The sequence below is a fragment of the Oncorhynchus keta genome, chromosome 8, assembly GCF_023373465.1.
Source record: "Oncorhynchus keta strain PuntledgeMale-10-30-2019 chromosome 8, Oket_V2, whole genome shotgun sequence".
NCBI lineage: Eukaryota > Metazoa > Chordata > Actinopteri > Salmoniformes > Salmonidae > Oncorhynchus > Oncorhynchus keta.
The window spans coordinates 27,215,637-27,346,654 of record NC_068428.1 but is presented as its reverse complement, the minus strand read 5'-3'; the positions used below and the strand labels follow the sequence as shown (position 1 = coordinate 27,346,654).

Here is a 131,018-nt window from a genome sequence, read left to right as displayed (position 1 = left end):
TTGATTACTGACCTAACACTCTAACCGTATAAGGCTACTTGCCACCCAGGACTATTTAAAGGGCTATGATATATCCTAAGATCCTAATGGTATAGCCGTGAGCACTAAAATACCCAAAATAGAAATGTCAAGAAATGCTATATGGTGTTGCTGTGCATGAAACCAGTCTGAAACACATTTATGGAATGATATATGACTTCGGTAGGATTATTTTCCCATTACCTAGGGAGTGTGTGAATCCTGTTAATATGAAGAGACTTAAAGGCATGCTCTGAAGTTCTCTTTCCCCCTGGTTACATAACAATTTGCATGCACAATCTCTGCTGTCATACCGTCACGATCTTTATAAAGATGAGACCAAGGCGCAGCGTGAGTAGAGTTCCACATGTTTTTAATAAAACCGAAACTCAGCAAAATGAAACAAACAAATAATGCTATACGAATAGTGCAGACAGGCAACTAAACATAGAACAAGAACCCACAAACACCAAAGGGAAATGGCTACCTAAATATGATCTCCAATCAGAGACAACGATAAACAGCTGCCTCTGATTGGGAGCCATATCAGGCCACCATAGACATACAAATTACCTAGACCTAGAAAAACCCTAGACATACAAAAATCCCTAGACAATACAGAAACTAGCGTAGCCACTCGTCGTTGGAGGTACCGGACTGTGGCCGGCCCGTCGTTGAAGGTTCCGTACTGTGAAACATTGCCGGAAGCTCTGAACTGGGAACTGTCGCCGGAAGCTCTGGACTGTGAACTATCGCCAGAAGCTCTGGACTGGCAACTGCCGCTGGAAGCTCTGGACTGGGAACTGTCGCCGGAAGCGCTGGACTGGGAACTGTCGGCGGAAGCTCTGGACTGGGAACTGTCGCCGGAAACTCTGGACTAGGAACTGCCGCCGGAAGCTCTGGACTGTGGAGGCGCACTGGCGACCTGATGCGTGGTGCTGGCACTGGTGGTACCGGGCTGAAGACATGCACCTCAGGGCGAGTGTGGGGAGGAGGCACAGGACGTACTGGACTCTGGAGGCACACTGGAGGCCTGGTGCGTGGTGCCGGCACTGGTGGTACCGGGCTGAAGACACGCACCTCAGGGTGAGTGCGGGGAGGAGGAACAGGACGTACTGCACTGTGGAGGCGCACTGGAGGTCTGGTGCGTGATGCCGGCACTGGTGGTACTGGGCTGGGGACACGCACCTCAGGGCGAGTGCGGGGAGCAGGCACAGGACGTACTGGACTGTGGAGGCACACTGGAGATCTGGAGTGTAGAGCTGGCACAATGCATCCTGTTTGGATGCTCACTTGAGCCCGGCAAGTGCGAGGAGCTGGAATAGAGTGCACCGGGCTATGAATGCGAACTGGAGACACCGTGCGCATCACTGCCTAACACGGTGTCTGACCAGTCACACGCTCCCCACGGCATGGCTCAGGTCTAACCCCTGACTCTGCCAATCTCCCCGTGTGTCCTCCCAAAAATGTTTGGAGCTGCCTCTCGGGCTTCCGTGCTAGCCGTGTCCCCTTGTATCGTTGCCGTTCCTCCTGCGCTATCTCCACCTGCTTCCATGGCAGGGTCTTGTCCCCTGCCATTACCTGGTCCCAGGTCAAGGATGTCCTCCACTCATCTGTCTCCCAGGCCCAGGATGTCCACTCCTCTTGAACACGCTGCTTGGTCTTTTTATGGTGGGATCTTCTGTCACGATCGTTATAAAGATGAGACCAAGGAGCAGCGTGAGTAGAGTTCCACATGTTTTTAATAAAACCGAAAGTCAGCAAAACGAAACAAACAAACCGTGAAGCTATACGAATAGTGCAGACAGGCAACTAAACATAGAACAAGATCCCACAAACACCAAAGGTAAATGGCTACCTAAATATGATCCCCAATCAGAGACAACGATAAACAGCTGCCTCTGATTGGGAACCATAACAGGCCACCATAGACATACAAATCACCTAGACCTACAAAAACCATAGACATACAAAAACCCCTAGACAATTCAAAAATTAGCGTACCCACCCTAGTCACGCTCTGACCTAACCAAAATATAAAGAAAACAGAGATATCTGAGGTCAGGGCGTGACACATATGGCAAATGACAAATGGCATAGGCACTCATAGTTTAGCAATCTGTTATTGGTTTCTGTAAGGGAATACCCCCCTGTATTGGACAAAAATGAATGGCATGTCATTGGCATCGGACAAACCATATACACATTGGCCAATACCACCCAATTCGGCGTTGATTCATCCAAAGTGTATTGCAAATGCCATATGGTAATTGCCAGTTGTAACACTTTAAAAATTCAACAGGGGGCAAATGCGCTCCACCGGGGTTTTTCATATTGGATATGTAACCCAAATTAATGTCCAAAAGTAAAATTTTGAAAAAATGAACTTTTTTTCAAAAACTTATCACCCCTTAAAAAAGTGCTTTCTGGACCGTTTTTCGAAATTCTTTCGATTTTTTTGTCAATTACACATGTGTAAGAACTGTATGAATATACTTTTGTCCAATTTTATTATCATAATTTTTTTAATTTTTTTATATGCGCATAAGGAATATGTTTTGTCCAATTCCAATATGATTTCATAGGAAGTCAAAAGTCAAAAGTCAAAAATGTCAAAATTTTGTAAAAAACTTCACACACCCATAAAAAAGTGCTTTCTGGACCGTTTTTCGAAATTCTTTCGATTTTTTGTCAATTACACATGTGTAAGAACTGTATGAATATACTTTTGTCCAATTTTATTATCATAATTTTTTTTTTTTTTTTTTTTACATGCGCATAAGGAATATGTTTTGTCCAATTCCAATATGATTTCATAGGAAGTCAAAAGTCAAAAGTCAAAAATGTCAAAATTTTGTAAAAACTTCACACACCCATAAAAAGTGCTTTCTGGACCGTTTTTCGAAATTCTTTCGATTTTTGTCAATTACACATGTGTAAGAACTGTATGAATATACTTTTGTCCAATTTTATTATCATAATTTTTTTAATTTTTTTTTTATATGCGCATAAGGAATATGTTTTGTCCAATTCCAATATGATTTCATAGGAAGTCAAAAGTCAAAAGTCAAAAATGTCAAAATTTTGTAAAAACTTCACACACCCTTAAAAAGTGCTTTCTGGACCGTTTTTGAAATTCTTTCAATTTTTTGTCAATTACACATGTGTAAGAACTGTATGAATATACTTTTGTCCAATTTTATTATCATATTTTTTTATATATTTTTTTAAATTGTGCATAAGGATTTTTTTGTGGGCCAAATGACGTAAGAAATTTGACATGCTCAAAAATCCTGCAGAAATGCAAAATTGACTGGCCTGATGAACTCGGGATGGCCGGGCAGTGATAGTTGTTCCTTTCCATCACTCGTTGTGTTGACTTCATCATGTCCATTTTGTGATGTTTTTCACTATATAATCATATTGCAAGTGCACGTGCATTTGCAATATGTTTCAATGTGCATTTACCATATGAAATTTGACCTTGCTCAAAAATGCAAAATTGACTGGTCTGATGGACACAGGATGGCCGAGCAGTGATAGTTGTACATTTCCATCACTCGTTGTGTTGATTTCATCATGTCCATTAGGTGATGTTTTTTCACTATAGAATCATATTGCAAATGCACGTGCATTGTTGTGCAACTGGTAACCCAAAAATAAAAATATGGTTGTAAATGCATTTACCGGTCATTCTGATATTAATGCTCGCTATGGGAACACAGGATGGCCGGGCAGTGATAGTTGTACATTTCCATCACTCGTTGTGTTGATTTCATCATGTCCATTAGGTGATGTTTTTACACTATAGAATCATATTGCAAGTGCGCGCGCATTTGCAATATGTTTCAATGTGCATTTACCATATGAAATTTGACATGCTCAAAAATGCAAAATTGACTGGTCTGATGGACACAGGATGGCCGAGCAGTGATAGTTGTACATTTCCATCACTCGTTGTGTTGATTTCATCATGTCCATTAGGTGATGTTTTTTCACTATAGAATCATATTGCAAGTGCGCGCGCATTTGCAATATGTTTCAATGTGCATTTACCATATGAAATTTGACATGCTCAAAAATGCTAAATTGACTGGTCTGATGAACACAGGATGGCTGAGCAGTGATAGTTGTACATTTCCATCACCTGTTGTGTTGATTTCATCATGTCCATTTGTTTATGTTTTCTCACTTTTGCAAAGTCACTGTGCATTTGCAATATGGTTCAATGGGCAGGTACCATCACGAATTTGTCATGCTATAAAAATCCTGCAGGAATGTGAAATTGACTGGTCTGATGAACACAGGATGGCCGAGCAGTGATAGTTGTACATTTCCATCACTTGTTGTGTTGATTTCATCATGTCCATTAGGTGATGTTTTTTCACTATAGAATCATATTGCAAATGCACGTGCATTGTTGTGCAACTGGTAACCCAAAAATTAAAATATGGTTGTAAATGCATTTACCGGTCATTCTGATATTAATGCTCGCTATGGGAACACAGGATGGCCGGGCAGTGATAGTTGTACATTTCCATCACTCGTTGTGTTGATTTCATCATGTCCATTAGGTGATGTTTTTACACTATAGAATCATATTGCAAGTGCGCGCGCATTTGCAATATGTTTCAATGTGCATTTACCATATGAAATTTGACATGCTCAAAAATGCAAAATTGACTGGTCTGATGGACACAGGATGGCCGAGCAGTGATAGTTGTACATTTCCATCACTCGTTGTGTTGATTTCATCATGTCCATTAGGTGATGTTTTTACACTATAGAATCATATTGCAAGTGCGCGCGCATTTGCAATATGTTTCAATGTGCATTTACCATATGAAATTTGACATGCTCAAAAATGCAAAATTGACTGGTCTGATGGACACAGGATGGCCGAGCAGTGATAGTTGTACATTTCCATCACTCGTTGTGTTGATTTCATCATGTCCATTAGGTGATGTTTTTCACTATAGAATCATATTGCAAGTGCGCGCGCATTTGCAATATGTTTCAATGTGCATTTACCATATGAAATTTGACATGCTCAAAAATGCAAAATTGACTGGTCTGATGGACACAGGATGGCCGAGCAGTGATAGTTGTACATTTCCATCACTCGTTGTGTTGATTTCATCATGTCCATTAGGTGATGTTTTTCACTATAGAATCATATTGCAAATGCACGTGCATTGTTGTGCAACTGGTAACCCAAAAATAAAAATATGGTTGTAAATGCATTTACCGGTCATTCTGATATTAATGCTCGCTATGGGAACACAGGATGGCCGGGCAGTGATAGTTGTACATTTCCATCACTCGTTGTGTTGATTTCATCATGTCCATTAGGTGATGTTTTTACACTATAGAATCATATTGCAAGTGCGCGCGCATTTGCAATATGTTTCAATGTGCATTTACCATATGAAATTTGACATGCTCAAAAATGCAAAATTGACTGGTCTGATGGACACAGGATGGCCGAGCAGTGATAGTTGTACATTTCCATCACTCGTTGTGTTGATTTCATCATGTCCATTAGGTGATGTTTTTACACTATAGAATCATATTGCAAGTGCGCGCATTTGCAATATGTTTCAATGTGCATTTACCATATGAATTTTGACATGCTCAAAAATGCAAAATTGACTGGTCTGATGAACACAGGATGGCTGAGCAGTGATAGTTGTACATTTCCATCACTCGTTGTGTTGATTTCATCATGTCCATTTGTTTATGTTTTCTCACTTTTGCAAAGTCACTGTGCATTTGCAATATGGTTCAATGGGCAGGTACCATCACGAATTTGTCATGCTATAAAAATCCTGCAGGAATGTGAAATTGACTGGCCCGATGAACTCGGGATAGCTGGGCAGTGAATCTGGTTCATCTCCATGGCTCGTTAGGGTTGATTTCAGAATGTCACTTTTGGTGATGGTCCCTCTCCGTTTAAACATATTGCTAATGTACAAAAGTCAACTAGCAAGTCAGTGTCCATCAGTCAATTAGATGTCATTTTGACACCAAACTGATACCAATTGACACCAAACCCACTTTTTCCAACTCATTTAGAAGCCAACTATCATATATGTCAGAGCAGGCCCATAATTCACAGCGCCTTTAGTTTAAAACATAATAAAAACGTAAAACACATAGTTACGTTCTAGCTGCGGGTCCAGGTCAGACATTATGTGAAGGCCTATGTGAGGCGACCCCGAATCCCGAGTTTCGGCTCGATAGGTCCTTCGGTGCCCGAGTAAAACCCTAATTGGTGCTGAAAATCCACTTTTTCCATGCCTTGCTATGGGGTCCTTGAATGAGCTATCGGACCGAAACGTTGGGGTCCGTCTCTATGGGCCGAGCCGGTTCCAATGCACCTAGTCTTGTGTCTCTGAGACTTTTCTAAATGTCGCCATTTTCGTAATGGTCAAAATGAATTGAAATCATTGCAAATGTACGAGGCTATTTCTCGGTCCGAGAACCTTCTAGAGCCACCTAACTCACCACGCACTATCGACCCGAGGTCTAGAACAGGTTTCTAAAGTTTCGGAACTCTAGGTCTGACGGTTCTTTTTTAGCTCGAACAAAGCTAACTATTGGAGGCACTGTCTGTCTCTACAACCCCCAATACGTCCCTCCTTCCAAGTTGTGTGTCTGTGTGATTTAGTTTTCCTTTGAAATTTTATGGGAAAAATGACTGATTTACAGTTCATGGGGGTTGCCTAATCACACATATGAAGTTTTGGACAGATCTGACTTTTTTAACCCCTCGAAACAGCCCCTGAGACACCAATTAAGGCACTTCCGGTTGGCACAGGAAGCTATAAGTCAACACATATCCTCACTGGGCTATGCTTTTACAGAATCCTGTGTTTTAAGTCCTTACGTTAAGAATTGACTGATTTACACAGGGTTGAATGCACTATGTCTATCAAACTGCAGGCAGGTAATGGAAAAACACTTTTAGGGTGATTTTAACCACTTCCGGTTGGTCCAGGAAGCCTAGAATCAACACAGGTAGACCTCATACTGGCCTGATGGACTGTCATCAAAGACAGGTTCATACGGCATTCATAACCCATATAGACTTCAGGTTGAATTTAGGGGTGCAGGCAATGTATTCCTATGGGGAGAGAAGTCAATGCAAACTATTTGAAGTAAACACCTTCTTTTAACTATTAAGGGTTAATGCCACACGGTCAACGTTAGGCTTGCACGGATCGGAAGGACCTTAGGAACGTACCTGAGGTCGAATTGTGCTTCTCACCCTAACGGTTCTCTCACTGTCACCCAAAAGCAAATGACGTTGTGGGGCAGGCTTCATTTTGGGCCTACTTTTCTAATGGTCGCTGCGCTCAGACCGAGCGAGCTACGGTCAAGCGGGATATCTCGTTGAACTCGGCACGGCCTAGAGATTATGTTTATGCCATTGCCTGCTCTCTGTGTCTTTGAGAACCGCACTTTTTCACTCCAGCCTTGCTGTGTGTGCGTGTGAGAGCTTTTCTTTGACATCTGTTGGGAGAAATGACTGATTTACAGTTCATGAGGGTTACCTAGTCACACATATGAAGTTTTGAAAAGATCTGACCTTTTTAACCCTTGGAAACTGCCACTGTGACATCATTAAAGGCACTTCCGGTTGGCACAGGAAGCTATAAGTAAACCCATGTCTTGATTGACATAGAAACTTACAGAATCCTGAGTTTTAAGTCCTTACGTTAAGAATTGACTGATTTACACAGGGTTGAATGCACTATGTCTATCAAACTGCAGGCAGGTAATGGAAAAACACTTTTAGGGTGATTTTAACCACTTCCGGTTGGTCCAGGAAGCTTAGAATCAACACAGGTAGACCTCATACTGGCCTGATGGACTGTTACCAAAGACAGGTTCATACGGCATTCATAACCCATATAGACTTCAGGTTGAATTTAGGGGTAAAGGCAATGTATTCCTATGGGGAGAGAAATCAATGCAAACTATTTGAAGTAAACACCTTCTTTTAACTATTAAGGGTTAATGCCACACGGTCAACGTTAGGCTTGCACGGATCGGAAGGACCTTAGGAACGTACCTGAGGTCGAATTGTGCTTCTCACCCTAACGGTTCTCTCACTGTTACCCAAAAGCAAATGACGTTGTGGGGCAGGCTTCATTTTGGGCCTACTTTTCTAATGGTCGCTGCGCTCAGACCGAGCGAGCTACGGTCAAGCGGGATATCTCGTTGAACTCGGCACGGCCTAGACATTATGTTTATGCCATTGCCTGCTCTCTGTGTCTTTAAGAACCACACTTTTTCACTCCATCCTTGCTGTGTGTGCGTGTGAGAGCTTTTCTTTGACATCTGCTGGGAGAAATGACTGATTTACAGTTTAGGAGGGTTACCTGGTCACACATATGAAGTTTTGGAGAGATGTGACTTTTCTAACCCTTCAAAACAGACAGTGTGACCCAATTAAAGGCACTTCCGGTTGGCACAGGAAGCTATAAGTAAACACATGTCTTGATTGACATAGCCACTTACAGAATCCTGAGTTTTAAGTCTTTAAGTTAAGAATTGACTGATCTACACAGGGTTGAATGCACTATGTCTATCAAACTGCATGCAGTGTATGGATCAACACTGATAAGGTGATTTCAACCACTTCCGGTTGCTTCAGGAAGCTTATAATTGGCACAGGTAGACCTCATAGTGGTCTGATGGACTGTCATAGAAGACAGGTTCATAAGTCATTCATAACCCACATAGGCTTCAGGTTGAATTTAGGGGTGCAGGCAATGTATTCCTATGGGGAGAGAAGTCAATGCAAACTCTTTGAAGTAAACACCTTATTTTAACTATTAAGGGTTAATGCCACATGGTCAAGGTTAGGCTTGCACGGATCGGGAGGACCTCAGGAACGTACCTGAGGTCGAATTGTGCTTCTCACCCTAACGGTTCTCTCACTGTCACCCAAAAGCAAATGACATTGAGGGCCAGGCTTCCTTTTGCGCCTTTTTTTTTTCAAGGTCGCTGCACTCAGAGCGAGCTACGGTCAAGCGGGGCGTCTCGTTGAACTCTGCACAGCCTGGAGACTATGGTGATGCCATTTTTTGTGTTGATTTCAGAATGCCATTTTGGTGATGGTCCCTCTCCGTTTAAACATATTGCTAATGTACAAAAGTCAACTAGCAAGTCAGTGTCCACCAGTCAATTAGATGTCATTCTGACACCAAACTGATACCAATTGACACCAAACCCACTTTTTCCAACTCATTTAGAAGCCAACTATCACATATGTCAGAGCAGGCCCATAATTCACAGCGCCATTAGTTTAAAACATAATAAAAACGTAAAACACATAGTTACGTTCTAGCTGCGGGTCCAGGTCAGACATTATGTGAAGGCCTATGTGAGGCGACCCCGAATCCCGAGTTTCGGCTCGATAGGTCCTTCGGTGCCCGAGTAAAACCCTAATTGGTGCTGAAAATCCACTTTTTCCATGCCTTGCTATGGGGTCCTTGAATGAGCTATCGGACCGAAACGTTGGGATCCGTCTCTATGGGCCGAGCCGGTTCCAATGCACCTAGTCTTGTGTCTCTGAGACTTTTCTAAATGTCGCCATTTTCGTAATGGTCAAAATGAATTGAAATCATTGCAAATGTACGAGGCTATTTCTCGGTCCGAGAACCTTCTAGAGCCACCTAACTCACCACGCACTATCGACCCGAGGTCTAGAACAGGTTTCTAAAGTTTCGGAACTCTAGGTCTGACGGTTCTTTTTAGCTCGAACAAAGCTAACTATTGGAGGCACTGTCTGTCTCTACAACCCCCAATACGTCCCTCCTTCCAAGTTGTGTGTCTGTGTGATTTAGTTTTCCTTTGAAATTTTATGGGAAAAATGACTGATTTACAGTTCATGGGGTTGCCTAATCACACATATGAAGTTTTGGACAGATCTGACTTTTTAACCCCTCGAAACAGCCCCTGAGACACCAATTAAGGCACTTCCGGTTGTCACAGGAAGCTATAAGTCAACACATATACTCACTGGGCTATGCTTTTACAGAATCCTGAGTTTTAAGTCCTTACGTTAAGAATTGACTGATTTACACAGGGTTGAATGCACTATGTCTATCAAACTGCAGGCAGGTAATGGAAAAACACTTTTAGGGTGATTTTAACCACTTCCGGTTGGTCCAGGAAGCCTAGAATCAACACAGGTAGACCTCATACTGGCCTGATGGACTGTTACCAAAGACAGGTTCATACGGCATTCATAACCCATATAGACTTCAGGTTGAATTTAGGGGTGCAGGCAATGTATTCCTATGGGGAGAGAAATCAATGCAAACTATTTGAAGTAAACACCTTCTTTTAACTATTAAGGGTTAATGCCACACGGTCAACGTTAGGCTTGCACGGATCGGAAGGACCTTAGGAACATACCTGAGGTCGAATTGTGCTTCTCACCCTAACGGTTCTCTCACTGTCACCCAAAAGCAAATGACGTTGTGGGGCAGGCTTCATTTTGGGCCTACTTTTCTAATGGTCGCTGCGCTCAGACCGAGCGAGCTACGGTCAAGCGGGATATCTCGTTGAACTCGGCACGGCCTAGACATTATGTTTATGCCATTGCCTGCTCTCTGTGTCTTTGAGAACCGCACTTTTTCACTCCATCCTTGCTGTGTGTGCGTGTGAGAGCTTTTCTTTGACATCTGTTGGGAGAGATGACTGATTTACAGTTCATGAGGGTTACCTAGTCACACATATGAAGTTTTGAAAAGATCTGACTTTTTTAACCCCTCGAAACAGCCCCTGAGACACCAATTAAGGCACTTCCGGTTGTCACAGGAAGCTATAAGTCAACATATATCCTCACTGGGCTATGCTTTTACAGAATCCTGAGTTTTAAGTCCTTACGTTAAGAATTGACTGATTTACACAGGGTTGAATGCACTATGTCTATCAAACTGCAGGCAGGTAATGGAAAAACACTTTTAGGGTGATTTTAACCACTTCCGGTTGGTCCAGGAAGCTTAGAATCAACACAGGTAGACCTCATACTGGCCTGATGGACTGTTACCAAAGACAGGTTCATACGGCATTCATAACCCATATAGACTTCAGGTTGAATTTAGGGGTAAAGGCAATGTATTCCTATGGGGAGAGAAGTCAATGCAAACTCTTTGAAGTAAACACCTTCTTTTAACTATTAAGGGTTAATGCCACACGGTCAAGGTTAGGCTTGCACGGATCGGAAGGACCTTAGGAACGTACCTGAGGTCGAATTGTGCTTCTCACCCTAACGGTTCTCTCACTGTCACCCAAAAGCAAATGACATTGAGGGCCAGGCTTCCTTTTGCGCCTTCTTTTTTTCAAGATGGCTGCACTCAGAGCGAGCTACGGTCAAGCGGGGCGTCTCGTTGAACTCTGCACAGCCTGGAGACTATGGTGATGCCATTTTTTGTGTTGATTTCAGAATGCCATTTTGGTGATGGTCCCTCTCCGTTTAAACATATTGCTAATGTACAAAAGTCAACTAGCAAGTCAGTGTCCACCAGTCAATTAGATGTCATTCTGACACCAAACTGATACCAATTGACACCAAACCCACTTTTTCCAACTCATTTAGAAGCCAACTATCACATATGTCAGAGCAGGCCCATAATTCACAGCGCCATTAGTTTAAAACATAATAAAAACGTAAAACACATAGTTACGTTCTAGCTGCGGGTCCAGGTCAGACATTATGTGAAGGCCTATGTGAGGCGACCCCGAATCCCGAGTTTCGGCTCGATAGGTCCTTCGGTGCCCGAGTAAAACCCTAATTGGTGCTGAAAATCCACTTTTTCCATGCCTTGCTATGGGGTCCTTGAATGAGCGATCGGACCGAAACGTTGGGGTCCGTCTCTATGGGCCGAGCCGGTTCCAATGCACCTAGTCTTGTGTCTCTGAGACTTTTCTAAATGTCGCCATTTTCGTAATGGTCAAAATGAATTGAAATCATTGCAAATGTACGAGGCTATTTCTCGGTCCGAGAACCTTCTAGAGCCACCTAACTCACCACGCACTATCGACCCGAGGTCTAGAACAGGTTTCTAAAGTTTCGGAACTCTAGGTCTGACGGTTCTTTTTTAGCTCGAACAAAGCTAACTATTGGAGGCACTGTCTGTCTCTACAACCCCCAATACGTCCCTCCTTCCAAGTTGTGTGTCTGTGTGATTTAGTTTTCCTTTGAAATGTTATGGGAAAAATGACTGATTTACAGTTCATGGGGGTTGCCTAATCACACATATGAAGTTTTGGACAGATCTGACTTTTTTAACCCCTCGAAACAGCCCCTGAGACACCAATTAAGGCACTTCCGGTTGTCACAGGAAGCTATAAGTCAACACATATCCTCACTGGGCTATGCTTTTACAGAATCCTGAGTTTTAAGTCCTTACGTTAAGAATTGACTGATTTACACAGGGTTGAATGCACTATGTCTATCAAACTGCAGGCAGGTAATGGAAAAACACTTTTAGGGTGATTTTAACCACTTCCGGTTGGTCCAGGAAGCTTAGAATCAACACAGGTAGACTTCATACTGGCCTGATGGACTGTTACCAAAGACAGGTTCATACGGCATTCATAACCCATATAGACTTCAGGTTGAATTTAGGGGTAAAGGCAATGTATTCCTATGGGGAGAGAAATCAATGCAAACTTTTTGAAGTAAACACCATCTTTTAACTATTAAGGGTTAATGCCACACTGTCAACGTTAGGCTTGCACGGATCGGAAGGACCTTAGGAACATACCTGAGGTCGAATTGTGCTTCTCACCCTAACGGTTCTCTCACTGTCACCCAAAAGCAAATGACGTTGTGGGGCAGGCTTCATTTTGGGCCTACTTTTCTAATGGTCGCTGCGCTCAGACCGAGCGAGCTACGGTCAAGCGGGATATCTCGTTGAACTCGGCACGGCCTAGACATTATGTTTATGCCATTGCCTGCTCTCTGTGTCTTTAAGAACCGCACTTTTTCACTCCATCCTTGCTGTGTGTGCGTGTGAGAGCTTTTCTTTGACATCTGCTGGGAGAAATGACTGATTTACAGTTCACGAGGGTTACCTAGTCACACATATGAAGTTTTGAAAAGATCTGACCTTTTTAACCCATGGAAACTGCCACTGTGACACCATTAAAGGCACTTCCGGTTGGCACAGGAAGCTATAAATAAACTCATATCATGATTGGGGTATGCCTTTACAGAATCCCGAGTTTTAAGTCTTTACGTTAAGAACTGAGTTATTTACGGAGGGTTTAGTGAGTGTGTGTTATTTCAGAAAATCATAGAAAATCACAGAAATCTCGCAGAGCTCCGCAGCACACTTTAAAAAGATTCGTAAGAACAACCTGCAACTGGATCTGTAACCGTTGAAAAAAAAAAAACACCTATCCGTGAACATCACCAAGGTGTCGTTGTACGATTTCTCTTAAATGACGATAGATAAATGGCTGGTTCTTTTTTTATTGACACCGGAGGCTCCTTGACTTTGACGTGAAGTGGAAAAATAATTTCTCTATTTTCATTTTGGACCTTTAATCCCAGATAAATGGCCATAACTCAAAAACCGTTGAGGCCTAGACGCCATCTTGTTCGGGGCCAACTGCCCATTATGCCGCCCCTACGCTCACCGAGTTTCGGCTTCTAAATATTTTCAGTTTTCGAGATAAGGCCCCGTCGTGAATCGTGATGTTTTGTAGCAATAGCCATATGATTGCTTATGCCCTCTTGTGGGAATTTCCGGGACATGGGAAAAATGACATAAATCTTATTATTTTTGTAAAACGGAAACCGAATGTCCGACAACGTTCATTTGATGACTTCCTGGTAGGTCCGGCCCTGCCGCTCGGCCCGACGCCGTCCGCGAATTTTACAAACGATTTCGGACGTCTAGTAAGGGACCGTACATTTGCAATATGGACTTTCTCACTAACCATACAGGTACTGCCGAATTCTTCCCTTAAGGTATGTTAGTGCACACCCCTGGCTACATGCAGCAAGCCTGACAAAGTCACTGTTTGACTGAATATTATGCAATCTTGAATTCAACATGGCGTAGCAGTAGGACATGTATTTTTGACTTGTACAGTCCTGTCCCGTGTTTATATTGTTTTCGTCGTATATATTTAGGATATATTTTCATCTCACTTTCCATCTACGGACTGAATATACTCTCCTGCTACCCGCCTCACCCAATGTGGTACGGATCTGCTATTTTTAAACTTTAGAACCGGAACCCCCATCAGTAGCTAGCCAGCTAACTGGCTACAAGCTAGTAGTCAGCCACTGCTAGCGGTCCTCACCGTTAACTCGTACATCAGTCATCCTCAACCCGGTCAATTCCTGCCAGTCTCCACACCGCAATATCAACACTTATGAACACTTACCACGCTGCATCTTGGTCCGATCGTTACTCCTCTTCAGATGAAGAGGAAATCTGCCGTTGCAGAAATACCCACCACAAAAAGGACCAAGCGGTGTGGTAATGGGCAGCAGCAGCAGCGAACACAAGACTCCTGGACATGGGAGGAGATCCTGGCTGGAAGGGACCGCCTCCCATGGGAACAGGTGGAGGCAGCTAGGAGAGTAGAGGCAGCCGGAGAGAGGAGCCAGCGATATGAGGGGAACACGGCTGGCTAGGAAGCCCGAGAGGCAGCCCCAAAACATTATTGGGGGGGTACACAGGGAGTGTGGCGATGCCAGGTAGGAGACCTCAGGGTCGCCCAGCTCGCCCAGCGTAGCAGCGACTAAGGAATTTGGCTCCCTGACTCATCTAGTGCAACTCTTTGGACCCTATGATCACTCGGCTACACATGCCTCTCCCTAATGTCAATATGCCTTGTCTATTGCTGCTCTGGTTAGTTATTATTGTCTTATTTCACTGTAGAGACCCTAGCCCTGCTCAATATGCCTTAGATAGCCCTTTTGTTCCACCCCCCACACATGCAGAGACTTCACCTGGCTTAACTGGTGCCTCTAGAGACAAAACCTCTCTCATCGTCACTCAATACCTAGGTTTTCCTCCACTGTACTCACATCCTACCATACTCTAGTCTGTACATTATAGCCTTTAGCTGTATCCTTATCCTACTCCTCCTCTGTTCCTCTGGTGATGTAGAAGTTAACCCAGACCCTGCAGCCCCAACACCACTCCCATTCTCCAGGCGCTCTCATTTGTTGACTTCTGTAACTGTAAAAGCCTTGGTTTCATGCATGTTAACATTAGAAGACTCCTACCTAAGTTTGTTTTATCCACTGCTTTAGCACACTCTGCAAACCCTGATGTCCTAGCTGCGTCTCAATCCTGGCTTAGGAAGGCCACCAGAAATCCTGAAATTTCCATCCCTAACTATAACGTCTTCTGACAAGATAGAACTGCAAAAGGGGGCGGAGTTGAAATCTACTGCAAAGTTCTGTCATACTATTCAGGTCTGTGCCAAAACAATTTGAGCTTCTACTTTTAAAAATCCACATTTCCAGAAACAGGTCTCTCACCGTTGTCGCTTGTTATCGACCCCCTTCAGCCCCCAGCTTTGCCCTGGACACCATATGTGAATTTATTGCCCCCTTCTATCTTCAAAGTTCGTACTGTTAGGTGACCTAAACTGGGATATACTTAACACCCAGGCCGTCATACAATCTAAACAAGATGACCTCAATCTCACACAAATTATTAAGGAACCTACCAGGTACAACCCTAAATTTGTAACCATGGGCACCCTCTTAGATATCATCCTGACCAATTTGCCCTCCAAATACACCTCTGCGGTCATCAACCAGAATCTCAGAGATCACTTTCTCATTGCCTGCATGCATGATGGGTCCGCGGTCAAATGACCACCCCTCATCACTGTCAAATGCTCCCTAAAACACTTCAGTGAGCAGGCCTTTCTAATCAACCTGTCCCGGGTATCCTGGAAGGATATTGACCTCATCCTGTCAGTAGAGGATGCCTGGTTGCTCTTTCCTTGCCATGTTAATTAAGCATGCACCATTCAAAAAATTTAGAACTATGAACAGATATAGACTTTGGTTCACCCCAGACTTGACTGCCCTTGACCAGCACAAAAACATTCTGTGGCGTTCTGCATTAGCATCGAATAGCCCACGCAATATGCAACTTTTCAGGGAAGTCAGGAACCAATATACTCAGTCAGTTAGGAAAGCAAAGGCTAGCTTTTTTTAAACAGAAATCTGCACATTGTAGCATTAATTCCAAAAAGTTTTGGAACACTGCAAATTTCATGGAGGATAAGAGCACCTCCTCCCAGCTGCCCACTGCACTGAGGCTAGGGAACTGTCACCACCGATAAATCTACGATAATCGATAATCTCTATAAGCATTTTTCTTCGGCTCGCCATGCTTTCCACCTGGCTACCCCTACCCCAGTCAACAGCTCAGCACCCCCTGCAGCAACTTGCGCAAGTGCTGATGTTCTGAAATAGCTGCAAAATCTGGATCCCTACAAATCAGCCGGGCTCGATAATCTGGACCCTCTCTGTCTAAAATTATCCTGCGAAATTGTTGCAACCCCTATCACTAGCCTGTTGGGTTAGGGTTAGGGTTAGGTTAGGGTTAGGGTTAGGGTTAGGGTTAGGGGTTAGGGTTAGGGGTTAGGGTTAGGGTAAGGGTTAGGGTTAGGGTTAGGGTTAGGGTTAGGGTTTTGGTTAGGGTTATTGTCTTTCGTATCGTCTGAGATCCCCAAAGATCCACCATAATTTGCAAATAAATTCATAAAAAATCCTACAATGTGATTTTCTGGATTATTTTATTAATTTTGTCTGTCATAGTTGAAGTGTACCTATGATGAAAATTACAGGCCTCTCTAATATTTTTAAGTGGGAGAACTTGTACAATGGGTGGCTGACTAAATACTTTTTTGCCCCACTGTATGCCTCTGCTAGCCACACAACCACTGCCTCAGAGAGGTTGGGTAAGCTCCTTCTTGGCTGGTCCTGTCTAGGGGTGACATTGGATGGGGCAACAGTCTCCCAATAACAGCAGCCCAGAGAATCAAAATCCACTGGTCCTGGGAATGGAGCTCTAACAGAGCTTTCTCATGGAAAGGTGAAATGGCATCGTCATCATAAGGCTAGGCAGCCTAGTCTAAAGAGGGAACCTTCATTACTCCTCAGACCAGTGTCCTCAGTTTTCAACAGCAGCTCTCTACTAAAATAGCCTACCTCACTGTGGCTACCGGCTAGACATGCTACCGAACACAAGACCAACCAGCAAAGATCTTTTATTTTCTCATGCCTAATCATCTGCTGGATTTTTTTCCCTCAATCTATTTTTAAATGATGTCTGAGATATGAATTGAACCACATGAGGCCAGCCTACATAACCTTTTCCTTTTCCAACCAGATCCTTTAAATTAATATCTCAGTTTTTTTCCCAAAGAATTCATGATTGCCACGGGATTCTGGGAACCAGATAATGGCAGGGATAGGCGGTGCTCTGAGGGAAAACTTGTTCACACATTACACCACATGTCCTCCAAGTCACACAAATATCCAATAGGTGGTTTAGGTTCATAATATAACACATGGGGCTGGAGATTTGACCATCTGTGGGTAGGAACCAGATAGACAGGTATTATGATTTAGGTAATGATAAATACATGACAAACTGGGAACATGTTGTTTTGTATCACACCATGTCCTAACAAACATCAATTGTCTATGGGACTCCACTCCATACCCGTGTATTCACAAGGTTGAACACCAATAATAGCCAACTTAATTTATTCAGCTATTTGTTACAGTGTGTGTGCATTGTGTAATATCAGTGTATTCCAGAGGTATCATTATGCATGCCGCTAGTACGGTCAATTTTTAATAATACCTCAAGTGAAAGCAGTCCTTTGTAGTTGATGTTGTATTTGCAATAATGTTGTATCTGGGCTGCTGGATGTGTAATAAGATGTTGTGAGAAGAGGAAGATTGGCCTCAGGTGTTAAGGCTGCTTTTGACTAGGATGACCTGTGGTGTAATGTGCGAACGAGTGCACATGGAGCCCTCACAGTCACAGTCACACATCAGTTTATTTGTCACGTGCGCCGAATACAACAGGTGTAGTAGACCTTACAGTGAAATGCTTACTTACAGGCTCTAACCAATGGTGAAAAAAAGTATGTTTGTGTGTTTAGGTAAGTAAAGAAATAAAACAACAGTAAAAAGACATTTGAAAAAAGAGTAGCAAGGCTACATTAGTCAGGCTTATTGAGGTAGTATGTACATGTAGGTATCGTTAAAGTGACTATGCACATATGATGAACAGAGAGTAGCAGAAGCGCAAAATGAGGGGTTGGCGGGTGGTGGGACACAATGCAGATAGCCGGTTAGCCAATGTGCGGGAGCACTGGTTGGTCGGGCCAATTTAGGTAGTATGTAGTATATGAATGTATAGTTAATGTGACTATGCATATAAGATAAACAGAGAGTAGCAGCAGCGTAAAAGAGGGCTGGGGGGGGGGGGGGCAATGCAAATAGTCCGGGTAACCATTTGGTTACTTGTTCAGGAGTCTTATGGCTTGGGGGTAAAAACTGTTGAGAAGCCTGTTTACCACTTGCAATGCAGTAGTATAGAGAACAGTCTATGACTGGGGTGGCTGGGGTCTTTGACAACTTTTAGGGCCTTCCTCTGACACCGCCTGGTGTAGAGGTCCTGGATGGCAGGCAGCTTAGCCCCAGTGATGTACTGGGCCGTACGCACTACCCTCTGAAGTGCCTTGCGGTCGGAGGCCAAGCAATTGCCGTACCAGGCAGTGATGCAACCGGCAAACGGTCAGGATGCTCTCAATGTTGCAGCTGTAGAACCTTTTGAGGATCTCAGGACCAATGTCAAATCTTTTTCGTTTCCTGAGGGGGAATAGGCTTTGTCGTGCCCTCTTCACGACCTTCTTGGTGTGTTTGGACCAATCTAGTTTGTTGGTGATGTGGACACCAAGGGATTTGAAGCTCTCAACCTGCTCCACTACAGCCCCGTCGATGAGAATGGGGACGTGCTCTCTGCTCCTTTTCCTGTAGTCCACAATCATCTCCTTAGTCTTGGTTACGTTGAGGGATAGGTTGTTATTCTGGCACCACCCAACCAGGTCTCTGACCTCCTCCCTGTAGGCTGTCTCGTCATTGTCGGTGATCAGGCCTACCACTGTTGTGTCGTCAGCAAACTTAATGATGGTGTTGGAGCTGTGCCTGCAGTCGTGGGTGAACAGGGAATACAGGAGGACTGAGCACGCACCCCTGGGGAGCTCCAGTGTTGAGGATCAGCGTGGCAGACGTGTTGCTACCTACCCTCACCACCTTCTTTGCCTATGTTCCCTAGAGAGAGGTGTTGTGTCTTTGGCATCATTAAAGGTGAAGACTGTTGTTTTATCAAATCAATTCTCTGTCATTTTTATTATGTGATTGAACTAATCATGTAAATGTTATTAACTAGGAAGTCGGGGCACCACGGCAAAGTTATACTTTTCTGAATCTAACTTCAGATATTTTAATATCTGATCAATTAGTCTTCTAATTAATGAGTTATTATTTACCTCATATCAGTCTCATCTGAACGTCGTAAATTGTTGGTTATCTGCACTAACCCAGCCTAAACTATGAATCATCCATATACCAATTGGCTTAATCATTTATTTACTAACTAACTAAATAATGACAGAAATGCATAAACAGTAGATATCGGTTACTAACAATGATAGGGAAGATTCCCCAGAGGGCTAAACAAAAACAGTTTGGCTATAACACGATAGATTCAGAGAAGATAAGGGGTTTTAGAAGGAATGCTAAGGAACATTGTGTCACGTTCTGACCTTGATTTCCTTTGTTTTGTCTTTATTTAGTATGGTCAGGGCATGAGTTGGGGTGGGCAGTCTATGTTTTGTGTTTCTATGTTTGGTTTCTGTTTCGGCCTAGTATGGTTCTCAATCAGAGGCAGGTGTCGTTAGTTGACTCTGATTGAGAATCATACTTAGGTAGCCTGGGTTTCACTGTTGGTTTGTGGGTGTTTGTTTCCGTGTGAGTGTTTGTCGCCACACGGTACTGTTTCGGTTTTCATCACATTGTTTATTGTTTTGTATTTCAGTGTTCAGTTCTTTTTAATAAATCGTCATGAACACTTACCATGCTGCATCTTGGTCCGATCGTTACTCCTCTTCAGATGAAGAGTAAATCTGCCGTTGCAGAAATACCCACCACAAAAAGGACCAAGCGGTGTGGTAATGGGCAGCAGCAGCAGCGAACACAAGACTCCTGGACTTGGGAGGAGATCCTGGCTGGAAGGGATCGCCTCCCATGGGAACAGGTGGAGGCAGCTAGGAGAGTAGAGGCAGCCGGAGAGAGGAGCCAGCGATATGAGGGGAACACGGCTGGCAAGGAAGCCCGAGAGGCAGCCCCAAATATTATTGGGGGGGGGGGGTTACACAGGGAGTGTGGCGATGCCAGGTAGGAGACCTGTGCCAACTTCCTGTGCTTACCGGAGAGAGAGAGGGACCAGGCAGGCACCGTGTTATGCGGTGGAGCGCACAGTTTCCCCAGTGCGTGTGCATAGCCCGGTGCGGTACATTCCAGCTCCTCGTATCGGCCGGGCTAGAGTGGGCATCGAGCCAGGTGCCATGAAGCCGGCTTTACGCATCTGGTCTCCAGTGCGTCTCCTCTGGCCGGCGTACATGGCACCAGCCTTAGACATTGTGTCCTAGGTTCACCAGCACAGCCCTGCCTATTCCACCTCACCGCACTGGTCGGGCTACGGGGAGCATTCAACCAGGTAAGGTTGGGCATGCTCGGTGCTCAAGAGCTCCAGTGCGCCTGCACGGTCCGGTCTATCCAGTGCCACCTCCATGCACCAGCCCTCCGGTGGCAGCCCCCCACACCAGGCTGTCTCTCGGTCTTCTGCCTACAGGGTCTCCCATCTGTCCTGAGCTGCTAGAGTCTCCCGCCTGTCCAGAGCTGCCAGAGTCTCCCGTCAGTCCTGAGCTGCTAGAGTCTCCCGTCAGTCCTGAGCTGCTAGAGTCTCCCGTCTGTCCTGAGCTGCTAGAGTCTCCCGTCTGTCCTGAGCTGTCAGAGTCTCCCGTCAGTCCGGAGCTGCTAGCGTCTCCCGTCAGTCCGGAGCTGCTAGAGCCGCCAGTCTGTCCTGAGCCGTCAGTCAGCCAGGATCTGCCAGAGCCGTCAGTCAGCCAGGAGCTGCCAGAGCCGTCAGTCAGCCAGGATCTGCCAGAGCCGTCAGTCAGCCAGGCAATGCCAGAATTGCCCTTCACTCCGGAGTGTCCCGCCTGTCCGGCTCTGCCGGAGGCGTCCTTCATTCCAGCGCTGCCGGAGTCTCCCGCCTGTCCGGCGCTGCCGGAAACCCCCATCCATTCGGTACTGTTTAGGTTTTCGTTTTCCTCACACCGTTTATTGTTTTGTATTTCAAGGTTCAGTTCGTTTTTAATAAATCGTCATGATCGTCTCACTCTGGTCTTACTTACGGTGTTCTAGGAGGCTAGGAGGGACCTTCCTTTTCAGACTCCAATCAATGATTTCACATGTAGTTTATGAATGGAAGAAAAAAAAGGCTCCCACAATTTTTTGTATTTATTTAACCTTTATTTAACTAAGCAAGTCAGTTAAGAACAAATTCTTATTTACAATGACGGCCTACCCAGGCCAATTGTGCAACGCCCTATAGGACTACCAATCACAGCCAGGTGGGATGCAGCCTCGATTCAAACCAGAGACTGCAGTGACGTCAGAGATGCCTTAGACTGCTGCGCCACTCGGGAGCCCAACAATGAGTTGGATCTATAGGAGAGGGTGTAATGTTTCTGGGTGAAGGGTCACTTCTTTCTCATTGAGTTTCTATCAAACCCTTTGAGGTTCTCATCAATTAATATGTCACCTGTTCGGAATATCCAAAAAATAGAAGGGAATCCGTTTAAAAAAAAATTGCTTGTCTTGTGCAGCGGGTTTCTGAAAGACAGATACCTTTTGAGGTATCTCCAATTAAAGCTACTACTTGAACTAGCTCGAACATCGCTTTTCCGTCCATATTTAGTTTGATTGATATTTTATTTCATTTCAGTAAGTGTTTCATAAGATTTGTATCTAGACCAGGGACCCCTCCCAGGCAAACCAGTGACCCAGGGACCCCGTAATTTGTTAGCAAAACATGTATATGTCTTGTCTTATCATCAAGTGAATGACAATGGCAAGGAGAAGTAGTCAACATTTTAAAATGAATAGATTTGGTAGATAGTTTTTCACAATTTTTACCTCCCCACATTATAAATGGAAGAGGAAATGTAAACTCTAACATAGCCTACTAGCTAGAAAGGTACATCCAAACACATTTTAGGTAAGAGCAGCTGTTTACTGATTAAACGAAGGTTAGCCATAATGTTCAAGTCAAGAAAGCTTAACCAGATACTCCAGTGAGTGTAATTGGCTCCAATGAGGGTAATTTCCTCAATATTAGCAGTTAATAAATAAAGTTGACATCATTAGAAATAAGCTATTCTTCTCTTTTCTAGGTATGCAATTCAAAATGTGTTTTATGTTGCTAGCTAATGGGGGGGACAAACATTGAGGGGAAAAATCCACAAAATAAAACTTTTTTTACAGAACCCCCGCAGACCCCCGGTTTAATAATCCCTGATCTAGACTTTATAATACATGATATATTGAATCTCTGTAGCTTTTATTTAATTGTAAGATAGGAGGAAAGTGCTTTTCCTTTGATAATGGAAATACGTTTGACTACTACTGTGTCATCATGTCACACCCTGATCTGTTTCACCTGTCTTGTGATTGTCTCCACTCCCTCCAGGTGTCGCTTATTACCCCTGGTGTACATGTGTGTTTTCTGTCTCTGTGCCAGTTCATCCTGTATGTTTTTCAAGTCAACCAGCGTTTTTCCCGTACTCCTGCTTCTATTCTCTTTTGAAAGTCCTCCCTTGCCTGTTTTCTGGACTCCGTACCAGCCTGCCTGACCATTCTGCCTGCCCTGACCTCGAGTCTGCCTGCCACTCCGTACCAGCCTGCCTGACCATTCTGCCTGCCCTGACCTCGAGTCTGCCTGCCACTCCGTACCAGCCTGCCTGACCATTCTGCCTGCCCCGACCTCGAGTCTGCCTGCCACTCCGTACCAGCCTGCCTGACCATTCTGCCTGCCCTGACCTCGAGTCTGCCTGCCACTCCGTACCAGCCTGCCTGACCATTCTGCCTGCCCTGACCTCGAGTCTGCCTGCCACTCCGTACCAGCCTGCCTGACCATTCTGCCTGCCCCGACCTCGAGTCTGCCTGCCACTCCGTACCAGCCTGCCTGACCATTCTGCCTGCCCTGACCTCGAGTCTGCCTGCCACTCCGTACCAGCCTGCCTGACCATTCTGCCTGCCACTCCCTACCTCCTGGAACTGGTTTTGACCTTTTGCCTGTTTATGACCATTTTCTTGCCTACCACTTTTGTATTGTTTAATGAATATCAAAACTCAAACCGTCTGCCTCCCGTGTCTGCATCTGGGTCTCACCTCATGCCCTTATACTTCACTCATTGCAGTTTTCTACAGTATGATCAGATCAAATCTGATACAGAGTTACCAGGAGGTTGAGAAGTTTTGACATCATGCACGTTAAATGCAATTTCTGTCATTCTGAGATCGCAGTAAAGTGCTCTTCCATTGCTCTTCCAGCTCTAGGACCACAATAAAAACCAGAATAAAAACATGGAAATAAGTTTGACCACTTTAGTGTTATCTTTGGTGATCCATCAGAGGCAGAGACATCAGAGAGATGTGAAGTTTGGGCTTCATGTCATGGGCAGTGTACTTCCCCACAACGTGTGAGTGAACCCAAACTCAGATCTACATGGTGATCAAACTCTGATCTACATGGTGATAACAAGCCAAATAAAGTAATACCACCAAATGTGGTTAGACAATGTTGCTGCAAACTATGAAATAGTAACAGTAACTTTTGCAAATACTGTTAGGATTTCATTACTTTGCCATAGGTTAGTTGTCTTTAAGCGAATCAGATTATCCTTGTATAGAACATTATTACCTTATTGTCCAAAAGAAATCGATTTGTCATTTTCCTTTATCCCAACTCCCAGAGAGGTTGGAGCACAGGGCCAGCCACAGTACAGCACCGAAAAGTGCAGGAAATGTGGAAGGAATGTATACCTGATTACAAGCTAATAATAAGCATAATTGAATATCAAGCCTGAGCAAGAAGGCTGTTGTAGTGTTCCAGTATTTATCTGTGTACCAACCTCTGCATTCAACAAACAGACAGGGTAATGTTACTGGTCTACAGCTTATCAGTCTATAAAACTGTAATCAACTGACTTTTCTCCTAAGACCACTGACCTTAAAGAACCTGTTGGTTGTGAAACCTTATCAATGCAGGTGATTGGCCCCTTTCCCAAATCTCACAATAATCACACTGCCCAGTGGATTTGGTGATGGTGAAGAACTTACATCAGACAGATTACATCAAAGACAGACTAATGGGGGGACGTATAGCTGTGAATCAACCTGCAGGTATTGATTTCTATGTCGGGGGATCAGCAACCCCTTTACTTTCATTATGTCTTTGCAGATGGAGAAAATAACCATCCCACACATGTTGTAGTATGTTCTAGTGTGTGTGTCTACCCACCTTCATGGAGTGTAGCGCCTCATTGGCTAGGAGGTTTATGTGGTTGCTTTATTTCCACTGTGTTATTAACTAACTATGAAGTGTTTTTTATTTTGAACAGAAAGTGATGTAGTTCAAAGAGCCTTTCCCGAACAGCGGTGGGAAGGGAGAGAAACAGCGAGAAACAAAATAAAGACGATACAAAACTACAGAGCAACTTCACTACTTTCACATTTTCTAAAGCTGTTTCATTTCCTCAGAGTAGCATCACAGTTACAGTCATTAGCGGGGGATCACACAAACAAGGTCAGAATGTGAGTCACCTGGGAATAGAAATCACTTCCTGAAGTTTCCAGCAGCCTCCAAAATGGCACACTATTCCCTCTAATCCTGAAATAGTTTACAACCAGAGTCGTGTAGGAGTAATGTTAGCTACATAGGGCTCTGAATAAAAGATGGTGGAGGATGTAGGGAATAGGGTGCCAGATTTGCTCTACTATCCTGATGGTTCCTGAGTGGGGACAGACACACAGATCACTGTAGGCATGGAGATGGTCAAAATGACCACATAACAGCTACAATGCTACACTATCCAACAAAAACTCTGAAACAAAGTAAGGTACCAGAAGTATGGCCATAGTGACCATTGTGAAGGCTAAGTTCAATGCTACAGTACCTCACAACAACATTTAACAATAAGTGAACTTTACAAACAAACTTTGACAAACACAATGCTTTACAACTTTTTATAAACACGTATGAGCCCTTATAATGCCTTATTATGATAAATACAGTATAATATGTGATGTGCCTAGGCAGCATTCATCCAACAGTCTCTGCAGCTGGTATTTAGCCAGGACATGCTTATGATACGTTTTACAATTATTTATGACTGTATCATAATGCATTATGTCTGTTGGCTTAAAGTAAAGTGTTACCTTTGCTAGCGATGTGGTGAGGACCAGGGTTTGATCTATAAGTGTGTGCAATATAGAATGACAGTGAAGAAACACAGCTAAATAACTCACACACACACACACACACACACACACACACACACACACACACACACACACACACACACACACACACACACACACACACACACACACACACACACACACACACACAGTATTAACAGGAGCTTGTCAACTCATTCTCAGACTGTATCTCCAGCGCCGCAGTTCCCGACTCCCCTACCAGAGGAGCTCCACTCTTCTCTTCCGGGAGACTCTGTCGTAGGTCAGACCTCAAAGTCTGTCTGCCCTCCTCTCCCATCTCCCCACTCGAAGGTGGGTCTGGCTGGGCAGAGCAGCAGATCAGCCCCCGGAGTTGTATGAGCTGGCGTCTAAAGGAGCGTCTGAAGATGTAGTAGATAAAAGGGTTGTAGGCCGTGGAGCCCTTAGCGAACAGGCAGGGCAGCAGGGAGACCAGCGGGGCCAGACTGGCCTTCCCCTGGAACATATACCAAAAGCTGAGCACCACGTAGGGAGACCAAGCCACGATGAACCCTGAGCTGATCAACACCGCCATCTGGGGAGGAGAGGAGAGGGGGAGGAGGAGAGGGGGAGGAGGAGAGGAGAGGAGAGGAGAGGAGAGGAGAGGATGAGAGGAGAGGAGGAGGAGAGGAGAGGGGAAGGGGAGGATGAGGAGAGGATGAGAGGAGAGGAGGAGGAGACGAAAGGGGAAGGAGAAGAGGAGGTGAGGAGGAGGAGGACAGGATGAGAGGAGAGGAGGAGGAGAGGAGAGGGGAAGGAGAGGAGGAGGTGAGGAGGAGGAGAAGAGAGGGGGAGGAGAGGGAAGGAGAGGAAAGACATTAATCTATATAGACTATGTTTACAGCCTTGTCAAACATCTTAAGCCTGAGGAAGCCGGATTTGACAGGACTAAAGCATTTCTTAAATATCCACAAAAGTCTTCCACACTTTAGTCACTGTCATTCATGAGCTTTGCTTGAGCCCAATGTCTAAAAGACCCGAAGAGGAATATGTGTAAAACAGTTTTACCTGGTTATTATCTTCCAAAACGATGACAATTTATTAGACTTGTTTTTGTTAATAATTCATTCCTCGTAACAAACAAACAAGGAAAAAGCTATTTGGGCAGCAGGAATGCCAAATATAGAACAGCTTGTTGCGTTGTCGCCATAGACATAATCCATAGAAGGATGGATTTCTAATTTGTAAATACAACCACTAGACTAGAAAAATGTAGTTTCGATAGCAAATGCCTTCTGCTGAAAAGAGAAGACTAATCTGTCTGTAGCAGCTAACATTTTTTTTTCTCAACTTTTGAGCGATTCTGAGCAGACAGCACTGTTTTTCAAAGTGTCTTATCTTGAGATAAGCTATTGGCACCAGTGCACCAGCCATCATCAGTGATCTTCATCATTGGGTGAATCATTGCCACTGGAAAGTTTTAGTAGCCTACCGTATAATATGCAGTATATATATTTCTCCTAATATTGTACAATCTGTGCGTCTCTTTAATGGCCTGGGCTATTATTTGTATTTAAGACCAGGTCGTTTTTATAGCTTTCAGTTTGTCACTGTCAGATTAGCCCCTTACTTTGGTCATTTGTGTGGTATTAGAAAATATTCCGCTAATGTCTGCTATCATGTCAATGACGTCGAATGTGATGTAAAAGGCACTTTTATTTTTTTGCAGACCTTGCTAACAACATTTCCCCATCTGTGTAAATCCTAAAAACGCCTCTGCTCATCTGTATACTGTCACGCCTTGGTCATTGTATTTTGTGTTTTCGTTGTATATTTGGTCAGGCCAGGGTGTGACATGGGTTTATATATTGTATTTTCGTATTGGGGTTTGTAGTATTTGGGATTGCGGCTGAGTAGGGGTGTTGTATAGGCTTGGCTGCCTGAGGCGGTTCTCAATCAGAGTCAGGTGATTCTCGTTGTCTCTGATTGGGAACCGTATTTAGGTAGCCGGGGTGTCACTGTGTATTTCGTGGGTGATTGTTCCTGTCTCTGTGTAGTGTTCACCAGATAGGCTGTAATAGGTTTCTCGTTCCGTTTGTTGTTTTGTATTTTTGTATAGTTATTTTTATGTATCGTCATTTCATTCATTAAAGAACATGAGTAACAACCGCGTTGCATTTCGGTCCGACTCTCTTTCGACAAACGAAGAACGACGTTACAGAATCACCCACCACACACTGACCGAGTGGCGTGGTAACAAGCAGCTGGAGCAGCGAAGGGAGGACGTTATGGACAGCAGAGGAATGGAGTATACGACGTGGGAAGAAATAGACAGGTGGGCGGCCGACCCAGAGAGAATGCCGGAGCCCGCCTGGGATTCGCTGGAGCAGTGCAAAGAGGGCTATAGGAGAATGGAGTCGAAAAGAAAGACACGGCAGCGCAGAGCGAAAACCGAAAGTCACCCCCAAATATTTATTGGGGGAGGGCTCAGAGAGAGAGTGGCTGAGTCAGGAGTCAGACCTGAGCCAACTCTCCCTGTTAATCGTGAAGAGCAGTTGCAGTGGGAGAGGCTGCACCACTTGGAGAATTGGACATGGGAGGAAGAACTAGACGGTAAAGGACCCTGGGCTCAGCCTGGTGAATATCGCCGCCCCAAGGAGGAAATAGAGGCGGAAAAGCGGAGAGGCGCTGGTATGAGGAGGCAGCACGGCGACGCGGATGGAAGCCCGAAAAGCAGCCCAAACAAATTATTGGGGGGCTTAATGGGAGTATGGCTATGCCAGGTAGGAGACCTGCGCAAACTCCCTGTGCTTACCGGTGGGCTAGAGAGACCGGGCAGACACCGTGTTATGCTATGGAGCGCACAGTGTTTCCAGTGCGGGTGCATAGCCCGGTGCGGTTCATACCAGTCCTTCGTATTGGCCGGGCTAGAGTGGGCATCGAGCCAGGTAAGCTTGGGCAGGCTCGGTGTTCAAGAACTCCAGTGCGCCTGCACGGTCCGATCTATCCAGAGCCACCTCCACACACCAGTCCTCCGGTAGCAGCTCCCCGCATCAGGCTTCCTGTGCGTGTCCTCGCTCCAGTATCACCAGTGCCAGCACCACGCACCAGGCCTTCTTTGCGCCTCGCCTGTTCAGCACAGCCAGAGCCTTCCTTCCCTCCTGCGCTGTCGGAGTCTCCCGCCTGTTCAGCGCTATCAGAGCCTTCCTTCACTACAGCGCTGCCAGAGCCTCCTGCCTGTTCAGAGCAGCCTGAGCTGCCAGTCTGCAGGGAGCTGTCAGTCTGCAAGGTGCTGTCAGTCTGCATGAAGCAGCCAGAGCTGTCAGTCTGCAAAGAGCTGCCAGTCTGCAGGGTGCTGTCAGCCTGCATGGAGCAGTCAGAGCTGTCAGTCTGCATGATGCAGCCAGAGCTGCCAGTCAGCAAAGAGCTGCCAGTCTGCAAGGAGCTGTCAGTCTGCAAGGTGCTGTCAGTCTGCATGAAGCAGCCAGAGCTGTCAGTCTGCAAAGAGCTGCCAGTCTGCAGGGTGCTGTCAGCCTGCATGGAGCAGTCAGAGCTGTCAGTCTGCATGACGCAGCCAGAGCTGCCAGTCAGCAAAGAGCTGCCAGTCTGCAAGGAGCTGTCAGTCTACAAAGAGCTGCCAGTCTGCAAGGAGCTGTCAGTCTGCAAGGAGCTGTCAGCCTGCATGGAGCAGCCAGAGCTGTCAGTCTGCAAGGAGCTGTCAGTCTGCATAGAGCAGCTAGATCCGCCAGTCAGCCATGATCTTCTAGATCTGCCAGTCAACCAGATTCTTCCAGATCTGCCAGTCAACCAGTCTCTTCCAGATCTGCCAGTCAACCAGTCTCTTCCAGATCTGCCAGTCAACCAGTCTCTTCCAGATCTGCCAGTCAACCAGTCTCTTCCAGATCTGCCAGTCAACCAGTCTCTTCCAGATCTGCTAGTCAACCAGAATCTTCCAGATCCGCCAGCCAGCCAGGATCTACCGGAGCCTACTACCTGCCTGAGCTTCATCTCAGTACTGGGCTTCCTCTCAGTACTCGGCTTCCTCTCAGTACTGGGCTTTCTCTCAGTACTGGGCTTCCCTTCAGTTCTGGGCTGCCCCTCAGTCTTGGGCTGCCCCTCAGTTCCGGGCTGCCCCTCAGTTCCGGGCTGCCCCTCAGTCCCGAGCTGCCCCTCAGTCCCGAGCTGCCCCTCAGTCCCGAGCTGCCCCTCAGTTCCGAGCTGCCCCTCAGTCCCGAGCTGCCCCTCAGTCCCGAGCTTCCCCAGTCCCGAGCTGCCCCTCAGTCCCGAGCTGTCCCTCAGTCCCGAGCTGCCCCTCAGTCACGAGCTGCTCCTCAGTTCTGTGGGGTTCTGGGTGAGGACTATTCGGCCATGGTCGGCCGTGAGGGTGGATTATCCCAGGACACGAAGGGGAGGAACTAGGACATTAATGGAGTGGGGTCCACGTCGCGAGCCGGAACCGCCACCATGGACAGACGCCCACCCGGACCCTCCCTATGGTTTTGAGGTGCATCCGGGAGTCCGCACCTTAGGGGGGGGTTCTGTCATGCCTTGGTCATTGTATTTTGTGTTTTCGTTGTATATTTGGTCAGGCCAGGGTGTGACATGGGTTTATATATTGTATTTTCGTATTGGGGTTTGTAGTATTTTGGATTGCGGCTGAGTAGGGGAGTTGTATAGGCTTGGCTGCCCGAGGCGGTTCTCAATCAGAGTCAGGTGATTCTCGTTGTCTCTGATTGAGAACCGTATTTAGGTAGCCGGGGTGTCACTGTGTATTTCATGGGTGATTGTTCCTGTCTCTGTGTAGTGTTCACCAGATAGGCTGTAATAGGTTTCTCGTTCCGTTTGTTGTTTTGTATTTTTGTATAGTTATTTTTATGTATCGTCATTTCATTCATTAAAGAACATGAGTAACCACCACGCTGCATTTCGGTCCGACTATAGAATATAGAAGCATGGAATGCTTTATTATAAAGCAATATATTTTTGGGGGACCAAAAGTCTAAATGGGAAATGGTATGTTTTTAAAATGTTTTTCTCAACAGTAACCTTGTTTTAAGGGGATGTACATGTCCAAAATAATGTGACAACTAGCATTGATGTCCATAAGAATAGTAAACTGTTCTATACACTGGAAGCAGCTCTGCACAACAGTGTTTGTCTTGTAGGCTTGTGTAGCACTGTGTGAGCTATGGACCTGAATATAAACTATCTACAGATGTCACAGGTTCAATTTATCATAAACAAACTCTTCCTAGAGATAAGCCATTGTTTGCATTGGTGACAGAAACAATTCCCATCTCAAATCACATGTAGCTTGGTAATTACATCTAGGATCAACAGAAGTGGTCCTGTGTGGCTCAGTTGGTAGAGCATGGAGCTTGCAACGTCAGGGTTGTGGGTACAATTCCCACGGGAGACCAGCATGAAAATGTATGCACTCACTAGTGTAAGTTCCTCTGGGTAAGAGGAACTAAATTAGCAAAATGAAAAGAAAATGTAAGGAGGGAGGCAAGTTTTACAATAACAAGGCCATTATCTTCACTGAACAGTGCAATCTGTTGTTGTAGATATGATGGTCAGCCTGTTTGGACATCACTGCATGTGCAATAGAACTGTTATGCGGAGTGGAACAGGGGAACCCATAAGCAGACTCAGATGTGGAAACTGGGATGAAGTAACCAAGGTATTTATTGAAACACAGGGGGAAGATGGAGTGCAGACCAGGGGCAGACAGAGCGGCCCTCCCCATCCTCCCTTCGGCAAATCCGATCACGACGCCATCTTGCTCCTACGTCTTATAGGCAGAAACTCAAACAGGATACTGTTCTGATCAATCGGAAGCCAAGTATCAAGATTATTTTGATCACGCAGACTGGAATATGTTTCTGGTCAGCCTCATAGAACAACATCGACTTATACGCTGACTCAGTGAGTGAGTTTATAAAGAAGTGCATTGTACCCACTGTGACTATTAAAACCTACTCTAACCAGAAACCGTGGAGGGATGGCGGCATTCGCGCAAAATGGAAAGCGCAAACCATTAAATTTAACCATGGAGAGAGGTCTGGGAATATGGCTGACTATAAAGAGTGTAGTTATTAACTCCGCAAGGCAATCAAACAGGGACAAGGTGGAGTCGCAATTCAACGGCTCAGACAAGAGACATATGTGGCTGCGCCGCCCCCCTCCTTCTCCGTGGCTGACGTGAGCAAAACATAATAACGTGTTAACCCTCGCAAGACTGCAGGCCCAGACGGCATCCCTTGCCTTGTCCTCAGATCATACGCAGACCAGCTGGCTGGTGTGTTTACGGACATATTCAATCACTCCCTATCCCAGTCAGTTGTCCCATGCTTCAAGGTGGCTACCATTGTTCCTGTACCCAAGATAACTGAACTAAATGGCTTCTGCCCCGTAGCACTCACTTCTGTCATCAGGAAGTGCTTTGAGAAACTAGTCAAGGATCATATCACCTCCACCTTACCGTCCACCCTAGACCCACTTTGTATACCAACCCAACAGGTCCACAGACGATGCAATCGCCATCACACTGCACACTGCCCTATCCCATCTGGACAAAAGGTATACCTATGTAAGAATGCTGTTCATTAACTACAGCTCAGCATTCAACACCATAGTACCCTCCAAGCTCATCATCAAGCTGGAGGCCCTGGGACTCAACCCCGCCTTCTGCAATTGGGTCCTGGACTTTCTGACAGGCCGCCCCCAGGTGATGAAGGTAGAAAACAACACCTCCACTTCAGTGACCCTCAACACTGGGGCCCCACCAGGGTGAGTGCTCAGCCCCCTCCTGTACTCCCTGTTCACCCACGACTGCGTGGACATGAAACGCCTACAACTTATATCTTTCTTTGCTGCAGATGACCATATAACCAGACAGTACTCTAAGTGTGATAGGACCAGGGATTGACCATATAACCAGACAGTACTCTAAGTGTGATAGGACCAGGGATTGACCATATAACCAGACAGTACTCTAAGTGTGATAGGACCAGGGATTGACCATATAACCAGAGAGTACTCTAAGTGTGATAGGACCAGGGATTGACCATATAACCAGACAGTACTCTTTTATTTTTTATTTATTTTTATTTCACCTTTATTTAACCAGGTAGGCTAGTTGAGAACAAGTTCTCATTTGCAACTGCAACCTGGCCAAGATAAAGCATAGTAGTGTGAACAGACAACACAGAGTTACACATGGAGTAAACAATTAACAAGCCAATAACACAGTAGAAAAAAAGGGAGTCTATATACAGTGCCTGGACTTTGTCTCTCGATGTGCAAAACTGATAGAGACATACCCCAAGCGACTTACAGCTGTAATCGCAGCAAAAGGTGGCGCTACAAAGTATTAACTTAAGGGGGCTGAATAATTTTGCACGCCCAATTTTTCAGTTTTTGATTTGTTAAAAAAGTTTGAAATATCCAATAAATGTCGTTCCACTTCATGATTGTGTCCCATTTGTTGTTGATTCTTCACAAAAAAATACAGTTTTATATCTTTATGTTTGAAGCCTGAAATGTGGCAAAAGGTCGCAAAGTTCAAGGGGGCCGAATACTTTCGCAAGTCACTGTACATTGTGTGCAAAAGGCATGAGGAGGTAGGCGAATAATTACAATTTAGCAGATTAACACTGGAGTGATAAATGATCAGATGGTCATGTACAGGTAGAGATATTGGTGTGTAAAAGAGCTGAAAAGTAAATAAATAAAAACAGTATGGGGATGAGGTAGGTAAAAATGGGTGGGCTATTGACCAATAGACTATGTACAGCTGCAGCGATCGGTTAGCTGCTCAGATAGCAGATGTTTGAAGTTGGTGAGGGAGATAAAAGTCTCCAACTTCAGCGATTTTTGCAATTCGTTCCAGTCACAGGCAGCAGAGAACTGGAACGAAAGGCAGCCAAATGAGGTGTTGGCTTTAGGGATGATCAGTGAGATACACCTGCTGGAGCGCGTGCTACGGGTGGGTGTTGCCATCGTGACCAGTGAACTGAGATAAGGAGGAGCTTTACCTAGCATGGACTTGTAGATGACCTGGAGCCAGTGGGTCTGGCGACGAATATGTAGCGAGGGCCAGCCGACTAGAGCATACAGGTCGCAGTGGTGGGTGGTATAAGGTGCTTTAGTGACAAAACGGATGGCACTGTGATAAACTGCATCCAGTTTGCTGAGTGTTGGAAGCAATTTTGTAGATGACATCGCCGAAGTCGAGGAGTCAGTTTTACTCGGGTAAGTTTGGCGGCGTGAGTGAAGGAGGCTTTCTTGCGGAATAGAAAGCCGACTCTAGATTTGATTTTCGATTGGAGATGTTTGATATGAGTCTGGAAGGAGAGTTTACAGTCTAGCCAGACACCTAGGTACTTATAGATGTCCACATATTCAAGGTCGGAACCATCCAGGGTGGTGATGCTAGTCAGGCGTGCAGGTGCAGGCAGCGAACGGTTGAAAAGCATGCATTTGGTTTTACTAGCGTTTAAGAGCAGTTGGAGGCCACGGAAGGAGTGTTGTATGGCATTGAAGCTCGTTTGGAGGTTAGATAGCACAGTGTCCAAGGACGGGCCGGAAGTATATAGAATGGTGTCGTCTGCGTAGAGGTGGATCAGGGAATCGCCCGCAGCAAGAGCAGCATCATTGATATATACAGAGACAAGAGTCGGCCCGAGAATTGAACCCTGTGGCACCCTCATAGAGACTGCCAGAGGACCGGACAGCATGTCCTCCGATTTGACACACTGAACTCTGTCTGCAAAGTAGTTGGTGAACCAGGCAAGGCAGTCATCAGAAAAATCGAGGCTACTGAGTCTGCCGATAAGAATATGGTGAAAGAGTCCAAGTCTAAGTGTGATAGGACCAAGGATGGAATCACCTGATTCAGTGTGCTAGATGTTACATACTCTGAACACTTTCTTGTAACAGCAATTCCCTTACCCATCTCAATAACAATATTATCTATGTGTTCTGACCATGATAAAGCTGAGTCCAACATGACGCCTCGTAGTTTCGTTTTTTCACTTGCTCTACATGTGTTCTATTCATCGACAAATTCAATTGGGGATCATCAGCAAGCATATATCTTGAACCAAAGACAATACATTTAGTTTTAGAAATGCTCAACACCAATTTTTTCATATCAACCCACTCAGACACCATTATTAGTTCACTGCTCATTACATTCTGATGCTGCGCTATACTTTGTAGAGTCATCAGCATACATTACCACTCTTGCTTTGTTCATTAATGAAGGTAAATCATTAGTAAAGATAGATTAGAGTCGTGGGCCTAGGCAACTTCCCCGAGGAACACCACAGTGTATATCTTTACTGTTTGAAAAGCTACCATTAAAGAACACTTTTTTCCTTCTCCTGGATAGATAACTTTCCATCCAGGATAGAGCTGCAGATTTACCTAGTAAGAGTTCATGATCAAATGCATCAAAAGCAGCACTGAAATCTAGCAACACTGCACTAACTAACTTCCTGTCGTCCATACTCTTTATCCAATCATCTGTCATTTGTGCTAAGGCCGTACTTGTAGAATGCCCTTCATTGTACGCATGCTGGAGACCTGTTATCAGACCTTTACATGAGAAATAATCCTTGATTTGTACAGACACAATTTTTCCAATAATTTACTTAACACAGTCAGCAAGCTTATAGGACGACTATAAGGACCAGTGAAGGCAGATTTTTTATCCTTAGGTAGTGGAATAACCTTGGACTCTTTCCAGACTTCTGGGCACACCACATACATCAAGCACTTATTAAAACTATGAGAGATTGGGGTAGATATTTGGTTAGCATTAACTGTAAGCAATTTGGCGTCAAGACGATTTATACCAGGTGACTTGTTATCCAAAAGAGACAACAGCATCCTTTCTACCTCTTCCCTTTCTACTTGGTGAAATTCAAACATGCTTTGCATTTCCTTCATGATACAATATTTTAGTGTATATGACATGGAGCCATCAGTTAGAATCATAGCATTCCTCAATTTGTCCACTTTGCCTGTAAAGTATTCATTAAAGTAGCTTGTGATGTATTGTGGTTTTGTAATAAAAATGCCATCTGATTCAACAAAAAAGGCGGACATGTTCAAATTCCTACCCATAGTAGTGTTCAACGTTCTCCACAGCTTTTTCCCATCACCCTTTGCTTCATCAGTTTTGTGCTGATAGAATCACTTCTTATTTTCTTTGTTTAGCTTGGTCTCAAGATTTCTTCATTTACAATAATTTTGCTTACCAAACAAAGTGCCAGATTTATCTGCTACTTTTTTTGGCATCAGAACGTTGAATCATTACATTTCTCAGCTCATCATCAATCCATGGGGCACCGTTTGACCTCACAGTGTATTTTCTTAAAGGGGTGTGCTTATCACCTATAATTTCATAAACAAACTTAGTGACATTTCAGGATCATCCTTACTACACACTTCTAACCATTGCACATTCTTAATCTCATCCACGAATGAGTCCTGATTGAACCCTCCGTAGAACCTTCGATAGATTACTTTAGGGGCAGCCTTTGGTATTTTAGTTTTCCTAGTGAGTGAGTCCTGATTGAACCCTCTGTAGTGTGACGGCCCTGAATTTTTCTGAACCGTCTCAGTGCAGCTCCTTCCAATAGGGCGCTTTCCCTTTAATTCCCAATTAAATAGCCAGCATCAGCTGCGTGAAAGGGGGGTTGTGAAGGAGACCTGCCAAAGATGGAACCTGAGGCAGAAGTTGACCACGGCCTATCACCCACAGACCAATCTCACTGAGAGAGTAAATCGAACCTTGAAGACAATGATTGCTTCCTATGTAGGGACCCAGCACAAACACTGGGACAAGCACCTTCACAAGTTTCGATTTGCCCTGAATTCTGCTGTGCAAGAGTCCACTGGAGTCACACCTGCAGAGCTGAACCTAAGTCGTCCTCTCAGAGGACCCATGGATATGGTGCTACAGCCCCAGCAGCTTACACCAGACGCTGCTTGCTATGACCAGGTAGGCCATCTCCATGACTTGAGAGCTCTTGTCTCAAAGAACATGATCCAGGCTCGACTCAAGCAGAAGAGAAATTATGATAAGAACAGACGAGACATGCAGTTCCAGCTTCGTGATCGGGTGTGGCTTCGCTCTCATCCTTACTCGAAAGCTGAACAATTCTTCTCGGCCAAGCTCGCTCCTAAATGGCAAGGACCATATAGGATTGTGGAGCAGATGGGCCCTTTGAACTACCGAGTGGTGAAAGAGGACACAGGTGAAGATATGCGCATCGTCCATGTCTCACGCCTTAAGGCCTGTTACCCCTCGGCTGAGGAATTGGAGGCGATTGAGCGCCGCAAGGTCCTGGATATCTTTGAAGAGGATAGTGAGGATACTTTTCTCGGATTCCCAGACCCAGAAGTCTCGCACCTTAAGGCCTGTGACTCCTCAGCTGAGGAGCGTGAGCTCCAAAAAGTAATGAATATTTTTGTAGAGGAAAGTGATGAGGAGACCTTTCTCGGTTTCCCCGACCAAGATGTGCCTTCCAGGGCAATGGTCGGCTTTTTCCAGGGGAGGGGGTGTGTGACGGCCCTGAATTTTTCTGAACCGTCTCAGTGCAGCTCCTTCCAATAGGGCGCTTTCCCTTTAATTCCCAATTAAATAGCCAGCATCAGCTGCGCGAAAGGGGGGTTGTGATGGAGACGTGCATGAGGATGTGTTCAACCCTCAGTTCCGAAGCTTCTCTATTCCATTTGTTTTGTTGCCGTTAAACGTGTGTTTTGTAGCTTAAGAGAGTTTACCCAGGATCGGCTCCACTCTTTGCATCCCTGGACTACCTCTCCGTTCTTCGTGGCCTTTCTCCGCTGGAGATCTATTGGCGGATTGGATTGTCTGACTGACCGACTGACTACCACCTTTTTGTATACGGTATTTCATTTGTTTGGATGTGATGTATACTGTGATTTATGTAGTTAGTTGTAGTTGAGGACTTAATTAAGAGTTGATCCGCTTTAAAGTTCTGTGGTAAAGTAATTGTTATTGATATTGATTGTATGTTTAGTACTGGGTTTACGCTACACTGAATGAACGGACAAACATCACGTGACAAAAGTCACTTGAGTTCACTGAACTCCTTTACCAGGCTGGACTCTTTTTAGGCCCGAGGTACAGGACATTTCTGGAGGAACCAGAACTCATTGTGATATTATTATATATGTGTGTAATCATTGTTGTTGCTAATACAACCCACGCAACAGAATATAGTTGTTTTTGAAGTTCTTTCCAATGTTTTAAGGGTTTATGAAAAGTTTATTTCCATCCTGACTTTTACATAAGTCCTTTGTATTGGTGTAGACTTGACGGACCAGATGGGACTCATTCCCACCCAAACTAAAAGGAGAAACCAATGTTTTCTCTGGTAGGCACAACCTACCTGGCACCCCTATAAATAATAACCTCAAGTCAAAACCATTACAGTAGGACCTTCGGTAGGTTACCTTAGGGGCAGCCTTTGGTATTTTAGTTTTCCTAGTGAGTGAGTCCTGATTGAACTCTCCGTAGGACCTTCGATAGATTACTTTAGGGGCAGCCTTTGGTATTTTAGTTGTCCTAGTGAGTGCAACCAAGTTATGATCACTGCAACCTACTGCCACTGATACAGCTTTAGAACAATGTTCAGCCATGTTAGTAACAATGTGATCGATAAAAGCTGATGATGTAATACCGGACCTATTAGTGAACGTTCTGGTTGGTAATGTCACAACTTGGGTCAGGTTACATACATTGACAACAGAAATTGGTGGTTCCATTGGCACCACCATTGGCACCACCAGTGCCCCCTGGTTTCCCAGACTGGTGAGCATGTTCCAGCTCAACCTGTTGATCCAATTGTAGCTCCTCAGAAAACAGCTATTTTGTCCTCTCCTGGATACCATATACTACAAGATTATTTCTCCTCGATTGTCCATCCAGGTAATCAGCCTTCCCAGACATGTTCTGGAGGCCCTCCCTGACTGTGGTGATTTCATTCCGCATCGAGGAACAGTTTCTGGAAAGTGTATCCTGTGTGGTCTTCAATACATCCACATCCTGTATCCTGTGTGGTCTTCAATACATCCACATCCTTCTGTGTGAACTGAAGGCTTATTTTAATGTCTTGTACATCTTTAGTCAGGTTGTCCAGCCGTTTGTTGGTAGACTCCATGATCATTTGTATGAAGCTTTTCCTGCTGAAGGCCTGGTAAGGCAACTGCACCGCCCTCAACCGCTAGACTCTCCAGAGGGTAGTGCGATCTGCACAACGCATCACCAGGGGCAAGCTACCTGCCCTCCATGACACCTAGAGCACCAGATGTCACAGCAAGGCCAAAAATTTCATCAAGGACATCAACCACTTGAGCCACTGCCTGTTCACACCACTATCATCCAGAAGGCGAGGACAGTACAGATGCATCAAAGCTGGGACCAATAGACTGAAAAACAACTTCTATCTCAATGCCATCAGACTGCTAAACAGCCATCACTAACTCAGAGAGGCTGCTGCCTACATTGAGACCCAATCACTGGCCACTTTAATAAATGGATCACTAGTCACTTTAAACAACGACCACTTTAAATAATGCCTCTTTAATCATGTTTACATATCTTAAATTACTCATATCACATGTATATACTGTATTTTACACCATCTATTGCACCTTGCCTATGCATCTCGGGCATCACTCATCCATATACTTATATGTACATATTCTCATTCACCCCTTTAGATTTGTGTGTATTAGGTAGTTGTTGGATAATTGTTAGATTACTTGTTAGACATTACTGCACTGTCGGAACTAGAAGCACAAGCATTTTGCAATTCTCGCATTAGCATCTGCTAACCATGTGTATGTGACCAATAAAATGTTCAAGTCTGGACTCTGGCTGGGCCACTCAAGGACCTTCAAAGACTTGTCCCGAAGCCACTCCTGCGTTGGCTTGGCTGTGAGCTTAGGGTCATTGTCCTGTTGGAAGGTGAACTTTCGCCCCAGTCTGAGGTCCTGAGCACTCTGAAGCAGGTTTTCATCTAGGCTCTCTCTGTACTTTGCTCCGTTCATCTTTCCCTCGATTCTGGCTAGTCTTGCAGTCCCTGCCGCTGAAAAACATCCCCACAGCATGATGCTCCCACCACCATGCGTCACCATAGGGATGGTGCCAGGTTTCCTCTAGACATGACGCTTGGCATTCAGGCCAAAGAGTTCAATCTTGATTTCAAATCAAATAAAATTGTCACATGTGCCGAATACAACAGGTGTAGACTTTACAGTGAAATGCTTAATTACAAGCCCTTAACCAACAATGCAGTTTTAAGAAAATACATTAAAAAGGTAAGAAATAAAGATAAATAATTAAAGAGTAGCAGTAAATAACAATAGTGAGGCCATATACAGGGGGTACCGGTACAGAGTCCATGTGTGGGGGTACCGGTTAGTCGAGGTAATTGAGGTAATATGCTTGCCGTGCAGCACCAGAGAGAACAGTCTATGACAAGTGTGGCTGGAGTCTTTGACCATTTTTAGGGCCTTCCTCTGACACCGCCTGGTATAGAGGTCCTGGATGGCAGGACCTCTACCCTCTGTAGTGCCATACCAGGTGGTGATGCAACCAGTCAGAATGCTCTCAATGGTGCAGCTATAAAACCTTTTGAGGATCCGAGGACACATGCCAAATTTGTCCAGTCTCCTGAGAGGGAATAGGTTTTGTCGTGCCTTCTTCACAACTGTCTTGTGTGCTTGGACTATGTTAGGTTGTTGGTGATGTGGACGCCAAGGAACTTGAAGCTCTAAATCTGCTCCACTACAGCCCCGTCGATGAGAATGGGGGTGTGCTTGGTTCTCCTTTTCCGGTAGTCCACAATCATCTCCTTTGTTTTGATCGTGTTGAGGGAGAGTTTGTTGTCCTGGCACCACACGTCTGTCTAGGTCTCTGACCTCCTCCCGATAGACTGTCTCGTCGTTGTCGGTGATCAGGTCTACCACTGTTGTGTTATCGGCAAACTTAATGATGGCGTTGGAGTCATGCCTGGCCGTGCAGTCATGAGTGAACAGGGAGTAAAGGAGGGTCCTGAGCACGCACCTCTGAGAGGCCCCCGTGTTGAGGATCAGTGTGTTGGATGTGTTGTTACCTACCCTTACCACCTGGGGGTGGCCTGTCAGGAAGTCCAAGATGCAATTACAGAGGGAGGTGTTTACTCTGCAGGGGTGTCAAAGTCAAATGGACGGAGGGCCAAATAAAAAATTTAGCTACAAGCCGAGGGCCGGACTGTTCGAATGTTCATTGAAATTTTTTTAAATGACGCATATAGTCTAGTGAACCTAATTGAACCTACTGAAAACCTAACAAATATATTCCAATATGATCAGATAAATAAAGCAATATTTTCTTATGGCTCTGTCAGTAATCTTTAATTTTCAACAGACACAAAAGACAAATTTCCTTTATATAAAAATCCCCATAACATGAACATTAAATGAAAGAAACCGGTATTCAAGGCACCATCAGTAGCCTATATTTTCTATTTTAGCAAAAGTGGGCTAAATTTACTTCAAAGAAAAAAACAATAATAGCAATTTTCTATCATCCACTCAACTGAAATATTTTTAAAATATAATTGGATTGAAATACAATAAAATAAAGTGCAAAAATCTATTAATCAAAAACAACACTTTGTTTAAGGAGAAGTAACATGCAGTGAAAACAAATATTAAACTTTAACTTTTAAACTTGAACTGAGTAAAAACTCTAAATATGTGATTGCACAGTAATGTTCACTTGTTTGAGGTTGAGGGTGATACTTGGTGGTGTCCCATCTTTTCCACAAGTTCATCAATGTTCGGGGTAAGGCTCTGAGCTGAGGAAATCCTCAGAATTGAGTGGAGGTGTTCAGCAGTAAGTCGACTTCTGTGTGATGTTTTGTTCAAGTTCATCAAAGAAAACAGTTGTTCACACAGGTATGTGCTGCCAAACATAGACAACGTTTGAGCAGCCTGGATGCGCAGCTGGGGCATTGTGTCGGGAGGAAACGGGCGAACTCCGCAGCACCCACTGCCGCATATTTTGCCCTCAGTGCATCATTGCATTGGAGGTCAATCAACTCCATTTGGAGGTTTGGTGGTGAGCTTTCCACGTCAACAGCAAATGGGTTACCGAGCAGTTCCAACCTGCTTTTTTGTGCTTCAAAGTCAGCAAATTGGCGTCGAAAGTCAGCGGCAAGCATACCTATTTTATCAGCCAACTGTGCGCTCGGGAACGCACTGGTAGAGAGCTTCTCTTTCATGGTCTGGCAGCTGGGAAAGTGGCTCAAATTTTCTTTCCGCATCTGCGTCTCCCACAGAGTCAGTTTGGTTTTAAATGCCTTCACTGTACTGTACATATCAGAGATGACACGATCCCGACCCTGCAGCTGCAAGTTCATTGCATTCAGATGACTCGTAATGTCACACAGAAAAGCCATTTCACACAGAAACATTTCGTCTCGGAGTTGTGTTGTGTCTTTCCCTTTGCTGTCCAAGAACAGACAAATCTCCTCACGAAGCTCGAAACATCTTTGAAGCACCTTTCCCTGGCTTAGCCATCGCACCTCTGTGTGATAAGGCAAATCACCATGCTCCGTTTCTAACTCCGTCAGAAATGCCTTGAACTGGCGGTGATTCAAACCTTTGGCTCTGATAAAGTTAACTGTGCGCGTGATGATGCTCATTACATGCTCCATTTTCAAGGCTTTACCGCACAACGCTTCCTGGTGTATGATACAATGATAAGCTGTCAGCTCACCTGTCGCGTTTTCCTCTTGCATCTTTTCCCGTATCTTCGCCACCAGTCCGCTCCTGTGTCCACACATCGCAGGTGCTCCGTCGGTTGTCAAACCCACGAGTTTTTCCCAAGGCAGCTCCATCTCATTTACACATCTTGACACCTCTTCATACAAATCATGCCCCGTAGTTGTGCCATGCATAGGACGTAAAGCCAAAAACTCCTCTGTCACGCTTAGGCTGGAGTCCACTCCGCGGATGAAAATTGACAACTGGGCAATGTCAGAAATGTCGGTGCTCTCATCCACAGCCAAGGAATATGCAATGAAATCTTTTCCCTTTTTCACAAGCTGCTCTTTTAGATTGATGGACAACTGGTCTACTCTCTCGGCAATGGTGTTTCTGCTCAGACTCACATTTAAAAAGAGTTGCCTTTTTTCTGGGCAAACTTCGTCACAAACTTTAATCATGCAGTTTTTGATGAAATCCCCCTCCGTAAATGGCCGGGCTGATTTAGCGATCTCTTCTGCCAAAATAAAACTGGCCTTGACAGCAGCCTGGCCTTGTGATTTGGCTTTTTGAACAGAGCCTGTCGAGATTTGAGGCCTCGTTTTAATTCCTCTGCCTTTTGTAGCCTTTGTTCCATGTCCATATTCTTGTTTTTGTCCGCGTGTTTCGTTTCATAATGTCGTCTCAGATTATACTCTTTCAGTACCGCCACACTTTCTCCACACAGAAGACACACAGGTTTTCCAGCTACCTCCGTGAACAAATACTCCGACTCCCACCTTGTTTGAAACCCCGGTTCTCAGTGTCCACCTTCCGTTTTGCCATTTTTGATGGGTATCTGAAAGTTAATTTTACTGTGATGCTGACAACTGCTGTGCCAATAAATATTGAAATGAAGCAGCCTACTGCTCGGTGCGTCACCGTTGCATTGTGGGAAATGTAGTATTGGTGCGTGTAAAAGATCTGCGGGCTGCCGGCTTGCTGCGGTCTGCGGGCCGGTTCTAATAATAAATCAAGATCATCCCAGGGGCCGTAAAAAACCTTCTCGCGGGCCGGATGTGGCCCGCGGGCCTTGACTCTGACATATGTGCTCTATGGTGTTGAACACTGAGCTGTAGTCAATGAAAAGCATTCTCGCATATATGTTCCTTTTGTTTTGTTTTCACTTTGTCATTATGTGGTATTGTGTGTAGTAGATTGCTGAGGATTTTCTTTTTTTAATCCAATTTAGAATAAGGCTGTAACTTAACTTTAATGAAGAAAAAGTTGAGGTTTAAGTACTTTCCAAATGCACTGTACCACACACACACACACACACACACACACACACACACACACACACACACACACACACACACACACACACACACACACACACACACACACACACACACACACACACACACACACACACACACACACACACACACACACACACACACACACTATTTCCTTATATTTTTCAATTTTTTATTACCACGCTGCCGAACGCTCCTCTCCTCCGTTTTATCAACAAAACAAAAACAAATGCTGATTCCAGCTCTAAAGAAACATCGGTAAATGGTTAATAAACAGTCAACAGATAAACCTTGCATACTCACCAGAGTGACTTTCCTCTCGATGTGTCCGTAGTTGAAGTTTCCATTCTGGATGGACTGGTATGCCTTGTGGAGTTTCCAGGCTATGCCGGAATAGGAGAAGAGGATGACGAGGCAGGGGATGAAGGTACAGAAGATAGACAGAGACATGATGAAGGTAGAGTGGTTCAGGGAGTCTTGGTAGCTTGCCCAGTCCACGGAACAGGCCACTCCGAAGGGTTCCGGTCCATAGCCGCCCCAGCCAAAGAGAGGGAACACAGCCCACAGCCCAGAGTACAGCCAGATCAAACTGATCACCATGGTGATGGTCCGACGCTGGAACTTGTTGCCTGGTGGAGAGGTAGAGTATAAGCCTAACACTAGCCCTAACCCTTACTCCGAGCCTAACCTTAGACAAAACATAATTTTAAGCCAGATAACATTGATCACCATCTTGACTGTGTCATGCTGGAACTTACCACCTGTACTAGAGGTAGAGAGGAGTGTACAGGTGAGGAAAGCTATATCCCTGTAACGATAGGTTCCCTTATCCTTAAAGGAAAGATTCACCCATTTTGAATGCTATATTGTTTTTGTTAAACTCAGAGTGATGTTCTTTCAATTCCCTGGGTCATTTCATGTTTGCATGTGTATCTGACGTATTGCCATTCAAGCATGCAGACCATTGACTGGTATGATGTAGCATTGCGATAAAGCCGCTCTCACTACACTCTCTACACTAACGTCTATCATACATGTCAGATTTTAATACTGGCCGATGTCATAATGCGGGAGAGTGTCTTCTCTCAAATGAGCCATTGATCATATTTTTGCGATATTCCTACCTCAAGAAATGTGTAATTTAACAGAGGGTCTACCACATGTATTATATTTGTCTGCCTCTTCAATCCAGGTTGCATTGCAAGGTTCCGTTACGAATGTCAGACTTCACTGCAAAACACATCAATCTGCAGATTGAACATGGTGAGATTGTAGACTCCTAAATTGATAGCGCAGTGTGTTTTGGTGATTTTACAACTAACTAGCTACTTCACATGCCGATATTAACTTTGGTATTATTGTATGTAGGTACATTTGCTAGCTAGCTAGCCAACCAGCCAACAGAGAGAACATTGCACTGTGGGTTTTGAAGTCGATTTGAGCTGCAACAGATTTCCACAATTAATTCCTAATCTTGCTACCAATCTTATTATAACAACACTTATTATTATAACAAAACTTTGTTAACCACAAATTATTTTTCTCACATATTAGTGTTATTTAATACTGTACACAATAGGAGTTTGTTGTTTTGGGTTGATTTTTCCTTTAAGGTTGTGGTTAGAGTTTCTTTGGGCTATGTGTCCAGGGGTTAGCAGATAACCTCTGGCTATTGCCTCACTTCATTAGAGCTAAGTTAAGCTCCATAAGGATACACACTGTACGAAACATCCTGAGAATAGATTAACACACAACAAAAATACTCTTTGTATCAAATACTCCCCCCCCCCAAAAAGAAAACAACACATTTGTCGAAACCAAATACAACAAATGTAGTTTTTTAAAATTAAAATGTGTTCGTTAGTAATCAAATATAACATCTGGCATTGAATCACACAGTATATTTCATGATTAAATGCCAACAGTTATATTTGATTATTATTCTTTCAACACTTAACTTACTTTTTCAGTTTGGTTAAACCTAATGAATAGCATAAATACAAAATAATACACTGAATATTCAAAACATTTTTTAATGTTAGTTGATTTTTCACTTTGGATTTATCCTATCCAAATGTATTTATTTGGGTTACAAGCAATTAAATACATATCCTGGGGCGGCAGGGTAGCCTAGTGGTTAGCGTGTTGGACCAGTAAAAGGAAAGGATGCAAGTTTAAACCCCTGAGCTGACAAGGTACAAATCTGTCGTTCTGCCCCTGAACAGGCAGTTAACCCACTGTTCCTAGGCCGTCATTGAAATAAGAATGTGTTCTTAACTGATTTGCCTAGTTAAATAAAGGTAAAATAAATACAAAATATTAAGTTGGTTCCATAAGATGAAATATTGACTCCAAACATTTACTTTACATAAGACTTTCAAATGAATTGGTTACAATATTGTAACCAAATGGTGACGATCTCATCAATAGAGCTTTCCAGACTCATTTTTGAGTACTAATTTTTTTGAGTACTCATTTTTTTGAGTACTCATTTTTGTACTTATGCTGATACAGTGCATTTGTAAAGTATTCAGACCACTTTTTCCACCTTTTGCTACGTTACAGCTTTTTCTAAAATGAATTAAATTGTTTAAATTGTCTACACACAATACCCTATAATGACAAAGAAAAATCTGTTTTTTAGAAATTTTTGCAAATTTATTAAAAATAAAAAAACACAAATAACACAGGTTATCCCATCTCCACAGAGGAACTCTAGAGCTCTGTCAGAGTGACTATCAGGTTCTTGGTCACCTCCCTGACCAAGGCCCTTCTCCCCAATTGCTCATTTTGGCCGGGTGGCCAGCTCTATGAAGTGTCTTGGTGGTTCCAAACTTCTTCCAGTCTCATAGTAAAGGGTCTGAATACTTGTGTAAATAAGGTATTTCTGTTTTTATTTTTTAATACATTTGCAAAAAATATATATATTTTTAAAACTCTTATAACTTTGTCATTATGGGGTATTTGTAGATAGATTGATGAGGATTAATCCATTTTAGAATAAGGCTGTACCGAAAAATTCAGTGCTGGCAGTAAACATATAATCATAAAATAAAACAAAAAACAAAACACATAACCTGGAATGACATTCACTATCACGGGTGGCCAAAAATAACAAACTGAAATCCAAGCCCCCAATAGGCCACTCCTCCAACTCTTCTGTTAGGCTGCAGTCACTAAATTGCAAACACCATTATGCAAAGCAAATGTGCATGAGGTGTTGAAAGGAATTTAAAAGCTTTCATTCAAAAAATAAATCACGTTGATCTGACAAATTCGTTATTTGACTTCAAGCAAATTTGATAAAATACGTTGAACAAACCAAAGCATAATTTTGGATCATGCCAATCAGAAAAAGCACTTCAGATGAACAACAGTGCCATCCCACTTTTTACAATGCACTGATGAGAATTGGTTTTGACAAGATGCTAGTGGCTAGCTCGGCTGCCATCCGGCCCACCATGGCTGCATTTGGAAACAACCCCCTACCACAGAATTAGAATCAGAAATCTATTTCTGAGCCAACAGTTTGGAACTGTAATCAGCACATTAGATAGTGAGATAGATGTGATGGTGAATAGAATTCATAAATTAATGAATAAACAAATGAATAATGTGATGGCTGATCTATCTAATGATGAAAGAAATGTGCCTGTGAAGATCTCATGTTATGTAGGCTAATTGGCAGAGCAACTGTTAGGCTGGTTTTAGACAGTCAGTCCAATTCTGATATTTTTTTCACTAACTGGTCTTGTGTATGTGCACAGGCATGAAACAGTTATGTGCACATAAACTCTTGTGTTTGAATGTACTGTATCATATCCATTAGTAGCTTCTGTCATTTTTATATGGTGAATGCACACGCCTGTGTGTGTGTACACCTCCGTGAGAATATGTTGTATAAAGTATGCCTTTTCAATATTTCATGTGTTCTGGCAAAGATCAGCCAGATTGGATGTATCTACCATTGATACACAACTGACAACCTTCTGGCGTGCTGCCATGATTTAATCCCAACCTCACCTCATCTGCTGGTTAAACGCTGGGTTTTACAATAGAAGTAGAATCACTTATTATTGTAATTGTATGGGTGTTCATCCCTCCTGCTGTGTGTAGATGGTGATGATATGAAACCGGTATAAAACAGTCCAGAGCCTTAAGAAGTAAACTTATTTCCGGTTTATTTTCTTGTACAGTATTTTATCTGCAACAGGGGATTATCATTCATAAACCGTTCATGTCATGCAAATACATACTGTATGCACAAACGTTTCAGATGAATAGCCTTCTTCCTCGGTATGTGGGACACAGACAAATGGGTGTCCAGAACTCTGACTGTCAAACATTTCCTGGTGATTCTCCATGCGTCCCAACAGCCTTGACAGATGAATAGCCTTCTTCCTCGGTATGCGGGACACAGATAAATGGGTGTCCAGAACTCTGACTGTCAAACATTTCCTGGTGATTCTCCATGCGTCCCAACAGCCTTGACAGATGAATAGCCTTCTTCCTCGGTATGCGGGACACAGATAAATGGGTGTCCAGAACTGGGAGTGTCAAGCATTTCCTAGTGACTCTCCATGCGTCCCAACAGCCTTGAGAGATGAATAGCCTTCTTCCTCGGTATGGTATGCGGGACACAGAACTGGGAATGTCAAACATTTCCTGGTGATTCTCCATGCGTCCCAACAGCCTTGACAGCCATATACTACAGTAGCCGATAGGGTTTAACATGTGTAACCGGGATCCCAGGACTCTCCAGGGAATACTTTTCCACAACTGGGAAGTAAAAAACAAATCCTCCAATGTGCACTAATGTAATTTCACAAAATACACAGATTTAACCTCTCTACTGTTAGAAAGCCGGATCAACTAAGAATACCTAAGAGTGAGTTAAGCTATTTTGAAAACGCAATTAAGGTAATTAACTGGAATGATCTTTTGTCCTATACAGACAGTTTTTCTATCCACAATCCAGACTACAATAAATGGTTTCCTAAAGAAAATCAAATCCAAACCTGGCCAAAAGAGCACTCTTCCTTGGCTAAATGGAGAAATCTGGAAATTGATGAAAGAATGAGTTTATGCTCTAAAAATAGCCCTGAGATCCAAATTAGAGCATGACAGACGTAGGTTTACCATGTTGAGAAATAAGGTGATGAAAGAAATCAGACAGGCCAAGGCAAACCTTCTTATTAACATAATTGGTGAAGCAAAAGGAAATTCTAAATTGATCTGAGAGAATCTAAAAAAGTGAATAGGGAAAGACCAGAGTAACACTGCAAAAAGACTGGAAATCATGGTGAACAACAATCTAACACAGGATGCAGTCGAAATAGCAATAGCCTTCAATTCCTACTTTATTGACTCTGTCAGGGTACTGACACAGAACCCCTCCACTGGTTTCTTGGGCTCAGTGCTAGTAAATGATGCTCAACCTGTCTTCATCATAAGGGAGGTTTCTGAGTCAAAGGTGAACAAGGTGATTAGGTCACTAAAGAATTCTAAAGCTAAATATGTGTTTGGGCTGGACTCTACCTTTCTTAAAAACTACAAAGAGTCACTCATTGGCCCCATTACTAAGGTCACCAACACATCTATTGGTCTCGGGGTGTTTCCAAGGGTATGGAAGTCGGCCATAATAACGGCCATCTTTAAATCAGGCGACCCTGCTGACGTGAATAACTACAGGCCCATTAGTATACTACCTGTGGTGTCAAAGGTTGTTGAAAAGTGTGTAGCAGAACAACTGATTGCCCACCTCAACAACAACCCCTTCATATTACACTCCAAGCAGTTTGGCTTCAGAGCGAAACACTCCACAGAAACGGCCAACTGCTTTCTTCTGTAAAATGTGAAGTCCAAGATAGACAAAGGGGGCGTTGTTGGGGCTGTGTTTCTGGACCTAAGGAAGGCTCTTCATACTGTTAACCATGAGATTCTCATCACAAAATTGTCCAAGTTCAACTTTTCCCCTGATGCCTTGAGATGGATGAAATCATACCTTGAAGGCAGAACTCAGTGTCTCAGAGTGAGCAATGAGCTGTCGCCCACTCTTAGCTATGACGTGAGTGTGCCCCAAGGACGTGAGCGTGCCCCAAGGAAGGGGTTATATCCTTCCTGTTTGGCCCTGTCCGGGGGTGTCCTCGGATGGGGCCACAGTGTCTCCTGACCCCTCCTGTCTCAGCCTCCAGTATTTATGCTGCAGTAGTTTATGTGTCGGGAGGCTAGGGTCAGTTTGTTATATCCGGAGTACTTCTCCTGTCCTATTCGGTGTCCTGTGTGAATCTAAGTGTGCGTTCTCTAATTCTCTCCTTCTCTCTTTCTTTCTCTCTCTCGGAGGACCTGAGCCCTAGGACCATGCCCCAGGACTACCTGACATGATGACTCCTTGCTGTCCCCAGTCCACCTGGCCATGCTGCTGCTCCAGTTTCAACTGTTCTGCCTTATTATTATTCGACCATGCTGGTCATTTATGAACATTTGAACATCTTGGTCATGTTCTGTTATAATCTCTACCCGGCACAGCCAGAAGAGGACTGGCCACCCCACATAGCCCGGTTCCTCTCTAGGTTTCTTCCTAGGTTTTGGCCTTTCTAGGGAGTTTTTCCTAGCCACCGTGCTTTTACACCTGCATTGTTTGCTGTTTGGGGTTTTAGGCTGGGTTTCTGTACAGCACTTTGAGATATCAGCTGATGTACGAAGGGCTATATAAATAAATTTGATTTGATTTAATTCAATACTGGGGCCCCTCCTGTTCAGCCTGTACATTAATGATCTGCCTTCTGTCTGTACTGGGTCTGAAGTTCAAATGTATGCAGATGATACAGTGATATATGTGCATGGAAAGAGCAAACAACAAGCTGCACAAGAGCTCACTACTCTAATGGTCCAGGTTACAAAGTGGCTCAGTGACTTGTGTTTGCATCTCAATGTGAAAAAAACTGTTTGTATGTTCTTCACAAATAGGGATACAGATGCTACTGAGCCAGATGTCTATGTATCAGGGGAGAAACTCCAGGTGGTATCTGATCTTATCCTCTAGCGCCGAGCAATCCCGTATCCGGGAGCGTAATCATAGCCTCAAGCTCATTACCATTACCTCTGTCTGTCTGGTCCTTCTGTAGCTCAGTTGGTAGAGCATGGCGCTTGTAACGCCAGGGTAGTGGGTTCGATTCCCGGGACCACCCATACGTAGAATGTATGCACACATGACTGTAAGTCGCTTTGGATAAAAGCGTCTGCTAAATGGCATATATTATTATTATTATTATATTACCATAATGCAATGTTAACTATTCATGAAAATCGCAAATGAAATGAAATAAATATATTGGCTCACAAGCTTAGCCTTTTGTTAACAACACTGTCATCTCAGATTTTCAAAATATGCTTTTCAACCATAGCTACACAAGCATTTGTGTAAGAGTATTGATAGCTAGCATAGCATTAAGCCTAGCATTCAGCAGGCAACATTTTCACAAAAACAAGAAAAGCATTCAAATAAAATCATTTACCTTTGAAGAACTTCAGATGTTTTCAATGAGGAGACTCTCAGTTAGATAGCAAATGTTCAGTTTTTCCAAAAATATTAATTGTGTAGGAGAAATCGCTCCATTTTGTTCATCACATTTGGCTAAGAAAAAACCCTGAAAATTCAGTCATTACAACGCCAAACTTTTTTCCAAATTAACTCCATAATATCGACAGAAACATGGCAAATGTTGTTTAGAATCAACCCTCAAGGTGTTTTTCACATATCTATTCGATGATAAGTCATTCGTGGTAGTTGGGTTTCTCCTCTGAAGCAAATGGGAAAATACACGCAGCTGGAGATTACGCAATAATTGCAACGGAGGACACCAAGCGAGCACCTGATAAATGTAGCCTCTTATGGTCAATCTTCCAATGATATGCCGTATCTCTGTGTGTGCTAGAATCCTGACTAGAACCAAAAAATTTGATCATATTACTCCAGTGCTAGCCTCTCGACAATGGCTTCCTGTCAAAGCAAGGGCTGATTTTAAGGTTTTACTGCTAACCTACAAAGCATTACATGGGCTTGCTCCTACCTATCTCTCTGATTTGGTCCTGCCGTACATACCTACTCGTACGCTACGGTCACAAGACGCAGGCCTCCTAATTGTCCCTAGAATGTCTAAGCAAACAGCTGGAGGCAGGGCTTTCTCCTATAGAGCTCCATTTTTATGGAACGGTCTGCCTACCCATGTCAGAGAAGCAAACTCGGTCTCAACCTTTAAGTCTTTACTGAAGACTCATCTCTTCAGTGGGTCGTATGATTGAGTGTAGTCTGGCCCAGGAGTGGGAGGGTGAACGGAAAGGCTCTGGAGCAACGAACCGCCCTTGCTGTCTCTGCCTGGCCGGTTCCCCTCTTTCCACTGGGATTCTCTGCCTCTAACCCTATTACAGGGGCTGAGTCACTGGCTTACTGGGGCTCTCTCATGCCGTCCCTGCAGGGGGTGCGTCACCTGAGTGGGTTGATTCACTGTTGTGGTCATCCTGTCTGGGTTGGCGCCCCCCACTTGGGCTGTGCCGTGGCGGAGATCTTTGTGGGCTATACTCAGCCTTGTCTCAGGATGGTAAGTTGGTGGTTGAAGATATCCCTCTAGTGGTGTGGGGGCTGTGCTTTGGCAAAGTGGGTGGGGTTATATCCTTCCTGTTTGGCCCTGTCCGGGGTGTCCTCGGATGGGGCCACAGCGTCTCCTGTCCCCTCCTGTCTCAGCCTCCAGTATTTATGCTGCAGTAGTTTGTGTCGGGGGGCTAGGGTCAGTTTGTTATATCTGGAGTACCCCTCCTGTCCTAATTCGGTGTCCTGTGTGAATCTAAGTGTGCGTTCTCTAATTCTCTCCTTCTTTCTTTCTCTCTCTCGGAGGACCTGAGCCCTAGGACCATGCCCCAGGACTACCTGACATGATAACTCCTTGCTGTCCCCAGTCCACCTGACCATGCTGCTGCTCCAGTTTCAACTGACCTGAGCCCTAGGACCATGCCCCAGGACTACCTGACATGATGACTCCTTGCTGTCCCCAGTCCACCTGGCCATGCTGCTGCTCCAGTTTCAACTGTTCTGCCTTACTATTATTCGACCATGCTGGTCATTTATGAACATTTGAACATCTTGGCCATGTTCTGTTATAATCTCCACCCGGCACAGCCAGAAGAGGACTGGCCACCCCACATAGCCTGGTTCCTCTCTAGGTTTCTTCCTAGGTTTTGGCCTTTCTAGGGAGTTTTTCCTAGCCACCGTGCTTCTACACCTGCAATGCTTGCTGTTTGGGGTTTTAGGCTGGGTTTCTGTACAGCACTTTGAGATATCAGCTGATGTACGAAGGGCTATATAAATCAATTTGATTTGATTTGATTTGTGTGTTTCCTCTGTTTTCTCTCTGTGTTTGTTTGTTTTTCTGTCTGTCCCTCTGTGTTTGTTTTCTCTGTCTGTCTCTGTGTTTGTTTTCTCTGTCTGTGTCTCTGTGTTTGTTTTCTCTGTCTGTCTCTCTGTGTTTGTTTTCTCTGTCTGTCTCTTTGTGTTTGTGTTATCTGTCTGTCTCCCTATGTTTGTGTTATCTGTCTGTCTCTGTGTTTGTTTTCTCTGTCTGTCTCTTTGTGTTTGTTTTCTCTGTCTGTTGCTGTCTGTCTCTGTGTTTGTTTTCTCTGTCTGTCTCTGTGTTTGTTTTCTCTGTCTGTCTCTTTTTGTTTGTTTTCTCTGTCTGTCTCTTTTTGTTTGTTTTCTCTGTCTGTTGCTGTCTGTCTCTGTGTTTGTTTTCTCTGTCTGTCTCTTTGTGTTTGTTTTTTCTGTCTGTCTGTCTGTCTCTTTGTTTGTTTTCTCTGTCTGTTGCTGTCTGTCTCTTTGTTTGTTTTCTCTGTCTGCTGCTGTCTGTCTCTGTGTTTGGTTTCTCTGTCTGTAGCTGTCTGTCTCTGTGTTTGTTTTCTCTGTCTGTCTCTGTGTTTGTTTTCTCTGTCTGTTGCTGTCTGTCTCTGTGTTTGTTTTCTCTGTCTGTTGCTGTCTGTCTCTGTGTTTGTTTTCTCTGTCTGTTGCTGTCTGTCTCTGTGTTTGTTTTCTCTGTCTGTTGCTGTCTGTCTCTGTGTTTGTTTTCTCTGTCTGTCTCTGTGTTTGTTTTCTCTGTCTGTTGCTGTCTGTCTCTGTGTTTGTTTTCTCTGTCTGTTGCTGTCTGTCTCTGCGTTTGCTTTCTCTGTCTGTTGCTGTCTGTCTCTGTGTTTGTTTTCTCTGTCTGTCTCTGTGTTTGTTTTCTCTGTCTGTTGCTGTCTGTCTCTGTGTTTGTTTTCTCTGTCTGTCTCTGTGTTTGTTTTCTCTGTCTGTTGCTGTCTGTCTCTGTGTTTGTTTTCTCTGTCTGTCTCTGTGTTTGTTTTCTCTGTCTGTTGCTGTCTGTCTCTGTGTTTGTTTTCTCTGTCTGTCTCTGTGTTTGTTTTCTCTGTTTGTTGCTGTCTGTCTCTGTGTTTGTTTTCTCTGTCTGTCTCTGTGTTTGTTTTCTCTGTCTGTTGCTGTCTGTCTCTGTGTTTGTTTTCTCTGTCTGTCTCTGTGTTTGTTTTCTCTGTCTGTCTCTGTGTTTGTTTTTCTGTCTGTTTCTTTGTTTGTTTTCTCTGTCTGTTGCTGTCTGTCTGTTTTTGTTTCCACTGTCTGCCTCTGTGTTTGTTTTCTCAGTCTGTCTCTTTGTGTTTGTTTTCTCTCTCTGTTGCTGTCTGTCTCTGTTTTTGTTTTCTCTGTCTGCCTCTGTGTTTGTTTTCTCTGTCTGTCTCTTTGTGTTTGTTTTCTCTGTCTGTTGCTGTCTGTCTCTGTTTTTGTTTTCTCTGTCTGTCTCTGTGTTTGTTTTCTCTGTCTGTTGCTGCCTGTCTCTGTTTTTGTTTCCACTGTCTGCCTCTGTGTTTGTTTTCTCAGTCTGTCTCTTTGTGTTTGTTTTCTCTCTCTGTTGCTGTCTGTCTCTGTTTTTGTTTTCTCTGTCTGCCTCTGTGTTTGTTTTCTCTGTCTGTCTCTTTGTGTTTGTTTTCTCTGTCTGTAGCTGTCTGTCTCTGTTTTTGTTTTCTCTGTCTGTCTCTTTGTATTTGTTTTCTCTGTCTGTTGCTGTCTGTCTCTGTGTTTGTTTTCTCTGTCTGTTGCTGTCTGTCTATGTGTTTGTTTTCTCTGTCTGTCTCTTCGTGTTTGTTTTCTATCTGTCTCTTTTTGTTTGTTTTCTCTGTCTGTTGCTGTCTGTCTCTGTGTTGTTTTCTCTGTCTGTCTCTGTGTTTGATTTCTCTGTCTGTCTCTGTGTTTGTTTTTCTGTCTGTTTCTTTGTTTATTTTCTCTGTCTGTTGCTGTCTGTCTCTGTTTTTGTCTCCACTGTCTGCCTCTGTGTTTGTTTTCTCAGTCTGTCTCTTTGTGTTTGTTTTCTCTCTCTGTTGCTGTCTGTCTCTGTTTTTGTTTCCACTGTCTGCCTCTGTGTTTGTTTTCTCTGTCTGTCTCGTTGTGTTTGTTTTCTCTGTCTGTCTCGTTGTGTTTGTTTTCTCTGTCTGTCTCTGTGTTTGATTTCTCTGTCTGTCTCTGTGTTTGTTTTTCTGTCTGTTTCTTTGTTTGTTTTCTCTGTCTGTTGCTGTCTGTCTCTGTGTTTGTTTTCTCTGTCTGTCTCTGTGATTGTTTTCTCTGTCTGTCTCTTTGTGTTTGTTTTCTCTGTCTGTAGCTGTCTGTCTCTGTGTTTGTTTTCTCTGTCTGTCTCTCTGTGTTTGTTTTCTCTGTCTGTTGCTGTCTGTCTCTGTGTTTGTTTTCTCTGTCTGTCTCTGTGTTTGTTTTATCTGTCTGTTGCTGTCTGTCTCTGTGTTTGTTTTCTCTGTCTGTCTCTGTGTTTGTTTTCTCTGTCTGTTGCTGTCTGTCTCTGTGTTTGTTTTCTCTGTCTGTTGCTGTCTGTCTATGTGTTTGTTTTCTCTGTCTGTCTCTTCGTGTTTGTTTTCTATCTGTCTCTTTTTGTTTGTTTTCTCTGTCTGTTGCTGTCTGTCTCTGTGTTGTTTTCTCTGTCTGTCTCTGTGTTTGATTTCTCTGTCTGTCTCTCTGTGTTTGTTTTCTCTGTCTGTTGCTGTCTGTCTCTGTGTTTGTTTTCTCTGTCTGTCTCTGTGTTTGTTTTATCTGTCTGTTGCTGTCTGTCTCTGTGTTTGTTTTCTCTGTCTGTCTCTGTGTTTGTTTTCTCTGTCTGTTGCTGTCTGTCTCTGTGTTTGTTTTCTCTGTCTGTTGCTGTCTGTCTCTGTGTTTGTTTTCTCTGTCTGTCTCTGTGTTTGTTTTCTCTGTCTGTTGCTGTCTGTCTCTGTGTTTGTTTTCTCTGTCTGTTGCTGTCTGTCTCTGTGTTTGTTTTCTCTGTCTGTTGCTGTCTGTCTCTGCGTTTGCTTTCTCTGTCTGTTGCTGTCTGTCTCTGTGTTTGTTTTCTCTGTCTGTCTCTGTGTTTGTTTTCTCTGTCTGTTGCTGTCTGTCTCTGTGTTTGTTTTCTCTGTCTGTCTCTGTGTTTGTTTTCTCTGTCTGTTGCTGTCTGTCTCTGTGTTTGTTTTCTCTGTCTGTCTCTGTGTTTGTTTTCTCTGTCTGTTGCTGTCTGTCTCTGTGTTTGTTTTCTCTGTCTGTCTCTGTGTTTGTTTTCTCTGTTTGTTGCTGTCTGTCTCTGTGTTTGTTTTCTCTGTCTGTCTCTGTGTTTGTTTTCTCTGTCTGTTGCTGTCTGTCTCTGTGTTTGTTTTCTCTGTCTGTCTCTGTGTTTGTTTTCTCTGTCTGTCTCTGTGTTTGTTTTTCTGTCTGTTTCTTTGTTTGTTTTCTCTGTCTGTTGCTGTCTGTCTGTTTTTGTTTCCACTGTCTGCCTCTGTGTTTGTTTTCTCAGTCTGTCTCTTTGTGTTTGTTTTCTCTCTCTGTTGCTGTCTGTCTCTGTTTTTGTTTTCTCTGTCTGCCTCTGTGTTTGTTTTCTCTGTCTGTCTCTTTGTGTTTGTTTTCTCTGTCTGTTGCTGTCTGTCTCTGTTTTTGTTTTCTCTGTCTGTCTCTGTGTTTGTTTTCTCTGTCTGTTGCTGCCTGTCTCTGTTTTTGTTTCCACTGTCTGCCTCTGTGTTTGTTTTCTCAGTCTGTCTCTTTGTGTTTGTTTTCTCTCTCTGTTGCTGTCTGTCTCTGTTTTTGTTTTCTCTGTCTGCCTCTGTGTTTGTTTTCTCTGTCTGTCTCTTTGTGTTTGTTTTCTCTGTCTGTAGCTGTCTGTCTCTGTTTTTGTTTTCTCTGTCTGTCTCTTTGTATTTGTTTTCTCTGTCTGTTGCTGTCTGTCTCTGTGTTTGTTTTCTCTGTCTGTTGCTGTCTGTCTATGTGTTTGTTTTCTCTGTCTGTCTCTTCGTGTTTGTTTTCTATCTGTCTCTTTTTGTTTGTTTTCTCTGTCTGTTGCTGTCTGTCTCTGTGTTGTTTTCTCTGTCTGTCTCTGTGTTTGATTTCTCTGTCTGTCTCTGTGTTTGTTTTTCTGTCTGTTTCTTTGTTTATTTTCTCTGTCTGTTGCTGTCTGTCTCTGTTTTTGTCTCCACTGTCTGCCTCTGTGTTTGTTTTCTCAGTCTGTCTCTTTGTGTTTGTTTTCTCTCTCTGTTGCTGTCTGTCTCTGTTTTTGTTTCCACTGTCTGCCTCTGTGTTTGTTTTCTCTGTCTGTCTCGTTGTGTTTGTTTTCTCTGTCTGTCTCGTTGTGTTTGTTTTCTCTGTCTGTCTCTGTGTTTGATTTCTCTGTCTGTCTCTGTGTTTGTTTTTTCTGTCTGTTTCTTTGTTTGTTTTCTCTGTCTGTTGCTGTCTGTCTCTGTGTTTGTTTTCTCTGTCTGTCTCTGTGATTGTTTTCTCTGTCTGTCTCTTTGTGTTTGTTTTCTCTGTCTGTAGCTGTCTGTCTCTGTGTTTGTTTTCTCTGTCTGTCTCTCTGTGTTTGTTTTCTCTGTCTGTTGCTGTCTGTCTCTGTGTTTGTTTTCTCTGTCTGTCTCTGTGTTTGTTTTATCTGTCTGTTGCTGTCTGTCTCTGTGTTTGTTTTCTCTGTCTGTCTCTGTGTTTGTTTTCTCTGTCTGTTGCTGTCTGTCTCTGTGTTTGTTTTCTCTGTCTGTTGCTGTCTGTCTATGTGTTTGTTTTCTCTGTCTGTCTCTTCGTGTTTGTTTTCTATCTGTCTCTTTTTGTTTGTTTTCTCTGTCTGTTGCTGTCTGTCTCTGTGTTGTTTTCTCTGTCTGTCTCTGTGTTTGATTTCTCTGTCTGTCTCTCTGTGTTTGTTTTCTCTGTCTGTTGCTGTCTGTCTCTGTGTTTGTTTTCTCTGTCTGTCTCTGTGTTTGTTTTATCTGTCTGTTGCTGTCTGTCTCTGTGTTTGTTTTCTCTGTCTGTCTCTGTGTTTGTTTTCTCTGTCTGTTGCTGTCTGTCTCTGTGTTTGTTTTCTCTGTCTGTTGCTGTCTGTCTCTGTGTTTGTTTTCTCTGTCTGTCTCTGTGTTTGTTTTCTCTGTCTGTTGCTGTCTGTCTCTGTGTTTGTTTTCTCTGTCTGTCTCTGTGTTTGTTTTCTCTGTCTGTTGCTGTCTGTCTCTGTGTTTGTTTTCTCTGTCTGTCTCTGTGTTTGTTTTCTCTGTCTGTTGATGTCTGTCTCTGTGTTTGTTTTCTCTGTCTGTTGCTGTCTGTCTCTGTGTTTGTTTTCTCTGTCTGTTGCCGTCTGTCTATGTGTTTGTTTTCTCTGTCTGTCTCTGTGTTTGTTTTCTCTGTCTGTCTCTTTGTGTTTGTTTTCTATCTGTCTCTTTTTGTTTGTTTTCTCTGTCTGTTGCTGTCTGTCTCTGTGTTTGATTTCTCTGTCTGTCTCTGTGTTTGTTTTTCTGTCTGTTTCTTTGTTTGTTTTCTCTGTCTGTTGCTGTCTGTCTCTGTTTTTGTTTCCACTGTCTGCCTCTGTGTTTGTTTTCTCAGTCTGTCTCTTTGTGTTTGTTTTCTCTCTCTGTTGCTGTCTGTCTCTGTTTTAGTTTTCTCTGTCTGCCTCTGTGTTTGTTTTCTCTGTCTGTCTCGTTGTGTTTGTTTTCTCTGTCTGTTGCTGTCTGTCTCTATGTTGTTTTCTCTGTCTGCCTCTGTGTTTGTTTCCACTGTCTGCCTCTGTGTTTGTTTTCTCAGTCTGTCTCTTTGTGTTTGTTTTCTCTGTCTGTTGCTGTCTGTCTCTGTGTTGTTTTCTATGTCTGTCTCTGTGTTTGTTTTCTCTGTCTGTCTCTCTGTGTTTGTTTTCTCTGTCTGTTGCTGTCTGTCTCTGTGTTTGTTTTCTCTGTCTGTCTCTGTGTTTGTTTTATCTGTCTGTTGCTGTCTGTCTCTGTGTTTGTTTTCTCTGTCTGTCTCTGTGTTTGTTTTCTCTGTCTGTTGCTGTCTGTCTCTGTGTTTGTTTTCTCTGTCTGTTGCTGTCTGTCTCTGTGTTTGTTTTCTCTGTCTGTCTCTGTGTTTGTTTTCTCTGTCTGTTGCTGTCTGTCTCTGTGTTTGTTTTCTCTGTCTGTTGCTGTCTGTCTCTGTGTTTGTTTTCTCTGTCTGTTGCTGTCTGTCTCTGCGTTTGCTTTCTCTGTCTGTTGCTGTCTGTCTCTGTGTTTGTTTTCTCTGTCTGTCTCTGTGTTTGTTTTCTCTGTCTGTTGCTGTCTGTCTCTGTGTTTGTTTTCTCTGTCTGTCTCTGTGTTTGTTTTCTCTGTCTGTTGCTGTCTGTCTCTGTGTTTGTTTTCTCTGTCTGTCTCTGTGTTTGTTTTCTCTGTCTGTTGCTGTCTGTCTCTGTGTTTGTTTTCTCTGTCTGTCTCTGTGTTTGTTTTCTCTGTTTGTTGCTGTCTGTCTCTGTGTTTGTTTTCTCTGTCTGTCTCTGTGTTTGTTTTCTCTGTCTGTTGCTGTCTGTCTCTGTGTTTGTTTTCTCTGTCTGTCTCTGTGTTTGTTTTCTCTGTCTGTCTCTGTGTTTGTTTTTCTGTCTGTTTCTTTGTTTGTTTTCTCTGTCTGTTGCTGTCTGTCTGTTTTTGTTTCCACTGTCTGCCTCTGTGTTTGTTTTCTCAGTCTGTCTCTTTGTGTTTGTTTTCTCTCTCTGTTGCTGTCTGTCTCTGTTTTTGTTTTCTCTGTCTGCCTCTGTGTTTGTTTTCTCTGTCTGTCTCTTTGTGTTTGTTTTCTCTGTCTGTTGCTGTCTGTCTCTGTTTTTGTTTTCTCTGTCTGTCTCTGTGTTTGTTTTCTCTGTCTGTTGCTGCCTGTCTCTGTTTTTGTTTCCACTGTCTGCCTCTGTGTTTGTTTTCTCAGTCTGTCTCTTTGTGTTTGTTTTCTCTCTCTGTTGCTGTCTGTCTCTGTTTTTGTTTTCTCTGTCTGCCTCTGTGTTTGTTTTCTCTGTCTGTCTCTTTGTGTTTGTTTTCTCTGTCTGTAGCTGTCTGTCTCTGTTTTTGTTTTCTCTGTCTGTCTCTTTGTATTTGTTTTCTCTGTCTGTTGCTGTCTGTCTCTGTGTTTGTTTTCTCTGTCTGTTGCTGTCTGTCTATGTGTTTGTTTTCTCTGTCTGTCTCTTCGTGTTTGTTTTCTATCTGTCTCTTTTTGTTTGTTTTCTCTGTCTGTTGCTGTCTGTCTCTGTGTTGTTTTCTCTGTCTGTCTCTGTGTTTGATTTCTCTGTCTGTCTCTGTGTTTGTTTTTCTGTCTGTTTCTTTGTTTATTTTCTCTGTCTGTTGCTGTCTGTCTCTGTTTTTGTCTCCACTGTCTGCCTCTGTGTTTGTTTTCTCAGTCTGTCTCTTTGTGTTTGTTTTCTCTCTCTGTTGCTGTCTGTCTCTGTTTTTGTTTCCACTGTCTGCCTCTGTGTTTGTTTTCTCTGTCTGTCTCGTTGTGTTTGTTTTCTCTGTCTGTCTCGTTGTGTTTGTTTTCTCTGTCTGTCTCTGTGTTTGATTTCTCTGTCTGTCTCTGTGTTTGTTTTTCTGTCTGTTTCTTTGTTTGTTTTCTCTGTCTGTTGCTGTCTGTCTCTGTGTTTGTTTTCTCTGTCTGTCTCTGTGATTGTTTTCTCTGTCTGTCTCTTTGTGTTTGTTTTCTCTGTCTGTAGCTGTCTGTCTCTGTGTTTGTTTTCTCTGTCTGTCTCTCTGTGTTTGTTTTCTCTGTCTGTTGCTGTCTGTCTCTGTGTTTGTTTTCTCTGTCTGTCTCTGTGTTTGTTTTATCTGTCTGTTGCTGTCTGTCTCTGTGTTTGTTTTCTCTGTCTGTCTCTGTGTTTGTTTTCTCTGTCTGTTGCTGTCTGTCTCTGTGTTTGTTTTCTCTGTCTGTTGCTGTCTGTCTATGTGTTTGTTTTCTCTGTCTGTCTCTTCGTGTTTGTTTTCTATCTGTCTCTTTTTGTTTGTTTTCTCTGTCTGTTGCTGTCTGTCTCTGTGTTGTTTTCTCTGTCTGTCTCTGTGTTTGATTTCTCTGTCTGTCTCTCTGTGTTTGTTTTCTCTGTCTGTTGCTGTCTGTCTCTGTGTTTGTTTTCTCTGTCTGTCTCTGTGTTTGTTTTATCTGTCTGTTGCTGTCTGTCTCTGTGTTTGTTTTCTCTGTCTGTCTCTGTGTTTGTTTTCTCTGTCTGTTGCTGTCTGTCTCTGTGTTTGTTTTCTCTGTCTGTTGCTGTCTGTCTCTGTGTTTGTTTTCTCTGTCTGTCTCTGTGTTTGTTTTCTCTGTCTGTTGCTGTCTGTCTCTGTGTTTGTTTTCTCTGTCTGTCTCTGTGTTTGTTTTCTCTGTCTGTTGCTGTCTGTCTCTGTGTTTGTTTTCTCTGTCTGTCTCTGTGTTTGTTTTCTCTGTCTGTTGATGTCTGTCTCTGTGTTTGTTTTCTCTGTCTGTTGCTGTCTGTCTCTGTGTTTGTTTTCTCTGTCTGTTGCCGTCTGTCTATGTGTTTGTTTTCTCTGTCTGTCTCTGTGTTTGTTTTCTCTGTCTGTCTCTTTGTGTTTGTTTTCTATCTGTCTCTTTTTGTTTGTTTTCTCTGTCTGTTGCTGTCTGTCTCTGTGTTTGATTTCTCTGTCTGTCTCTGTGTTTGTTTTTCTGTCTGTTTCTTTGTTTGTTTTCTCTGTCTGTTGCTGTCTGTCTCTGTTTTTGTTTCCACTGTCTGCCTCTGTGTTTGTTTTCTCAGTCTGTCTCTTTGTGTTTGTTTTCTCTCTCTGTTGCTGTCTGTCTCTGTTTTAGTTTTCTCTGTCTGCCTCTGTGTTTGTTTTCTCTGTCTGTCTCGTTGTGTTTGTTTTCTCTGTCTGTTGCTGTCTGTCTCTATGTTGTTTTCTCTGTCTGCCTCTGTGTTTGTTTCCACTGTCTGCCTCTGTGTTTGTTTTCTCAGTCTGTCTCTTTGTGTTTGTTTTCTCTCTCTGTTGCTGTCTGTCTCTGTTTTTGTTTTCTCTGTCTGCCTCTGTGTTTGTTTTCTCTGTCTATCTCTTTGTATTTGTTTTCTCTGTCTGTTGCTGTCTGTTTCTGTTTTTGTTTTCTCTGTCTGTCTCTTTGTTTTTGTTTTCTCTGTCTGTTGCTGTCTGTCTCTGTGTTTGTTTTCTCTGTCTGTCTCTTTGTGTTTGTTTTTTCTGTCTGTCTGTCTGTCTCTTTGTTTGTTTTCTCTGTCTGTTGCTGTCTGTCTCTTTGCTTGTTTTCTCTGTCTGCTGCTGTCTGTCTCTGTGTTTGGTTTCTCTGTCTTTAGCTGTCTGTCTCTGTGTTTGTTTTCTCTGTCTGTCTCTGTGTTTGTTTTCTCTGTCTGTTGCTGTCTGTCTCTGTGTTTGTTTTCTCTGTCTGTTGCTGTCTGTCTCTGTGTTTGTTTTCTCTGTCTGTTGCTGTCTGTCTCTGTGTTTGTTTTCTCTGTCTGTCTCTGTGTTTGTTTTCTCTGTCTGTTGCTGTCTGTCTCTGTGTTTGTTTTCTCTGTCTGTTGCTGTCTGTCTCTGCGTTTGCTTTCTCTGTCTGTTGCTGTCTGTCTCTGTGTTTGTTTTCTCTGTCTGTCTCTGTGTTTGTTTTCTCTGTCTGTTGCTATCTGTCTCTGTGTTTGTTTTCTCTGTCTGTTGCTGTCTGTCTCTGTGTTTGTTTTCTCTGTCTGTCTCTGTGTTTGTTTTCTCTGTCTGTTGCTGTCTGTCTCTGTGTTTGTTTTCTCTGTCTGTCTCTGTGTTTGTTTTCTCTGTCTGTTGCTGTCTGTCTCTGTGTTTGTTTTCTCTGTCTGTCTCTGTGTTTGTTTTCTCTGTCTGTTGCTGTCTGTCTCTGTGTTTGTTTTCTCTGTCTGTCTCTGTGTTTGTTTTCTCTGTCTGTTGCTGTCTGTCTCTGTGTTTGTTTTCTCTGTCTGTCTCTGTGTTTGTTTTCTCTGTCTGTCTCTGTGTTTGTTTTTCTGTCTGTTTCTTTGTTTGTTTTCTCTGTCTGTTGCTGTCTGTCTCTGTTTTTGTTTCCACTGTCTGCCTCTGTGTTTGTTTTCTCAGTCTGTCTCTGTGTTTGTTTTCTCTCTCTGTTGCTGTCTGTCTCTGTGTTTGTTTTCTCTGTCTGTCTCTGTGTTTGTTTTCTCTGTCTGTTGCTGTCTGTCTCTGTGTTTGTTTTCTCTGTCTGTCTCTGTGTTTGTTTTCTCTGTTTGTTGCTGTCTGTCTCTGTGTTTGTTTTCTCTGTCTGTCTCTGTGTTTGTTTTCTCTGTCTGTTGCTGTCTGTCTCTGTGTTTGTTTTCTCTGTCTGTCTCTGTGTTTGTTTTCTCTGTCTGTCTCTGTGTTTGTTTTTCTGTCTGTTTCTTTGTTTGTTTTCTCTGTCTGTTGCTGTCTGTCTGTTTTTGTTTCCACTGTCTGCCTCTGTGTTTGTTTTCTCAGTCTGTCTCTTTGTGTTTGTTTTCTCTCTCTGTTGCTGTCTGTCTCTGTTTTTGTTTTCTCTGTCTGCCTCTGTGTTTGTTTTCTCTGTCTGTCTCTTTGTGTTTGTTTTCTCTGTCTGTTGCTGTCTGTCTCTGTTTTTGTTTTCTCTGTCTGTCTCTGTGTTTGTTTTCTCTGTCTGTTGCTGCCTGTCTCTGTTTTTGTTTCCACTGTCTGCCTCTGTGTTTGTTTTCTCAGTCTGTCTCTTTGTGTTTGTTTTCTCTCTCTGTTGCTGTCTGTCTCTGTTTTTGTTTTCTCTGTCTGCCTCTGTGTTTGTTTTCTCTGTCTGTCTCTTTGTGTTTGTTTTCTCTGTCTGTAGCTGTCTGTCTCTGTTTTTGTTTTCTCTGTCTGTCTCTTTGTATTTGTTTTCTCTGTCTGTTGCTGTCTGTCTCTGTGTTTGTTTTCTCTGTCTGTTGCTGTCTGTCTATGTGTTTGTTTTCTCTGTCTGTCTCTTCGTGTTTGTTTTCTATCTGTCTCTTTTTGTTTGTTTTCTCTGTCTGTTGCTGTCTGTCTCTGTGTTGTTTTCTCTGTCTGTCTCTGTGTTTGATTTCTCTGTCTGTCTCTGTGTTTGTTTTTCTGTCTGTTTCTTTGTTTATTTTCTCTGTCTGTTGCTGTCTGTCTCTGTTTTTGTCTCCACTGTCTGCCTCTGTGTTTGTTTTCTCAGTCTGTCTCTTTGTGTTTGTTTTCTCTCTCTGTTGCTGTCTGTCTCTGTTTTTGTTTCCACTGTCTGCCTCTGTGTTTGTTTTCTCTGTCTGTCTCGTTGTGTTTGTTTTCTCTGTCTGTCTCGTTGTGTTTGTTTTCTCTGTCTGTCTCTGTGTTTGATTTCTCTGTCTGTCTCTGTGTTTGTTTTTCTGTCTGTTTCTTTGTTTGTTTTCTCTGTCTGTTGCTGTCTGTCTCTGTGTTTGTTTTCTCTGTCTGTCTCTGTGATTGTTTTCTCTGTCTGTCTCTTTGTGTTTGTTTTCTCTGTCTGTAGCTGTCTGTCTCTGTGTTTGTTTTCTCTGTCTGTCTCTCTGTGTTTGTTTTCTCTGTCTGTTGCTGTCTGTCTCTGTGTTTGTTTTCTCTGTCTGTCTCTGTGTTTGTTTTATCTGTCTGTTGCTGTCTGTCTCTGTGTTTGTTTTCTCTGTCTGTCTCTGTGTTTGTTTTCTCTGTCTGTTGCTGTCTGTCTCTGTGTTTGTTTTCTCTGTCTGTTGCTGTCTGTCTATGTGTTTGTTTTCTCTGTCTGTCTCTTCGTGTTTGTTTTCTATCTGTCTCTTTTTGTTTGTTTTCTCTGTCTGTTGCTGTCTGTCTCTGTGTTGTTTTCTCTGTCTGTCTCTGTGTTTGATTTCTCTGTCTGTCTCTCTGTGTTTGTTTTCTCTGTCTGTTGCTGTCTGTCTCTGTGTTTGTTTTCTCTGTCTGTCTCTGTGTTTGTTTTATCTGTCTGTTGCTGTCTGTCTCTGTGTTTGTTTTCTCTGTCTGTCTCTGTGTTTGTTTTTCTGTCTGTTGCTGTCTGTCTCTGTGTTTGTTTTCTCTGTCTGTTGCTGTCTGTCTCTGTGTTTGTTTTCTCTGTCTGTCTCTGTGTTTGTTTTCTCTGTCTGTTGCTGTCTGTCTCTGTGTTTGTTTTCTCTGTCTGTCTCTGTGTTTGTTTTCTCTGTCTGTTGCTGTCTGTCTCTGTGTTTGTTTTCTCTGTCTGTCTCTGTGTTTGTTTTCTCTGTCTGTTGATGTCTGTCTCTGTGTTTGTTTTCTCTGTCTGTTGCTGTCTGTCTCTGTGTTTGTTTTCTCTGTCTGTTGCCGTCTGTCTATGTGTTTGTTTTCTCTGTCTGTCTCTGTGTTTGTTTTCTCTGTCTGTCTCTTTGTGTTTGTTTTCTATCTGTCTCTTTTTGTTTGTTTTCTCTGTCTGTTGCTGTCTGTCTCTGTGTTTGATTTCTCTGTCTGTCTCTGTGTTTGTTTTTCTGTCTGTTTCTTAGTTTGTTTTCTCTGTCTGTTGCTGTCTGTCTCTGTGTTTTTGTTTCCACTGTCTGCCTCTGTGTTTGTTTTCTCAGTCTGTCTCTTTGTGTTTGTTTTCTCTCTCTGTTGCTGTCTGTCTCTGTTTTAGTTTTCTCTGTCTGCCTCTGTGTTTGTTTTCTCTGTCTGTCTCGTTGTGTTTGTTTTCTCTGTCTGTTGCTGTCTGTCTCTATGTTGTTTTCTCTGTCTGCCTCTGTGTTTGTTTCCACTGTCTGCCTCTGTGTTTGTTTTCTCAGTCTGTCTCTTTGTGTTTGTTTTCTCTCTCTGTTGCTGTCTGTCTCTGTTTTTGTTTTCTCTGTCTGCCTCTGTGTTTGTTTTCTCTGTCTATCTCTTTGTATTTGTTTTCTCTGTCTGTTGCTGTCTGTTTCTGTTTTTGTTTTCTCTGTCTGTCTCTTTGTATTTGTTTTCTCTGTCTGTTGCTGTCTGTCTCTGTGTTTGTTTTCTCTGTCTGTCTCTTTGTGTTTGTTTTTTCTGTCTGTCTGTCTGTCTCTTTGTTTGTTTTCTCTGTCTGTTGCTGTCTGTCTCTTTGCTTGTTTTCTCTGTCTGCTGCTGTCTGTCTCTGTGTTTGGTTTCTCTGTCTTTAGCTGTCTGTCTCTGTGTTTGTTTTCTCTGTCTGTCTCTGTGTTTGTTTTCTCTGTCTGTTGCTGTCTGTCTCTGTGTTTGTTTTCTCTGTCTGTTGCTGTCTGTCTCTGTGTTTGTTTTCTCTGTCTGTTGCTGTCTGTCTCTGTGTTTGTTTTCTCTGTCTGTTGCTATCTGTCTCTGTGTTTGTTTTCTCTGTCTGTTGCTGTCTGTCTCTGTGTTTGTTTTCTCTGTCTGTCTCTGTGTTTGTTTTCTCTGTCTGTTGCTGTCTGTCTCTGTGTTTGTTTTCTCTGTCTGTCTCTGTGTTTGTTTTCTCTGTCTGTTGCTGTCTGTCTCTGTGTTTGTTTTCTCTGTCTGTCTCTGTGTTTGTTTTCTCTGTCTGTTGCTGTCTGTCTCTGTGTTTGTTTTCTCTGTCTGTCTCTGTGTTTGTTTTCTCTGTCTGTTGCTGTCTGTCTCTGTGTTTGTTTTCTCTGTCTGTCTCTGTGTTTGTTTTCTCTGTCTGTCTCTGTGTTTGTTTTTCTGTCTGTTTCTTTGTTTGTTTTCTCTGTCTGTTGCTGTCTGTCTCTGTTTTTGTTTCCACTGTCTGCCTCTGTGTTTGTTTTCTCAGTCTGTCTCTGTGTTTGTTTTCTCTCTCTGTTGCTGTCTGTCTCTGTTTTTGTTTTCTCTGTCTGCCTCTGTGTTTGTTTTCTCTGTCTGTCTCTTTGTGTTTGTTTTCTCTGTCTGTTGCTGTCTGTCTCTGTTTTTGTTTTCTCTGTCTGTCTCTGTGTTTGTTTTCTCTGTCTGTTGCTGCCTGTCTCTGTTTTTGTTTCCACTGTCTGCCTCTGTGTTTGTTTTCTCAGTCTGTCTCTTTGTGTTTGTTTTCTCTCTCTGTTGCTGTCTGTCTCTGTTTTTGTTTTCTCTGTCTGTCTCTGTTTTTGTTTTCTCTGTCTGTCTTTGTATTTGTTTTCTCTGTCTGTTGCTGTCTGTCTCTGTGTTTGTTTTCTCTGTCTGTTGCTGTCTGTCTCTGTGTTTGTTTTCTCTGTCTGTCTCTGTGTTTGTTTTCTCTGTCTGTTGCTGTCTGTCTCTGTGTTTGTTTTCTCTGTCTGTCTCTGTGTTTGTTTTCTCTGTCTGTTGCTGTCTGTCTCTGTGTTTGTTTTCTCTGTCTGTCTCTTTGTGTTTGTTTTCTATCTGTCTCTTTTTGTTTGTTTTCTCTGTCTGTTGCTGTCTGTCTCTGTGTTGTTTTCTCTGTCTGTCTCTGTGTTTGTTTTTCTGTCTGTTTCTTTGTTTGTTTTCTCTGTCTGTTGCTGTCTGTCTCTGTTTTTGTTTCCACTGTCTGCCTCTGTGTTTGTTTTCTCAGTCTGTCTCTTTGTGTTTGTTTTCTCTCTCTGTTGCTGTCTGTCTCTGTTTTTGTTTTCTCTGTCTGCCTCTGTGTTTGTTTTCTCTGTCTGTCTCTTTGTGTTTGTTTTCTCTGTCTGTAGCTGTCTGTCTCTGTTTTTGTTTTCCCTGTCTGTCTCTTTGTATTTGTTTTTTCTGTCTGTCTGTCTGTCTCTTTGTTTGTTTTCTCTGTCTGTTGCTGTCTGTCTCTTTGCTTGTTTTCTCTGTCTGCTGCTCTCTGTCTCTGTGTTTGGTTTCTCTGTCTGTAGCTGTCTGTCTCTGTGTTTGTTTTCTCTGTCTGTCTCTGTGTTTGTTTTCTCTGTCTGTTGCTGTCTGTCTCTGTGTTTGTTTTCTCTGTCTGTTGCTGTCTGTCTCTGTGTTTGTTTTCTCTGTCTGTCTCTGTGTTTGTTTTCTCTGTCTGTTGCTGTCTGTCTCTGTGTTTGTTTTCTCTGTCTGTTGCTGTCTGTCTCTGCGTTTGCTTTCTCTGTCTGTTGCTGTCTGTCTCTGTGTTTGTTTTCTCTGTCTGTCTCTGTGTTTGTTTTCTCTGTCTGTTGCTGTCTGTCTCTGTGTTTGTTTTCTCTGTCTGTTGCTGTCTGTCTCTGTGTTTGTTTTCTCTGTCTGTCTCTGTGTTTGTTTTCTCTGTCTGTTGCTGTCTGTCTCTGTGTTTGTTTTCTCTGTCTGTCTCTGTGTTTGTTTTCTCTGTCTGTTGCTGTCTGTCTCTGTGTTTGTTTTCTCTGTCTGTCTCTGTGTTTGTTTTCTCTGTCTGTTGCTGTCTGTCTCTGTGTTTGTTTTCTCTGTCTGTCTCTGTGTTTGTTTTCTCTGTCTGTTGCTGTCTGTCTCTGTGTTTGTTTTCTCTGTCTGTCTCTGTGTTTGTTTTCTCTGTCTGTCTCTGTGTTTGTTTTTCTGTCTGTTTCTTTGTTTGTTTTCTCTGTCTGTTGCTGTCTGTCTCTGTTTTTGTTTCCACTGTCTGCCTCTGTGTTTGTTTTCTCAGTCTGTCTCTTTGTGTTTGTTTTCTCTCTCTGTTGCTGTCTGTCTCTGTTTTTGTTTTCTCTGTCTGCCTCTGTGTTTGTTTTCTCTGTCTGTCTCTTTGTGTTTGTTTTCTCTGTCTGTTGCTGTCTGTCTCTGTTTTTGTTTTCTCTGTCTGTCTCTGTGTTTGTTTTCTCTGTCTGTTGCTGCCTGTCTCTGTTTTTGTTTCCACTGTCTGCCTCTGTGTTTGTTTTCTCAGTCTGTCTCTTTGTGTTTGTTTTCTCTCTCTGTTGCTGTCTGTCTCTGTTTTTGTTTTCTCTGTCTGTCTCTGTTTTTGTTTTCTCTGTCTGTCTTTGTATTTGTTTTCTCTGTCTGTTGCTGTCTGTCTCTGTGTTTGTTTTCTCTGTCTGTTGCTGTCTGTCTCTGTGTTTGTTTTCTCTGTCTGTCTCTGTGTTTGTTTTCTCTGTCTGTTGCTGTCTGTCTCTGTGTTTGTTTTCTCTGTCTGTCTCTGTGTTTGTTTTCTCTGTCTGTTGCTGTCTGTCTCTGTGTTTGTTTTCTCTGTCTGTCTCTGTGTTTGTTTTCTCTGTCTGTCTCTTTGTGTTTGTTTTCTCTGTCTGTTGCTGTCTGTCTCTGTGTTGTTTTCTCTGTCTGTCTCTGTGTTTGTTTTTCTGTCTGTTTCTTTGTTTGTTTTCTCTGTCTGTTGCTGTCTGTCTCTGTTTTTGTTTCCACTGTCTGCCTCTGTGTTTGTTTTCTCAGTCTGTCTCTTTGTGTTTGTTTTCTCTCTCTGTTGCTGTCTGTCTCTGTTTTTGTTTTCTCTGTCTGCCTCTGTGTTTGTTTTCTCTGTCTGTCTCTTTGTGTTTGTTTTCTCTGTCTGTTGCTGTCTGTCTCTATGTTGTTTTCTCTGTCTGCCTCTGTGTTTGTTTTCTCTGTCTATCTCTTTGTATTTGTTTTCTCTGTCTGTTGCTGTCTGTCTCTGTTTTTGTTTTCTCTGTCTGTCTCTGTGTTTGTTTTCTCTGTCTGTTGCTGCCTGTCTCTGTTTTTGTTTCCAGTGTCTGCCTCTGTGTTTGTTTTCTCAGTCTGTCTCTTTGTGTTTGTTTTCTCTCTCTGTTGCTGTCTGTCTCTGTTTTTGTTTTCTCTGTCTGTCTCTGTGTTTGTTTTCTCTGTCTGTTGCTGTCTGTCTCTGTGTTTGTTTTCTCTGTCTGTCTCTGTGTTTGTTTTCTCTGTCTGTTGCTGTCTGTCTCTGTGTTTGTTTTCTCTGTCTGTCTCTGTGTTTGTTTTCTCTGTCTGTTGCTGTCTGTCTCTGTGTTTGTTTTCTCTGTCTGTCTCTGTGTTTGTTTTCTCTGTCTGTCTCTGTGTTTGTTTTTCTGTCTGTTTCTTTGTTTGTTTTCTCTGTCTGTTGCTGTCTGTCTCTGTTTTTGTTTCCACTGTCTGCCTCTGTGTTTGTTTTCTCAGTCTGTCTCTTTGTGTTTGTTTTCTCTCTCTGTTGCTGTCTGTCTCTGTTTTTGTTTTCTCTGTCTGCCTCTGTGTTTGTTTTCTCTGTCTGTCTCTTTGTGTTTGTTTTCTCTGTCTGTTGCTGTCTGTCTCTGTTTTTGTTTTCTCTGTCTGTCTCTGTGTTTGTTTTCTCTGTCTGTTGCTGCCTGTCTCTGTTTTTGTTTCCACTGTCTGCCTCTGTGTTTGTTTTCTCAGTCTGTCTCTTTGTGTTTGTTTTCTCTCTCTGTTGCTGTCTGTCTCTGTTTTTGTTTTCTCTGTCTGTCTCTGTTTTTGTTTTCTCTGTCTGTCTTTGTATTTGTTTTCTCTGTCTGTTGCTGTCTGTCTCTGTGTTTGTTTTCTCTGTCTGTTGCTGTCTGTCTCTGTGTTTGTTTTCTCTGTCTGTCTCTGTGTTTGTTTTCTCTGTCTGTTGCTGTCTGTCTCTGTGTTTGTTTTCTCTGTCTGTCTCTGTGTTTGTTTTCTCTGTCTGTTGCTGTCTGTCTCTGTGTTTGTTTTCTCTGTCTGTCTCTGTGTTTGTTTTCTCTGTCTGTCTCTTTGTGTTTGTTTTCTCTGTCTGTTGCTGTCTGTCTCTGTGTTGTTTTCTCTGTCTGTCTCTGTGTTTGTTTTTCTGTCTGTTTCTTTGTTTGTTTTCTCTGTCTGTTGCTGTCTGTCTCTGTTTTTGTTTCCACTGTCTGCCTCTGTGTTTGTTTTCTCAGTCTGTCTCTTTGTGTTTGTTTTCTCTCTCTGTTGCTGTCTGTCTCTGTTTTTGTTTTCTCTGTCTGCCTCTGTGTTTGTTTTCTCTGTCTGTCTCTTTGTGTTTGTTTTCTCTGTCTGTTGCTGTCTGTCTCTATGTTGTTTTCTCTGTCTGCCTCTGTGTTTGTTTTCTCTGTCTATCTCTTTGTATTTGTTTTCTCTGTCTGTTGCTGTCTGTCTCTGTTTTTGTTTTCTCTGTCTGTCTCTGTGTTTGTTTTCTCTGTCTGTTGCTGCCTGTCTCTGTTTTTGTTTCCAGTGTCTGCCTCTGTGTTTGTTTTCTCAGTCTGTCTCTTTGTGTTTGTTTTCTCTCTCTGTTGCTGTCTGTCTCTGTTTTTGTTTTCTCTGTCTGTCTCTGTTTTTGTTTTCTCTGTCTGTTGCTGCCTGTCTCTGTTTTTGTTTCCAGTGTCTGCCTCTGTGTTTGTTTTCTCAGTCTGTCTCTTTGTGTTTGTTTTCTCTCTCTGTTGCTGTCTGTCTCTGTTTTTGTTTTCTCTGTCTGTCTCTGTTTTTGTTTTCTCTGTCTGTCTTTGTATTTGTTTTCTCTGTCTGTTGCTGTCTGTCTCTGTTTTTGTTTTCTCTGTCTGCCTCTGTGATTGTTTTCTCTGTCTGTCTTTGTATTTGTTTTCTCTGTCTGTTGCTGTTTTTGTTTTCTCTGTCTGTCTTTGTATTTGTTTTCTCTGTCTGTTTCTGTTTTTGTTTTCTCTGTCTGTCTTTGTATTTGTTTTCTCTGTCTGTTGCTGTCTGTCTCTGTTTTTGTTTTCTCTGTCTGTCTCTTTGTGTTTGTTTTCTCTCTCTGTTGCTGTCTGTCTCTATGTTGTTTTCTCTGTCTGCCTCTGTGATTGTTTTCTCTGTCTGTCTTTGTATTTGTTTTCTCTGTCTGTTGCTGTCTGTCTCTATGTTGTTTTCTCTGTCTGTCTCTGTGTTTGTTTTCTCTGTTTGTCTCTTTGTGTTTGTTTTTTCTGTCTGTCTGTCTGTCTGTCTGTCTGTCTGTCTGTCTGTCTGTCTGTCTGTCTGTCTGTCTGTCTCTTTGTTTGTTTTCTCTGTCTGTTGCTGTCTGTCTCTTTGCTTGTTTTCTCTGTCTGCTGCTGTCTGTCTCTTTGCTTGTTTTCTCTGTCTGCTGCTGTCTGTCTCTGTGTTTGTTTTCTCCGTCTGTCTCTCTGTGTTTGTTTTCTCTGTCTGCAAATCATAGAGTCAGTGATCTTCAGGTCAAATTATAGTCAGTGATCTTCAGGTCAAATCATTGAGTCAGTGATCTTCAGGTCAAATCATAGTCAGTGATCTTCAGGTCAAATCATAGAGTCAGTGATTTTCAGGCCAAATCATAGTCAGTGTTCTTCAGGTCAAATCATAGAGTCAGTGATCTTCAGGTCAAATCATAGAGTCAGTGATCTTCAGGTCAAATCATAGTCAGTGATCTTCAGGTCAAATCATAGTCAGTGATTTTCAGGTCAAATCATGGAGTCAGTGATCTTCAGGTCAAACCATAGTCAGTGATTTTCAGGTCAAATCATGGAGTCAGTGATCTTCAGGTTAACTCATAGAGTCAGTGATCTTCAGGTCAAATCATAGTCAGTGACCTTCAGGTCAAATCATAGAGTCAGTGATCTTCAGGTCAAATCATAGTCAGTGATCTTCAGGTCAAATCATGGAGTCAGTGATCTTCAGGTCAAATCATGGAGTCAGTGATTTTCAGGTCAAATCATAGTCAGTGATCTTCAGGTCAAATCATGGAGTCAGTGATCTTCAGGTCAAATCATAGTCAGTGACCTTCAGGTCAAATCATGGAGTCTGTGAGCTTCAGGTCAAATCATAGTCAGTGATCTTCAGGTCAAATCATGGAGTCAGTGATCTTCAGGTCAAATCATAGTCAGTGTTCTTCAGGTCAAATCATAGTCAGTGATCTTCAGGTCAAATCAAATCATAGAGTCAGTGATCTTCAGGTCAAATCATAGTCAGTGATCTTCAGGTGAAATCATGGAGTCAGTGATCTTCAGGTCAAATCATGGAGTCAGTGATTTTCAGGTCAAATCATAGTCAGTGATCTTCAGGTCAAATCATGGAGTCAGTGATCTTCAGGTCAAATCATAGTCAGTGATTTTCAGGTCAAATTATAGAGTCAGTGATCTTCAGGTCAAATCATAGTCAGTGACCTTCAGGTCAAATCATGGAGTCAGTGAGCTTCAGGTCAAATCATAGTCAGTGATCTTCAGGTCAAATCATGGAGTCAGTGATCTTCAGGTCAAATCATAGAGTCAGTGATCTTCAGGTCAAATCATAGAGTCAGTGATTTTCAGGTCAAATCATAGAGTCAGGGATATTCAGGTCAAATCATAGTCAGTGAACTTCAGGTCAAATCATAGTCGGTGATCTTCAGGTCAAATCATGGAGTCAGTGATCTTCAGGTCAAATCATAGAGTCAGTGATCTTCAGGTCAAATCATAGAGTCAGTGATCTTCAATTCAAATCATAGAGTCAGTGATCTTCAGGTCAAATCATAGAGTCAGTGATCTTCAGGTCAAATCATAGTCAGTGATCTTCAGGTCAAATCATAGTCAGTGATTTTCAGGTAAAATCATAGAGTCAGTGATCATATTGTCGGAAAGTCTGAGCTCTATCTAGAACTGTTTCTACGCACACTCACAGGGCCCTACACACTCACACACAGACTCCAACACACACACAAACACTCACCACATAATTTGCTCACACACACATAATATGCACATAAATGTATACTTACTCTACACACACACACTCACATAAAATAATAATATACGCTTCGGTTACGCTGTTTATCATATGTCCTGATATCTAGTCACCTTACCCCTATAGAGTATCTACCTCTACCACTCCAGTGTATACCCAGAATACCTGTTCTGGGTGGGTTTCCTGTCACCAGGTATCGTACCAGACCCATGACAGCCAGGGTCATGATGCTGGCCGTGCTGAAGATCATCCCCATCAGGCCATAGTACAGACAGGAGAAGTCCCCTCCAATCCAGGCGTGGTTGAAGAGTGAGGCGATGGACAGGGGGTACATGCTGAGAGCCATGCCTATGTCTGTCACCGCCAGGTTGACTGTAAGGAGCTCCGGGGCCTTGAGGTGAGTTGGCCGGAGTGCTGAGGTCACCAAGACCGCAGCATTACCCAGGACCGACAGCACCGCTGGAGGGGGGAGAGAGAGAGAGTTCAGTCAGTCAAATAAACTGGAAGAGCGAGCAACGGTTCATCAACTAATCTAGCAATCAATTAACCAATCAAGCTCGAAAAAAGAGAGAAAGAGAGAAGAGGTTAGTCACTAGATGTCTATGTTAGAGATAATAGGAGTAGAATGTGCCAAACAGTCGTTCTCCAGCATGGCCTGATATTGGTGTTCCAGGGCAGAGCATGGCAGAGTACTGAGCATCACATGGGTGAGTGGACACTATTAATCCCTAAGTGCAGTATTTGTCATGGTAGATTGGCTCCTAAACTGAAGCCCTTGATGTATTGGTAATGTAGTGACAAGATGGCACAAAGGCCTCATTCCCTTCATCCACCTTTTTCTCTCTCCCTCTGTTCCTCTCCCTCAAGGGCTGAGGAGTGTCATCGGGGATACAGAATGTTCTATAAAAGCAACATAAAATATTTTTTTATGGATAATTGATTGCTTCAGTGCTGCCACTTGCAATGGTCTTTTAAGAGTGTCTCTCTAAACTTGCATTGTGAGAACTAACCTAATGCACCATCCTACAGTACTGAGGAAATGTGGAGATGTGGACACTGTCCAAATCAACTGTCTGGGAGTTTAGGGGTTTGGATGGTGTCTGCAGAGCAAATGAAAGGGAATTCGATGGGAACCCTCCTGCATCCAGTCTCATTTCCTAATGTCCAGTCTCATTTCCTAATGTCCAGTCTCATTTCCTCATTCCCTGGTCTTATCTCCAGTCCACTTCTTGTTAGAACTGCTAGGCCGATAGCTGGGAACGTTTGAGCATTGAACAGCCTCAAATGTGCTTTAAATGTGCTCTACGTCACCTATTTTAATAAATCTAAACCCAAAACTAAATAATGACTCAATATTTTCCTATTTACCCTCTACATCTATCTATTCATAGCCATCATATTGAAATAGCAATGCAAGCAACATCTGTGGTGGTTTGTTAATGAGCTCATTATCTAATGAGCTTAAGACTTCTATTTTATAATACTGTGTTTTTTTGGGACATTTTCACCTGGTCAATTATTGCAATGAAAACCACATGAGCTGAGCTGAACACACTGTTATTCGTTCTAACTGCTTGCCTGCATTAATGCCCCATTTGGTATAAAGACAAATATTATTTAATTGAATTGAGTCAAACACTGTCCCGACAGATTTAGCACACATTTTCATCCAAAGCGACTTACCGAATTCACCAACTTATATTCAGTGTTTCTTGCGGGAATCTAATCAGCAATCTCACCATCTGTGAGAGACATGGCCTGCTTTGACAGTGGACAACTGGTGAAAATACAGTGAATGTTCAAAACATTAGGAGCACCTTCCTAATATTGAGTTTGCACCCCCCTTTGTCCTCAGAACAGACTCAATTCGTCAGGCCGTCGTCGGCATGAACTCTACAAGGTGTCGAAAGCGTTCCACAGGGATGCTCACCCATGTTGACTCCAATGCTTCCCACAGTTGTGTCAAGATGGCTGGATGTCCTTTGGGTGGTGGACCATTCTTGATACACACAAGAAACAGTTGAGCAGCATTACAGTTCTTGTCTCACTCAAACTGGTGCGCCTGGCACCTACTACCATACACCTTTCAAAGGCACTTCAATCTTTTGTCTTGCCCATTCACTTTCTGAATGGTACGCATAAACAATCCATGTCTCAATTGTCTCAAGGCTTAAAAATCATTATTCAACCTGTCTCCTCCCCTTCATATACACTGATTGAAGTGACATCAATAAGGGATCATAGCTTTCACCTGGATTCACCTTGTCAGTCTATGTCATTTTCCTAATGTTTTGTACATTCAGTGTATATTGTTGTTTAATTAGTGGCCAGGTCAGGGACATCATTAGGCTATTTCACACGGGGTAAAACTGTTTCACAGTGAAATTGGCTAGAGGTAGAGAATAGAGAGAGGATAGATTGAAGATAGTGGTGAGGGATAAGGAGAGGACAGATAGATAGATAGATAGATAGATAGATAGATAGATAGATAGATAGATAGATATTATGGAGGATAGAGTATGGATAGACTGAGAATACATAGTTGTAGGAAGGATAGACTGAGCATATGTAGATGGAGGATAGAGGAAGGATAGACTGAGAATATGTAGATGGAGGATAGAGGAAGGATAGATTGAGAATATGTAGATGGAGGATAGAGGAAGGATAGACTGAGAATACATAGATGGAGGATAGAGGAAGGATAGACTGAGAATACATAGATGGAGGATATAGGAAGGATAGACTGAGAATATGTAGATGGAGGATAGAGGAAGGATAGACTGAGAATACATAGATGGAGGATAGAGGAAGGATAGACTGAGAATACATAGATGGAGGATAGAGGAAGGATAGACTGAGAATACATAGATGGAGGATATAGGAAGGATAGACTGAGAATACATAGATGGAGGAAGGATAGACTGAGAATACATAGATGGAGGATAGAGGAAGGATAGACTGAGAATATGTAGATGGAGGATATAGGAAGGATAGACTGAGAATACATAGATGGAGGAAGGATAGACTGAGAATACATAGATGGAGGATAGAGGAAGGATAGACTGAGAATATGTAGATGGAGGATATAGGAAGGATAGACTGAGAATACATAGATGGAGGATAGAGGAAGGATAGACTGAGAATATGTAGATGGAGGATATAGGAAGGATAGACTGAGAATATGTAGATGGAGGATAGAGGAAGGATAGACTGAGAATACATAGATGGAGGATAGAGGAAGGATAGACTGAGAATACATAGATGGAGGATAGAGGAAGGATAGACTGAGAATACATAGATGGAGGATATAGGAAGGATAGACTGAGAATATGTAGATGGAGGATATAGGAAGGATAGACTGAGAATACATAGATGGAGGAAGGATAGACTGAGAATACATAGATGGAGGATAGAGGAAGGATAGACTGAGAATATGTAGATGGAGGATATAGGAAGGATAGACTGAGAATACATAGATGGAGGATAGAGGAAGGATAGACTGAGAATATGTAGATGGAGGATATAGGAAGGATAGACTGAGAATACATAGATGGAGGAAGGATAGACTGAGAATACATAGATGGAGGATAGAGGAAGGATAGACTGAGAATATGTAGATGGAGGATATAGGAAGGATAGACTGAGAATACATAGATGGAGGAAGGATAGACTGAGAATACATAGATGGAGGATAGAGGAAGGATAGACTGAGAATATGTAGATGGAGGATATAGGAAGGATAGACTGAGAATACATAGATGGAGGATAGAGGAAGGATAGACTGAGAATATGTAGATGGAGGATATAGGAAGGATAGACTGAGAATACATAGATAGAGGATAGAGGAAGGATAGACTGAGAATACATAGATGGAGGATAGATGAAGGATAAACTGAGAATACATAGATGGAGGATAGAGGAAGGATAGACTGAGAATATGTAGATGGAGGATAGAGGAAGGATAGACTGAGAATACATAGATGGAGGATAGAGGAAGGATAGACTGAGAATATGTAGATGGAGGATATAGGAAGGATAGACTGAGAATATGTAGATGGAGGATATAGGAAGGATAGACTGAGAATATGTAGATTGAGGATATAGGAAGGATAGACTGAGAATATGTAGATTGAGGATATAGGAAGGATAGACTGAGAATATGTAGATGGAGGATAGAGGAAGGATAGACTGAGAATACATAGATGGAGGATAGAGGAAGGATAGACTGAGAATACATAGATGGAGGACAGAGGAAGGATAAACTGAGAATACATAGATGGAGGATAGAGGAAGGATAGACTGAGAATATGTAGATGGAGGATAGAGGAAGGATAGACTGAGAATATGTAGATGGAGGATAGAGGAAGGATAAACTGAGAATACATAGATGGAGGATAGAGGAAGGATAGACTGAGAATATGTAGATGGAGGATAGAGGAAGGATAGACTGAGAATACATAGATGGAGGATAGAGGAAGGATAGACTGAGAATATGTAGATGGAGGATAGAGGAAGGATAAACTGAGAATACATAAATGGAGGATAGAGGAAGAATAGACTGAGAATACATAGATGGAGGATAGAGGAAGGATAGATTGAGAATCTGTACGTACGTACATAGATGGAGGATAGAAAGAAAAATGGAGAAGATGTAGAGGACAGATGGAAGATAGCGAGTGATGGAAGATAAGGAGAGAAAATTGAGAAACAAGAGGATAGAGAGATTGTCGGAGATAGAGAGAAGATGTCTGGAAGATAGGGTTGTGGATGAATATGTACTGTAAGTGTATTGAGGCAGGATAGTTGAGAGACAGAAGGGTTGAGATGCGTGCTGCTCAAACTCTGCACAGGCACAACAGCTTTGTTCGTGTGTCTAGTGAACATCACATATGGCTGTGGATAAATAATAAACCAGAGCACTCATATAGGCAGGCCATAGGAGATACACAATGTTCTCTTTGCATAGAACTATAACATATGACTATACTTTCATTCTCCAGGTAGTTGTTATATAATCAATTATAAAATGGCTTTGGAGAAATTACACATGGATACCATTCAACTACTCAGTATGAGATCAACAAAAAAAACTACTCAGAATGCACCATAATGGACAGCCAGTCCTTCAGAGAGTGGTTTAAAGTCATAGATTAAACTATGTGGAAGCTTGCGTGGGATGTTACACATTTTTTTACTTTCATCCTCCTGTAGGCATAAATATGGAGATCAGGTTCTCACTCAATCTATTTCAATTGTTAATAAATGAAATAAAATCACATTTGACATGCTTCATTAGCAACTGGTATAGACTGTCAAAGTGGAAGGAATTCTTTCAAAATGTTACTAATGAATAAACAATGAAAGCAGAAATATCTTGAGTCTATAAGTATTCAACTCCTTTGTTATGGCAAGCCTAAATGTTTTTAACAAGTCACATAATAAGTTGCATGGGTAAAAATAAAACAATCTGACATTGAATATCCCTCTGAGCATGGGGAAGTTATTCATTACTCTTTGGATGGTGTATCAATACACCCAGTCACTACAGCGATACAGGCATCCTTCAGTTGCTGGAGAGGAAGGAAACTGCAGGATTTCACCCTGATTCCAAAGGTGACAATAAAACAGCCAGAGTTTAATGGCTGTGACAGGAGAAAACTGAGGATGGATCAACAGCATTGTAGTTACTCCACATTACTAACCTAATTTACAAAGTGAAAAGAAGGAAGCCTGTACAGAACACAAATATTACAAAACATGCATCTTGTTTGCAACAAGGCACTAAAGTAATACTGCAAGAAAAACGTGGCAAAGCAATTAACTTTTTGTCCTGAATATAAAGTATTATGCAAATCCACTACAACACATTACTGAGTATCACTCTACATATTTTCAAGCATAGTTGTGACTGGATCATAGACTAGTCCAGATAACTGTATAGACGAGTCCAGATAACGGTATTGGCTAGTCCAGATAACTGTATAGACTAGTCCAGGTAACTGTATAGACTAGTCCAGATAACGGTATTGGCTAGTCCAGATAACTGTATAGACTAGTCCAGGTAACTGTATAGACTAGTCCAGGTAACTGTATAGACTAGTCCAGGTAACTGTATAGACTAGTCCAGGTAACTGTATAGACTAGTCCAGGTAACTGTATAGACTAGTCCAGATAACTGTATAGACTAGTCCAGGTAACTGTATAGACGAGTCCAGATAACGGTATTGGCTAGTCCAGATAACTGTATAGACTAGTCCAGGTAACTGTATAGACTAGTCCAGATAACGGTATTGGCTAGTCCAGATAACTGTATAGACTAGTCCAGGTAACTGTATTGACTAGTCCAGATAACGGTATTGACTAGTCCAGATAACGGTATTGGCTAGTCCAGGTAACTGTATAGACGAGTCCAGATAACGGTATAGACTAGTCCAGATAACTGTATAGACTAGTCCAGATAACTGTATTGGCTAGTCCAGATAACTGTATTGACTAGTCCAGATAACTGTATTGACTAGTCCAGATAACGGTATTGGCTAGTCCAGGTAACTGTATAGACTAGTCCAGGTAACTGTATTGGCTAGTCCAGGTAACTGTATAGACTAGTCCAGATAACGGTATTGGCTAGTCCAGATAACTGTATAGACTAGTCCAGATAACTGTATTGACTAGTCCAGATAACTGTATAGACTAGTCCAGGTAACTGTATTGACTAGTCCAGATAACTGTATAGACTAGTCCAGGTAACTGTATTGGCTAGTCCAGATAACTGTATAGACTAGTCCAGATAACGGTATTGGCTAGTCCAGGTAACTGTATTGGCTAGTCCAGGTAACTGTATAGACTAGTCCAGATAACGGTATTGGCTAGTCCAGATAACTGTATAGACTAGTCCAGATAACTGTATTGACTAGTCCAGATAACTGTATAGACTAGTCCAGGTAACTGTATTGACTAGTCCAGATAACTGTATAGACTAGTCCAGGTAACTGTATTGACTAGTCCAGATAACTGTATAGACTAGTCCAGGTAACTGTATAGACTAGTCCAGGTAACTGTATTGACTAGTCCAGATAACTGTATAGACTAGTCCAGATAACTGTATAGACGAGTCCAGATAACTGTATAGACTAGTCCAGATAACTGTATAGACGAGTCCAGATAACGGTATTGGCTAGTCCAGATAACTGTATAGACTAGTCCAGGTAACTGTATTGACTAGTCCAGATAACTGTATAGACTAGTCCAGATAACTGTATAGACGAGTCCAGATAACTGTATAGATTAGTCCAGGTAACTGTATTGGCTAGTCCAGATAACGGTATTGGCTAGTCCAGGTAACTGTATAGACTAGTCCAGATAACGGTATTGGCTAGTCCAGATAACTGTATAGACTAGTCCAGATAACGGTATTGGCTAGTCCAGATAACTGTATAGACTAGTCCAGGTAACTGTATTGGCTAGTCCAGATAACTGTATTGACTAGTCCAGGTAACTGTATAGACTAGTCCAGATAACGGTATTGGCTAGTCCAGATAACTGTATAGACTAGTCCAGGTAACTGTATTGACTAGTCCAGATAACTGTATAGACTAGTCCAGGTAACTGTATAGACTAGTCCAGATAACTGTATAGACTAGTTCAGATAACTGTATTGACTAGTCCATATAACTGTATAGACTAGTCCAGGTAACTGTATTGACTAGTCCAGATAACTGTATTGACTAGTCCAGATAACTGTATTGACTAGTTCAGATAACTGTATAGACTAGTTCAGATAACTGTATAGACTAGTCCAGATAACTGTATAGACTAGTCCAGGTAACTGTATTGACTAGTCCAGGTAACTGTATTGACTAGTCCAGATAACTGTATTGACTAGTTCAGATAACTATATTGACTAGTCCAGATAACTGTATTGACTAGTTCAGATAACTGTATAGACTAGTTCAGATAACTGTATAGACTAGTCCAGATAACTGTATAGACTAGTCCAGATAACTGTATTGACTAGTCCAGATAACTGTATTGACTAGTCCAGATAACTGTATAGACTAGTCCAGATAACTGTATTGACTAGTCCAGATAACTGTATTGAGTCTTGTTGGTTCCAGACTCGGTGCATCGGTACTGCTTGCCATGCGGAAGCAGAGAGAATAGTCTATGAAAGAAGCCCGAAAAATGTAATCAATTTTAACATGGACAGCAGAGAAATATGATTAGTATTTGCGACATTGAAGATCCATACAGATGTAGGACCTTAATTGTATTACTCTTTTGTTGCTGCAAAGCAGAAAATGCAAACGTATAGTGCATTTGAGTTTTAAAAAGGCTTCTAAAGTTTCCACTTTGAAATGACAGACTTGATTTGATCTAACGAAAAACAAATCAACCTATAATCCACATAACTGGCTCAAATTATGATCCTACATCTGTATGAACCTTAATATTGATCATAGCTCACAGCCAGACAGAACATAGCAGCATGCCATGACTTCTAATGAGTTGGATTCAATTAGGAAGGTTAGTTGTTACGTAGGCCCAATCAATGGCATCACAAGGTGAGGGGCCCCCATAGGAACTCAAGTCATTTTTACCAGCAACTGTCCTCCGTGTACATCCACAAGTGCTCAACATGCAGGTAATTGGTCTCATAATGACTACCGTGGATGGAGGTAAAGCCATCCAGGAGAATGAGCTCTGATCCCAGGTGGGCTGATGTAGATCTGTCTCCAGCAACCAGTCATCATAATTATTAACCCCCCATTTGTAGCGCCCCAGTGAGTGCATTTAATTGATCCAATTTGCTGGCCTAATTAATTTATCCTCGTCTAAGATATGATGCAGGGCTGTAATCCCCATGAGGCTACCCACTTGGCACAGACGTCAGTTCAACGTCTAGATTTGATTGACATTTGGTTGAGTTGTTAACTAATGTGAATTCAACGTGAAATCAACTAAAAATGTCACCATGTCATTAGTGTGAAAAATAAACAAAATGCCCTTAAATTTATGATTTTTTGCAAATCCATTTAGTTTTCCACATTTTTTCAACGTCGACACATTTAGTTTTTGGGTTGAAAATATATGGAAACAATGTTGATTCAAACAGTTTTTGCCCAATTGGTACTGTTGAACAGCAGGGTCCCTGCAGTCCATCTTACTGGACGCAATGAGAGGGATTCCACCAGACCTTAATTAGCTATTACAACCACAAGAGCAGCTAAGGGGACTGTATCTGTCAACATCAGATCAAGGAGACTCATGTAGCTCACCAAATAGCAATCTGAATAAAACTTCATTTTTGACGTTTTTCCAGTAAGCTACAATTACACAGACAATTGTAAAATATCATGACAATGAGCTAGTAAAAAATTGCACAGAGGAGATTGATGGGTCCAATTGATTTGACTCTGAGGGTTCACCAATAGTATTTTCCATTAACTAGATGCATGGAAAGGCATTGATCATCCCTGGTATTCACATCATGTTATAACAGTGACACAATCGTTGAAAGGTATTGAAAGCCTGCTCCAATACGGATCATTACATGAGATGGAGAAGACTCCTTCATATCTCTCTCTCTCTCTCTCTCTCTCTCTCTCTCTCTCTCTCTCTCTCTCTCTCTCTCTCTCTCTCTCTCTCTCTCTCTGTCTCTCTCTCTCGCTCGCTTCTCTCTCTCACACCTCACACTCTCTCTCTCACCTCTCTCTTTTTCATAATGTCACATGTGTAATTACATTCCTCTGGGTCATTATTTTCCCACTTTTCTCAGATTACGGCAAAAGCTAATCTAATAAAATATATGACTGGAACGACTAGAACAAACTGCAAACATCACTGAAGCTGGAGACTCATATCTCCCTCACTAACTTTAAACACCAGCTATCAGAGCAGCTCACAGATCACTGCACCTGTACATAGCCCATCTGTAAATAGCCCATCCAACTACCTCATCCCCATATTATTTATTTTGCTCCTTTACACCCGAGTATCTCTACTTGCACATTCATCTTCTGCACATCTATCACTCCAGTGTTTAATTGCTAAATTGTAATTATTTCACCACTATTGCCTTTTTATTGCCTTACCTCCCTTATCCTACCTCATTTGCACACTCTGTATATAGACTGTATTGTGTATTATTGACTGTATGTTTGTTTATCCCATGTGTAACTCTGTGTTGTTGTTTGTGTCACACTGCTTTGCTTTATTTTGGCCAGGTTGTAGTTGCAAATGAGAACTTGTTCTCAGACTAGCCTACCTGGTTAAATAAAGGTGGGGGAAAAAATCATAAAAATATGCTAAATCAAGCTTCATAATCCATTATGGATCTATAATCATCATGCCTCAACTCTCATCACCTAAACCAGGGGTCCCCAATTACACTCAGCCATGGGCCAGTTTTTCCTTGAGTGGATGGTCGGGGGGGCCGGAACACATAATTCATTATTTGTACACTGCAAATTGCCCACAAGAATCACAAACAGATACAGTATTTGACAAAAGCTAAATCATTTCAAACCCTGATTACATTGGGATACGATCACATTCTCCTCTCTATTCATGGAATACTTGGGGAAGATTTCCCAGAATTTAAATCACTTTGAGCTGATTTCCTGGTGATTTTCCTGGTGATTTTCCAGTCTTTTACAGTCTTTTATGTACAATGTTGTTGTTTTTTAAGCAGGATTGTATTATTTTATTATTATTTATTTTTTTGCTCAGAAAACTTGGGGGGGATGAAATAAAACCACCCACGGTCTGCGTGTAGGGGAACCGTGACCTTAACCATACTAGCAGGTTGACACCCCATGTTACCCTTTTTCCTCTCCAATAGGAACCTCTCCACATCTGACCTGTTTTATCACCCTTCTCCCCTCTCCTAACCTGTTACCCAGAAAACATGCTTGAGGTCCAGCTAGCTACAGCAAACATAATAATGGAACATTAATTAGAAAATTGATTGCAGCCCACGTTTCTCACATTAGAGATATTTGATTAATGTGGCCTGAATCATTCTGGTTTCAATCTCGTTTATATAACGTCTCCCTCCACCTCAACACACCACCCTCCCCTCCAACCCTCCCTCCAAACCCCGCCAGTCCCATATTCTGATGGAGATTTAATTAAACCAAGGGGAAATATGGTGGCACTACATGTTCATTCTTCCTCCACAGGTTTATAATCTGAATGTAATCTCCCATTGCTCAGTGAAAGGGAAGGATGTGAGGCTTTGTCCTTCAGAAAGCCAACAGAACCTTGACAGAACAATCCACAACAACCGTAGGTGGAAAAGGAGAATCGGTGGTGAAATATCTCAATGGAAATGATTTATGATGCATCTACAATGTAAATTCATTGCTGCCTGTGTGAAGTAGACATGCCGCCTACGTCAGGTTACTCGAGTGGCCAACTGAAAGACCTCTTGTCAATAGAAAATATCTTTCAATTTTCATGTGTAAAGAATGGCATGTTTTCCTTGTGTCACACACACAGGGAGAGGGAGAGGGAGAGGGAACTGGGGGTCAAGGAGACACAGGATGAGCTGTAGCGGGCGTGGCAGGAGGAGATGTAACACACACTCTCGCCGGCGATGGCCAATGCACTCGTGAAAACATCCTATCTCTCGCTCTCTGTTTGGTAGCCTACAGCATACAGATTTGAGTCCTTTCTTTCCATCCTGTGTTTTCCCGTGATTGTATTTGAAATATAGAGAAAGGCCTGTTTTGTCTGTATGCTGTTCACTGACAGCATACATTCCTGACTGTAGGCTACTGTATGCCTTTATTGTATTGTTTTTGGGCTACAAACAATCCACAGCAAAGCAATTTTTTTAAATAAGCTATTTATCCTCTGTGGCTAAATTATTGGCCTTCTCATGGTGTAGTAGGCTATTCTGAATTATTGCATTTCATTCTGAACAGACAGTACTAATTCTATAACTTTATAACTAGCTAATGTACTTCTCTTTCAGGGGTGCTGCAGAATCTCCAGCAACTCTGTGGAGATGAGACTTGCAGGCTCATGTCTATCAGAGACACTGAGGTTTAAAGTACTGGAGACTGCGTCCAAGATGTCAGACCATTTTTTTCAAGTTAATCAGGGTACTCACATTCACATATGCTGATTCATGGACCGTCTATATCCAAGTTGCATCCCATTTATGTGGACCAACATCACATTGGATAAATATAAAATGTTAATATCGTAACGAACATCTTATAAAGAATTATGAATTTCAATTTGTTGTGACTAATGTAAAATAGTTGGCGAATGTTAGCTAGACTAGGGGTTAGGGTTAGGGGTTAAGGTTAGGGTTAAGGCTAAGGTTAGGGTTAGGGGTTAAGGTTAGGGTTAGGGGAAGGGTTAGCTGACATGCTTAGTATTTGCAAAGTAGCTAAAAGGTAGTAAGTAGATTTGACACATTTTAACCAACAGGACACCTTCACTGCTGAAGGCTGAGGTCCAGGGATGACAGAGTAAAGTAGAAAGTGAGAGAACTCCAATATTTATGGCACCTAGGCACCAGGGATAGGAGTGTGTGCGTGTGCTTGTGCATGTGTGTGTGTGTGTGCTTCCATGCCGATGTGTGATAAAAATGTGTCTTTGTTTGAGATTTTTTTTTAAGTGAGTGATTTTACGCTCAAACCTATTAACATCATGATCATGCAAGTGTTGGAGAGGTGACACGTCGAAAGTGTTTGAAATGTGAAGCTGAAAGAGAATAAAGCTTAAGTTCTACAGAGTCATGTGAATAAAGATTGAGTTCTACAGAGTCGTGAATAAAGCTTAAGTTCTACAGAGTCATGTGAATAAAGCTTGAGTTCTACAGAGTCACATGAATAAAGCTTAAGTTCTACAGAGTCATGAATAAAGCTTGAGTTCTACAGAGTCATGTGAATAAAGCTTGAGTTCTACAGAGTCATGTGAATAAAGCTTGAGTTCTACAGATTCGTGTGAATAAAGCTTGAGTTCTACAGAGTCATGTGAATAAAGATTGAGTTCTACAGAGTCACATGAATAAAGCTTAAGTTCTACAGAGTCATGAATAAAGCTTGCGTTCTACAGAGTCATGTGAATAAAGCTTGAGTTCTACAGAGTCATGTGAATAAAGCTTGAGTTCTACAGATTCGTGTGAATAAAGCTTGAGTTCTACAGAGTCATGTGAATAAAGATTGAGTTCTACAGAGTCACATGAATAAGGCTTAAGTTCTACAGAGTCATGTGAATAAAGCTTGAGTTCTACAGAGTCATGTGAATAAAGCTTGAGTTCTACAGAGTCATGTGAATAAAGTTTGAGTTCTACAGAGTCATGTGAATAAAGCTTGAGTTCTACAGAGTCATGTGAATAAAGCTTGAGTTCTACAGAGTCATGTGAATAAAGCTTGAGTTCTACAGAGTCATGTGAATAAAGCTTGAGTTCTACAGAGTCGTGTGAATTAAGCTTGAGTTCTACAGAGTCATGTGAATGAAGATTGAGTTCTACAGAGTCACATGAATAAAGCTTAAGTTCTACAGAGGCATGTGAATAAAGCTTGAGTTCTACAGAGTCATGTGAATAAAGCTTGAGTTCTACAGTCACATGAATAAAGATTGAGATCTACGGTCACATGAATAAAGATTGAGTTCTACAGTCACATGAATAAAGATTGAGTTCTACATTCACATGAATAAAGATTGAGTTCTACAGTCACATGAATAAAGATTGAGTTCTACAGTCAGATGGTTAAAGATTGAGTTCTACAGTCACATGAATAAAGATTGAGTTCTACAGTCACATGAATAAAGATTGAGTTCTACAGTCACATGAATAAAGATTGAATACTAAAGATTCTACAGAGTACATGCAGACAGGATCAAGGTTCCATGTTCAGACACCACCTCTGTTACACCCGAGTCAACCTACAGTTAAACTGTTCCATAGCTAATAGAAAAACACAACATCTTCAATATCACCAAGTATGGTCCAATTCAGCTCTATGGAACTGCTTGGAAATGTTGTGGAAGCATGCACTAAACAAGAGATAGTGTGCAGAGATCAGAATTATAACTGGAAAGACTGGACTGCTGTAGCACACTTCAGCAACAAACGATAAGCAACAGCTTGTGTAAAATCAATGGATGCACAATTACCATTAGTCACCTGACAAAGATCCTTGAAGGATCTAAACATGGTTTGTTTTCGAATTAAGGTACATGGTGGAGTTTATGAGTGTGCAGGCTCTATTTCTTTCGCACAATAACCATTCACACATCAACAGAACTAGATCACACATTACCAATCATTGAAAAGACAGCTGTAATGCTTTGTGTCCAATCAATTCTTCTGTAACTGCAACCTATTGTATACAGTACACTGAGTTGACAAAGCATTAGGAACACCATTCTCTTTCCATGACAGACTCACCAGTTGATTCCAGGTGAAAGCTCTGATCCCTTATTGGTATCACTTGTTAAATCCACTTAAATCAGTGTAGATGAAGGGGAGGAGACAGGTTAAATAAGGATTTTCAAGCCGTGAGACAATTGAAACATGGATTGTATATGTGTGCCATTCAGCGGGTGAAAGATTTAAGTGTCTTTGAACAGGGTATGGTAGTAGATGCCAGGCGCACCAGTTAGTGATGTTTTTTTCACACTCAACAGTTTCCCGTGTGTATCATGAATGATCCACCACCTAAAGGACATCCAGCCAACATGACACAACTGTGTCAACATGAAACGCTTTCAACACCTTTTAAAGTCCCCAAAAAATTGAGGCTGTTCTGAGGGCAAAAAGGCGTGCAACTCAATATTAGGAAGGTGTTCCTCATGTTTTGTACACTCAGTGTATAACGCCTATATCGTCTATCGATATGACTTGGTGTGAAAACCTCAAAACGCAGAGAGTCTGTACAAATCCCTTTCCATCATCTCTAATCACCATCTCCCCCCCCCAAAAAATACATGATGCACTAAAATCGAAACTCCTGCCATTTGTGTTTCAAACTCCAAACTACCAGCCCCATGCTGAATGCTGAACAGGGAATCCACATAGGGAAACAAATGAAAAAGAAGAAGGAATTAAAAGAGAACAGCAGTACCAGCTGTAAGTAACTCACCTATCACCACTAGGTACATGCCTGCCCAGTGGTCCACAGTGGGCGACAGTTTGGACGTGTATTTGTTGTCCTCCTCCATGCTCCTCTCCCACAGACAGACCAGACCAGTACGGATAAGTATTCAAACTCCCCAAACGGTGCCAGCGAGAGAAGTAGACCTCCAACAGGGACACAGGCTCATCTGAACAAGGCTTATCCTTGACATTACCACAGGTAACATTTTCAATCAGCTCCTAGAATCTTTATATTCCCTCTCCATAATGGACTCCCACACATATGCACCCAGACATGCTAAGTACACACACACACACACACGCGCGCGCACACACACACACACACACCTCCCCTTCCCCGCTGAGCCGATTAGGATGACAACTGTCAACTGTGAGTGTAAGTACACTCATGAAAATGCTCACACTCATGTACACACACACTCCTGCCCTGGGTGAATGGTGCAGTCTTTCTATGCTCCTGTCCAAATTTCACTTGAACCCTTCTGTGCTAACAGCATTTTCTTCACAGTGTTTTAGTGTGTGTGTGTGTGTGTGTGTGTGTGTGTGTGTGTGTGTGTGTGTGTGTGTGTGTGTGTGTGTGTGTGTGTGTGTGTGTGTGTGTGTGTGTGTGTGTGTGTGTGTGTGTGTGTGTGCGTGTGTGTGTGTGTGTGTGTGTGTGTGTGTGTGTGTGTGTGTGTGTGTGTGTGTGTGTGTGTGTGTGTGTGTGTGTGTGTGTGTGTGCGTGCGTGCGTGTGCGTGTGTGTGTGTCATGGTGTGTGGAAAAAGGGAACACTATCTAATCCAGCCAAAACTCTCCTGGTCCTCCTCCTGTAGAGCGAATAACACCTTTTGGCAAAGCCACAAATACAGCCACAAATACAGACAGACAGACAGACACACACACACTGAGTGCATTACGAGGAGAGATACTGTAGCAAAGCAGCAAGGAGAGCCCCAGTGCCTGTCGTTCCATAGAAGCCTCGTCGGAGAGGAGCTAGTCTACAGCTGTTTCAAACTAGGCATACTTACTCTCCAAGAATTACCTTGACACACTGGGAAAAGTCAGAAGGCATTATTCAAAATTATCCCTGTTTTGCAGCCTCATATGGCCAAATTACCTCCACAATTAAAGCTAGAATCTAATCATCTGTTTTGGTAAAAAGATGAGGAATGGGCCTATATAAATTAGACACATCTACTCATTCCAGGGTTTTTCTTTACTTTTACAATTTTCTTCATTATAGAATAATATTGAAGACATCGAAACTATGACATAACACAAATGGAATCATGTCTTAACCAAAAAAGTGTTGAACAAATCCAAATATATTTTATATTTGAGATTCTTTAAAGTAGCCACCCTGTGCCTTGATGACAGCTTTGCACACTCTTGGCATCTGGATCGACAGAGTTTGAAAAACCATGTGCTAAATGACCAAAATGTAAAAATGAAGGAAAAAACAGGGCTTCACTCCCATCAGTGAATCTGAAGATGGTGTTCTGCAGTGCCCCTTTAATAATAATAGAGGCTTTACTGATCAGTGGTCCTGAGTGAGTATGGGAGGATGGAAGAACAATTCCAGCCATTCAGACCAAAGGTTAGTGAGGGGTGGCTGATGACACCTGTGATTGTGAGGAACGGAGATGGACAGGTGCGAGTTTCCAAGAAACATCTTCTTCTTATGGCTTGGGGGCAGTATTTCGACGTCTGGATGAGAAGCGTGCCCAAAGTTAACTGACTGTTACTCAGGCCCAGAAGCTAGGATATGCAAAGAACAAAGACCAAACCAGCTAAAACATATACATGATCAATTACAAATCTTAGAATCAGCTATCAAAGACTACCAGATTCCACTGGATTCTCCAATTACATTGAATGAACTGCAGGACAAAATACAAACCCTCCAACCCAAAAAGGCCTGTGGTGTTGATGGTATCCTAAATGAAATAATCAGATATACAGACCAAAAATGCCTATTGGCTATACTTAAACTCTTTGACACCATCCTCAGCTCAGGCATCTTCCCCAATATTTGTAACCATGGACTGATCACCCCAATCCACAAAAGTGGAGACAAATTTGACCCCAATAACTACTGTGGGATATGCGTCAACAGCAACCTTAAAAAATCCTCTGCATTATCATTAACAGCAGACTCCTACATTTCCTCAGTGAAAACAATGTACTGAGCAAATGTAAAATTGGCTTTTTATCAAATTACTGCACAACAGACCATGTATTCACTCTGCCCACTCTAATTGAAAAACAAACAAACAAAAGCAAAGTCTTCTCATGCTTTGTTCATTAAAAAAAATATTTTGACTAAATTTAGCATGCAGGTCTGCCATACAAATTGATGGAAAGCGGTGTTGGGAGAAAAACATTCAACTTTATAAAATCTATATACACAAACAGTGTAAAAAACACACACATTTCTTTCCACATGGCCGTGGGGTGAGACAGGGATGCAGCTTGAGCCCCACCATCTTCAACATATATATCAACGAATTGGCGGGGGCACTAGAACTGTCTACAGCACCCGGCCTCCCCCTACTAGAATCTGAAGTCAAATGTCTACTGTTTGCTGATAATCTGATGCTTCTGTCCCCAACCAAGAAGGGCCTACAGCAGTATCTAGATCTTCTGCACAGATTATGTCACACCTGGGCCCTGACCGTAAATCTCAGTAAAACAAAAATAATGGTGTTCCAAAAAAGGTACAGTTGTCAGGACCAGAAATACAAATTCCATCTAGACACCATTGCCCTAGAGCACACATAAAACTATACCTACGTCGGCCTGAACATCAGCACCACGGGTGCTTTAGAAAACAGCATCTGCTTAATTTGAATACTTCTAAAATATACATAAAATAAGGGCATTATTGTCAACATAAAATGTGAGTGAAGTTTTAATGCTTGTTCACGTGCGTACAGTTTCAGGACAAGGTCTGATTTATAACGGGAAACACAAACATGCGTGCGCCAAGTTTATAAATCTGAATATTTTCGTACAGAAATGGTGCACACCGATTGTTGTGAAATCTACGCAACGGTTATAAATGAGGCCCCTGGTGTGGGAGGTTGGTGTATGACAAGGGCCTGGATTCAATCATATCAAGCATTAACTTAACCATCGATAGCAGACACCCACATAGTGGATGTTTTGGCAGTGTCGGAAGTGACAATGCATTGGAGCTGCCAAATTGGAGAGTCATGAAGACACACCCGCATCACTCGTGTTAGAAGTTCATAGCGAGAATGTGCAGGTCACATAGAAATAATTATGCTCAAATATAAATTAACAAAATAATGAGTATTTGTGTCTCCTAATCAAGGTATAGTCTAGATTACATCTCACATTCCAATGTTTGAACTTGTAAACAGGGCTGGATGGGATTTCTGTTAATGTGACTCTGTGCAGCCAATGGCAATGTCCACTTTAGGTATAATGCCAGTGTGGTGATTATTTGTCACCACAGATGGTTTGTTTACATAGAAGGTGAGGATCATTAATGTGGCATATCCTGGGGTCCAGGACTCAGTTTGTAAAACCATGCCTTAAGCCACACCTCAGTAGGCTGAGCTAGGCATGTTGCATTGGACATTTTGTAATACGGTGAAAAGCCTCTCGTTAATAGGTCCGCCATGGTTCTGTGCACCCTAGTTATGATAATATATCTGAGACCAATGTATTGCAGTTCATTTAGTATTTTACTGAATAAGTAAAATATATTTGAACAGGAGCTCAACTTTGATTTTAGAAGTAGGGGGGACATAATATCAAATTTTTTATCCTGCTGGATTAACACTTCAAATAGCCTACCCGACCGCTCGGAGGCGTCCGCATGGTCCTAAACCACACCGTTGCCTAGTTTTGTATCACATTCCAATGACAAAACTGGCGGTGGACAAAAATGCAAAGTTGCGCCCCTGTATTTGAGTAGCAAACGGGGAAACAGCGAATCCCAGACAGTTTGCAGTAGAACGATTATATGCAATTATATTGGAGAGGAGACAGGTTTATAGAAGAGAATGTCATCTATGAATTTACTGTTAGTATTTCTAAGTAGTGGCCATGTAGTAGCCAGGGAAACTAATTGTTCTCAATTTATGATAGAACACTCAGATTTTTTCTGCCAGACTGTGGCTCTCTTTACTTGAAAAAAACTTCTTACATTATTTTGCTAAAATAGAAATAGGTTTTCTTTGAAAAGATGGGCCTGGCTGAGTATAGAACATTCAGTTTTCTGCTTGAGTGTGGCACTGTTTACCGCAATCCTCTGGATTATTTTGTGGCCAGACCAAAACTACTTATTTTGCTCAATTTGAGATTTAAATAAATAATGTTTCTTTGAATAGATGGGCCTGGCTGTCATGAAAAATACATTGAGGGGAAAGGATCCATATACACAGAGGCTGATTATCTTTCTGCACATCTCTGTTTGCAATCCTGGCTAACAAATAAAAAATATATATTTTCAATATTAATGTTTATATTTTTCAATATTCATAAATTAATGTAAGAAAATTGTTATTGAACTCTAAATACTACTCATTTTACAGCGCAAGCGGTAAAGCTTGGGATTCTCTACCTCAAACCCTATTACAGGGGCTGACTGGTGCTCACTGGCTTACTGGCTCACTGGTGCATACTGGTGCTCTCCCATGCTATCCCTAGGAGGGGTGTGTCACTTGAGTGGGTTGAGTCACTGACGTGATCTTCCTGTCTGGGTTGGCGCCCCCCTTGGGTTGTGCCGTGGGGGAGATCTTTGTGGGCTATACTCGGCCTTGTCTCAGGATAGTAAGTTGGTGGTTAGAGATATCTCTCTAGTGGTGTGGGGGCTGTGCTTTGGTAAAGTGGGAGGGGTTATATCCTGCCTGTTTAGCCCTGTCTGGCGGTATCATCGGACTGGGCCACAGTGTCTCCCGACCCCTCCTGTCTCAGCCTACCGTATTTATGCTGCAATAGTTTATGCGTCGGAGGGCTAGGGTCAGTCTGTTATATCTGGATTATTTCTCCTGTCTTATCCGGTGTCCTGTGTGAATTTAAGTATGCTCTCTCGAATTCTCTCTCTCCTTTTCTCTCTTTCTTTCTTTCTTTCTCTCTCTCTCGGAGGACCTGAGCCCTAGGACCATGCCTCAGGATTACCTGGCCTGATGACTCCTTGCTGTCCTCAATCCATCTGGTCGTGCTGCTGCTCCAGTTTCAACTGTTCTGCCTGCGGCTATGGAACCTTGACCTCTAGAGACAGCAGGAGCGGTAGAGATACTCTGAATGATCGTCTATGAAAAGCCAACTGACATTTACTCCTGGGGTGCTGGCCTGTTGCACCCTCTACATCCACTGTGATTATTATTATTTAACCCTGCTGGTCATCTATGAACAATTGAACATCTTGGCCATATTCTTCTAAAATCTCCACCCGGCACAGCCAGAAGAGGACTGGCCACCCCTCATAGCCTGGTTCCTCTCTAGGTTTCTTCCTAGGTTCTGGCAAGGCCTTTCTAGGGATTTTTTCCGAGCCACTGTGCTTCTACACCTGCATTGCTTGCTGTTTTGGGGTTTTAGGCTGGGTTTCTGTACAGCACTTTGTGACATCAGCTGATGTAAGAAGGGCTTTACAGATTATACATGAGTCAAAATGTCTGAAGGGCCTAAATGCCACATTTGTTCCTAATTCAATAAATTATTTCTCAATATGCTTTAAGATACAAGTGTCAAATATACGTAAACAACCCTTCCTCCAAATGACCCCTCTATGAATTAAATATTGTGAAAATCCCTAAAATCATGGTATTTTTAAAAATATCTAGTTACATGAGGAATCACCCATTAGCTGAATCAAGTGTAATGTGTGCTTTCCTGCTGGTCTTGGTCAGTGCACACAACAGCGCTGACCAATAGCGTTTCGGGGCAGACCAGCTTGTATAAATCTCTCAGTGTCATAAATCTCTCTGGCAATATTCCTCAGGTGATAGAAGTGAGATGCCACAGGACTCAACATCCATTTATCATGGCAATGTGAACGTCTTTCCCACTGAGTGAGTCAGAGACAGAGAAACAGACAACATTGGGCACAGCAGTCTTGAGGCTCTGCATGCAGTACACCCTCAATAGCAACCTGTGTTTGTAAAATAAAATAAAAACAAGCATTGATATTCTGTATGGGTCACTTGCTTTAAATCCTTCCACTCGGTGTAGCTTTTCCCATATGAAGTGTATAAGGACTTTGTGACATCTGCTGATGGAAAAAGGGCTTTATAAATACATTTTATTTATTGATTTGATTGAACAGCATAGAATTTGAGAGCGAAAAAACAATGATGTAATCTCCCCCATGTATGAAGTACAATGAAAGGTGGTTTGGTGAATCAAGGTGACGGACATCCATTACTGAGGTGAACAATTCAGGGAATGAATGACGTGGGGTAAGATGGAAGAGTTGGTCCTGAGGATTACATGAAGCCCAAAACACAGTTTGTGTATTTTAAGAACTTTCAATTAAGGACTGTATGTATGGGCGAAGATTAATGTCATCACTAATAGCAGGCCTCATGCTGTGTGGCGTGACTTGCTCTATTCAGAGATTCACTGATGATTACGCTAAGAACACTAATTTACAATAGTGTAATCGGTGCTGAAATGACATTTACATAAAGAAAGTTGCATAAATGGAATTTACATGCTCCACTACTTCCTGTCTGGCTCTCTATCTCATCAGCCGCTGGACTCCCAGCCTCAGTGCTCTCTTCTGGGGCTCTGACATGTGAGTCAGCCTCTCAGTCTGTGATTACTGTAACATGATGATGACGGAGTTTAGGAGGTCTGTCTCACAATTTTTTGTCACTTATGAAGAAGCAAGTCATAAACATGAATGTCTCTACTGTAAAAGCTTTCAGCTTGTTGAAGTGGAGTGTCAATTTGATTCAGTTGATACAGATCAAAACGGATAATTAAGTATGATGGACGATTTGGACATCACATGCCTTTGTTGGGTCACACACATATTCACATACACTCGCACACGCCTCCTTTGATGTTGCGTGACACTGTTGTCATGACTTGACTTTTAACATGAATCTGAAGACTGTTATTTATCTAATAAACAAACTACGTTTAATTGTTACCCGATCAAATTAGTCATGTAACAATTAACTCATTAGGATCTGGGGCACCACGAGAGCAGTTCATTAAAAAGTTACCATTTCCCAAATTAAACTCTAAAGGTCTTTACCTATCACATCTATTAACAGTCAACTTATTAATCATAACCTTGTATCATATCATCATTCTGAACAGTTGTAACCCCCTTTCATCTGCAAAGACCAGAGCCTTACTTATTGCACAAATTGGTTTAATTATTTATTTACTAGCTAATTAAATTGTAACACAGGATAAACATACACACTTAATACATTAGAAACAGGTCCCTATTGGATTGACAACAATATGGCTGCTTGTTACAAAAGACATGGTGAGGGTGAGAGAGAGAGAGGGGGACAGAGACGTTGGTACATTTAGAAACTACTCTCACTTACACTTTTCACATGAATCGCTGCCCGCTTGGAGTAAGACATCATGAATGTACTTAAGTGAAAATGCCTTGGTTCACCGTGTATCTCTCTCAGAACCAAGCCGCCTTGGAAATGGGGTTGGGTCTTTTTGCGGCATGCTTGTAAGGCTCTGATTTTCCAAAATGGTTCCGACAAGTCTTCTACTGTTGTCCTTTTCTATAGTTGTCTGGTATCTGGGGACTTGTCGAATAGTCCTGAACAGAACTACAACGTTTATTCTCCTTCCATTCGCTCTGGAAGATGCCTCTTTGAAGACAGGCTGGCCAGCCGTGTCGATGGTTCCCAGTGGGGTGATGAGAGTAGCGTACTGCGGTGGTTTGAGCATAGTAGAATGGTCCCCCTTCAATTCACTTTTCTAGATACTTTACTTAGGACAGCTAATCAAGTGTACCAGTGAGGTGAGTTTATCATCTCTACCCCTAGTTGAGATTCAGAGTTCAAACCACTTTAAACGTCAGCTGCAGCTCTACATCTCTCTGGTCTGATATGTTCATTCTTAACCCATCATTTTATACAGTTTGTTCAAAAGGGCAGTTCTGTCAGGCTGGCACGCTCTCTTACCTTACTCAGGGGCGTGACTTGTCACTGTGCAAAGTTTATGTAAAACAATTATATTTTATGGTTCCTAAACTCATATCCCTCTGAACAACACTTTCATACTTTTTCATATTTCATACACACGCATCGGATGGAAGCTTCGTACATGTAGTGGGTATACTTTACAAGTTCCAGTATTTACTTTATAACATTTTTAATGACATCACAAAATAACACACAATATGACAATAGTGTTCTATAGATCGCTTCTATGTTAAAATATTGTTCCAGTATTCGCTTTAGAATGTTAGAGTTTTAGCGGGAAAAGTCTGTGAAACAAAGGCACATTCATCTGGTGAACATTTGAGAGGGAGAGCTGAATGTTCTCTCCTCTGATTTACGATAGGACGAGAATTGATAATCCCCACCAGTTCCCTCCCCCTCCCCCCTCTGCGGGTGAGAGGGGTCTGGTTGAAGTTATTCATTGCAAACCTGATCTGACCTATTTGGATCCTCACAGGACCATCATGACACTGTCCTTTGTTCTCGGTTTACGCTCCGTCGCCTCCAGACTATGTCTAGAGTCTCTCTGTGTCATGGGACCATCTGTGGTCGGGCGCCAGAACAGGCCTGAGGATGCTAATTGGTGAACAACTAGTGCCATTTCCTACACAACACAACGACGAAGACACAATAAAACATTAGCAAGGGTTTGGTTCAAGGCTGTGTCAAACCTCCGGTCCAAAAATGTAAGTGGAAAGTGTATTATGTGACATAGGACACTTTAAAGGACAATAATACATTAAGATATCCTCATAGCTATAAACCAGGGGTGGGCAATTCCAGTCCTATGAGGGCCTGATTGGTGTCACAGTTTTTCCCCAGTCCCAGCTAACACACCTGACTCCAATAGTCACCTAATCATGATCTTCAGTTTAGAATGTAATTTGATTAATCAGCTGTGTTTGCTAGTGATGGAGAAAAAGTGTCACACCAATCAGGCCCTCGCGGACTGGAGTTGCCCACCCCTGCTATAAACCTAAGTGTGTGGGTGTTGAATAGATTAATAACGGTCCATATTTTACAGAATGACACCATATCATAAAATCTCTGGCACTGGTAACCCCACTGGTACCCTCACTATGTAGGGAATTGGATATATTTTAAGACAAGCCCTTTGACTTCACCTAGTGTGAATTACAAGAGACTACTCCATACAGCAGGCCTGGGCAATTCCAGTCCTTGGGGGCCTGATTGGTGTCACACTTTCCCCCATCCCTAGAAAACACACCTGATTTAAACTAATTGCATTTTTAATTAACTGAAGATCATGATTAGTTGATTATTGGAGTCAGGTGTGTTAGCTGGGGCTGGGACAAAAGTGTGACACCAATCATTCCCCCGAGGACTGGAATTGCCCAGGCCTGCCATACAGTGACTGACAGTGATGTATAATAAATTGACTAGCTGTCATTCTACTGTCAGTCTGTTGAGGCTGTGATTGTGAAATCATTCTAGAAATTCGACAGGCCATCAGAAAGTTGTTATTGATAAATGCTATTTAAATGCCATGGCACAGATCAATAACCAGCCAATCAATAGGCTAAATGATTGCAGGGCAGTGTTGTTGTCTGTAATCAATTGTAGTTAAAAAGCAGTATAGACCAATCAGTCCTTTTAAGACATTCCATCAATAAAAGGAAATGGACTGTGTGCACTTCATCAGTTCATTTTGGCGTGTTACCTGTCACATAAACTGTACAACAGCAACATGATCAATACCACAATACCATATCATGCATGGCCTGTGGGACTGTGTCACCTATATGAAATATCTGATTTAAACTGACTAATGGTCTACTAAAGGGCAATTGGTAGCCTTGGTATCCTTTCGAACCAACCGTATGAAATAATATACATATCACTGAAACTCAAGAAACACAGTCCTTGACTAATATCTGTTTACACCATTGAGGGAAAGACACCACTTTATAATGTACTACTGCTGTGAGTAATACAAGCCTAGAATTAATTAGGGACACCATGCAGATGTTTGTTCAGATCAGACAGCACCTCACCTTGGCCCAGACTAAACACTTAATGCTCTTATTACTGGTCCCTAGACTCAGAAAGTGCAGCATGATGTTGATTCCTATGGTGCTGTGGTGTGTCTGTCACAATGAGTGGAGCAGTCTAGTGTGCGTGTGTGCGTGTGTGTGTGTGTGTGTGTGTGTGTGTGTGTGTGTGTGTGTGTGTGTGTGTGTGTGTGTGTGTGTGTGTGTGTGTGTGTGTGTGTGTGTGTGTGTGTGTGTGTGAGAGAGATGCTGTATGTCATCATGACTGACTCTCTAGAGCCCCCTAGTGTCTGTGTAACACCACTGGAGTCCAAAGACCCATCTCAAGTCCAATCAATATCCACTTAAAGGGTTGAGCTGGGGTGTGTTCATTACACTGATTCTGTTATCAAATTTATCAGAAATACAGTGTAGACATTGTTAATGTTGTAAATGACTATTATAGCTGGAAATGGCAGATTTTTAATGGAATATCTACTTAGGTGTACAGAGGCCCGTTATCAACAACCATCACTCCTATGTTCCAATGGCACATTGTGTTAGCTAATCAAAGTTTATCATTTTAAAAGGCTAATTGATCATTAGAAAAACCGTTTGCAATTATGTTATCACAGCTGAAAACGGTTGTCCTTATTAAGGAAGCAATAAAACAGCAAGAAATGGCCAAGAAACTGAAGATCTTATACAACACTGTACTACTCCACAGAACAGCGCAAACTGTCTCTAACCAGAATAGAAAGAGTGGGAGGCCCCAGTGCACAACTGAGCAAGAGGACCAGTACATTAGAGTGTCTAGTTTGAGAAACAGATGCCTCACAGGTCATACAAACATACAAACAAACATATTTCTCGCAATGGAGTGATGATTGTGACTGACCAGGTGAATCCTGGTGAAAGCTATGATCCCTTATTGATTTTTAAGCTTTGAGACAATTTAGACATTGTGTATGTGTGCCATTCAGAGGGTGAATGGGCAAGACAAAATATTTAAGTGCCTTTGAACGGGGTATGGTAGTAATGTAGGTGCCAGACGCACCGGTTTCAGTGTCAAGAACTGTAACGCTGCTGTGTTTTTCACGCATAACAGTTTCCCGTCAAGAATGGTCCACCACCCAAAGGACATCCAGCCAACTTGTTGGAGTCAACATGGGCCACCATCCCTGTCGAATGCTTTAAACCTTGTAGAGTCCATGCCTCGACGAATTGAGGCTGTTCTGAGGGCAAAAGGGGGTGAAACTCAATATTAGAAGGCTGTTGCTAATGTATTGTAGATTCAATCCGGCCTCTAATTGAGTTATAAAACTGTTGATATAAAGAGCGGTAATTGATTGAGCACTGATTTGTTTTTTTATCGGTCTGTTCCCAGCATTGTTCTGATCGCGGTTTAACGACAGACACAGAGTTTAAAACAGAATCCAGAGCTACGGATGCTGCACCAATACAGCACCTCCAGGGTGAGTGTGTGTGTGTAAGAGCATCTAGAGGGTTAATGTCCAGAATGTTTGTGCTAATTTAGAGACATTTACTGACAATCTCCATTCTTCCGATGAATTCTGAGCTGGATATTCTGCCCACCCAGGTGATGCCATTGGCTCCTGAGTGAATGAGCTGACCAATGAGGAAGAGAAGAGCACACACGAACAGAGTGTAGTGGAAATGCTTAAATATTTGATGAGGAAAATAAATCACTTTGTCAACTTACAGTATGGGAGTTGATGTTTAACACAATGTAAAATATAAAGTGCATAATGGGAGTTAACTAGTAGTAAAGTAGAATGTTACCAACAATATTGAATAAAATGTAACGCATTAGAACTTGTTCAGTACAATACAAACAATTTAAGATGCAAATACATTCAGGGATCAGCCACATGGAGAGAAAGTTGCGTTTGCATGTGTGTGGTTGATAAGTGTGTGTTCAGCCAGCGACGTTGAAGATCTTGTAGCTGAGGGCAGAAGGCAGGGAGAAGAAGAGCAGGCCCAGGAACAGAAGTCCCAGGATGGCCCCCAGCAGCAGAGCACAGTGCAGCTTGTACTGCCTCCAGACTAGGATACACACTACACGCACCGGGCTCAGAATCCACGACAGACTGGTGTTGGGACGACTACAGGGAGAGATGGAGATGTTTTACACACACAACAAAAATATGCACACAATACCCTCAAAGAGTCGTCTAAATACTCATGCAACCTCTGCCACACACATCAAGAACACAGCGACATTTATTAGATACTGTAAACGTATATAAACCTAACATTTCCCAAAATTGTTTTTCAATTCATTCAATTTATTTAAAGTCCTTGTTAAAACAGACAAATTAAGATTGCACACTTTTCAACAGAAATATATAAATACACTTTATCATACAAACAGATGAGAGTTAGTGCAAACATTAAAATATATTTTTTTGTCGGTTTGAATTTTGTGAACACGGGATCACTAAAATGACTGCAACACAAATGATGTCAAAACTGCAGGCTGACGTTTATTGGGATGAGTTTTGTCCTTGAGGCAGACCTGAGCTAGCTGCAAAGTCAAAAGTGGCAATTGTAAACATTTCTGGAAAGAATTTCACTTGTTGGTCTTAATTTAAGGCTAGGGTTAGGGTTATCTGTGTGGTTAAAGCTAGGGGTAATTTTAAAATAAGATGTTATGACTTCGTGGCTGTGCCAGCTAGTGACCACTCTGCAGAGCTGCCTCCAGAACAAGATTCATGATGAAAAATGCTAACCTGCCTCATAACTACAGGTAGGTCAAGCAAGGGAAACCATGAGGAACTGCCCACTGCAAACTAAGTCATCTCAAATCAAATTGTATTCATCATCTACACAGTTTACAGCAGGTATAAAAGATGCAGTGCAATGCTTACGTGCTATCTCCCTCAACATTGCAGAACAATATCAATAGTAATCAAAAGTCAATCAAAAACAAGTAATTAGAGGAAGATAGTATGCATAGTAATTAAACTGACAAAAGAAACTGATAGGGCAAGCCAAGTAATCTGATAGGCTGATAGGGTAGAGGTCAAGAGGCCAATCCCCACCTTCCTATTTCTGTACGTCTCATGTGCTATAAGATGCACATAACCACTTAGGAATCTCTACATTGTAAAAAAAAATGGTCTAGATCCAGACATAAATAAAAGGTTTAGTAACTGACTGTAAAGCTACAATAGAAAGTCATGCCTTGTCAGATGACCATGTAAACTGAATCACTCTGAGATGTTAGAATACAGTTGCATGCATATTTGTCTCTAAACCTACTGTGCATTTGCTGGATAACAGTAACAATCTATAAGAGCATTCCAGGTCATTAAAGGAAGGGCTGAAGAAACAAGCATTGTTCCATAAAATGTTGGTGTTTGAGGACACAAATTAAACCAAACGATAGCATGCTTAGCTCGGTAATTGATAAATATTCAAAAGTTATTATTGTATTCTTTGTTCCTCTTTAAATCTTGTTAAACTAGGTCCTAAGAAAATAGACATCTGTTGTTCAATCTCCTCATCATTATTTAAGATGTGTACAAAAGCTGCAAGAGGAACTTTAACTGTTGGAAACAATCCATTTGTTGTCCAGTTCAAGTGATCAGACCAACCAACCCCATGATTCCCATTTAAAAACAGCCGTATAATAGAAGTAATGGGAAAAATTACAACATCACTTGAGAAATGTATGTCCATGCAAGACCAACAGTACCGATCAACTGACCACTAACCATGTCCTTCCAAATCATTTAAGTCACAAATAAATAGATAAATAAATAAACAATGTCTCAAATGTTACATCAGGGTATGCCACATCATTGATGATCAGATCAGGGGCGAGGAGTTTGATTGGTTAGTCAGTGGTCATCGCAGGAGTGGTTAGGCCCACTGTGCTACTATAGAGTAGAAGATATATGGACGTTCTTGGTTTTTAGTAGTTAAAGCGATAGATAAAAGGTCCAAGGGATAGATAGAACGACTTTGAGTAGAATGTGTGTTAAGCAGCACTGCCCAGGTTAGATGGGTGGTGGGGTGGGGGCAAGGCTGGGATGTTGAGGGAGGGGGCTGCAATCATCTTGTCTCGGCATGTATCCACTCATTCATCCCCCTCAGGCCCCCAGCAGCTTCTTGACCAGGTAGCCAGGCATGCTGTAGAGGAAGAGCCCCAGCATCATGAGCAGCAGCAGGGCCACAATCATCTTGATGATGAGCCACTTGTAGCGGTTACACACCAGGTAGCGGATGGCCTTCAGGGGGCTCAGGAACCACAGGAAGGTGGTGTCTGGCCGACTGGGGGGGGTTAGAGGGGATGGGTGGGGGGATAGCGGGGTAGAAGGTATAGGGAAGGGAGTGGAGAAGGACATTGGGTTGATGGAGGGCAGTTGTGGGGGAGGTAGAGGTGGGGGACAGAGGGGTGAGTAGGTTAAAGGGAAGATAGTGGGTGGGGTGAGGAAACGGTGATAAGGGGGCCAGAGGTGGAGGATGAAATGAGAAAAGAGGAGGGCCAGTGTTAGTGAGCCATATATGATGTATGACTATTTCCAAGGGAACACATTTCTCCGTACACTACTACGCAAACAACCCTGTTTATGAAATAACTACATTATTTGTATTAACCAAAAGACCATTGCACAGTCAGCTAAGCACAGATATATTCCTCAGACAATGAAGACATAAAATGGGATGATGATTGTTTGACATTTTCCAGACACTCACATAGTGACTTACAGGAACAATTAGGTTTAAGTGACTTGCTCAAGGGCACATCGATCAATTTTTCACCTATTTGGTTACTGGCCCAACGCTCTTAAGCGATAGGCTACCTGCTGCCCATATAATGACAGCCCTTATTGTTGATTTGTAGTTAAATTCAGATTTCAGGGAGAATTTCACTGTAAATTTACAGCATTATCCTGGCACCAGAGTTGCAGCTTAATACTGTAATTTTGCTGTACAGCATCGATGCAGTTATATATTTCACAGTACTATTTTCCTTACTGTAAAACATTACAGCATCCAATTTACAGCAGGGATGCTGTATGCTGCAACATGTTTTACAGTAAGGAAAATTACCATCTGTCACGCCCTGGTAGAAATATATTATGTTTGTCTTCATTTATTTGGTCAGGCCAGGGTGTAACATGGGTTATTGTGGTGCGTTTTTGTCTTGGGGTTTTGTGGGGTGTCTAGCATAGTCTATGGCTGCCTGAGGCGGTTCTCAATCAGAGTCAGGTGATTTTCGTTGTCTCTGATTGGGAACCATATTTAGGCAGCAATATTCTTTGAGTATTTCGTGGGTGATTGTTCCTGTCTCTGTGTTAGTTGTCACCAGATAGGCTGTATAGGATTTCACGTTCCGTTTGTTGTTTTTGTTTTGTTCGTGTTTTTTTCTTCATTAAAGATGTATCGAACTAACCACGCTGCATTTTGGTCCGACTCTCCTTCGACGGATGAAAACCGTAACACCATCTGTAGATTGTGTGATTTGATTGGTCAACACACCATCTGTAGATTGTGTGATTTGATTGGTCAACCTACCATCTGTAGATTGTGTGATTTGATTGGTCAACACACCATCTGTAGATTGTGTGATTTGATTGGTCAACACACCATCTGTAGATTGTGTGATTTGATTGGTCAACCTACCATCTGTAGATTGTGTGATTTGATCGGTCAACACACCATCTGTAGATTGTGTGATTTGATTAGTCAACCTACCATCTGTAGATTGTGTGATTTGATTGGTCAACACACCATTTGTAGATTGTGTGATTTGATTGGTCAACACACCATCTGTAGATTGTGTGATTTGATTGGTCAACACACCATCAGTAGATTGTGTGATTTGATTGGTCAACACACCATCTGTAGATTGTGTGATTTGATTGGTCGAGACACCATCTGTAGATTGTGTGATTTGATTGTACAATGAGTGTTTGGAGACCTAGGTCTACATCATCGGAGATTCAATTGGCATCTGAGAAACAGAAACGGCCAAAAAGTTGGTGTTTGTATTTGATTAACATTTATTGAAAAAGTATGGATTTCAACAAATAACTGTACGTAACTACAAAAGATGAACATAGGTACCAGGTAGGCATTTCATTATTAGTTTTTTTTTTAAAGTATTGATCTTGAATCGATGTAGTCGGGGCTAGATATTCCACAAAGCCTGGTCTCTGCTCCACTCTGTTGGTGAATTTCACCTTGGAGTGGTTTAGACTGCTAGCAACTCAGGTGCCAGTATAATGCTGTACATTTATAGGGAAAAGTTTTGCGCTGCATATAATACGTCTCCAGTGTAATGACGGTGTAATGCACAATGGCAGACTCGTGATTGACACAAGACATTGACAGGTTGAGAGACAAGAGACATCACAGGAAAGGAGACTAAGACAGGGAGAAGCAGGAAACAAAGAAAAGAGGACTAGGTACCAGACACAATCTTTGTCTATCTGAGAAAATACAAAGATTGAGAGACAGACCTGAGATGTGGAAAATAGGACCTGAAAAGAAAGAGGACAAGAGATGAAAGGGGTGGAGGGATAGAAGAAAGAGGTTAAAGAAAAGGAAGGAGGTAGAAAGGGGAGAAGAAGATGTGATAACATCCATTGAGTGACAGATACCGCAGGAGATGGGAGGAAAGGGATAGACACATATGAGATCAGTTAAAAGGAGGAACAGAGGAGAGAACTGGAGAGGACCAGAGAGAGGGCCAGAGAGAGGGCCAGAGAGAGGGACAGAGAGAGGACCAGAGAGAGGGCCAGAGAGAGGGCCAGAGAGAGGGACAGAGAGAGGACCAGAGAGAGGGCCAGAGAGAGGGCCAGAGAGAGGACCAGATACAGAGAGAGGCCAGGACCAGAGAGGGCCAGAGAGAGTACCAGAGAGAGGACCAGAGAGAGGACCAGAGAGAGGGACCAGAGAGAGTACCAGAGAGAGGGCCAGAGAGAGGGCCAGAGAGGACCAGAGAGAGTACCAGAGAGAGGGCCAGAGAGAGGACCAGAGAGAGGCCAGAGAGAGGGCCAGAGAGAGGAGCCAGAGACCAGAGGGCCAGAGAGAGTACCAGAGAGAGGGCCAGAGAGAGGACCAGAGAGAGGTACCAGAGAGAGAGACCAGAGAGAGGGACCAGAGAGAGGACCAGAGAGAGGGCCAGAGAGGGACCAGAGAGCCAGAGGGCCAGAGAGAGGGCCAGAGAGACAGGGCCAGAGAGAGGACCAGAGAGAGGGCCAGAGAGAGTACCAGAGAGAGGGCCAGAGAGAGGGCCAGAGAGAGGCCAGAGGCCAGAGAGTACCAGAGAGAGGGCCAGAGAGAGAGACCAGAGAGAGTGCTGTCAGAGGAGGACCAGAGAGAGGGCCAGAGAGGACCAGAGAGAGGCCAGAGAGAGTACCAGAGAGAGAGGCCAGAGAGAGAGACCAGAGACCAGGAGGGCCAGAGAGAGGACCAGAGAGAGAGAGGGCCAGAGAGAGGGCCAGAGAGAGAGGGCCAGAGAGTACCAGAGAGAGGGCCAGAGAGAGTACCAGAGAGAGGGCCAGAGAGAGGACCAGAGAGAGGGACCAGAGAGAGAGGGCCAGAGAGAGACCAGAGAGAGGGCCAGAGAGAGAGGGCCAGAGAGAGGACCAGAGAGAGGCCAGAGAGAGGCCAGAGAGAGGACCAGAGAGGAGGGCCAGAGAGAGGGCCAGAGAGAGGACCAGAGAGAGACCAGAGAGAGGACCAGAGAGAGGGCCAGAGAGAGGACCAGAGAGAGGGCCAGAGAGAGAGAGGACCAGAGAGAGGACCAGAGAGAGGACCAGAGAGAGGGCCAGAGAGAGGACAGAGAGAGGGCCAGAGAGGACCAGAGAGAGGACCAGAGAGGACCAGAGAGAGGACCAGAGAGAGGACCAGAGAGAGGACCAGAGAGGTACCAGAGAGAGGGCCAGAGAGAGTACCAGAGAGAGGACCAGAGAGAGGACCAGAGAGAGGCCAGAGAGAGGGCCAGAGAGAGGACCAGAGAGGGCCAGAGAGAGGGCCAGAGAGAGGACCAGAGAGAGAGGACCAGAGAGAGGGCCAGAGAGAGAGAGGCCAGAGAGAGTACCAGAGAGACCAGAGAGAGGGCCAGAGAGAGGACCAGAGAGAGGACCAGAGAGAGGACCAGAGAGAGGACCAGAGACCAGAGAGAGAGAGAGGACCAGAGAGAGGACCAGAGAGAGGACCAGAGAGAGCCAGAGAGGACCAGAGAGAGTACCAGAGAGAGAGGCCAGTACCAGAGAGAGGACCAGAGAGAGGACCAGAGACCAGAGAGACCAGAGAGAGGACCAGAGAGAGTACCAGAGAGAGGGACCAGAGAGAGGACCAGAGAGAGGACCAGAGAGAGACCAGAGGGCCAGAGAGAGAGAGACCAGAGAGAGGGCCAGAGAGAGGACCAGAGAGAGGACCAGAGAGAGGGCCAGAGAGAGGGCCAGGACCAGAGAGAGGACCAGAGGACCAGAGGAGGGCCAGAGAGAGGACCAGAGAGAGGGACCAGAGAGAGGACCAGAGGGACAGAGGGCCAGAGAGAGAGAGAGAGGACCAGAGAGAGGGCCAGTACAGAGAGAGGGCCCAGAGAGAGGACCAGAGAGAGGGCCAGAGAGAGGGGCCAGAGAGAGGGACCAGAGAGAGGGCCAGAGGACCAGAGAGGGCCAGAGAGAGTACCAGAGAGAGGGCCAGAGAGAGGGCCAGAGAGGACCAGAGGACCAGAGAGTACCAGAGAGCCAGAGAGAGACAGAGAGAGAGAGGGCCAGAGAGAGGGCCAGAGAGAGTACCAGAGGAGGGACCAGAGAGAGGACCAGAGAGAGAGACCAGAGAGAGGACCAGAGAGGACCAGAGAGGGCCAGAGAGAGGGCCAGAGAGAGTACCAGAGAGAGGACCAGAGAGAGGACCAGAGAGAGGTACCAGAGAGAGTACCAGAGAGAGACCAGAGAGAGTACCAGAGAGAGGACCAGAGAGAGGACCAGAGAGAGAGGACCAGAGAGAGGACCAGAGAGAGGGCCAGAGAGAGGGCCAGAGAGAGAGAGGACAGAGAGGACCAGAGAGGCCAGAGAGAGACCAGAGAGAGAGGACAGAGAGAGACCAGAGAGAGGGCCAGAGAGAGTACCAGAGAGGGCCAGAGAGAGGGCCAGAGAGAGGACCAGAGAGAGGACCAGAGAGAGAGAGTACCAGAGAGAGGACCAGAGAGAGAGGCCAGAGAGAGTACCAGAGAGAGGACCAGAGAGAGAGGGCCAGAGAGAGGACCAGAGAGAGGACCAGAGAGAGTACCAGAGAGAGGACCAGAGAGAGGACCAGAGAGGACCAGAGAGAGGGCCAGAGAGAGGGCCAGAGAGAGGGCCAGAGAGAGGGCCAGAGAGGACCAGAGAGAGGACCAGAGAGAGTACCAGAGAGAGGACCAGAGAGAGACCAGAGAGAGGACCAGAGAGAGGACCAGAGAGAGGACCAGAGAGAGGACCAGAGAGAGGGCCAGAGTACCAGAGAGAGGCCAGAGAGAGGACCAGAGAGAGGACCAGAGAGAGGACCAGAGAGAGGACCAGAGAGAGAGGACCAGAGAGAGGACCAGAGAGAGGACCAGAGAGAGGCCAGAGAGAGTACCAGAGAGAGGGACAGAGAGAGGACCAGAGAGAGGACCAGAGAGAGGACCAGAGAGAGGACCAGAGAGAGGACCAGAGAGAGGACCAGAGAGAGGGCCAGAGAGAGGACCAGAGAGAGGGCCAGAGAGAGGGCCAGAGAGAGGGCCAGAGAGAGGACCAGAGAGAGGACCAGAGAGAGGACCAGAGAGAGGACCAGAGAGAGGACCAGAGAGAGGGCCAGAGAGAGGACCAGAGAGAGTACCAGAGAGAGGGCCAGAGAGAGGACCAGAGAGAGGACCAGAGAGAGGACCAGAGAGAGGACCAGAGAGAGGGCCAGAGAGAGGACCAGAGAGAGGGACCAGAGAGAGGGCCAGAGAGAGGACCAGAGAGAGGACCAGAGAGAGGACCAGAGAGAGGACCAGAGAGAGGACCAGAGAGAGGGGCCAGAGAGACCAGAGAGAGGACCAGAGAGAGGACCAGAGAGAGGGACAGAGAGAGGACCAGAGAGAGGACCAGAGAGAGGACCAGAGAGAGGACCAGAGAGGGCCAGCCAGAGAGAGTACCAGAGAGAGGGACCAGAGAGAGGGACCAGAGAGAGGACCAGAGAGAGGACCAGAGAGAGGACCAGACCAGAGAGAGGGCCAGAGAGAGGGCCAGAGAGAGGACCAGAGAGAGTACCAGAGAGAGGGACAGAGAGACCAGAGCCAGAGGACCAGAGAGAGTACCAGAGAGAGGACCAGAGAGAGAGGGCCAGAGAGAGTACCAGAGAGAGTACCAGAGAGAGGACCAGAGAGAGGACCAGAGAGAGTACCAGAGAGAGTACCAGAGAGAGGACCAGAGAGAGGACCAGAGAGAGTACCAGAGAGAGTACCAGAGAGAGGACCAGAGAGAGGACCAGAGAGAGTACCAGAGAGAGGACCAGAGAGAGGACCAGAGAGGACCAGAGAGAGTACCAGAGAGAGTACCAGAGAGAGGACCAGAGAGAGTACCAGAGAGAGGACCAGAGAGAGGCCAGAGAGAGGGCCAGAGAGAGGACCAGAGAGGGCCAGAGAGAGGGCCAGAGAGAGGACCAGAGAGAGGACCAGAGAGAGGACCAGAGAGAGGGCCAGAGAGAGGGCCAGAGAGAGTACCAGAGAGAGGACCCAGAGAGGACCAGAGAGAGACCAGAGAGAGGACCAGAGAGAGTACCAGAGAGAGGACCAGAGAGAGGACCAGAGAGAGGGACCAGAGAGAGGACCAGAGAGAGGACCAGAGAGAGGACCAGAGAGAGGGACAGAGAGAGGACCAGAGAGAGGACCAGAGAGAGAGAGGACCAGAGAGAGGGACCAGAGAGAGGACCAGAGAGGACCAGAGAGAGGACCAGAGAGAGGACCAGAGAGAGGACCAGAGGACCAGAGAGAGTACAGAGAGAGGACCAGAGAGAGTACCAGAGAGAGGACCAGAGAGAGGACCAGAGAGAGGACCAGAGAGGACCAGAGAGAGGACCAGAGAGAGGACCAGAGAGAGAGGACCAGAGAGAGAGAGGACCAGAGAGAGGACCAGAGAGAGGACCAGAGAGGACCAGAGAGAGGACCAGAGAGAGGACCAGAGAGAGGACCAGAGAGAGGGCCAGAGAGAGTACCAGAGAGAGGGACCAGAGAGGACCAGAGAGAGGACCAGAGAGAGGGCCAGAGAGAGGGCCAGAGAGAGGACCAGAGAGGGCCAGAGAGAGGACCAGAGAGAGGGACAGAGAGAGGACCAGAGAGAGGACCAGAGAGGACCAGAGAGAGGACCAGAGAGAGGACAGAGAGAGGACCAGAGAGAGGGCCAGAGAGAGGACCAGAGAGAGGACCAGAGAGAGGGACAGAGAGAGGACCAGAGAGAGGACCAGAGAGAGGACCAGAGAGAGGACCAGAGAGAGGACCAGAGAGAGTACCAGAGAGAGTACCAGAGAGAGGACCAGAGAGAGGACCAGAGAGAGGACCAGAGAGAGTACCAGAGAGAGGACCAGAGAGAGGACCAGAGAGAGGGCCAGAGAGAGTACCAGAGAGAGGGACCAGAGAGAGGACCAGAGAGAGTACCAGAGAGAGGACCAGAGAGAGGACCAGAGGACAGAGAGGACCAGAGAGAGTACCAGAGAGAGGACAGAGAGAGGACCAGAGAGAGACCAGAGAGACCAGAGAGAGGACCAGAGAGAGGACCAGAGAGAGGACCAGAGAGTACCAGAGAGGGACAGAGAGAGGACCAGAGAGAGGACCAGAGAGAGGACCAGAGAGAGGACCAGAGAGAGGAGGTACCAGAGAGAGGACCAGAGAGAGTACCAGAGAGAGGGACAGAGAGAGGACCAGAGAGACCACAGAGAGGACCAGAGAGACCAGAGAGACCAGAGAGAGGACCAGAGTACAGAGAGAGAGGACCAGAGAGAGGACAGAGAGGACCAGAGAGAGGGACCAGAGAGAGGACCAGAGAGAGGACCAGAGAGAGGACCAGAGAGAGGACAGAGAGGACCAGAGAGAGGACCAGAGAGAGGACCAGAGAGAGGGCCAGAGAGAGGACCAGAGAGAGGACCAGAGAGAGGACCAGAGAGAGGACCAGAGAGAGGACCAGAGAGAGGACCAGAGAGAGGACCAGAGAGAGGACCAGAGAGACCAGAGAGAGGACCAGAGAGAGGGCCAGAGAGAGGACCAGAGAGAGGACCAGAGAGAGGACCAGAGAGAGGACCAGAGAGAGGGCCAGAGAGAGGACCAGAGAGAGGACCAGAGAGAGGACCAGAGAGAGGACCAGAGAGAGGACCAGAGAGAGGACCAGAGAGAGGGACAGAGAGAGGACCAGAGAGAGGACAGAGAGAGGACCAGAGAGAGGACCAGAGAGAGGACCAGAGAGAGAGACCAGAGGAGGACCAGAGAGAGGACCAGAGAGAGGACCAGAGAGAGGACCAGAGAGAGGACCAGAGAGAGGGACCAGAGAGAGTACCAGAGAGAGGACCAGAGAGGACAGAGAGAGGACCAGAGAGACCAGAGACCAGAGAGTGGACCAGAGAGAGGACCAGAGAGGACCAGAGAGAGTACCAGAGAGAGGACCAGAGGAGAGAGGACCAGAGAGAGGACCAGAGAGAGGACCAGAGAGAGGACCAGAGAGAGGACCAGAGAGAGGACCAGAGAGAGGACCAGAGAGAGGACCAGAGAGAGAGGACCAGAGAGGACCAGAGACAGAGTGGACAGAGAGAGGACCAGAGAGAGGACCAGAGAGAGGACCAGAGAGAGGACCAGAGAGAGAGGGCCAGAGGACCAGAGAGAGACCAGAGAGAGGGACAGAGAGAGGACCAGAGTACCAGAGAGACCAGAGAGAGGTCCAGAGAGAGGACCAGTACCAGAGAGGACCAGAGAGAGGACCAGAGAGAGGACCAGGACCAGAGAGAGGACCAGAGAGAGACCAGAGAGGGCCAGAGAGAGACCAGAGAGAGGACAGAGAGAGGAGGCCAGAGAGAGGACCAGAGAGGACCAGAGAGAGGGCCAGAGAGAGGACAGAGAGAGGACCAGAGAGAGGACCAGAGAGGACCAGAGGACCAGAGAGAGGGACCAGAGAGGTACCAGAGAGAGGACCAGAGAGAGGGCCAGAGAGGACAGAGAGAGGGCCAGAGAGAGGACCAGAGAGAGGACCAGAGAGAGGACCAGAGAGAGGACCAGAGAGAGGACCAGAGAGAGGACCAGAGAGAGGACCAGAGAGAGGACCAGAGAGAGGACCAGAGAGAGGACCAGAGAGAGGACCAGAGAGAGGGCCAGAGAGAGGGCCAGAGAGAGGACAGAGAGGGCCAGAGATAGGACCAGAGAGAGGGCCAGAGAGAGTACCAGAGAGAGGGCCAGAGAGAGTACCAGAGAGAGGACCAGAGAGAGGACCAGAGAGAGGACCAGAGAGAGGGCCAGAGAGAGGACCAGAGAGAGGACCAGAGAGGACCAGAGAGAGGGACCAGAGAGGACCAGAGAGAGGACCAGAGAGAGGACCAGAGAGCGGGCCAGAGAGAGGACCAGAGAGAGTACCAGAGAGAGGGACAGATAGAGGACCAGAGAGAGGACCAGAGAGTGGACCAGAGAGAGGGCCAGAGAGAGGGCCAGAGAGAGTACCAGAGAGAGGACCAGAGAGAGGACCAGAGAGAGGACCAGAGAGAGGGCCAGAGAGAGGGCCAGAGAGAGGACCAGAGAGAGGACCAGAGAGAGGGCCAGAGAGAGGACCAGAGAGAGGGCCAGAGAGAGGACCAGAGAGAGGACCAGAGAGAGGGCCAGAGAGAGGACCAGAGAGAGGACCAGAGAGAGGACCAGAGAGAGGGCCAGAGAGAGGGCCAGAGAGAGGACCAGAGAGAGGACAGAGAGGGCCAGAGAGAGGACCAGAGAGAGGACAGAGAGGACCAGAGAGAGGACCAGAGAGAGGACCAGAGAGAGGGCCAGAGAGAGTACCAGAGAGAGGACCAGAGAGAGGACCAGAGAGAGGGCCAGAGAGAGGACCAGAGAGAGGACAGAGAGGGCCAGAGATAGGGACAGAGAGAGGGCCAGAGAGAGGGCCAGAGAGAGTACCAGAGAGAGGGACAGAGAGAGGACCAGAGAGAGGACAGAGAGGGCCAGAGATAGGGCCAGAGAGAGGGCCAGAGAGAGCACCAGAGAGAGGACAGAGAGGGCCAGAGATAGGGCCAGAGAGAGGGCCAGAGAGAGGACCAGAGAGAGGACAGAGAGGGCCAGAGATAGGGCCAGAGAGAGGGCCAGAGAGAGGACAGAGAGGGCCAGAGATAGGGCCAGAGAGAGGACCAGAGAGAGGACAGAGAGGGCCAGAGATAGGGCCAGAGAGAGGGACAGAGAGAGGGCCAGAGAGAGTACCAGAGAGAGGGACAGAGAGAGGACCAGAGAGAGGACCAGAGAGAGGACCAGACAGAAAAAAGGAGAGGACCAGAGAGAGGACCAGACAGAAAAAAGGAGAGGACCAGAGAGAGGACAGAGAGGGCCAGAGATAGGGCCAGAGAGAGGACCAGAGAGAGGACCAGAGAGAGGACCAGAGAGAGGACAGAGAGAGGACAGAGAGGGCCAGAGATAGGGACAGAGAGAGGGCCAGAGAGAGGGCCAGAGAGAGTACCAGAGAGAGGGACAGAGAGAGGACCAGAGAGAGGACAGAGAGGGCCAGAGATAGGGCCAGAGAGGGCCAGAGAGAGCACCAGAGAGAGGACAGAGAGGGCCAGAGATAGGGCCAGAGAGAGGGCCAGAGAGAGGACCAGAGAGAGGACAGAGAGGGCCAGAGATAGGGCCAGAGAGAGAGAGAGGGCCAGAGAGAGGACCAGAGAGAGGCCAGAGAGAGGGCCAGAGATAGGGCCAGAGATAGGAGCCAGAGAGAGGGACAGAGAGAGGGCCAGAGAGAGTACCAGAGAGAGGGACAGAGAGAGGACCAGAGAGAGGACCAGAGAGAGGACCAGACAGAAAAAAGGAGAGGACCAGAGAGAGGACCAGACAGAAAAAAGGAGAGGACCAGAGAGAGGACAGAGAGGGCCAGAGATAGGGCCAGAGAGAGGACCAGAGAGAGGACCAGAGAGAGGACCAGAGAGAGGACAGAGAGAGGACAGAGAGGGCCAGAGAGAGGACCAGAGAGAGGACCAGAGAGAGGACAGAGAGGGCCAGAGATAGGGCCAGAGAGAGGGTCAGAGAGAGGACCAGAGAGAGGACCAGAGAGAGGACCAGAGAGAGGACCAGACAGAAAAAAGGAGAGGACCAGAGAGAGGACCAGACAGAAAAAAGGAGAGGACCAGAGAGAGGACAGAGAGAGGGCCAGAGAGAGGACCAGAGAGAGTACCAGAGAGAGGGCCAGAGAGAGGACCAGAGAGAGGGCCAGAGAGAGGACCAGAGAGAGTACCAGAGAGAGGGCCAGAGAGAGGACCAGAGAGAGGGCCAGAGAGAGGACCAGAGAGAGGACCAGAGAAAGGACCAGAGAGAGGACCAGACAGAAAAAGGAGAGGACCAGAGAGAGAACCAGAGAGAGGACCAGAGAGAGGACCAGAGAGAGGGTAAATGACAAAGAGAAAGTGACAGAAAAGAAGGAGCAGGAGAGGAAACGGTAGGATAGGAGAAGAGAGAGGGGGCTACCAGTGGCCCTGGTAGGTCTCAGCCCCCTCAGGCCCCCAGCATCTTCTTGACCAGGTATCCAGGGAAGGAGTAGAGGAATAGACCCAACAGGAGTAGCAGCAGCAGCAGGCCCAGGGCCTTGAGGATCAGCCAGCGGTAGTTGTGCCAGATGAAGTAGCGGATGGACTTCAGGGGGTTCACAAACCACATGAGACTGGTGTCCGGGCGACTTCAGAAGGAGGGGAGGAGGAGGAGAGGAGGGGATGTAGATGGAAGGAAAGACAACGCAGGTTGGAGGGGAGAGAGGGAGGCAACACAGAGACAGTAAGAAGGGAAACGTGAAGAGATGATAGGAAGAGAACAGTGTGATGCCGTGAAAGTGTGTTCACATTACAATGAGGTGCAGGTGTCAAAATAGACTGTGTTTCTTATTATTATTTCAAGTCATTGTGTGCATCACATAACCTCTGAATAAGCCAGTGTGGCTCAGTTGGTAGAGCACAGTGCTTGCAATGCCAGGGTTGTGATTTCGATTCCCATGGAGGACCAATGTGAATGAAAGGTGTACAGTATGCACTCCAGTCGCTCTAGAAAAAAGTGTTGACTAAAATGTAAACCATTATCAGCTTCTGATGGATGCAGAATAGAGTTTTAGAAATAAATGACCGGGAGAAATCAGTTGGTTGTAACACTTGCACAGTGTTATTTTTGCATGGTGTGATTAGAACCCCTGAAGGAAGTGGAGGATTATAGGAAAGTTGACCATGTCTGACTTATTTTCTGTTTCCCACCTTTGCTTTTAACATAGAATTTGTGATTGTGTATGTTTTGTCTGAATGTGTACGTGGGTATAGTCTTAGTGTGAGTGTGTGTGTATACTGTAAATATAAAGATCTTACTTTGGTTTCTCCAGAGGGTCAGGCTCATTGCGTCCAAGACCAACAGGACTTTTCTCCGCCTCCTCTGCCGACATGAGATGAAGCTCCGCCTCCACTTTACCCTGAGAGGAAGACACAATCATTCCAATGATCCAATGTGTGTATGTGTGGGTCTCACTCACTCACTCACTCACTCACTCACTCACTCACTCACTCACTCACTCACTCACTCACTCACTCACTCACTCACTCACTCACTCACTCACTCACTCACTCACTCACCGTGAGTTCCATCTCGTCATTCTCGTCACGGGCCACGAATGGCCACCAGCCCTTGACTCTCTTCTGTTTGAAGATGGAGATGCAGGGCAGCTCTGCCTGGTTCTGGACCATGTTGATAGAACACTGCTTGGCTGTCTTCGCCCCGCGGGGAAACCTGTTCAGGTCCAGCTCTATCGCACCTGTCAGGAGAGACAATACATGACATTAGAGGATAACTGAGGAGATGACAGAGCTTAAGGGATGATATAAAGGAACTGTATATGGCCGAGTGAATGGAGAACATTTGAGAAAAATGACTTATTTTTTAAAAAGAAGAATGAGTAGAGTTCTAGAGAGCCCTAGCAGTGTAGGCCTACAGTACCTAGGAAGTCATCAGCGGAGAAGTGGTCAGCATCCCAGACCTGCAGGGTGAGGCGTGCAGGGATCTTGTACTCGGTCTCGTCCCAGGAAAACATGGACTCCTTTTTGGAGATGACGATCTTCTCCTCAGCCATCAGGTAGTCGAAGGGGTACACGAAGCGCCAGTTGAAATTCCCCTCGCCCGTCAGAGAGTGGTAGTGGACGTCTGTGTCCTGCTTGTCCTCCTGTTGACCCTTCAGCCAGCTGGGTTAAAGGTCAAAGGTCACAGGGGGGTCAGAGGTTAGGGGTGAGGCTCATGTTGACCTGATGATGTAGTAAATTAATTGTAATGACTGTGTTATTATTGGGTTATTTTTGCATATTAACAAGCTTCACTTATCATGCTCTGTGCGAAGGTTGTCTGTGGAGGTTAGGCAGACACAGTGAAGATCAGATCACCATTTTGCATCAGTTAATGTGATTTGAGATTGCTATTCATAGTATGACTCAGTATGTGTTGTATGCATTACAAGTCTGTTCCATTGAATACACAAAAAGGATGATAGTATTTGAAAAGCAAAACACGAATGGTGGGACCCTCCAATAAGAAACCAGCCAGTAATGACAAATGTATGAGATTATTAATTCATTAAAATTGAAACATGGCTGTGAAATAGTGGTCATAGTGTTTGCACCTAGGTGAATTCTATAAAAAGTATTTCCACTGTAAAACAACTGAATAAGAATAGAGTTCACACTGTGTATTTAAATACAAATTGCCTGATTTGGTGTTGGACGGTCACATATTACAAATGCCATGCACACACAAAGCTTTACAAAAAGAGTCAAATACATTTTTATGACAGTGCTTTCCTTCATTGGAGGGAAGATGCAGATACGAGATTAACATTAACAGAAGTGTCTTACAATGCAAATCTAGTCTCAATGCAGGCTCAGCACAGTGTGGGGTGGCAGACTGAGTTTATCCCCTGCAGTAGTGCCAAGTGGCCAGTGGTTGGTGAGGAGGGTTCAATTCCATTTAAATTCAGAAAAGAAAACAAAATTCCAATTTCATGAATTGAAAATGTATCTTTGAAAATTGATGTCAGTTTTAAAATCTTCAACTGGAATTTCAACACATTTTCTGTTGGACTGAATTGAAAACCTGAAGGTGGCACATTTGAGAGGCAGGAGGGGAGAGGCCTCGGCCAAAAATGTTTCTACGACTTTGAATGTCCATTAGTATTGATATATTCTCAACATCATCATTAATAAGTGCCAGCAAATGACAATACAATTGCAAAAACAATATGGAATCCATTCCATTTCCCATGCAAGCCTTTTTTGCTAATGCTGCCATGCATGAAATCTACTGGAATCCCGAAATCTACTGGAATCCCGAGTAGTTTTAACCCCCGCCCAAGACAATCTACAACTGTTGTAGGAATGCAGTACCATACCAGTTAAACTAATGGCAAGTCAAAATGGAATACTGTTATTGAGTTATCCTAGCTTATATCCAATTTAATGTGCATGAGAACTGACAGACTCTTTTATCTTCTAAGTGTGTCATTCACAGAACTTATTGCAAACAGTTTTCAATCCATTAACCTGGTTAATTCAACAATGATTACTGGATGAGCTTGCCCTAGTGTCATTTGTTGACACGTTGACCTCTTTGCTGTTTAAGTGGTATGGTCCTGATTGGCTTCCTCTGTCTGTAAGCGTGAAGGCATTGTGGTTTACTGCGTGCTGATAGGAGGGCTAAGGGAGGGGCGGGTAAGGAAGGGGGAGGGGTTTGTACGAGCCATGCGATTTAAACGTGTGTTTACCCCCTGACATAAATGTCAGACATCTTTTCTCCTGTCATGAAAGCATCGTCCTCTAGAACTACGTCATCAGTGTTCCAAATAATAACACGCAGTTCAAAGCTGGACAACAGCACAGCATCGACACACAGGAGAGAGAGAGAGGACGACAAACAAGAGACACAAACAAACACGCAACACACGGAAAACGTGGAAACAAACAAAACAAAACAAAATAACAATGATTAACGCCAAAAAAACGTGGGAGCACGCCACTTCGTCACACCCACTGGGCTATCGGGGCATAACGCCGCAGGCCTCTGTGGTACCTACCCCCTGACAAATATGTCACTGGACTTTTCCCCAGTGAAGTAATCATCGTCCTCCAGTATTACTTCGTCTGTATTCCATATAATCACCCTGAGCTCATATCTGGTGAAGGGGGAGGAAGGAACACACACAGTTGGACTGTTGTTGTCTAGTGTTTAATTGGCCCTGGGAGGTGGCTGTACACTCCTATGGTGAGACATGTACCAGGCCAGGTCTAGTGCTAGATAACCAACCTACTCTTATGAGATACAACACTTACCACAGAATACCACTAGATAACCAACCTACTCTTATGAGATACAACACTTACCACAGAATACCACTAGATAACCAACCTACTCTAATGAGATACAACACTTACCACAGAATACCACTAGATAACCAACCTACTCTAATGAGATACAACACCTACTACAGAAAACCACTAGATAACCAACCTACTCTAATGAGATACAACACCTACCACAGAATACCACTAGATAACCAACCTACTCTCATGAGATACAACACCTACCACAGAAAACCACTAGATAACCAACCTACTCTTATGAGATACAACACCTACTACAGAAAACCACTAGATAACCAACCTACTCTAATGACATACAACACCTACCACAGAATACCACTAGATAACCAACCTACTCTAATGAGATACAACACCTACTACAGAAAACCACTAGATAACCAACCTACTCTAATGAGATACAACACCTACCACAGAATACCACTAGATAACCAACCTACTCTCATGAGATACAACACCTACCACAGAAAACCACTAGATAACCAACCTACTCTAATGAGATACAACACCTACCACAGAATACCACTAGATAACCAACCTACTCTAATGAAATACAACACCTACCACAGAAAACCACTAAATAACCAACCTACTCTAATGAGATACAACACTTACCACAGAATACCACTAGATAACCAACCTACTCTAATGAAATACAACACCTACCACAGAAAACCACTAAATAACCAACCTACTCTAATGAGATACAACACTTACGACAGAATACCACTAGATAACCAACCTACTCTAATGAAATACAACACCTACCACAGAAAACCACTAGATAACCAACCTACACTAATGAGATACAACACCTACCACAGAAAACCACTAGATAACCAACCTACTCTAATGAGATACAACACCTACCACAGAATACCACTAGATAACCAACCTACTCTAATGAGATACAACACCTACCACAGAATACCACTAGATAACCAACCTACTCTAATGAGATACAACACCTACCACAGAAAACCACTAGATAACCAACCTACTCTCATGAGATACAACACCTACCACAGAAAACCACTAGATAACCAACCTACTCTAATGAGATACAACACCTACCACAGAAAACCACTAGATAACCAACCTACTCTCATGAGATACAACACCTACCACAGAAAACCACTAGATAACCAACCTACTCTCATGAGATACAACACCTACCACAGAAAACCACTAGATAACCAACCTACTCTCATGAGATACAACACCTACCACAGAAAACCACTAGATAACCAACCTACTCTAATGAGATACAACACCTACCACAGAATACCACTAGATAACCAACCTACTCTAATGAGATACAACACCTACCACAGAAAACCTGGAAGGGGTATAAGTAGGAAAACTACATCCTTCTGCTTTGAGACTCATATATACATCACTTCATATAGGATCATAAATAAGAAGCAAAACGTCAATCAAACCTTTAGGAAATGTTTATGTTGTGCCTTGATCTATCTGGTAACGTGTAACATATACTGTACCTCAGAGGTAGCTGGTGGGAGGAGCTATAGGATGATGGGCTCACTGTAATTGTTGGAATGGTTTTAATGGAAAGGAGTCAAACATGTGGTTTCTATTTGTTTGATGTGTTTGATACTGTTCCATTTATTCCCTTCCAGCCATTACAATGAGCCCATCCTCCTATAGCTCCTCCCACCAGACTCCAATGCTGTACCTACACTAAAAAGGTGCTATCTAGAACCTAAAAGGGTTATTCGGCTGTCCCCATAGGAGAACCTTTTGAGAACCTTTTTTTCTAAGAGTGTACACTGACTGAACTCTGACACTTCCGCCGGCCCCAGACATGACATACTTCTTTGGTTTACGTGGTGATATGTCGATGGCGGGTCCAGGTGCTGGCATGTCCATGGGGAACATGTCTACCCACATCTCAATCCGCCCCTGTGGGGTTAAACAGAGGTCATAACAGGTTATAACAGCTCATAACAGCTTCATTATCCAATATTATTAATTATTTTACCCTCATAAGGCACTATATTATCAATTAACTCAAATGTGATCAAAATGAATTAAACTCTTAGTTCCAGATGAACACTTACAATAACGTTATACTAATAATTAGTAGGAGTGTATGTGACCTGCTCAATGCCAGGGTGGTCAGGGTTGAGTAGGGGTCTTGTCTCCACGTGTTCTGGGATGAGTTTACAGCCCACCCTGGGGATCTCCTCCCAGTGCTTCAGCACCGTCAGGGCCAGGTGCTCGTCTGTCTGCTTCTTCAGACCTGTACACACGCACACGCACACGCGCACACACACAGACGCACAGTAAATGTCAGGTCTCTAAATGTAGGCAAAGCTTAATAAATATATTTTCAACAGCACAAATGTATCATACTTTAGGTCAAAAACATACCATTTTCATCCTCGATCTCTGTGGCACCCATGAAGACACGGTTGGCGACCTTGACCCTGCCCCCGGGACCGTAGTGGGGGCCGTCCAGCTTGCCCTCCTTACACAGCTTGGCCAGGATCTGACTTGGCTTCATCGGGTCACGCCACACATTGTAACCATGTCTACCAGGAACAAACAACAACACCAGACTGTTGTCGATATTTACTTTATTTTCTAGTTTCTTAACATTTTTGGGGGAAACAGACAGACAAAGGAACAAACTAACTAACTAACAGATAGACAGACAGAGGTATAAACTTAACAGACAGACAGAGGTATAAACTTAACAGACAGACAGACAGACAGACAGACAGACAGACAGACAGACAGACAGACAGACAGACAGACAGACAGACAGACAGACAGACAGACAGACAGACAGACAGACAGACAGACAGACAGACAGAGTAACCAACTAACTAACTAACACAGACAGACAGACAGACAACGGACAGTAAAACAGAATGACATAGACAGACAGGAACTCACACAGAGTAGTTGTTAGCGATGCCACAGGTAGCTCTGTGTTTACTGTAGAAGCGGTTCTCCAGGTCGATCTTGGTCTCCCCGATGAGGTCATCAGTGCCCACCAGATCCCAGTCATACACTGACACGGTCAACATGGACTCCATGGGGAACGTAGCCTCCATGTCAAACGCCCTGAGAGAGGAGGTGGAGGGAGTGGAGGGAGGGAAGGAGGGGGAGGAAGGGAGGGAGGAATAGGAGTGGGGGGGGGAATAGACAAGAAAGGGAGAGATGGAGAGAGTAGGGATGACATTTGAAATAAGAAGTGGCTACCTTTTATAGATTGCGCTGCCGCTGCATCTATGCCAGTTACAAGAGTACAGAAATGCTTCAATACACTTGACTGCAATGTTCTATATGAGTTGGCTTGTTAAATCAGCACCAATGTGCAACGAATGTATCCATCCACACTCACTTGCCAAAGACAGGGTTGAGCTGTTTGGAGATATAGTTCTCTTTATCCTTCAGCTCTGACTTGCCCAGTTTGATGACAACATAGGGGTCCGCCTTCCCATTCACATCAGCAGGGTGGAGGTCTGTGGCCTGGAATACAGTGTTGGTGGGTGGTATGGTTTATGCTTTTACTTACAATCTATTGAACCCTTATTTTACCAAGTGAGTTGAATGAGAATACATGATTAGGTCGCTGAAGTTAAGAGCAACAACCTGGGAAAGATTTGGTTTATGGTTAGAGGTTAGAGGTTAGGGGTGTCACTCACCCTGACCACGAAGACGCGCACGAGCACGTTGATAGGGTCATTGTGTGGAATGCTCTGGAACATGCCCATGTTTGGGTCAAAGCCCACCTCCCGGGTGATCTCCTCAGACAGAGGCAATTTGTACATGCACATGGAGCCCTTGAATCTGCCCACGATCCTGTCGTCATCCAGGGCTGCTTCATCGTCGTCCCCTGCCTTCCCTCTGTACAGGTTGAAGGTGTGGAGCCAGTCCTCAAAGTTATCATACTCTGCCTCCAGCTCCTTGTTGTACACCTGGACAATACACACACACACACACACACACACACACACACACACACACACACACACACACACACACACACACACACACACACACACACACACACACACACACACACACACACACACACACACACACACACGTGGAATGGTATCAGACACACTCTGAACAACAAGGTGTGTGTGTGTGTGTGTCCAGTGGAATCTCTACTGACCAGCAGCTCGTCCACTTTGGGTTTGCTGGAGTGTTTCTCTGTCTCCTCTCCTGCATGGTGGCTCTTCTTCTTCTCCTTGTTCCTGTTCTTGTCTCGGCTCTTCTCCTTCCCCTTGGAGCCTTTTACAGGGAGGTCATCAGGTTTGATATCTGATTGTGGTGTGAGTGGAAGGAGTGGAGGAGGGGGTGTGGAGGGGGGCAGGGGGGTGAATAGGGAATTAATGGAGGAGGAGGAGGAGGAGGATGAGGGGCGTGAGGTGGGGAGGGAGGTGTGAAGAGGGACGAATGGATGGACACGACACAACACCCCAGATGTCAATCAACATGAAAGTTGACATTTGACCCCTCTGGCCATCCATTGCCAGGACTACTGAATTCCATTACATCTTGAGTGATTAAAATGGAAAATAATGCCAACTACCAAAATAATGGAAACACTTGAGTAAATACATACAAAGTACAAAGTATATTGAAATTAATTAAGCAATTAACATCCCATCATGCTTCAGGTCATGTATAAAAATGCTAGGCAGGCCATTATTTTGGCCATTATTTTTGCTTCCATGGCTATGCCCCCCCATAGGATAACATTGCCCCGATCCACAGGGCACTGAATGGCGTGAAAACATATGCCATGGCCGTCTGAGTCACCAGATCTGAACCCAATTGAACACTTCTGGGAGATTCTGGAGTGGCGCCTTAGACAGCGTTTCCCACCACCATCAACAAAACACCAATTATGGAATTTCTCTTGGAAGAATGGTGTTGCATCCCTCCAATAGAGTTTCAGACAGAATCTATGCAAGGTGCAGTGAAGCTGTTCTGGTGGATTGTGGTGGCCCAACACCCTATTAAGACACATTATTTTGGTGCTTCCTTTATTTTGGCAGTTACCTGTATTTGTAATCACCTGTATTTGTAATCACCTGTATTTGTAATCACCTGTATTTGTAATCACCTGTATTTGAAGTAAGTAAGTCTGTCTGTCTGTCTGTCTGTCTGTCTGTCTGTCTGTCTGTCTGTCTGTCTGTCTGTCTGTCTGTCTGTCTGTCTGTCTGTCTGTCTGTCTGTCTGTCTGTCTGTCTGTCTGTCTGTCTGTCTGTCTGTCTGTCTGTCTGTCTGTCTGTCTGTCTGTCTGTCTGTCTGTCTGTCTGTCTGTCTGTCTGTCTGTTACCACATTATCCTTTTTTTCTAATTCTGGGAGAATATCTTAATAGGAATTTGGTAAACAAGACATTTACATTTTTTCAAAGTTTTAGACTTTCATTTAAAATTGAGTTTGTGGTAATTAGTAGATGTATAGATGTATTAGATGTATCCACATCTTTTATGGTTAAATCAGGGGATTAAGGGACAAAGGGATTGATTTGCTTTATAAGCATATAAGCAAATGTTGCATTCCTTAATGGTTCAGTTTATCAGCCAACTTTCATGGTAGTGCACGGCAGGGTTGGTCATGCTGGTGTGAGGGGTCGATGGGTATGATATGAGGTTATGTTTTCATTCCAATTTAGGTGGTGATGGATGAGGGGTAATTGGGTCGGAGGTGCTAGGGATGAATGATGAGAGTGAGGAGGATGTGCAATGCATACAATGCCTTCACATGCTATACTCTACTCTGGTGCCCTCTCCACCAGTCCGCAAGCAGGCAGAGATAGACACTCTGATCCTGTAGCTCATTCATCTCAAAAAGCACACATCAAACCCATACACTACTCCCCTTCTCATCCACCAATCAGAGCTGGCCCAGAATCCTGTCATTCTGAGAGACATGTTAGCCAACAGATGCTCTGTGTTGATTCTCAGCACCAGCAGTGTTTACCTGCTCCCTCTGCTGCTATCTCCTGGTCCTCCCTCTCCTCTGCCTCGGCCAGAGCTGCCTCCTGAGCCCTGAGGATCTGGGAAAAACAACTACACATCAGGACTATCCCCACAAGACACACATGGAACTGACTTTATTCTAGAACACTCCAGTTGTCTTATTGGAACTACTCAAACACTCTATTTCCAGAATAAAACCATATTCCTACGAGACGGAACATAAAGCAATAGAATAGAATAGAATTGAACAGAATGGAATTGAACAGAATAGAATAGAATTTAACACAATAGAATAGAATTGAACAGAATAGAGTAGAATGGAATTGAACATAATAGAATAGAATAGAATTGAACAGAATAGAATAGAATTTAACAGAATAAAATAGAACAGAATCGATCTCTCACCTCCATCAGTGTCTCTATGGAAGCAAAATATTTGGACCACCAGTCCAGCATGCTCTCGTCTGTCTCATCGTCCTCCTCCACCTCTCCCTTCTTCTTCTTCTTCTTCTTCTTCTTTTCTTCTTTCTCCTCGTTCTGCGGGTACAAGAGAGATCGTCTGATAAACTACGTGCTAACTGGCATAGTAGATAAATGTTACAGGTGTGCATTGATGTCTGTCCACATTGTGAAGCTCTTTCAAACATTGGGGAACAGTGCCATACCAGGACTTACCACATCAACTTTAACAACTGCATCAGACGTCTACAGGGGGAGGGTCACACAAAACAACACCAAATTACACACAAAATATATACATCTAAACAAAACAGGAATAGATTTTACACCACACACAGGACCAGAGGTAAAGCCATCAACCTCAATTTCAGTCCTTGAGGGCATCTCTACTTCTGTCCTTTTCATTCCAAAAATAGGAAATCAAAAGTGATAAACGTCAGAGACACGTGTGTAAAAACTTACAGCGTCTAACTTGACCACCGTGTCCATCTTCCTGACTGAGGGGTCGGCATCCATGTTGACTGTGACATCACCTACGGGGCGAGAGAGGGTGCGGGGTGGGGTGCGGGAGTAAGGGGAGCAGGGGCGAGATTGGGACCCCCCGTTGGTCAGGACCATGTAGCCATTCATCAGTCTAGCTGAAAGGGGTCAGGGGAGTGACCGAGGAGGAACAGGACACAACAAAGAAATGGAATGAGAGAGAGAGAGAGAGAGAGAGAGAGAGAGAGAGAGAGAGAGAGAGAGAGAGAGAGAGAGAGAGAGAGAGAAAGATAGAGAAAGATAGAGAGAGAGAGAGAGCGAGAGAGATAGAGAGAGAGTGAGAGAGATAGTGAGAGAGAGAGAGAGAGAGAGAGAGAGAGAGAGAGGAGGAGGAGAGAGAGAGAGAGAGAGAGAGAGAGAGAGAGAGAGAGAGATAGAGCGAGAGCGAGAGAGAGAGAGAAGAGAGAAAGAGAGAGAGATAGAGAGAGAGAGAGAGAGAGAGAGAGAGAGAGAGAGAGAGAGAGAGAGAGAGAGAGAGAGAGAGAGAGAGAGAGAGAGAGAGAGAGAGAGAGAGAGAGAGAGAGAGAGAGAGAGAGAGAGAAAGAGAGCGAGAGAGATAGTGAGAGCGAGAGAGATAGTGAGAGAGAGAGATAGAGAGAGAGAGAGAGAGAGAGAGAAAGAGAGAGAGAGAGAGAGAGAGAGAGAGAGAGAGAGAGAGAGAGAGAGAGAGAGAGAGAAAGAGAGAGAGAGAGAGAGAGAGAGAGAGAGAGAGAGAGAGAGAGAGAGAGAGAGAGAGAGAGAGAGAGAGAGAGAGAGAGAGAGCGAGTGAGTGAGTGAGAGAGAGAGAATACAGATTGGCCCAGAGAGTGGGAGAGAAGGAGAGCAGGAGTGGGAAAAAGCCAGGAAGCATCAAGGTGAGTAAAGCAATAGAAAATTCATATTCATACGCAGATCTGAGTCAGTCTGAGAGGAAATCACAAACTGTTGAAAATAATTTTGAAGATTAGATTCTGATACTATACAGTATATCAACAAATGTATATACTCAAATAGTATAAATACATGGTTTGGATTCCCCAGATCAATACAAAAATGTAATCTCTTGTAATAGAAATAAAAAGTAGTAGAGTGTGAGTAGGCCTACCTGCGCTGGCCCAGTTGTTGTGTGTCTTGTCTGGGGGGCTGTAAATGAAGCGTCGCAGGCTGGTGACGGCATGGGAACCCACCAGGGTGTAGCGGCCAAACGCTCTGCAGTCCACCACCCGGACGTTCAGAGGAGGGTGAAGGAGCTCATTCTCTGGCAGGTCCTGATGGGGTCAGGGGGCAAAGGTCAGGGTTCGCATAGAGAGTTAGGAGGTTGCCCTGGCCTATACGCAAGATCTAAGGTCAGTTTTAAACCAGCTTGAATCCATTCAATAAACTCAGCAAAAAAAGAAAAGTCCCTTTTTCAGGACCCTGTCTTTCAAAGATAAATCGTAAAAATCCAAATAACTTCACAGATCTTCATTTTTAAAGGGTTTAAAACATTGTTTCCCATGCTTGTTCAATGAACCATAAACAATTATGGACATGCACCTGTAGAACGGTCGTTAAGACACTAACAGCTTACAGACCGTAGGCAATTAAGGTCACAGTTATGAACAATTAGGACACTAAAGAGGTCTTTCTGCTGACTCTGAAAAACACCAAAAGAAAGATGGCCAGGGTCCCTGCTCATCTGCCTTAGTCATGCTGCAAGGAGGCATGAGGACTGCAGATGAGGCCAGGGCAATAAATTGCAATGTCCGTACTGTGAGACGCCGAAGACAGCGCTACAGGGAGACAGGACGGACAGCTGATCGTCCTCGTAGTGGCAGACCACGTGTAACAACACCTGCACAGGATTGGTACATCTGAACAACACACTTGCGGGACATGTGCAGGATGGCACCAACAACTGCCCGAGTTACACCAGGAACGCACAATCCTTCCATCAGTACCCAAACTGTCTGCAATAGGTTGAGAGAGGCTGGACTGAGGGCTTGTAGGCCTGTTGTAAGGTCCAATGTTGCCTATGGGCACAAACCCACTGTCGCTGGACCAGACAGGACTGGCAAAAAGGGCTCATCACTGACAAGTCGTGGTTTTGTCTCACCAGAGGTGATGGTCGGATTTGTGTTTATCGTCAAAGGAATGACCGTTACACCGAGGCCTGTACTCTGGAACGGGATCGATTTGGAGGTGGAGGGTCCGTCATGGTCTGGGGCGATGTGTCACAGCATCATCGGACTGAGCTTGTTGTCATTGCAGGCAATCTCAACACTGTGCGTTACAGGGAAGACCTCCTCCTCCCTCATGTGGTACCCTTCCTGCAGGCTCATCCTGACATGACCCTCCAGCATGACAATACCACCAGCCATACTGCTCGTTCTGTGCGTGATTTCCTGCAAGACAGGAATGTCAGTGTTCTGCCATGACCAGCGAAGAGCCCGGATCTCAATCCCATTGAGCATGTCTGGGACCAGTTGGATCGGACGGTGCAGGCTAGGGCCATTCTCACCAGAAATGTCTGGGAACTTGCAGGTGCCTTGGTGGAAGAGTGGGGTAACATCTCACAGCAAGAACTGGCAAATCTGGTGGAGTCCATGAGGAGGAGATGTACTGCAGTACTTAATGCAGCTGGTGGCCACACCAGATACTGACTGTTACTTTTGATTTTGACCCCCCCTTTGTTCAGGGACACATTATTCAATTTCTCTTAGTCTGTGGAACTTGTTCAGTTTATGTCTCAGTTGTTGAATCTTGTTATGTTCATACAAATATTTGCACAAGTTTGCTGAAAATAAACGCAGTTGACAGTGAGAGGACATTTAATTTTTGCTGCCTTTATGTACAGTATCTGCGGTCTTTCATTGTCTGAAAGACCATCGAGATTTGACCAGGTTCTACTCACCACCTCAAACCACTTGACGAGGGTGCTGAAGTTGGGGTTCTTCTTGTAGTTCTGAATGAGAGCAGACTGGACTCCTCTCCCTGCACACTCTATGTCCACCCTGGGTCTGTCCACCAGGGCCAAATTCACCCTCTTCAGGTCCCTCAGGCCCCAGAACAGAACCTGGACAACAACATATCAGACTGGATCAGACCATTTGATCTCTGACTTGATCTCCCCTTACCTCCACCACCTGGACCTGTGTCCTCCACCTTCCAGTTTTTATCTTCGGGTTATTTTCTCTCTTTCCTCTAGCTTGTAGTTGTATACCCTCTCTGAGTGCTGTTCCCTAGACATGGAGTGTTGTCTCACCTCTATGCGGTAGCGGCTGAGGATAGGTCGGATGCCCATGGGTACAGGGAGGATGGGTCCACGTTCTGAGTCTGTCGGACCATCGATGGGAGGAAGCTCTGCCCTCCCCCCTTGTCCAATCTACTCCAGGAATAGAAGGGAGATGAGGCAACAACCAATGTATACAACATACCGAGGAGATTATTAATTAAATTCAATTACAAACATCAGCTTCAGTAGTCAGCAATAAAAGGACCTGAGATGTTTTGTTCTCCTAGATTTTAGTTTGGCTTTGTTCTGGACTAGTTTTGCAGAGGTACAGAAGTTAGAGAGAGTAGTTACAGAGCAAGACACTGAATAGAGATGGATGAGTCAGAGAGGGAGAGAAGCATCTTTATAGATTAAAACACTCAGCAGAAGAAGGCTTAGACTGACCAGAGAGACCATAGAGAGACTGACCAGAGAGACCATAGAGTTAGTCTGACCAGAGAGACTATAGAGTTAGTCTGACCAGAGAGACCATAGAGTTAGTCTGACCAGAGATAGCATAGAGTTAGACTGACCAGAGAGACCATAGAGAGACTGACCAGAGAGACCATAGAGTTAGACTGATGACAGAGACCATAGAGTTAGACTGACCAGAGAGACCATAGAGTTAGACTGACCAGAGAGACCATAGAGTTAGAATGACAAGAGAGACCATAGAGTTAGACTGACCAGAGAGACCATAGAGTTAGACTGACCAGAGAGACCATAGAGTTAGACTGACCAGAGATAGCATAGAGTTAGACTGACCAGAGATAGCATAGAGTTAGACTGACCAGAGATAGCATAGAGTTAGACTGACCAGAGAGACCATAGAGTTAGTCTGACCAGAGATAGCATAGAGTTAGACTGACCAGAGAGATCATAGAGTTAGACTAACCAGAGAGACCATAGAGTTAGACTGACCAGAGATAGCATAGAGTTAGTCTGACCAGAGATAGCATAGAGTTAGACTGACCAGAGAGATCATAGAGTTAGACTGACCTAAGAGACCATAGAGTTAGACTAACCAGAGAGACCATAGAGTTAGACTGACCAGAGAGACCATAGAGTTAGACTGATGACAAAGACCATAGAGTTAGACTGACCAGAGAGACCATAGAGTTAGACTGACCAGAGAGACCATAGAGTTAGACTGACCAGAGAGACCATAGAGTTAGACTGATGACAAAGACCATAGAGTTAGACTGACCAGAGAGACCATAGAGTTAGACTGAACAGAGATAGCATAGAGTTAGACTGACCAGAGAGTGATCAGAGACAGAATAACCAAATGTAACAGTTTTGCTTCCATCCCTCTCCTAGCCCCTACCTGGGCTCAAACCAGGGATCCTCTGCACACATCAGCAACTGCCTCCCACGAAGCATCGTTACCTATCACTCCAGAAAAGCCACATCCCTTGCAGTGCAAGGGAAACAACTACTTCAAGGTCTCAGAGCGAGTGACATCACCAATTGAAACGCTATTAGTGCGCACCCCGCTAACTACCTAACCATTTCACAGAGATGGACTGACCAGAGATAGCATAGAGTTAGACTGACCAGAGATAGCATAGAGTTGGACTGACCAGAGATAGCATAGTTCGACTGACCAGAGATAGCATAGAGTTAGACTGACCAGAGAGACCATAGAGTTAGACTGACCAGAGAGACCATAGAGTTAGACTGACCAGAGAGACCAAAGAGTTAGACTGACCAGAGAGACTATAGAGTTAGACTGACCAGAGATAGCATAGAGTTAGACTGACCAGAGAGACCATAGAGTTAGACAGACCAGAGAGTGATCACAGAGGGAGGGACAGAAGAGTGAAAAGAGCACCTTAATCTGAGGAACAGCAAAGTCATGGACAGCAATCAGAGCCCTCCTGATCTCCTCATCGTCATAGGGAATCTGCAGGGTGGGGACAGGGTACAGGAAGAAGAGGAGGAGAGGCATGGTAGAAGAATAAGAAGAGGCATGGAGGAAGAAGGAAGATATGCATGGAGGAAGAAGAAGAGGAGAGGCATGGAGGAAGGAAAGGTATGGAGGAATAAGATGAGGAGAGGCATGGAGGAATAAGGGGAGGAGAAGCATGGAGAAATAAGAGGAGGAGAGGCATGGAGGAAGAAGAAGAGGAGATGCATGGAGGGATAAGGGAGTAGAGGCATGGAAGAAGAGGAGGAGAGGCATGGAAGAAGAAGAGGAGAGGCATGGAGGAAGAAGAAGAGGAGAGGCATGGAGGAAGAAGGAGAGAAGAGGTATTGAGGAAGAAGAAGAGGAGAGGCATGGAGGAAGAAGGGGAGGAGAAGCATGGAGGAATGGAGGAAGAAGGAAGAAGGAAGAAGAAGAGGAGAGGAATGGAGGAAGAAGGAAGAAGGAAGAGAGGCATGGAGGAAGAAGAAGAGGAGAGGCATGGAGGAAGGAGAGGAAAGGCATGGAGGAATAAGATGAGGAGAGGCATGGAGGAACAAGGGGAGGAGAGGCATAGAATAATAAGAAGAAGAGAGGCATGGAAGAAGAGGAGGAGAGGCATGGAAGAAGAAGAGGAGAGGCATGGAGGAAGAAGAAGAGGAGAGACATGGAGGAAGAAGATGAGGAGAGGCATGGAGGAAGAAGGAGAGGAGAGGCATGGAGGAATAAGATGAGGAGAGGCATGGAGGAACAAGGGGAGGA

General features: G+C 44.0%; 2 protein-coding genes across 10 annotated transcripts in view; both read right to left on the bottom strand.

The window, feature by feature from the left end:
* Positions 1-25,805: 25,805 nt before the first annotated feature.
* Positions 25,806-88,461, bottom strand: opn8a (opsin 8, group member a). Its single transcript, XM_052523322.1, has 4 exons — positions 88,383-88,461; positions 73,444-73,737; positions 44,005-44,330; positions 25,806-26,204 (listed from the first exon to the last, which is right to left on the bottom strand). Exons 1-4 carry the CDS (start codon positions 88,459-88,461, stop codon positions 25,806-25,808), a joined length of 1,098 nt encoding a protein of 365 aa, XP_052379282.1.
* Positions 88,462-95,775: 7,314 nt separating this feature from the next.
* LOC118386621 (otoferlin-like) overlaps positions 95,776-131,018 on the bottom strand; it is a 154,229-nt gene continuing 118,986 nt past the window's right edge. The window contains exons 27-47 of one of the 9 annotated variants that reach the window (XM_052523931.1): positions 130,185-130,256; positions 128,342-128,461; positions 127,991-128,152; positions 126,203-126,365; positions 125,041-125,216; positions 124,795-124,824; positions 124,525-124,656; positions 124,121-124,196; positions 122,300-122,448; positions 121,824-122,096; positions 121,520-121,647; positions 121,069-121,239; positions 120,541-120,701; positions 120,267-120,409; positions 119,981-120,069; positions 117,843-117,941; positions 115,724-115,965; positions 115,363-115,541; positions 115,102-115,202; positions 114,224-114,431; positions 102,697-102,843 (exon numbers count right to left, since the gene is read on the bottom strand). In XM_052523931.1, the coding sequence (XP_052379891.1) occupies positions 114,251-114,431; positions 115,102-115,202; positions 115,363-115,541; positions 115,724-115,965; positions 117,843-117,941; positions 119,981-120,069; positions 120,267-120,409; positions 120,541-120,701; positions 121,069-121,239; positions 121,520-121,647; positions 121,824-122,096; positions 122,300-122,448; positions 124,121-124,196; positions 124,525-124,656; positions 124,795-124,824; positions 125,041-125,216; positions 126,203-126,365; positions 127,991-128,152; positions 128,342-128,461; positions 130,185-130,256 (2,847 nt within the window). In that variant the 3' untranslated portion in view covers positions 102,697-102,843; positions 114,224-114,250. Of the gene's footprint in view, positions 100,671-100,838; positions 102,844-114,223; positions 114,432-115,101; positions 115,203-115,362; positions 115,542-115,723; positions 115,966-117,533; positions 117,633-117,842; positions 117,942-119,980; positions 120,070-120,266; positions 120,410-120,540; positions 120,702-121,068; positions 121,240-121,519; positions 121,648-121,823; positions 122,097-122,299; positions 122,449-124,120; positions 124,197-124,524; positions 124,657-124,794; positions 124,825-125,040; positions 125,217-126,202; positions 126,366-127,990; positions 128,153-128,341; positions 128,462-130,184; positions 130,257-131,018 lie in introns of those variants that run through there. The other 8 variants (XM_052523929.1, XM_052523928.1, XM_052523932.1 and 5 more) reach the window with 8 other exon arrangements.

What these genes read in the sequence shown, in the direction of transcription:
- opn8a (XM_052523322.1), bottom strand. Translation starts at nt 88,461, where the DNA reads ATGGAGGAGGACAACAAATACACGTCCAAACTGTCGCCCACTGTGGAC. An exon ending in AGGAAACCCACCCAGAACAG is followed by an intron (nt 44,331 to 73,443) that starts GTATTCTGGGTA and finishes CCTCTCCACCAG; the next exon opens with GCAACAAGTTCCAGCGTCGG. An exon ending in TCGAGAGGAAAGTCACTCTG is followed by an intron (nt 26,205 to 44,004) that starts GTGAGTATGCAA and finishes TCTCCTCCCCAG; the next exon opens with ATGGCGGTGTTGATCAGCTC.